Source organism: Lygodium microphyllum, chromosome 8, assembly GCF_053477565.2.
Source record: "Lygodium microphyllum isolate KBCC chromosome 8, Lygodium_microphyllum_v1.1.10, whole genome shotgun sequence".
Lineage (NCBI taxonomy): Eukaryota > Viridiplantae > Streptophyta > Polypodiopsida > Schizaeales > Lygodiaceae > Lygodium > Lygodium microphyllum.
Genome location: NC_141142.1, coordinates 127,619,658 through 127,763,836, shown reverse-complemented (window position 1 = coordinate 127,763,836; position 144,179 = coordinate 127,619,658). Strand labels below are relative to the sequence as shown.

Genomic DNA, 144,179 nt, shown 5'->3' with positions numbered 1-144,179 from the left:
AAGCAGAGAATGAAGGAAAACTGCAAGAGAACAACCCCAAGGGTGGGTGGAAAATGAACGAATGGGTGGGAAGGGACCCTATTAGGGTAACAGCAAGTCATGGCATACATGCATGAGCAGGTTGAGGCATATGCAGAAGGGTAGGCAATGTAGACGCGCAGGGACGCGTCCCCACACTTAAGACCTTAACAGATAGGGTTAACCGAGCAACAGGGACCTAGGACCACGCCACAGACCATCCAATAACTTCCCCACACTTAAAACATGAACGCCACTGAGAAACAGAAGTTGTAGGGTTAGAAAAACTTGGCCCATTTTGTCGAGAATCACGATTGATTGTCAATGGCACTTCCTGTGTCGTTGTCAGCTACTGGAGATACCAAGGCATCTTCACAGCACTCATCCGTAATGGCAGGGACCACGTAACAGGTCCTAGGGAGGTGGCTGATGGAAGGAATCGCAGGAAATTTATCGATGATGAGGGATATTGCACTCAACTCACAGTCACTCAAATGGAATGAAAGAACAATCACTCACCCCATGACTAATATCGCTCGAGGAAAAATGATTAAAACCCATATCTCGTACCCGGTTTAGGAATCGATAAGGGAGAATGGTGCAGAAGGAGTATGCCAGGGTGCACAGTTAATGGTGCATTAGTGCGTCCAACCCTGTCTGGCATAAGTGCAAGGAGGAAGGTAAGGGAGCCTTACAGTGTAGTGTACAGAACAGGGTGACGTGTCCTGTGATGACAATAGAGACCCATCCCGTGGGTGCATAGGGAAACAGGAATATACCTTACTCCAAGTGTCGTAACGTCCCTCAATCTCACCTCTCAGTAATTGATTGAAGAAACTCCAGTCACACTCAGCCCACCCTCTGTCTCACGCTCTGTTGATAGATACATGAGGGCAGCCTTTTCCTGAAACCCATTGATGTAATCCTCATAGTCACTTGTGCAAAGGTTGTATGCCTCGTGCGCATTTGATGGTGCAACTCTGCATCCCGCCCTGTGCCGGCATACGGTGCGAGAAGGAAGGCCAGGGAGCCTTATGGTGCAGTGCACAGAAACAAATTGTGCTTTGTACATTGAGAGGCCCATCCCATGCGTGCAACACTTCATTCACACTTCTCACCTCTCATTTGATTTGAAGGGAAAAAACTGGTCACTCGGCCCACCCTCTGTCTCACTCTCTGTTGATCGATACAGAGGGCAACCCATACTCACGTCCCCATCCGGTTAGGATGAAAGCTCACATCACTCAATTGTTTGTTGATGAAGATCGCGTCGTCAGTTGTTGAAGAGGCATACCCAGGGAGGTAGCCATCAAATCAAACATTGTGTTGGATAGAACATGTCGTATGCTAGAGGGCAGTTAGACCTCTGCAGAGAGACCCAGGACACAGCGTACCAAGGGAGGTAGCTTCAGAATTGGATCCTGGGAATATCAATTAATGAATCCACTTTCTGGACTGCTGGGTGTTGCCACCTTTTCCACAGCCAGCTTCTCGCCCAAGGGTGTTTACCACCTTTTCTTGAAACGAGGCCTGCTATGACAGGAAATTGCTTCCTTTTCTCTCATAACAGATTTGTTTTCTCTTTTTTTTTTCTTCTTTTGTTTTTTTTTCTTGTTTTTCCCTATTCCCGAGGGTGTTTCCACCTTTTCTCGAAGAATAGGTCGGCATGACAGGGACCTAAGTCCTTTTCTCCCATGACCGATATGTTTTCTTCTTTTTTTTCTTCGAAATAAGCAAGGGAATGGTAGAAAGACCATTTGTCAGAACCAACCTTGCCACTGTCGCTGGTGGAAAATAGAGGCTAAGAAATCAAGGCTGGAAGGTGGAGTTGAGGGGACAGAGGGTTGCGTCCATCTCATCAGAAGTGACTGAAGAACGGCTATCAGAAGTAGCATCATAAGAGTGATAGTGCCACGCCAACGAGGGAAAGGATCAAGTGACCGTAATTGTCAAGATCCCCAAGGAGGGAATTACTTCTTCAGCGATATCCATTGATCAGAAAGGGATCATCAGAGGCATCAACGGTCTGCACTCGGACAGAGCCATTAGGGTTGACGGCAAGTACCTTATATGGGCCCATCCACCGTTGTTGGAGCTTGCCAGGAAACTTGCCAAATCGTGAATCATAGGCTAGGACCAAATCACCTTCTTTGAACTCCTTGTGCTTGATGAAGCTGTCATGGTAAGCCTTACGTCGAGCTTGTGTGGCTTCCATGCACTGTAGAGCCATCCTACGAGTTTCGTCCAAACATTCCAGGTGCAGGAGACGGCGTTGCAATGAATCATCGTCCCCCAAATGCTCTTTGATAGCCACTCTCAAAGAGGGTAATTCCAGTTCAACAGGGAAAACAGCTTCTGTACCATACACCAGCTGGAAAGGTGTCTGTCCTGTTGCTGCTTTATGGAAGGTTCTGTACGCCCAGAGGGCCTCTGTAAGTCGATCATCCCAATCACGACGATGTGCAGCAATTGTTCTTGTCAGAATCGAGCAGAGGATGCGATTCGTGACTTCGACTTGGCCGTTGGCTCTGGGGTAATAAGGAGTGGACTTGCGATAGCGGATCTTATACAACTCTGTCAATTCTTCCATGACTTTATTAAGGAAATGAGTGCCTCTGTCACTTACCAGCTCTAAGGGACTGCCAAAACGGGTGATGATATTCTCGTACATGAACAGGGCCATGCTGTTACCATCGTCCTGCTTTAGGGCTTTAGCTTCACATCACTTTGTAACATAATCCGTACATACGAGGATGTATCTATTCTGTTTCCTTCTAGTGGGAGGATCGATTGGACCTACGAAGTCAATGCCCCATTTCTCAAATGGCTTTAAGGGAAGAATAGGCTGCAGTGGCATGGCACTTGTCTTTGTGGGTTTCCCCATTCTCTGACAAGCATCACATCTTTTACAGTAATCATAGGAATCCTTATGAATGGTAGGCCACAATAACCTGCTAGCAGAGCCTTCCTGGATATGGCTTCTCCTGCAAAGTGACCTCCACATGGCTCGTCATGGCAAGCCTTCAGAACAATCCCAATCTCATCTCCTGCAACACATCTTCTAAGCACTTCATCTTTGCCTTTATTATACAATGCACCACCTAGCAGGGTGTAGGGGGCTGATTCTAGCATAAGCTTCTTCCTTTCCCGACTAGAAATGCCAAGAGGGTACTGCTGGGTTGCCAGCAGATTGGCAATGTCTGCATACCAAGGAGTTACAGTTTCTACCAAGAATAGGGAAGCATCAGGGAGGTCTGGATCATCCTGCTCCTCGTCTACAGTTTGTGGGATACGCGACAGATGATCAGCCAAAACATGGGAACGACCAGGTTTGGTAATTACCTCAAAGTCGAACTCCTGGAATAGAAGGAGGCATCTCATCATTCGTCCTTTCACATCTGCTTTGTTCATCAGGAAGGACAGGGCCTCATGATCCACATAAAATTTAAAGTGGGTGGACAGGAGGTAATGGCGAAACTTCTCTAGGGCAAACACCATTGCCAAGCACTCCAGCTCTGTCACTGTATAGTTCCGTTCCCTATCAGTGACTTTTCGGCTTGCATAATAGATCGGCTGATCCAGCTTCGAGGAACCCTTCTGGCATAGGACTACGCCTAAGCCTTCAATAGATGCATCAGTATGTACATGGAACTCCTTCGTCCAATCAGGAGGTTGCAGAATGGGTGCCTCAATCAGACACTGCTTCAGAGTGTGGAAGGCTTTGTCACATTCTTCCGTCCAAGTAAACTCTACATCTTTCCTCAGAAGCTTGTGCAAGGAGGTTTCCTTTGTTGCGAAATGAGCTATGAACCTTCTGTAGTAACCCACATGGCCTAGGAATCCCCTCAACTGTTTGAGGTTGGTGGGTGCTGTCAAAGCTGCAATCTTTTCGATCTTTGCAGGGTCTGTTGATATCCCTTGTGCAGAGACAATGTGGCCCAACAGGACTCCAGAAGAGACCCCAAAAATGCATTTGTCGGGGTTGAGGGAAATCCCATACTCCCGGCATTGGTCGCGAAGCATTGTTCTAGGTGTCCCCAGTGTTCACAGATCAAACTATAGACACAAAAGTCATCCAAATATACTTCAATAAAGTCATGCAAATGATTTTGGAATGCGACCATCATGACTCGCTAGAAAGTAGAGGGGCATTGCAGAGTCCAAACGGCATCACTCGGTAAGCGTAGGTCCCCCATTCTGTGGTGAAGGTTGTTTTGGATTGGTCCTCTTCTGCTATCTGCACTTGGTTGTATCCGCTGAATCCATCCAGAAGGGAGTAAAGCTCATGTCCTGCCACTGTGTCCAACAGTTGGTCTGTGAAAGGGATAGGAAAGTGATCCTTCTTTGTCTTGGAATTGAGCTTGCGGAAGTCAACACATATTTGCAATTTGCCATTCTTCTTGGGTACCACCACGATGGGTGAAACCCATTCACTATTTGCCACTGGATAGATGAACTCGGCTTCCAGAAGCTTCAGCAGCTCTGCTTTCACCAATGTGGAATAATTCGGGTTCATTCGCCTCTGTCGTTGTCGTACTGGCTTGGCATCAGGCTCCAAGTCAATATGATGCGGACATATTGTGGGATCAATCCCTTTTAGGTCTTTGTAGGACCACGCAAACACGTCCAAATTTTCTTTCAACAAGTTGTACAAGGTTGACAACTCCTCTTCTGGGAGACTGCTATCCACCTTCAAGTGGCGTTCAATGCCATCTGCATCCACAAAGGTTAACTGCCTTTCACCTTCTACTTCACGGATGAAGGTCCCACGGACTGCTTCTGGGTACAGATCCGACTCCTTCAAGGGAGTGGTGTCCTCTTCTGATGTCCCACTAGAACCAATTTCTTCTTTTGGTGGAGACTTAGGTTGCTCCTTAAGATGTTGAAATGGGATTAGAGCTGTTTCGGGTTTGGTTTCAAAATTAATTACCTCTTGGCTGGAAGACTCATCTTTTGATGACACATCTAGGAACGTCACATAACAAGGACCCTCTGATTTCTGTTGGGTTTGTGGGACTGGTGCTTGTTGGCACGGTGCATCATCATCATCTTTCTTTGGCAAGGATGGGTGAGGGCGGCATGAGCCACTGCTGAAAGACGGCTTGTTCTTCTTAACCCATTTCTTATAAAGATTTTGCATGTGAGAAGATCCATTTACCAGACCAAATGGTACCATTGTCATTCTGTCCCATAGCATGAGCTCATCTGCTTCTGATGCTTCTGGAACTTCTTCTTCATATATATTCGCTTCGGGTGGGATAGATTCTTCTGGTTCACTTTCATAACCTTCTTCTTCCATATTCTCTGTTTCATCTTCTGCCTCTGTCTCTGCTTCTGCTTCTGTCTCTGTCTCTGCTTCTGCTTCTGCTTCTGCTTCTGCTTCTGTCTCTGTCTCTGTCTCTGTCTCTGTTTCTGTAGGAGCTCTGTAAGAGAAGAACAGGTTCTCTATTTCATCTTCTGCCTCTATCTCGGCTTCTGCTATGGCCATGTAATAGGGAGAGCAGTACATCCATGCTTCTATCTCACTGTCAGAAGTGATTTTAGAAGTAATTTCTGGTTCAGGCAGGAAGTATTCACCCATTGATAATGGCTTTGCATCTTTTGGAAGTCGGCTTACAGTATCCACTGTTAAGGAACGTGTCACTGTTTTTTTGGGAAGGATCTGTTTGACAGCATCTTCGTCTACTGATGTTCCATCTGTAGCCTCATTAGGGGAGTCAGAAGATAATTCCAAGGAGGTGGATCCATGTCCTTTTTGAGAACCATACAGTTTCAGCACCACTTTGTTGGGTCCTCTACCCAAGGTCAAGGTTCCTTTGAACCAATCCGTCCTTGCTCGGGCTTCAAAAAGCCATGGTCTGCCCAGTAACAGAGGGTAGGATGTACCATAAGAGTTTGGCTTCACCACCAGATAGGTTAGCCAATAATCTTTTCCAGCCACTGTAGTCTTCACATATGGGAGAATGCCCAAAGTCTTGATTCTGCTCTGATCCGCCAGTCTAATGAGCCATTGGGTGGGTTGCACACCTTGTAGGCCTAGATCCTTCATTGCCACATCCGTCATAATGTTTACTGATGAACCTCCATCAATCAGTGCATTTGCAATGAAGCAGCCTTCTATCCACATGCCAGTCTCTGGAGTACCCAGATCTAGGAAGGTGTTAGCTACGTCCACTTCTTTGACAGGCTCTGGAGCTTTATTGGACTTTGTTGCTGTTGAGGGAGCAATCCTTAAGCCACATCTTCTTGTCAGTATACTTTTGAACCTTTTTCCGCAACTGGGAGACAACATCAATAATTGTCGGAATGTGAGGTTTGGTTTAAAGGTATCTAGATCTCTGACTAGATCGTATTCCTTAATAGGATCCACTGGCTTCTCTAACCGGTTAGGGAATGGAGCAACACCCATTTTCATTTTCCCTCTTTCTTCCAACAGGGGAATCATGGGAACTTCTTCTGCCACTTGCGGCACTTCCTCCTCTTCTATCTCCTGGACCTCTGGTCCTGTCTCTAGAACTGTCTCTGTAACTCTCTGTGGCACTGTAGGGCTCTGTATGGCACTGTCAGGCTCTGTTCTGTTCTGTTCTTCTGGTGGAAGATTGAACTTCACTGTTCTAGCAGGAGGGTTATTTTCTTTCTAGATAGGTGGTTCCTTCTGCTTTGCACGAGTGATGGCAGCAACTTCCAATTCCACTAAATTGGAGGTAGGCTCTTGGGCCTTGGCCGGACTATCAGTAGCACTATTTTTCACTGGGGCTGGGCTTGGACAGTCTTTTGCAGTGTGGCCTTCTCCTTTGCATCAACTGCATAAGGGCTTGTAATCCACTGACCTTCTGGGATTTGGACAATTTGGTGAGATGTGTCCCTTTTCTCCACATCTATAACACTCCACTTCTGTCCTCTGACCACTGCCAGACTGTCTTCCTCTGTAACTTTGGGATGGAAACCTTCTGGGTCCGAAATTAGGACCAAACTCTCTAGGCTTGGGTCCAATATCCTGTGTTGTCATTTTGGATTCCACCAAGTTGAATCTTGCGTCTTCTTCCTTCCTTCTCCTATCATGCATCTCCTTCAGAGAGCAAATATCCTCTGTATGGTTCTTCCGCAAACAGTAGGAACAGAAGGCTCCAGGAATGGTTGGTTTGCGTATACATTCGGTGGCTAAATGGCCTGCTTGATGACACTTACCACACCAAGTATTTGACCGCATCACATCTCTTCCTGCTCCTGCAACGTTGGATATGCTAGCAATGTTCACTTTCAGCGTCTGTAGCTGCTCTGTAATCACATCCATCAACTCCTTTTTTATGTTTGCAACTGAGTTGGATAAGTAATCCTTCAAGCTTTCTCCTCCGGAGGTACTGGCAGGAGGGTTTTGAGGAGTCTCTGGAATCACTGCATAAACAGGTTGGGCTGCTACAGAGGGGTCTCTGTTCTGATTCTGATTCAGAGCTCCTATTTGAACTGTTGGTTGTTGGCTCCAGTTGGTAGGGTTCCAATGTTGCTGCTGATTTGGCATTGGGAAAATTGGTTGGGACAATTGTTGTTGTGGTTGAACCATCATTTGAGGCATGGATTGTGGCCACTGTAGATTTGGTGCACTGTACTGTGATACTGAAGGCATCTATTGGTAGGGGTAGGGGACAGTCCCTGGGACTGCATTTGGTGGGTACATCATTCCTGGCATTAGAGGAGGTAGGACTCCTCTTCATGGATTCATCGCCAATCTAGCTTCCACTTCATCGTATAGTCTTGCACCTTCTGTTGCAGCTTGCAATGTGGCTGGTCTTTGCAGCTCCACAAACTTACGAGCTTCTGGTTGTAATCCTCTAAGAAACACCCCCTTCTGAATGCCATCATCTAGATTATGGTTAGTCCATCTCTTCAGGATGGATTCCATTCGTGAGACATAAGCTTCTACTCTTTCTCCAGAGGATTGACTTAGGTTCATAAATTCCTCTCGCATCCGCTCTTCAAAACCTTCACGCCTGAATTTAGTGAGGAAGGCCACCTTCAGGTCGTCCCATGTGCCAAAAGTTCCTGTTGCTTGTCTCTCATAACGCCGCGCCCTTGAAAGTGGCGGGGAATATTGCTAACCAATGCTCAGGGGTTCTGGCATTGTTAGCCATACATGCTACCATAAACTCTGCTACATGAAGATCGGGATCTTCATTGTCCTCTCCTTTAAAAACTGGCAATGGGACTACATTCGATGGCCTGTTATCAATATTTCCAAGACGGATCTGGCTTGGAAGTGGACCTCCAGCAGGAGGAGGAAGGGCTTGATGTGCCATTGGGACTTCTGTAAAGAGTTCCGCACGGGCGTCAAAGGTGGCTTCTGCTGCGAGCTCGTTCTCAGCCTTGATTTTTTCTTTCTCTCTTCTCACGTACCTCTGGACTCGTTCTAACGCTTGCCTCTTTATTGCGTCATTCATCAGGGGGTTGGCTCCACTAGGTTGTTAGTGCTCCACAGAGGGTTAACAGAAGGCTTCAATCTCTGGAGGATTCTCTTGCCAACATTTCTTCTACTTCTTTTTTTTCAACGTCCCTGAATTCTGCTTTCATTCCACTGCACAGAGGAAGGTATTTGGTTCTGAAGGTGTCAAAATGCATACGTCTGAGCATTGTGGTGGTACCATCATCATAGTAGTGCCAGCTTCTGATGGTTTCAACAGTGTATGTTGTGAAAAACACTCTGTCTACCAACTTCCAGTGGGTTGCCAATTGAACAAATAGAAGATTATCAGTACACCAAGCATCCCATGTATCTTGTTGTTGAGCATCCACGAACAAATTCCAACTCTTTTCCTTCTTGTCTTTGTGAACCTCTACAGACCAAGACTCCTGAAGCTTCTTCACAATCTCCCACTTGATGTTGTCTGGAAACTTCTCAACGAATGCCAAATCTTCCATGGATGGTCATTCTCTCTATTTCTGCTCTTCAGTTTATTCCCAAACAGTTTGCCACCAATATGCAAGTTTCTGCTACTTCAACAGGAAGAGGAAACTGTCCACCACATAGAGCATGCATCATGATGGTGATGTATTTCCGCCATTGTGGGATGAACTTCTTGTGGAAAGTGGCTTTGATTATGAGAAATTCCAACTCTTCAGTGGAAGAAGGAACTTTACAAACATCCATTGAATTCTTCTATTCTTGGCAATGCCATTTCCTTCATTTTCCACCTCTTCTGGTGCTTGTTGATGGCAAGTTTCCCCGGCTACGCACCAAAAACATGGAGCCCCAAGAGGAACACCAAGGAAAAGGGAATTCTCTTGCAAGAAAATCTATCTTATAACATCAACAAGCTTGTTTATCATGTTTCATATTATCACAATGAAGAAAAGAACACCAGGCACAACAAATCTTCATACAGCATCATGTAGATCTCCCATGGATTTGATAGAATCAACTATATTCTTCAATATCTTCATAAAATCCATCAATAGAACAAAGAAAGCAAAGAAATACACCATCTTTGAATGGAAATACATCACATAGTATTCATCTTCAATATCTTCATAGTCTTCTCTCTTAATCTCTCATATACAATCACTCTGTTTTAGTAGAATTGGCTATCTCTGACTCTCTCTCTCTCTCTCTCCATCAATAATACATCATATCCTCACTACAATCTCTCAAAAATCACTCTCAATAATCTTTCTTAGGTCATGGATACCCCTCCCAAGAGGTATGTCTGATATGAAGAGTCACCAGAGCCACTACAGTGTCCTTTCATAGCTCACTACTGTCACTTCACTCTAGTCTTCACTTGAGTCTTCAGCAACTACTTCTTTCAGCTCTTTTTCACTTGTATTCATCTCTTTCCAAGGCTAGAAAACTTTTCCAAGCTACACTCTCATCCATCAGAACACATACAGAAGCATACAGAACAGTCACAGAAGAGTACTAGAACAGCTACAGTACAGAATAGAACATAAACAGAAACAAAGGCTCTACAGAAGACCTACAGAAGATTACAGAAGGTCATCAAAACTACATAACTCATACTCAAACCATTCCATACTCTCACAAACCATTCAATAAGCTTTCACAATATCTCAATCTTCATCAATCAATACTCCATCCCTCCTTACAGAAGACAATCAGAACAAAACAGACCAAAACAGAAGGTATACAGAAGGTATACATAACCAATCAGAACTTATCAGAACATCACAGAACCACTAATAAACATCATGAACTTCCAAAACACAATCAATATCATCCAAAAAACTCTCAAACCACTTCCAGACCAATCAATCATCTCATAAAATCAACCATTCAGCTCTCAAAAACAACAAAAATCAGCCAAAAAATAAGTCATTTCAACACTCAACATGTAATAATCAAGTCATCCTCATAAATAGTATGACAAGCAAGCTTGCATCTCTCTTTCTCACAGAGAGTGGCCAACATCAGAAACATAAAGGCCAATGTTAACAAGATACTATTTGATCTTGTCAGACCATGCTCTAGGTGCTTACTTCAACCCATAGAGTGCTTTCTTTAACCTGCACACAAATGTGGAATGCTCTAAATCCTTAGAACTTACTAGTTACTCTATATACATCTCTTCTTGCAATTCACCATGCAAGAAGGAGTTTAACCATTTGCTACAAATCCCAACCTTTGGCTACTACTAAAGCAATCACACATCTAATAGTTACCATCCTAGCAACTAGGCTATATGTCTCTTCATAATCTATGCCATGGAGCACAGCCTTTTGCAACCAGCCTAGCCTTTTACCTGCTAATCAAACCATCTGTATTATGCTTGATTTTGTAAATCCACTGACAACCAATATATTTCTTTCCCTTAGGCAATAGTAACATAAACCAAGTCTTATTGGCTTCTAATGTAGCCATCTCATCATGCATTCAAAGAAAGTAGTTTCAACATCCTCAACCACCTTTACCATATAAGCATAATGGTACACTCCATAACCTTTAAAACCAAATATTTTAAGAGGGTATCTGACCTTGATAAATTTGCATACATTGGATCAGTTAATGGAGGCTTTACATTACCATGTGCTCTCTGTATACTTGGTGTCTTGACTAAAGGAATACCAAACTCATAATCTAATCCCAAATGACTAGTGGATGCATCATTACCATCTAGCACTTTCTTCTTCCCTTTGTCTTTACCTACAACGCTTCTAGATCCACTTGAAGATGTAGATCTACTCCTTAGTTTCCCAACCTAAGGGCTAACTTTAGATATTATATAGTACTAGATGATGTTGTTGGTCTACTAAGACTATGTGATTCTTACTTTTCTTTCTACACATAACTATCATCATCATCATCATCATCATCCAAAGCATCACCATTAGATACATGTCAATTGTTAATCTAATGAAAAAGAACATCCCTACTCACTTTGAACTCACCTGTGACTGGGTTATAACAACAATATCTTTTCTACTCTAAAGAGTATCCAAGAAAAATACAATTTATAGCCTTTAGATGTTCTATGTAGAAACCCCAAGCATTTGTATGTATAACATCAAGTACATTTTTGCTCACATCTCTATCATGTGAAAAATGTTCTCTTGTCTACTTATAGACTGACATTGTTCACACACTTTATGAAATTCTGCAACTCTAAAAGCAAGCAACCTTGTAACCAATCCTTTAGACTGTGTTAATTTTATTCTTTCTACATTTGCATATCCAATATGTTTATACCATATTTCAATATATGCAAACAGTCCTTTTCCTTTAGTATACATAGTAGCATCCATAGCATGAATTCTAGTATCTAAAGTTAATATGCAGCTAACTTTACTTTCTTTTACAACCAACATACACTTATAATTTAAGTCTTCTATAAAATAATGTTTTGCATTAAATTGAACCTACAACCCTTGCTCTACCATTTGGCCAACAAATACTAAATTCTTTGTGATTGATGACATATATAATACATTTGATAGACTCTTTGTATGGCCATAATGCAAGGATAAGGGAACCTTTTCAATATGTAAAATTAGATGGCATGAATCATCACATATTTACACATAACCTTGATTTTGTAAGTCTTGAATCTCTCCAAACCATTTAGCATGACTAGTCATATGACTAAATGCTCCTAAATCAATATACTATGCATCATCATGTATCCCCTTTCATGTAACATCATTCATCATATGCTACATAATAAACAAACACTTATTTTTGTCTTTATTTTGTCATAAGGATGATGTATAGTTTCCTTAGTGTAATTTACCACTAGAATATCATCTTTCTTAGCAAAACAATGAGCTACAATATGATCCCTTTTGCCACAATAATGACAAACAATACTAGAATTGCCAGAACCTTTATTCTACCATCCACCTCTTCCTCTAGAGGTCCCTCTATCTCTAAAGTTTTCATGGCATCTTGAAACCTATATTTCACTGAATTGCTGAATTCAACTATTTTCTTGGTTATCACCAGCACGTCCTGTATCACGGCCTCTCAAAGAGGATCTGCCACATCCCCCTCATGAACTTGAGTAAAATGCTTAGACTTGTTCACCATTTCTTTTAGATGAGTTACCCTACATATTGATCTCTTTGGTAATCATGAGAGAGTCCAACTCATTAAAATCAGGAAATGGCTTCTATACATATATAGAAGTGACAAATGCTTTCCAACCCTTGTCATTATTAAGGCCATCCAAAGTAGATGAAACCAAATCATTGTCACCAAACATTGCATCAATCACTATGCCAAATTATCTGTAATGCTCCTCACCTTCAAAACATACTCATTGATAGACATTTTCTCTTTCTTTAAAGTATTTAACTCTTGCTTGAGTTGAATCTTTTATACCTTGTATTTTATTGATAACATGTTCTAAAAAATTATCCAAGCTACATGTGAAGTTTCTGCATTCTTGATATACCCCAACATAGTATTATCAATTTTACTGCAGATAGCCAATACATCACCTTTTTGTCATTTGCATTTCATTCTTTCCATGCCTTTAATTCATCCGTATTCGTCGCAAGGTTACTACGCTTCGACTCCTTTTTTTCACCTAAAACAAACTCATAAGGCATTTTCCAATAAAAAAGTTCATTACACGAAACTTCCATGATAGATAGTTGTTCTTATGTAGCTTCTTAATTATTATTTTTCTACTATTCATTGCCATTATCACAAGAATGATACAAAATAGCAAGCTAGTCTTCAGCAACCTTTCACAACAAGTGCACAACAATATATCAAGTAGTCTTTTGCATAGACTACTCAATAATACTTATAATCTACAACCTATTTATAGATAAAGCTTATTTTTTCTTCATGAAAAACACCTCAAAACATATAGATTTGAAGTTTGTAATCTGTGCATCTACTTTTGGCCAACACAATCAAAATTACAGTATATCTTGAAACTACTATTCGTAACCTTGTGGCTCTAAAATGGGACTCAAAACAGACTTAAATGGCCAAAAAAAGCTAGAGGAAATCCTAAAGGGCCTATTTGCAAATATATGGTGCCCTTCTCTCACACACCAAATCTCATTGCAATCTAAGATTTTTGCTCTGCCTTACTTCTAGTGCCTCCATAGGCACTATCCAAGAGAAAGAGTGGAATAATGGGAGAGCTTCGTACCTGTTGCTTACTTGATTTAATCCTTACTCATTCTTCTTTGCTTCAATCTTCAAAACCAGCTGCTCTTAGTGGCACTACTTTGATACCATGTCATGAATCACATGGTGGGGAGACTTGCTTAAGTTGTTGTACCAAACACACACCATACACATAAGAGGAAGCTCACTCAAGAACACAAGAAGAGAGATGGAGGCCAAAACATTTTCTTGTTGGTTTTTTATTCTTCCATACATAATAAAATATACACAAAGTATAGATAGGATATAACATAAAGGAAAGTGACCTACGAAGTCAAACAATGCATAACTGACTATACTAATCGATTGGTGCTATAACTATGCCACCTGTAGATATGTGTAACAAAATAAATATAATAAGTGATAAATGATCCAAAGACTTAGGAGTATCATCAATGTTAGACTTGGGAGTATCCAAAGACTTTTGAATATCCACTTGATCAATCCTCTTTGAATCCAACAAAGTAGATAGTATGTTAACCACTCTATTATACTCAATCTTCTAGGAATCAATACTTTCTTGAAACTCATTTTTCTCACTAATCAAGGCTTTAAGATTTTCTAACATAAAGCCCTGTTGAATAATTCTATATGGTCTAATGACATATGGTTAGTAATCATTTTCCATTTCTCATGCATGTACTTAGTCAAAGAAAGCTTCGTCACATTCAAATCATCTTGCATAAAGACTGATCCATCCAAATCAATATCCATATCATGCAATATTTTCTTTTCAACTTACAATACAAGATGAAGCCCTATATCCAACAATAGTCTCTCCACTCGCAATGGGAATTTCCGTGCATGTCAACTTGAATCTCAACCTAAAATTTACCTTCCATATCCTTAGTCCATTGCTTAGACATCCATGAAGAAAGTTTGTATTTCTTGAACATATTCCTACACTCTTCCATTTGTTTCTTGAGTTCCCCAATCTCATGAGCATGCATATCTTTAACTTGTTTTAAGTTCATCTCCAATAATGCATTTTTCTCCCTCTCTTTATGCAATTGATTCTACAAGATTTGGACCACATACTATTTCACTGTTTCACTACTCTTGAAATCCACATGTACAAGAAACTTCTGAAGATCATTAGTCCATGCACATGCTTAGTCTAAACCCAAAGGCATAGAAGAAGTATTTGAGGCCATTCTACTCTCATGCATAGTAGACATAGTAACATTAATGGAACCCTCATTTTTTCCACATAACTCTCACTCTTTATCTTTGAAAAATAAACTTCTTTCTACATACCAAAAATGGCTATATCCTGATGTTCCTCCCCTTTGGACCCCATGTCCAACCATTGAGGAAGAGCATCCTGTATAGATACACTTATAACCATGCTTTTGACATCTGCATCATTCTCATAGCATGTCAATTTCTTATGTGTATCGTAACCACTATTTCCATCATGCATAACCTATAGTTTTCCACCTTCAACCCCACTTGCATCCATCATAACACCCTCGGCATGTTTTCCATACTTATCATGAGCATTATGCATATTACTACTTTGATTGTTCCATTAACTTTTCTTGACATTTGGAAACATGTCAACAAGGTGGGCATACAAGGCATCAAGAATAGAACAATCCTACTCTTTTGAGTAATCCTCCTAATCAAAGGCTTATAGATTTTGTCCATAAGTTCATCATATAAATTTCTAGACCAATTTGGATAACGCTATTGGTGCGCAGATCGGACGTTGTACGCTCGCGTAGTGAATGCCGGAAGGTCCCCAAGAACAATAGAACTCTACTTTTTGCACAAAATTCAATGTAAAAAGCATGAACGACATGAACAAGAGACCAATTGGGTGCAATCTCCCCCCATGCCTTGTGTGAGCACTCCACAAAGCATGTATTTTATGTATTAATCATCTTCAAGCTCAAATAATAGCCCAAATTACAAAATAGCAAGCTTTTAGCTTTTGAGTTTGCTTTAACACAAAATAGGAATAAAGCTAATGGGTGGTGCCCAAAGAGTCTGGCATGCCCAATACAATGTCCAAGTAGAAATAACATAATCGTGCGCCCATGTGCATACAAAATAATAATAAATATCCAACGCCTCAATAAATAGGCGCGACAAAATATAGGCGCCATGCCTAAGGTATGCGGCCATCAAAATATAATCAATAAATCGAATACTCGCTATCCTCCAATGCTTTTCTCCGCCACTGCTGCTATCTCTACACATCAACTAAAGCATTCACAATCGCTAGTAAAATAATACAATTAAACCGACAATAGTGAATACCTAGCAATCTTCAGCTACATAAATAAATCAACTGGTTAGAAATCAATCCTAACCTTAATTTATTACGAGTGCGCACTCTAAACTCATAAACATTTATTAATTTAATATGCATTTTGTGGAATCACCCGCTATGGAATCACCCATGTACACACTAAATTAATGAAACGCCCGAAAAGGATAAGCGTCCCCATCAACTTCTTGCACAAAGTATCCACTTTGTGTATGAGCCCCGGTCATCAAATTTTACGGAATCCACCGTAAAACCTCACGGAATCCACCGTGGCACGGAATCCACCGTGAAATATACCTCCTGGCATCAGCTATTTTTTGCAAACCATAGAATACAATAGGTATCCTTAGTAATAGCATCTATCTTGATATAAAAATAAGGAATCTTTCCATAAACCATTTTATGTAATGTTTGTGGAGTGGATCAAGTTGATGGAGCATAGATTGATGCCTTGTGCTTGTAGGCAGCCAAACTCTGATTGCATGGACTCTTCAATACAACACCAATGTTTTACATTATCATTTAATACAATATTAAAAATATCACCGAACCAATGAAGGAGTGAATTCAAGTTTACCCCCAACCTTCCATGTCTTTCTTATGATGTCCATTTGGGCTACCACTACATAAGGATTATTGGACAATTTCCCTGAGTTAGGTCAACATAATGAAGAAGGCCAATATTTGCATAAGCTAGGATTGAAGGTTTGCATCACTTGTTGTCATGTGCCTACCTAACAATTCCCTAGTAGCACATTTTAGTGGTCCATCGGGAAACTATCCTAGATGCCTTTGCCCGACACTCGCGAGAATGCATAGGGTCTATCATCTAGGTTTCCTAGAGTCCACCTCGTAACAGAAGGTACCGGCTCTCCCCACGAGGATCAACCTGCAAGCTCGGGGTCCTAATTTGACAACTGAGGTCTTGATGCATCAGCTAGCTCCATCGGAGGTGTCCCACAAGGGATTCTTGTCTGATTGGAGCGATCGTAGTTACCCTTGGTTCATGGAGTGCAACATTTTTTTCCAACAACTAGTTAGGATTCAGGGAACCTAAATGGAGTTCTAGCACAACCGCTACACATTTCCCCTAAGATAATTATTGATCAAGGTTTTAAGACCTGACCCTAAATAAGTCAATGCTCGGCTCTACCTAATTTCCCCTAATTAACGTTTCATTCAATCTCTTGAAAGAAGCTCCCAGCTTACCAGGACCATCCATCCGTAGGACGGATCCATCAGGGATCTCGCCCACCCACTTCCCACAAACGGTTTTCTTTAGTTTTCTAATTATCTATCACATTAAGTTATGACATATAAAAGCAGCTTCGTTAATTAACCCATTATCATAGATTCCTTTGTGTAATTTTACGACACAACACAAAGACAGAGAAAAATAATCTTTTGGCAAAACATATTTATTTATTATTTTGCAAAAGTTATTTACAATGCTTTTCCCCTTGCCTATGCAGAAGATAAAACCTCCATTCATCGAAAAATCCCTTCTGTCTGTGCAAAAGAAAGCAAACCCTCCAAGATTTCCATTCCTTAACTAGTACCGGGGACTCCATGATCCCATCTTGATTTGCATGAGGGTCAGGCAGTTCTTAGGAGCCATCGAGATATTTACAGCCAGAGCCCCCTGGCACTCCCACCTCCTCCTACCTGATGGATTCCTCACCGAGTGACCTCTCGCCATCGGGGCCAGTCCAAAGCTCCTCGTGGCGGTATTAAAAAATCCCCCTTGGAGTAGGGTTCCATGTCTAGCTGTGGGGGAGGCATAGCGCGATCTTTTCTCTTATTATCCCAATTATATATTTACAATCAGATGTAACTACTACAAGCACAATTAATCATTCTTGTGTAACCATCAATATATACACAAATTAAAAAAAAGAAACGGCAGCAAGTGTTTTTAGCATAAGAAGCAGTCCCACCCAATTCTTTAAGGTCCCACCTCATTCTTAGGGTTTCACTTCCTACTTGCAACTTTTTTTTTTGGATCAGCAAGTTATTTCGTGAATCTAAAGTCTATTTTATCCTTATGAAAACTTGGTATTTTCGCCCTAAAAGATAATATAGGCATTTATACCTATGGTTGGCAATTCATGTGCTGCCCTACACTAACCCATACTTAGCAGGATTTCAAATGCGTTTCCAAGTCTATAGACATTAGAATTTGTATCGACAAATCCTTATCAATGTCCAATAAGTCTTATAGACTTTCGATATTTATTTAATTTCTTGATACTGATAGTTTCAAGGTTGTCGAGTATTTCATAGTTGTTTTTGCTTTCAACATCCTTGATATTTTAGGTAAGGTTTTCTCGTTGATTCATATGTGGGTCGACTCATGATATTGATGCTCTTGCTAATATAACCATTAATATTAACATTGTGTGTGTTTTCAACAAGAAAATAATTTTTATTTATTTTGCTCGTATTCTATGGTCTAATTGGCGATGTTCAAGCATTTTTCAAACTTTCAACATTATCTAGGAAGATCAATTTTCATTTAGTTATGTCATAAATGCAATCACCAATTCCTACCGTGTCATTTTCTCCATCGGCTGCATTTCTTCCTTCTTTTGCTTCAAATAGGCTTCTTGAATTTTTGCGACCTCGTGGAGCCATGGATGTCAGGCAAAATTAACATGGTAGCTCAGGGAGAGTTATTGGTTGTCTAGAAAAATTTCGCCTAGTGTTTTGTCTAGCAATATGGCTGTATAGAAGAAAGGCATAACAGGAGGTAGAGAAAATGGAAATGAGGTAGAGGAGGGGTATTTTCCTTCTTCAAGGCTCAAGCTAGAATGGAAAAGAGATCTAGAGAATTTTTTCCATCATCAGGATGTCTTCCTTCTTGCTTTCTTTGTGAAGGAGAGGGGTTGTATTTATAGCTATGAGGGGGATGCATGCAGTCACTCATTCTTTTGGCTACTTGTTAAGAGCTAAGTAAGCTTGATAAAAAATTCTTTTTGATTGCCTACCTGTTGGATGGTGGCATGGGGATGATTTTAAAATGCTTTCTCTCCCTCCAGGCGTAAAAAACGTCATGATTTTTTGTCTGTTTTTTCAAAAACGTCTTTTTCTCATCAAAACGACTTCATCTGGTAGTTTTTGGCCAAGTTACCTCATGACTTGTCTAGTTTATGAAGTCATGCCATACTCTTTGATACTTAATTTACTCAATATCATACTCGTTCTTGCACGTTCTTTGTCTACCGATTAAGGCTTTTGCGATTTGTCTTGCCGTTGCAAAATCAATGCGATCTTTGATGCATTAAATGGAATCAAAAATGCTAAATCAAATATAATGTGAGAAATATTATGATCAAGCTGTCCTAATATTATTTACGAGACGTATTTGCTTTTTTATTGGATGGGTTCATTAAGGCGTCTTCTCATGTCGGATTGCAAAATTGATTTAATGTAAGATTTGATATTACATGTGGTCACTTATGTGATAACTCGACGAGTAATTTTTAAAATATTTCAAGTCCGAATTTGTTTTATGAAGTGTTATGGCAGGAATATTACACTTATATCAAGATGAATAGTGCAATTCACAAATGCTACTCACTCAATGATGATGGACACAAAAAAAGAGTCCTTTAAAAATCATAATTGCAAAAAGATTCAAATAAGTTTTCATCCTAGCCATGGAAAAGAGTCAAGATAGGATCATGGTTGCCAATGAGGGAAGAATGAGCACGTGTGGCCTCTAGAAGAATGGGATCAGTCTCTGCACATTAAAGGATGCAAAAGAGACACCATCTAGCCAATTTGGAAGTGGACTAGGACAATTTTACACACATAAGTAAAGAGATGATAATATAAAAGAGAAAGAGAGGAGAAGGCATGGTGCAATATGAAGTAAATGATTAAAAAATGCTAATATTTAGGGTTACAAAAACTAATGCATCCCAATCCAAAATGGTGGGGGGGATAGGCACACATAAGTGGAGGGCTAATGGTAGTGATGATATAGGAAGAGAAAGAGGAAGAAGGGGTAGAGAGGATAATGTTGCGGAGGGTTTTAGGATAAGAAAATGGAAAAAAGGGAGATAATGAAGAGATGGAGAATGAGGGAAGATGAGGGCAAGAGTAGGAGAGGGTGAGGGTATGATGAAGTAGTGGGAGATAAGGAGGATAATAAAGTAAGAAGATGGATGGGAGGTGAGGGAGAGGGGGATGATGTATGTGATGAAGTGGAAAAGAAGAAATGTGGATTATTATAGATAAGTATTCCTAAAGAGGATTACTTCTAGAATGAAATTTTCTAAAGAGAAAGTAGATGACTCTTATTTGGTAGAAATGCACAAGTCTTTATAAACACTGGTTCCTATATAAGGCTTAAACTATGCACCCAAAAGCTATGTACACATTGCATGATTCTATGAGGAGGTTCACATGGAAAACTAAAAGGTTATGAAATGCACCCATCATATTTAGCCCTTCCCTCAAGCTAGAGGGATTCATGTCTCTAGCTTTGCCTTCATGTTTATGTTGGTTTCCATAGGTTCACATGGTCTTCTTCCTAAGAAGACATACCATGGTGAAAGATCCTACAATGATATGGTTTCAACCATTCACTTGAGTTCTACGCATCTTGCTTGAGATGGCATATAACTGAAAGCTACCATTGGAGTATCTCTTTAGTACAAAAAAACATCCTTTCCATTTGGCTTTAAACTTATTATCATTCCTATTGTCAAACCTATTATCATACTTAAGCACTAGAGATCCTTTCATAATCTCCTTATTTGAGAGATTTTCATTGAACTTCTTTCTTATTTTCCCTACTTGGATAACATAATGCTGGATTGTCTAATTGCAATCTTTCAAGGTCTAGAATGCATTATCTGATATTCTCCTTAGGTCCAAGATTGTTTCTCTCCCACAAATGCAAGCTAGCTAGCTCTATCTCAATGATCAAGAGTTCCTCTTGGTAATAGACCAAATAAAATGGGGTAAATACATAAGATGTCTTGAACGAGGTGTGATAGGTCCATAAGGCTAAATTCAAATGCTTATTCCAAGTCTTAGACTTATCATAAACCTATTTGGTGATAATTTTACAAATCATTCCATTAACCTTCTCTACTAGCCCATTGCATTGGGGATAATAAGGAGTAGAATGCCTATGTTTGATGCCCAACCTTCCCATGAGATCCTTCATAAGGTCTCCACAAAAGCCTAGTCTCCTATCTGAGATAATTTATAGCAGAGTTTCAAATCTGCAACAAATGGATTCAAAAATAATTTTCCCACTTCTTTGGCAATGATTCTACTTATGGCAATAGCTTCTATCAATTTAGTCGTGTAGTCCACTCCCTTTATGATGTATTCCTTTCAAGCATTAGTACATGGAAGAGGGCCTAGTGCATCAACTCTCTACTTTTCAAATGGCTCATATGATTTAATAGGGGTTTGAGGTTTATGAGTGAGATTTCTTGGCCTTGTTCTTTGGCACACATCACAAGCCTTGCACTAGAATTGTACATCGCAATGTAGACTCGGCCAAACATACCTTACTTGGAGTATTTTCCTACTATTGATATCATGGAAAAAATGGTCACCACATACTCCATCATAGCAAGCTTCCAAAATGTCAGTAATTTCAATGCGAGATGGGACCTTGCAAAGCACTTGATCTTTTCCTTGAAAATAGAGCTCATTGTTGATGAGTCGATATCTAACTACCTTTTGAGTTAGCCATATTCATTGCTCCTTAGTTAAGTGATCTGGATGCTCTCATGTCTCTACAAAAGAAATAATATCATGTAGATATTCACTACCTTAAAACATAGGATCTTGTAGCTCTATAACTCCCACCATTTGATCTCCCACTTTTTCACTAGCCAAAGTATCTACAATCTGATTCTTGTCTCTCTTAGAACAAAGTGTACTTATATATCTTTAAATTTCTTCATAACACTTTTCACATCCCTTAATCTACTGGCCAAATTTCCACTCTTACAAGTCCAAGTTCCTTGAATCTGTTTAATCAATAGCATAGAATCACCAAAAACATTAAATCTATGAATTCCATTATTTAGACACCATTCTAGTCCCTTAGAAAGACCTACATACTTTGCCTCATTGTTTGATCTCACCCCTTGGAGGGAAATTCCTCTTCCCACTTAGAAATCCTAGATGAAACATCTATGTGTTGTAGGATATAGGGAAAGGTTTCCTCTACAATGATAACAACGAAGAACTTTTGTAAAAGATAGGAGTGAAACTTCTTTATACCAAACATAAGAGCTAAAACCATCTGCTCAGTAGGAGTGTACTTCTTCTTTGTCGGTTTCATCACTCTACTAGAAAAGTAGACATGTCTCATGAGTTAAGTCCTTAGATCCTTTTGTATTAGTACTCTTCCTAGAGACTATGATCCCACACTACGATTCACATAAAAAACTTAGTTCCAACATGGTGGTAGGATAATGGGAAGAGATGCTATGATCTCTTTTATTTTTTGAAATTGTTGTTCACTCTCTTCATTCCAAGCAATTGTTTCTGCATTAGCAAGCCAATGCAAGGACAAGACCAATTGTGCTAATAGATGAATAAATAGATAAATAAACATCCTTAAGAAGTAATTAATATTATCTTTCTTTGATATTCTTTAGCAATTCGAATTTGAAACTAGCATGAGTATCTATCACAAATAGTGTATATTTCATAATCAGCTACCTCATTGAGAATCTCATCTTGAAATGGAAGAGAAAAATGATCCCTCTTCATCATTGCTTTAAGTGCTTTCTAGTCCATATAAACCCTTGATTTTTTATTTTTCTTAGATGTTACCACAATTGGTGAAACCCATTCAAAATCCTCCACATGAAAGATAATACCTGCATTTAAGAGCTTTTTTACTTCCATTAGGAGAGAAATTTGTTGTAGGATCCCTAAACGATGCAACTTTTGTATTAGTGATCTACCGTTTGCCTTCAAGTTGATGTAATGCTCCACAACAGCCACTCCTATAATGTGGTCATAATTAGAGATAAACAAAGTGGAATACCATATTAGAGAATCAATCTTTGGAATGATATGAGTTCAGCTTGGTACACTTGATGGCTTGGTCAATAGCTTCTCTCTCATTAGGCCCTTCTGGTAGTTACTTGACTTTAGCTCTTGGTGGCATCTTGGATGATTTCCCCCCTTTTGACTTTAGTGGGTCTTAGGCTAGATAGAGTTAGGCTAATGTGTGTGTGGCCTACGAGTGTAATATATGATAGGTTCTTGTGATGTGACAGAGTATTCTTGGCTTCCTTGAGCTTGGTGTTTGACACACTCCTTGTTGATTTCTTAAAGAATTATGGCAATTACTTGCAATACTTAATTGCAACACATACAAGTTCTATAAGGCACTTTGCAACACTTTGATTTTTTTTTAAAAACACACGAGAGTAAGTGGTACGAAATCAGGATTTCTTCATTTATAAAAGCAAGGTGCACTTATGCAAGCAATACCACATGCATCATAATCTAAGATTTAGTGTAGAAGTGGGCCGAGTGTAGTAGTGGTGGGTAAGTAGAAGTATTTAGGTGTTGTAGAAGTGAGTTAGTAGTAGAAGGATGTGGGCCTTCCCTATAATCTACAACGCGAATTGTACTGAGCCGAAAGAGGCCCTTATATTCACCCCAAAAAATCTAGGCGACTCTATAGTCCATTTTATAAACCCTGCATTCATTACTATTTGTAATTACCTTAGGCTACTTTGAATACTACTTAGGCAAAATCCCACCCTACACAACCTTCCACCCCTCTACTTTGATCCCAATGCCATAGACAACTGCACCATGGCTCGACTCATGATGCGCACTGCTTTTCTCCCTTCATTTTGTTTATTGCTTCTAGAATATATGAATGATAGCCGCTTTACACGTTGCAATCATCCATTTCTCTCTACCACCACTTTGCAAGTCTGCCTAAACCTCAAAGGGTACTTGCAAAGTTGGCAATTCCTGAATAAGTCTCTTAGGCCCCCTTCTCCACCCCACTCGGATGACAAAGCTTAGCTCTTGTCAAAAAAAAAAAAAGAAATTTAATGAGAAAGAGAAGGAAGGAAAGAAAGAAAAAAGAAAGAAAAGAAGAAAAGAGAACGAATCGCAACAAACTGCAATTTACCCCACATAGGCCACAGTCACTGCACCTAGGGGTTCTCAAGTTAGGTGCATCCAGTGGTTCTGATCGGTCAGTTCCGCCCCTAATCCCCTAACCTCATTTTGATTCCCCACTTCATGCTTAGGGCACATCAAGGGCAGGACATACCTAGGGAGGAAACACCCGTCTATGGTTAGACATGTCACCCTAAGCTACATGCACCGCACCCCCTTATGCACAATTTGGGTCCTCAAGTGTGGGACAACACCCACACCTGTGGTTTGCCCCAAATCCCAACTCCACTAGCACAAGCACAATGCACCACACGACAATGTTGACACACCCCCAGGTAGTACACCTTCTTTTCTTTTTAGGTACATACAAAGGCTCCAACCCCCCAACTTTGGAGGCCCCACCATCCATGCAATGCACTCTCGGCCTCCACCTCCTTAACTGATTGCTTAGTTTCTTTCCAAGACCAATTCCCATGAGACCCCATCATTATCGACTCGCACGATTGCCCTTTTAAATCACCGAACCTTCACCAACTCAAAACTAGAAGTGTCCTGGAGCTAGCACCTATCTAAGAGGGAGGTCATCTTATACGACATGACACCATGCAAATGAAACATAGCAGAGGCAGACCAAGGAACCCCAATCAAAAAGTGAATGAAGAAGCTCATTTGGAATAGTGCGAAAGAAGAAAAGCTAAAAAAAAGATGGAGCTCCAACTACTTTGACAAGGCCCTGTGAAGGATGAAGGATACTCTCTCAAGGATGGAGATAAGCACCAAATATTCTAGCAAGGCTCTCTCAAGGATGAGGGAGAGCCTCCGAGGGCTCTCGCAAGGAAAGCGTGAGGTGCAATGTATATCATTTAATCAACATGCCAAAAAAACGTCGGTAAAAGAATAAGGCAACTTGAAGAGAATAGGGCAAAGCCATGGTAAGATCGTGTCATAGCAACCTACGGAGGGCAAGACGACAAATCCATCTAACACCATCGTCCATTTCAAAGATAGATCTGTCCACCCGCCCTTTTCCAAAGGGGGATCCATCCAAACCCATCTTTAATTTCAAAGGACAGATCCACCCAAGGTCAATGCCTAGGAGGGACCTACCTCCACTATATCTTCAATTTCAAGGGCCCATTCATCCAACACCATCCCCCTCAAGGGCTTGTACACAAACTCAAAAAAGCCATCCGGCTACACTAATCCCACCTTTCAACTACTACCCATCAGTGCTATGGGACTGGCACTAGGCTAGGAGTGGGGTAATGTTAACCTTAGCATAAGAAGAAAGCAAAAAAAGTGGAAAAAAGCAAGTCGATGCCTAAAAGAGGTGGCCCAGGAGGAAATCAGACACAACAGAAGAGGCAAGAAAAGAAACGTCCTAGAGTGCAAGGGCAGCCTCAAAAGCTAAGTCAAAGGCAAAAGTGCATTTTTAAATACAAGGCACCCCTAAAGCTTTTTGTAAAAGAGTGCTAGGCTCTCTCCTGTTCAAATTGTAAAGGTAGATGGGCGGTGGAAAGGAAGTTAGGAAGATAGGAGGACAATGGGAAAGAGGGCCTAGGCTACGGCCGGCAACCATGTAAAAAAGGGGATGACCGTCCAAAAGGGATTTAGGGTTCTGTATATAAATTTGAAAAGAGAATGAAGAGCTCATTCTTTTTGTGTGTGGCAAAGTGGACTCTTCTTCTTCTCTCCTTCTCTTCGATTGCTTGCTTATGAGTGCTTGAGGAAGGGAGTGTGAGTGAGTGAGGGAGTGAGTGTGTGAGGGTGACGGATCTTGGAGGTGAAGGGCCTCCACCATCTCCTCTCTTCTTCTTCTCCTCTCTTATCTCATCTCGCACGTGGCTATGGAGGATGAAGCTTGGAGGAAGAGGCTTGAGGATGCTTTGCATCATGAATCGTGGAGCTATCGAAGTGCTTGAGAGAGGAAACAACTCAATCGGGCATCAAGGTAAGCTCACTACACTCGTAGAGAGGGTTAGTGTGTCGGCTATGTGACAGGTAGCCATTAGTGCTCGCTTGAAGCACTTGAAGGAATAAGTGGTACGTGGGTCTTGGCGATTGAGCGTGAGTTCTCATTACAAATGAGGTAACTGAAATGCTTATGTCCAAAAAATAATCCAGGGATCGGAAAAGGTGTTAGGAACAACTCCAAGGGCAGTAGGAAGGAGTGTCTCCAACTACAAAAGTGGAGTCAGAGAGGAAAAAACATGTATCCAAGGCATCGACCATAGGGTTGAGAGGGGTGCTGTGATAGCCATAATACAAGAAGCTATGGGAGAGGTAAAAAGAGAAGAAGTAGTGGAGGAGACCCCTAAAAGATCATCACCAAACCCAAGATGTCTCCCACTCCAGTGAGTCCTCCCGCTTCATTCTCAACATGGAATTTGAGGGAGAAAGAATTCAATAGATTTCAGTAGTCAGGAGGAGGCAGAATAAGCTATTAAAAAGAGAGAAGCCAATCACTCAACTCGGTAGCAAGAAACCTCAAGCAAGAGGATGGCCACAATGCAAATAGGGGGCTCAGTGTCATCAAGCCAAGGAGAAAGACGAAGAAGCATAGTGAAGATTCCTATCAAGAGAACCAAATCCACCACCGAAGAAAGCAAAGAATTGTAGAGGGTTGAAGAAGAATCTAGGAAACTTGAAGTGAAGCATCAAAAGAGACAAGAGGAAGAGGAAGAAAGGCTAAGACAAGAGGAGGGGGAGGAGTAGATAGCTCTTACCATTAGACGACCAGTGGAGCAACCCTCTCAATCTCAAGAGTTAGCCATGATGAGCCCTACATGTGAGGATGTACCTAGCACAGGTGCAACTGCAGAGGAGGCCAGACAAAGACCAATGGTGGAAGGAAAAGGGAAGGCTCCCCTACACCCACCCCCACCAGTCATGGTTCTCACAATCACTTCAATGCAAGGAACCATAAAAGGGGCACTCAATGAAAGTAATGTCATGTCTTGGATGCAGTATCTCATAAGAAAACTGCAAGATCTTGCACTTGCACCAAGCGAAGAAGGTTCACTCGAAGGAACCAAAAAGGCCAGCAACAGCTAATGCAAAATCACGCCAAAAGGACTGAAGGTACCCCAATCATGAAGTATCTATTACTTTGGTGCCCTTCACAATGCGCAACATAGAAGAGTATGATGAGCTGGTGAAAGAACTTTAGAGCCCACATAACAATATGAATGAAGAAAGAAAGGCCACATTTGCCAAGCTAGATGAAGAAAGGAATGCCTTTGCAACTTACCATCTAGAAAAACTGAGGCAAATGACCATAATAACCAGGGAAGGGATGGTATTAAAAGAGGCCTTAAAGGCAAGGCAGGGTGAAGAAAGTCTAAAAGACCTGTATGATGAAAAAAGGGAGAGCCACGTTGGTTTGGAGGCACAATGTGCTCTCGCATCTCAGGAAAGGAGATGCCCCGAGGAAGAGGTTAATAGCTTGAAGAAACAAAGAGAAAAGCTATCCAAATAACTACAAAAGGCAAAGGCAGAAGGTGAGCAAGAAGCAAGAAGAAAGATGGTGGAGTTGCATAACCAACTTCACGGAGCACTCCATGAGTAGCCCATTCTAAGGAAACAAGTAGAGCACCAGAATCGAGAGAAGGAGAAAATGAGTACACTATGGTGAGGGCAAGAGCAAGTAATCACTACCCTCGCACAATACCAGAGCCAACGATTGGAGCAAATGAAAGGGAAGGCAGAAGAATGGGCAGCTAAAAATGATGACAGAATTAAAGACTTAGCTTACCGCCTGTCTTATACAAAGAGCAAACACATTATAGCGAAAAGCAAAGCTGAAGCTGTGGAGACAAGGATGCTTGAGCAGCAAAAAGCCTTCTTGAACACAGTACTAAATATCACCGAGGCAAGAGAGGAAGAGGTGATTGATGAACTCAATAGGAAATTAGAGTTGGCAAGGAGAGCACTTAAACATGGAGTCCATGCTAAGGCACCCAAACCTAGCACCAGCTTAGGTATGGAGAAACAAAGAGCCCATTTGATCACTGACAGATTATCCATGTAGGACCTTGAATTGCTAGGGTTTGGGGAGCAACAACAATGAGCACAACCTCCCCCTCAGGACGTGACAAAGCCAATACATGAAGAGGGGCCACACTTTGAGCAAGACCATGATGATGAAGAGTACCTACATGAACCAAGCCTCCCACACTACAACCACAAGCACAAATAGAAGAGCAAGGTGAGGAAACCACGGCCCCCAAGAGAATGGTGGAAATGAGGCACAAGTAGAGAGCATAGGTAGAAATAGCACGAAGAAAACTCCAAGCCAAGTTGCAACAAGTTTCTAACGTGGCCATTCCTCAGGGAGAGGAGTGTGATTCTGTGAACTAGAACCAGGAACTTGAAGTATGGGAGCAGTGCGAGAATCGCAGTCGACCCTTTGAATTTGCCTTCACCTTCCCTCAAACACTGGACAGAGTATTATTCCAAGGGTAGTGGAGGAAGTGATAAAGCTCTCAGTAAGGCTGGGAAAGTGATGGCCAAAGGAGAGAATTAGACACCCCACAAGGTGGCAATGGGAGCTTGCAAACTATTGGGAGGACAAGGTGATGGAGGTACCCAAGAAAGTTGAGGGGTATGAAACACAACCAAAGTGGCAAAGAAATATATGGGACTCTAACTTAGATGCCTTGATGGCATTCTATAATACACTACCATACGAGAGGAATGATCCTACCTATATGCCCTATTCGCGGAGAATTGGAGTTGATTTCAACCAGGAGGTGCATGTAGGTATGATTTCCCTAAGATCTTCAATGTGAATGCTGCATCTCCTCCGGAGTAATGATCCTACCTATATGCCCTATTCGCGGAGAATTGGAGTTGATTTCAACCAGGAGGTGCATGGTAGGTATGATTTCCCTAAGATCTTCAATGTGAATGCTACATCTCCTCCGGAGGAGTGCTTAAACTTCATAGAGAGGGACCACTACCCATCCATAGCATGCTTTCTCAATGAATTCTCTTTTTGCCTAGATCCCACCCTTGTCACTACTTGTAATTACTCCAGTTTTTGAGAATCTTACTAAAACAAAATCCTACTGTAGAGGAAGAGCACTTACCGCCTCTCTTTTTTGACATTAATGCAAGGATAGATAGTTGCACAATGACTCGTCTCATGATGAGAACCACCCTTTTGCCAGTGTTTTGTACGAGCTTATTAGAAGATATGAGTGATAGAAGGTTTACTCTGTGCAACCACCTATTTTTGTCCACCACACCTCTCAATGTAAGAATCAACTCAAAGGGCTATATGCGACCTTTCCTAAGCAAATCCCTCAAGTCTCCCCACAACTTTACCCTTGTACATGAACGAGATGCCACTTAACATGCTCCCTTGTAATTTTTTAAAAAAAGAAGAGAAAAGAAGTGAAAAAGGAAAGAAAAAAAAAAAGAAATCCCTCCATTTGTACTCTATGAGTGTCACAACCATTATACCTACGGACCACCTTAGCCCCTCCCCCACTTCACAACTTAGGGCACATCAAGGGCAAGACATTTTGATAGATGTTTCTCCCTAAGTCACACACAACACCTCCCTTTACACAAACTGGGTCCTCAAGTGTGAAACAACACCTTAGGCTTATGGTCGACCCATCTCCCAGTTCCACCATCACTTGCACAAAGGCACTACATGGTAAGGTAGACACATCCCCCTAGGAAGAGCACTCATTCTTCTTTTCAAGTAGAATGTGTAGCGGCGTGGCAAGCCAACAATTGTGGAGGCCTTCTTCAACCACCAATCTATTGTCGATTACAATAACCTTAAAAAATGCTTCAGAAAGCATCTCCAACATGATCACCAACCTCCCCAAAGGCTCCAAGAGCCATTCCACACCCACCCTCAACAACTTCAGCTTTGTATTATCAAGTGCCATGGGACTAGGACTCAACTAGAGGGGGGTAATGTTAACCCTCAGAAGACCAAGACAAACAATCCAAAAAATCGAAAGCAGAAGATAGTCCCAAGGCAAGAGAAAGATGGAGAACAAAAATACACTGAGGAAAATTTGAAGACACAAAGTGCACGAAAAAATTCTAAATGTAAGAGGGAGGTGACAAGAATAAGCGCACCTTAATATTTTTGCAAAAAGAGCACTACGCGCACTGTAATTTATTTTGTAAAACAGCACCAGGCTCTCTCCCATGCAAGTTGTAAAGAATATAACGCACGGATTAAGGCCATTCTAATAGGAAAGGAGGAGGGAAAGGAGTAGATGAATTGATAAAGGCTGGACCAAAAAGGGAATGGCTATCCAAGGAGGAGATAGGGCATGTATAAAAGTCAAAAAGTGAATGAAAAAGCTCATTCTTGGTGTGTGGCCAAACTTTCTCTCTTCTTGTTTCTTGTCTCTTACTTCATTCTTGTGTATGAGAGACGGAGAGAGGGAGTGTGAGAGAGAGAGAGAGAGTGTGTGTGTGTGTGTGTATGTGAGAGAGTGAGAAATCGTGGAGCAGCTCTTCTTCTCCTCTCTTCATCTTCTCCTTTTTCTCTTCTCTTTTCTCGTGCATGTGGCTATGAAACTTGAAGCTTGGAGCTTGGAGATGGAGCTTGCTTAAAAGTGCATCTTGGATCGTGGAGTTACCAATGGATTTATGGGAGGAGGCAACTCGATCGAATTCAAAGGTAAGCTCGCTACACTTGTGTGTGGGAGAGTGTGAACGGCTATGTGAGAGGTAGCCATAGCTCTCGGCTTGAAACGCTTAAAGCAATAAGCTGTCCGTGGGTCTTAGCAGTGTGATCGCGAGAGCACTGACACTTAGGAGATGAAATCAGGGACAAAACAAACCATTTTTATATATTGAAGCTTGAGATGAAGGATGAGGATCAAACCAATGCTACCCATGGGTGATTTTATTCAAACCCATTAAACAAGGAGGTCTTCATACCACTACATAATAGGTGATGTGTGTCCCATTTAAAGATATTTCTTCCACTCTTTTATATATAATAAAAGTAGGGATGGAGTCATACAAGTGTAGCACAACTCTTCATGTACACAATACATCTACCTTTCTAGACTTGAAGAATATATAATAATGTACGATAAGGTTTTCTAATACTTTTGGAGTTCTCATAAGAAGATTGTGCTCAACCTCTTGCAATGTTTGGCCAGTAGTCCTTGTTAACTGCAATATTTTGCCATGGATTTCTACCAAGAAAGGACACATAATCCTTAGCTTGCTTCTGCCTGGGTGCTATAAGGTTAAGAATATGGATTTTGTATACTAATTAATGAGCTTAAGGAGTCGTGGGAGGGAATTGCAATGAAATGAATAGACATACTAGGAGGGAGAGTGTCAATATACAAATTATTATCATGTGGACCATGCATGACTTTCCAAAGTACGAAGAGTGCTCAAGTAAATTTGTCTTTGTTGTATGTGTTTTCTTCAACATATGCTTTCATGCTCAAGTTAGTTGTATGCAATGATTGTTGTAGGGCTAATCACTTTAGGTTACCATCTATGTCCTATGTGCACTACCATAGTTCAAGCAAGTGAAGAAGGTAGTTTACCAAGGTATGTGAAAATTCTATCAAAGGGCCATCAGATGAGAGAAGGATTCCTTGGGAAAATTTTTGCATAGATGAACGTATGAAGCTAGTATGAGTGCAAGATCCCGCATGAAGTGTCACTCACAAATGGAATGAGATAGTTTTGCATCTTATATGAGTTATGATATTGGATTGAGCCACATATCAATTGTCATGTGGATCCCATACACTTCAAGAATGTTGGTAGTTTGTTCACTATAATAAAATCGTAGCAAAGATGTAGGTAGCTGATGTGCATTTATTGATGCATCAATACATCCATAAATGATCATGTTTATATGTTTAGGAAGCCTAGAATTTGCATGTCTCATTTAAATCTGTAAATAATCGAATCTATCACATGACATGGTTAAATTCACATAGAGAAAAGTCTGTATATGTGTAGGTAAAGATATATGCAAATTTATGTAAAAGTACACATGTCTATGAACGCTTACTTATATGATGTAGAGAACATGAAAAAGAGCACTATAACCCTATTGTTAATGCATTTATATGCGCATTTTTTTGCACATTTATAGGAGCATTTAAAAGTGTCATTTTTACAAGTTTAATGGAGTGTTTGAAAACAAGTTTTAAAGCATGTTAATAAGTCTACATGCATATATTTATAAATATAAATACAGCCGCTTCACCCATCGTAGCAATGGCTTTTCTATTGGTATGATTACAAGTTGGTGAACTTTTTCCTCATCATCTTCTCATATTTCCTAAGCCTTTGAACTTAGCATCTACTCTTTCCAAACTTGACCTTTATTGAGCCTTTGAACTTAGCATGTATTCTTACTTGTTTGGTGTTTGTGATTACAATACCTTGTTTGAGGTTAGTTTGTTACACCGTACATGCAAGGTGGGGGGTGAGGGATGCTTGCCAATCATTAAAGGATGAATGAAATCTTTCTTTTACATGGTAGGTACACCCCCCTTTAACGCATGGCTAACCTCGCAATGGTTTTCATGGTTATATTTACTACATTCCTTGCTCATTTTTCCCTTTTTTTGGGGCAACTAAGCTTCCTTGACCATACATTGTCCATGCACTTTTGGTAGGGCCTTGATAAATTCTACCAATCAATAAAGAAAAAGGGCTACATATGTTTTGGTAGATGGCTATTGTGTAATGACCATTGGATGCAAGCTTACTTGCCATATCAATGTTAGAAAGGTGTCCATTGCCCCAAGTGTGAAGGATAATGGACGAGATGGATGCTTGCCACTAAAATATCTACACACAAAATGGTGTTGTGGATTCAAAAACAAGCGCGAGTCAAATCAATGACAGAGAGCTGCGTGACTTCATAGAGTCAAGTTAATAGATGTGTACACAGCTATGCTTATTTACTTGAACTCTAGAGAGAGGGGAACTTTGGTAGGTTAATTAAGTAGTGAGTGGTCACTAAAAATGAGGGTACTAAGGCTAGTTCAAATGACATTGGCACCTCCTTAGTAATCCTCACCCGAAATGTGTTCTCTTTGTTTCTCTCTGCTCTCACGTGCTATTGGGCTCGTTAGAAGTGGGGGCCACAGCTATGGCTCGTTATGAACTTATGCAGAACGTCGATTCTCCATCTTCCTACCTACCAACATGTGCAAGTCAATTGACCTGCGCATGATAGCGGGGCTCTAATACAAATCAGGGTAAGGCTTAAGGGCGAAGGCACTGCTTGCTCTACAAAAGTGTAGTCACGACCCGCGTGTGGCATGACCCTCACGATATTTTTGGTTGCACAATTTGAAAGAGACAGGGACATAAATGATAAAACTTAAAGCTCAATGTGTGTGTGTAGATGCGCAGACCGGACTTTGAAAGGAGACGCGTCGTGCGGTCAAAATTCAGAAGTGACCCTGGAGACTCGATGAAGAGAGGAGTTACTAGACGAGGGAGTAGGTAAGGTCGCGTCGCAGGGATTCGAGCCTTGGATCTCCTCAACAGCCGGAGTATATCTATCTCCCTGCCATGGCATAAATTTTATATGTACGCTAGTAGCAATTCTGTAAATTTAAAAGCCCAGCTACCGAGAGGAGCACGATGCTTGCCACGTGTAGGTTCGGGGAAAAGACAGGTTAGCTTCCACCTAGAACTTGTCCACTTCGGAGTTTTACAAGAAGGAAATAACTCATAATTCCTCTTCAAAATACGATGATGAAAAAGATTTGCTTTACCTTAAAAATTGTTACGGCCAAACCTTCAAAGAGTAAATGCTCAAAGAGGCGACGTAAAAAGGGAGGCCGCGTAAATTGACAGTGATGCTGAAAGGACCGGCAGTGCAGCTTAGTAATAACTTATAAGCCAGGAAGTGAGTGTGTGAGAATGCGACCGGCACACCGAGGGTTTATAGCTCTATGATACGTACGAGCCTCGAGGGGTTTGCAAGTTGCAAGCGACGAGTCTTGAAGCTATAGCTGCAGTCAGCTGAACGTGGGAAAATGATTGCGAATTTGCGAGATGATAATAGATATAGATATTAGAAAGGAAGGTGGGAGAGAGAGAGAGAGAGAGAGAGAGATTATATAGCCAGGCTCCAGCTATGGTATCTACTATCGTGCTGCGAGAGGAAGTAGTGAACTTTCAATGCAGTCGCGACTCGCGACCGAACATGACCTAGAATGTGAGTGTCGAGGTGGTTTACTGGTGTTCTAGAAAGGAAGTTCTGAGAGAGAGAGAGAGAGAGAGAGAGAGAGAGAGAGAGAGAGGGAGAGCTGATTACCTAGGTAGCAGGCTGCAGGAGAGAGCTTCGAAGTTCGGTGCATGAAGTCGATCCATGAGCTGACGTGGAAGGAATCAGGATGATCTGGAATGCAAGATACACAAGGAACTTTAGACACAAGACTAGATAGTAAAAATACAAACATCTAGTAAATGAACTAATTTTCCTAGTTAGTAAGTAGGAATTTTCATCTTCAAACTGGGTTTTTAATTTTACTACTTAGAAATGAAGTGATAACTAGTAAAATGATTCTTAGCTCGTAAATGTATGAAAATTTTCTAGTTACCATGTAAGAAATTTTGGATTTAAACTAGGTTTTAATTTTACTAGATAAATGTATATAAAGCTAAAAAAGTAAAATAAATGTCTATATAGCAAGCAAACAAATAATTTTTTAATTATAGTAAATAATAATGTTTATATAACCAAGCTAAGAAGTTGTTGCAAGCATGTTATGCTAGTGTATTGTACCTCAACCTATGATGTTGCCAAGCATAGGAGAGTTATTAGTGTAGCTTATGTTCTCAATCTCCTCTTGCATGTTTTTCATCTAGAACATACTATTTCATGTAGAGGCAATGATGGAATAATCTTTCCTTGTAGCCATTGTTTGCACCAAACATAGTTTTGCAATGCAAAGGGGAGGATGTATAGAATTGTAGAGTGATGTAATATGTATGGAGATTTTATAACAATATCATAAGAAACATGCAAAATTATTAGAACACAAGCTTGTCAATTCAATTCTTGCATATCCACTATTAATATTCTCATGCATGGTTTATGTTTGATATCTTGATAATCATGCATTTGCATGTACTTTCATTTATAAAATTTGTGCATGCACATGGTATGTATTGCAAGAGAGATATATTTTATATGAATTGAAAAATGTAAAACTTAGGTGAGAATCTTGATCACTGCAAGGCATAAACTTTTAAATGCAAGACACACACATGCACATTATCTAAGTCTTTCATTTCTTTGCATGTGGATGATTAAATATGCATGTGCATGCATGTTCTCCTTCTTTTATGAAACTTGAATATTTTCATGCTTGTGTAAAACTTAAGATAACCTCATAAGTGAGCCTATTCAATGCTATCAAATGTAATAGATTGACTAAATTAACTCCCTCAATCACTCACACACACACACACACACACTCTCTCTCTCTCTCTCTCTCTCTCTCTCTCTCTCTCTCTCAACGTAATCAAAATACATTAGAAATGAAATGTTCACACATTTTTTTAATCAATGTCAATTGTTGTCAACTAGACTTCAATAATTGTCATAGTACTCATGTTTAAGTGGAGCAAAATATCAATTAATGAGGATTTTCTTATGCAAATCAAGTCTTGTCTTGAATTTATCCATCTTATCATACAATCTGAAGCCATTCTTGATCCATCTTGCTTTGCGATGCTTATCTTAGAAATTCTCATACCACAATTTTAGTAGATTAGGTATTATGACTTTCCTTTATGAACCATCAAAGTGTGAAGACAAAAGCAAAGGAAAACTCACTAATTTATGTAATGGACTGCCCTTTTAAAATGTGTATTTTTGTTAAGGCAAATAGAAAAAGAAAACTTACTAATTTATGTCATGGTATATCATTTAAATATTTGTGTGTGTGTGTGTGCGCGCGTGTGTGTGTGTGTGTTAACTAAAAACTTCTAAAGGAACGAGGGTACACATGCAACATTGCCCTTTTTTTTTGTCTATTTTGAGTTCCTATAAAAGGTTCATGTCTTGCATATTTCTTCAACTACTATATCATTTAGAGAAATGGCACAAAACTATCACAATGGCACTTAGATTGACCAACAATTTTAGCTTTACAAGATAGGAGGTTCGGATAACATCCTTGCAAGGTCTATCACAAGAGGTTGAAAACATTTTGGATTACTTAATATTCTAACAATAAAGATGAACCTTCTAATTTAGGAAAATATCATAAGATGAGACAAGAACTCATTTATTTATACCTAGAGATAGTAGAGCTCACAAGATGAGATGAAAACCCATTTAGCTCGACCAAGCTCCAAAATTGTTAAAGCACTAGGAGATCACACAACTATCATGGACGTGCAGTACATCATTTGTATTAGTAAGTACACTATTAGTAACTTTAAATAGTTTCTCTTTGCCAAAATTGATCATGCGTACAAACATTGTCTCTTAGTAATTATGCCTATTGTTGTAGACTTTTGAGTAGGAAGCAAGTTGTTTGAGGAAGAAGGCATGATCCTATCAAGCAAGGGTCACCTCAACATTTATTAATACATGCATTGTTAATATAATGTTAAATCATAGCAATGATGTGCATGTGAAAAGGAGCCTTGAGATGACAATTGCATGACCTTATGAGATAGGAGCCAACAATTGTATGACCTTATGAGACGGGAGCCAACAATTCTTGCACCTACCTTATATCGAGCCATGGAGGTAGGACCCAATAACTATTGCAACTACCTTATATCAAGCCATGTCAGATAGTGTAAGAGCCACTTGAGTTTGATGACTAGGAAATGGGAGTAGAACTATCTTATTCAATGTCATATTTCTCATATGACATGTACATTAACAATGTCTCTATATAGCAATCATTGATATTGGTCCTTTGTTGGATTTCTTTCTCATCTCTTTGAACCATGCAAATATTAAAAATGTATTGAACCATAGTGCAAGGAGTTTGGGTCTCATCTTATAATATTACATTGTTGCTAACTCACTTAACTATTGCCAATTTAGTTTGGAAGGTCATAGTGAGTAGGTGTTCCTTCGTGTGAGTTAGAAAGTAGGTTAGTTAATTTATTGGAGCGGGGCCAAATGTCATTTATGTGCAGCTACTCTTAGTTAAAGTGGAAGAGTGTAATTACCTCTTATAGTTTTGAGGGAAGTGACAATCATATGGGTGCTTGATGGTATGCCCAATTTCATTGTGACCTTGATTGTCATGTGACCCCTTGGTGCATGTGGAAGGGCAATTAGGTTTCAGATAGCCTAGGTGTTCTCCTCGAGTATAGGCCAAGTGGGTGGCATGCTAGCACACTGGCTCTTATGCTTCATGCTTCATAGTCAACAAATACTTATAAGCTCCATGCAAATGGAGCTTGGAATGTCTAAAATATGAGAAACATGTGCTGATACCAAGTATAAAAGAGCATATAGGGAATATAGGTATCCTTTGTATGGCAAGAACAAATGGTCTCTATCTCTTGACACGCATTCTACCAATAGATTCTCCTCTATGTTCTGTTCAAGTTCCAATTTTACAAGGAGAAGGTGGATTTTAGGTACTGTATCTTAATCTTCAATAAGGGGTACTAAACCTCTTTTGAAACCATCCCATTTTAACTAATCAAGGGATTATATCAATTTGACTCAATTTGATTTAACGTTTTGTTCTTCTTGAATATTGCAGAGCATGTCCAAAATATATCTTGATGGATTCTTTGAGGTTTGCAAATTCAAAATCTTGAGATGAATTTGCAAAATTTCAAATTTAAATGTATCCATCTACAAGTGTGCATCCCAATCACAAGACTCTCTTTCTCCCATGGCCTTATAGGTGTAATGAAAGTAAGAAGAAGAGATGGTGCACTGTTGATGATTACAAGATAGGCTATATGTGCAACCCAAGTATCTATTAGTTCTCACCAAGCAAACCTACATTTTATGATGTGCAATATAGAAATGTTAGAAAATGCTATTGATGTGTAGTATAGAAGTATGAACTCAAAGGTCAACGGCATTGGTAGGGGCAAGTAGTACTTTAAGTAGTCAAGTCTAAAGTCATCTAATTGAGGTTCATCTTTGGGAAAATCGTATTGGGGGCATAGTATGCAGAGGTAGCAATAGATTCTACTGGTAGATATGTTATAATGTTTGTCATTGCATGATAATTTTAGGCTTAAAAGAAATGCAATGAGAATACAGGAATAACGAAAAAATCTCCCTATATTACTAATTTGGATTCAGTGAATTTGCATATGTTACAAGGCATAAAACTGGTCTCATATTAGTGAATAGAAGATTTGCAAAAACATAAAGGTGAAGTTGCCAAATTTTAGTTTAAGGGAAACGGTATCTTATGGGGCTGGTGCTTCGACCAATTAATTTTATAAATTGATGAGCAAGCTTATTTTCCTAGGATTGAATGAGTTAGCAAAGTTGCTAAGGGAGCCAGACTTCCAAGTAGCAGAATTGGAGCAAGGGATTGGGGTAGTTAGGATGCCCATTGGGCATAGGTAATAAGACACATGTAAAAGGTCATTAAACCTTGGGCAATGTAAGAGAAAAAAAAGAAAGATGCAAATAAAATTAGTTGTTTTCTTAAATGGGAACTCAACGTTCCTCCATGATTCAAGAAATGTCCATTCTTGCGTGCACGATTAGGTCCCAACTTCTCATATTCACAAAATCTCATTGTCCATTCTCCCTCGCACAACTAGGTCCATCTTCTCACATGCACACAATCTCATCCTTGTTCACCGATTGCCTCGGATGCATGACTGTGTTGTAGTCATCAACTGCTTAGTATAAGTATTGTTATCAAGCATTGAAGGACACTTTTCAAGGCAATACTCCGATTATCAACAAGTAATCAATCATTCATATCAAATCATTTGTTTTCAGAGTAGGTGTAGCAGACAACCTCCCTATTGTTTTCAGAGTAGATGTAGTTCAGACGTAATAATGGTTTATGTAGTTCAAAAGTAATAATGGTTATTGTCCTATAGTTCAACATGAGGTTGAAATTGAAACTAAAACTGAAACAAACTATGGTTATTGTCCTATAGTTCAAAAGTAATAATCAACATAAGGCTGAAACTAAAAATAATGGTTACTGTCTTAAAGTGAACCTGTCATGTAGACAAGTGATAAGCATCATGAATGTGAGACTGAATGAAAATAAACATAATGGTTACTATTATTTTTAGAGATATCTAAGCCATGCTTATGCCATCACTCGTAATGGAAATCAGGTACTATTACACACTAGTGAGAGGGGCCTTTGTACAAATCAGGATTATACCTGAAAAAATTTAGGATTATACCTTCATAGTTGATTTCAATCATAACCTTCATCAAAGTGTTGTTTTTCAAATTCTATTTGGACATTGTTCACCTGTCATGTAGACAAGTAATAATCAATATCAATGTGAGAGTAAATGAAACAAATAAAGATAAATTCAAGGGGAGTCGAACCCCAAACACAATTTGCATCTACCGAGGAGTCTACCTGCAAAATTTAAAAAGAATATTTGTATAGAGAGAGACATGATTGCCTCTAAGGCAATCATGCCTCTCTCTCACTCTCTCTCTCTCCCTCCCTCGTGCATATTGCTAACTAAGAGCATATGACTTTAATTCCACATATACACATGTATAGCTCCCACAATATGCACACGAAACTATGTTCTCTAACAAAATTCAAAACTTAGAAACAAAAAGTAAGTGAATTTACATATCAAAATAAAAGATTGACTCTACTTTTACATCATCTAATGACCTTTCATATTCTTATCCAATTTGTGTTTTATTTTTTTAAAATATCTCCAAAACAAAACCATGAAACCGTCCCATGACTAGTAGAGACAAATCTAATTCTCTCTTAAAGGCTGAATAATCAACATCAACAAAATTTTGTTTGTTGAGCCAAAGATGTAGACTATTATAGAGATATAGTCTATATTACAAATATATTTTTGAGATAACAATTAGGATTATTTTTAAGAGCCTTTGTCTATAATAATATACCAACAACGAGTTATTGGGGTATTTGTTGAGATTTTAAGGTGCCAATGCTAGCAACATATGCAAATTGATTTGAAGCATTGGGTAGATATGAATATTAAAGGATATATAAGATCCAATTAGACACTAGATGTTGGAAACAAGTCTATTAGAGATGTAGACTCTCTTAGATATGTAAATAAATCCACGAGTTTTGGTAGCTAATATTATCACTGATGAGACAAAACATTTTTAATTTAAAGAATCTTGAGTGTTACCAAGATCCCTTTAAGTCTTCCAATTTTGATGAGACATCGAAAATCTCTACAAGACTTGTGTTTGGAATGATGATGATCGACAAAGTCTATTCATTGTACTCACAGAGATAATTGATGCGGTGCATGCACAAAAAATCACCAAGAGTTGAGTCATCGAAGGCTGGGGGGGGGGAAGATTTTATAACAAATTGGTGATGCTATCAATATGATCATGTGACTTATCTTTTTCTAGAATTCTTCAAAAACGAAATAGAGAAATAAATATTGATAAACTCAAAATTTTTTTAAAAAGTCATCATCCTACTGTTGAAACACTAACCTTAATATATTTTCCCTCTAACGTTTTGGAACTCCTGCCTTCTCTTCTTTTCCCCTTTTTTCATTCAACAACATAGCAGGCCGTACTCTGTGAGCTGAGTGGAGGTGCACAGATTTCATGATAGAGAAAGAAAAGACGTCATAGAATATTGTAGCATCGATCACCATCACTAAGCTCCAGTCCAGGTACATTTATATTTTTGCAATGTCTTATAAGCTTCTTTCATGCATCAGTACATTTTTGCTATGGCTTATCAGGCTTGTTAGGTCTTAGTAATTACTTCTGCTACAGGGATCTCCTGCACTAGTACTTCTTTCTTGTGCTTGTACAGACACTGGCTTACAGACACTTTTTGGGATGTCATAGTAATAGGAGCCCTCTGAGTAGTTTCTCCCCTTCAGGCCTGCGAAGAAATTGTTCACATACGTAGTCCTCGATGCTACTTGTGTCCTTTGAAGGGAAGTAGCTTATACAGTTGTATCAAAACTTTGAAAGGTATTGGGGTGTATAATGATTATGAATCAAGAAAACTCTCCATTACAGAATCGTATTGTCCACTGCTGTAAAAGGACTTCTTATACTATAATGCTTCCAGAATAAGTGTGAGGGCTGAACAGTTTGCAGAAGGTCAACAAAACAAGTTTGGCCTCATGTGATGAAAGCCCATGGTGGACACAAGGTACTCTGTACTCGGTCAAGTTAAAAAGAAAGGCCTGCTAAATAGTTACACATAAAGTCCCAAATGGCGCAGATTTGCACGAATTTTGTTACAAACTCAAACGAGCGTCTTCTAAAGTAGGAGAATCGCCTGTCAAGCATCTAGACCGGAATTCCACATCATGCTGTGGTGACCATTTTGGACTACACATTCTAATCTGAGCTCAGGAATTATTGTTCATGAAGCCTAATAAGACATGGATCTTTAGGGCTAACCAGAGGATGAACAATTGTACAGATCACCAGGTTGGCCATTGATTGTGATGGCATCTGAGATATTGTAAGCCCCACCCTAGGCTAAAGCCTGAGTGATAACATCCTCCACATTAGCATTCCACCATTCACCTGTCAGTATTAAATAAGCAGAAACCGAGGGAACAATTAATTACACATGAACACTCTATAGATGAACCAGAAAGCAATTGTGACCGTATGCAAGATTAGTTGTAGCTTTGAACTTTTGGAGAACCAACTCTAAGCCTGATTCTTATTTGAAAAACTAGCTACAGTGACAGTAATAGTGACATGTGGGTAAAGAATGGCCAGTAGAGGTGATTAAAAATTTCTCAAGGCTACACTTGAGTCTTGTCCCTTCTTGTTTCATGTGTGTACTGTCAAGGTTAGGAGACATGTCACCTGCAGCATGTACTGTCAAGGTTGTATCAACAGATTTCATTCATATAGACCTCCACCATGGTTAGGAAACATGGTTGGGAAACATGTCACCTGCAACATGTACTGTCAAGGTTGTATCAACAGATTTCATTCATATAGCAGCTGCATTTCTTAGGCAATTAAGCAGCCAGCACAGTCTCAGCATTGTCTACAAAACACACAGCTATGCCTGGTCCAAACCACCTTGTTACAACTTGTATCAGCTTTAAAACCTACAAACAGCTAGAAACTATCCACTAGCAACACCTTGTTTATTTTGCCTTTCTCACTTGCCATACTTCACCCAGGCTCCAAGTTTTAGTACCTAAGGTGACATAACCTCAACGTAAGTCTTATGCATTGCTAAACACCAATCACAGTTCTCACAAACGACATGAAAAGAGAGATGATACAACTAGAGCTAATTCAATTTTACAAATTAGAGTCTCAGACAAGTTACACACCCCACTAGTTCCCCACAAACACAACCAACTCAAAAACCTTTAACATTTCTCAAGTTTTCTAAACTGCATTCCAAAAACACAAGCTTGCTGCTTAAGAATGGAAACACCAATCTCACATACAGATGGGAAATTCAAGGTGTAATACTCAAAAAATGATGAGTTCGTACCTGGCTGGTCCTTGACCTCCTCCTGCACAAAAAAGAATTGGAGCATAATCACGAGAATCAAAAAGTTCATACATAGAGAGACTTTGAAGAGGCCATATCATAGAATTGGAGCAGAATCATGAGAATGAAAGCCATAATCGTTAATTAGGCTTACTGTGAAATTGAAGTAGCAAGTCTTTGTAGAGGCCACATCACAGAATTGGAGCAGAATCACGAGAATGGAAATGGCCACCAGCAGTAGCCTCATACCTTGCATGATTTAGCTCCTACCAAATGCTTTAATGATTGCATGTCCTAGGCAATTTTCAAGAATGTACCTGACGAGTCTCTGCATATGCCATCTCTCTCTGCCGCATGGCTGCTGCATGTTGCTTCTTGAGAGCCCTTGCTTCAATCTCATCTTTGGAGAAGAGAGTGCTGTCCCAGTCTTGACGTATGATCTGGAATAAAGTACATTCAAGGGGGGTTATCGCTCTGCCACATGGCTGCTGCATGTTGCTTCTTGAGAGCTCTTGCTTCAATCTCATCTTTGGAGAAGAGAGTGCTGTCCCAGTCTCGTATGATCTAGAATAAAGTACATTCAAGGGGGGTTATCATGCACCAACTGTAGCATCCTGTATCACTACTAAGGCAAAGGAAGATGTAATGATCATATTAGGTGAAAGTTAAAGCTCTATAGACTTACACTTCTCATAGAGCTGCTCTGGGATCGGATGTTGTGTCCAACAATCTGAGACGTTGAAAGTTACTGATAGTGTTTGTTTTATTTGACCACAAGTGTAGCCCACCAGTGTGGCTGGCCCACAAGTGTGGCTGGCAGAACATGACTGTCTGCAATAAGCTCTTTACCATTTGTCTGAGCATTTGCGAGGATCGTGCCTGCTCCTTCAGCTTGCTTCACCACCATCCCCTTTGCAGCACGAGGATCGAGGCCTCTGTCAGACTACAATCTTACCCTTGACAAGGTCTGGCATTAGTGAATCCATCCTGCACAAATTGGCCTCTCCATTGCTGTTTGGCTGGCCTGCATTGCCTGCATAAATTAAGGGCACTTGCATGATTTTTGCACACAAAAGAACCTTCATCAATTGGTATAAATATAGAAGCTTGTTATACCATCCCAGAAGAGATACACAAGCTATGTTTTGCATCCATTCAGACATACTCAAGAAAGTTGAAGTTTCAGCAGGATGTGTACCTGTTCATTGGCCAGATCATGGCCTTGATACAATGAAACTCCTCTATAGGTAGCTCCATTACCAAGCTTTACAGTGGCTAGAAAATCATGATCAAGTGTGCTTGCACCTATAGTAAGCAGTCATGGAGAAACGTTTGTGATTGACTCTGGGTTTGGGCCTCCATTTCGAGCTAAGCCAACTACAAGGACCCCTCGTTCCATAGCTCCAAAGCTCGCAATGGCTATGGGGTCTATAAAGTAAGGAAGCACTCCACCACCAATAGACACTGAGATGATATCTACTCCATCTTCTACAGCCTTGTCAAATGCTGCATACAGGTCAGAAATGAAACAACCCCCTTTCCAACAGACCTTGTACATGGCAACTCGGGCCCTGGTAGCAATGCCCCATGCTGTTCCTGATGCAGAACCAAGTAAGCTTGCCTGGGGGACATGGTTTCCTGCAGTGGTGGAGGCAGTGTGGGTTCCATGACCTTCATCATCTCTAGTAGATTTCGACTCCAAGGTCTCATTTATGGATCCTACTGCAGACTCATATCCATTGTAGAATGCACGTGCACCTATAAGCTTGCCATTACAAAGGGAAGGGGAGAAGTTAGCTCCAACCTCACATTCACCCTTCCATTTGATGGGAACAGGGCCAAAGGCCTCATCCTCAAAGCTTTTCCTTTCAGGCCAAATTCCCGAATCCATGATTCCAATTATCACATCATCACCATAGCCAGAGACCGGCTAGAGCCCATAAGAAGTGTATGAGCTTCTTTTGCCTCACGAGCTGCATGCATAGCCAAGTTCGTTTGGTGCTGCTTGCCTTGCGTGTCTGCCAAATAATTGCTGTCGTTGTTGTGAAGAGTCAAGCACAGCTTGCATTCATAACTACCAATATGATTTCGCATAAAGTAGGGGTCTTTGGTGAGGTCGATGGTCTCAAGGGCCAGGCAGTGGGGGCAGCTCTCATGGCAAAGGCAGCTCTCAGATTCTTGCTAAGAGACCAAGGATGATGATCTCATCTCCATTTCCTTGAATATGCATGGAACAAGAGCTGTTCAAAAGCTGATAGAAACATTGCACACTCCTGAACAGATATCTATGGTTATTTCAGGACCGAGAGTGAGTGTCATGATGCCAAACCCTTGCTGCAAAGACTTGTGAAGGCGAACAAGCAAGCCAAAATTTGGTCTAGCAGCAACAATGGGGAGAGAAGGGTGCAATGTTTGAAAGTCGAGCAAAGCCCAAAGGCAATGTAGGCCCATGAATTGTGGCGTCCTAGTAGTATGCAATTGGGTGGTAAAATCTTCAGAGACTGTGATCGAGTACACCGTCCAAAGTTTCTAGAGCCTAAGCTTGGGTAGGGCTAAGCTTGGTTGCAAAGCCATGGAACACTGTATGGTAGGCGTAGAGGAGGGTATCATCATCATCATCTTCCTTGGTTTCACTACTGGGTTCTAGTTCTTTGACAGAGGAGAGGAGAGATCGTTGCACCACTTAAGCTCCTTGTAGAACAACCTCTATTAACCCCAACACGAAGAAAGCAAAAGGAAGTGGAAAAGACGTAGGGCAAAGGTGGAAAAAAGGTAGCCCGACTGAAGAAAGAAGAGGAGAAAAGGCCAAAAGCGCAAGGGCAACCTTAAAAGTCCAAGGCAAAGGCAAAAGGGAAAAGGCGCATTTTAAAATAAAAAGGCGCACCCTGAAATCTTGTAAAAGAGCGCCGAGCTCTCACCCGTGCAATTTGTAAATGTAGACGGGCGGTGGAAAGGAAGCTAGAAAGATAGAAGGACAATGGGAAAAAGGGCCTAGGCTACGGCCGGCCATGTAAAAAAAGGGGAAAAGGGGATGACCACCCAAAAGGGATTTAGGGTTTTGTATATAAAGTTGAAAAGTGAATGAGAAGCTCATTCTTATGTGTGGCCAAAAGTAGCTCTCTTCTTCTTCTTCTTCTTCTTCTTCTTGCTTGCTTGAGCTTGTGCTTGAGAGAGGGAGTGTGAGAGTGTGAGGGAGTGAGTGTGTGAGGGTGAGGGATCGAGGAGGAGAAGCTCTCCATCTTCTCCTCTCTTCTCCTCTTCTCTTCTCTTCTCTTGTCTTGCTCGCGGCAATGGAGCTTGAAGATGGAGCTTGCTTGAAGCTTGCACTTGGATCGTAGAGCTACCGGGGTGTGCGGGAGAGGAGGTAACTCGAACGGCATGGAGGTAAGCTCACTACACCCGTAGGTATGGATGGCGCGTCAACTATGTGAGAGGTAGCCATTAGTGCTCGGCTTGGAACGCTTGAAAGAATAAGCGGTCCGAGGGTCTTGGCGGTTGAGCGAAAGCTCCCACATTTTGGTTCCATTGTCGGGACCAACGGATTCAAGCCTTGAGCGCTTGCACGCTTCGAATCGAGCATCAAAGTAGGGTTTGCCCCGAACCGGTGCTTGAGATAGGTAGGAAGCGAGGGGGTTGAAGATGGTATTCGATCTCGTTGGCAAGTAGGTTTTTTGTTTTTCTTGAGATTTATGTTGTGAGATGGAGTAGTGTAGGTATTTACTTTGTGATTTGGAAGCATTAGAGTAGGAGAAAACAAAGAAAAACAAAGAAAATAAGCATTAGGGTTACTGTTGCAAAACAGGGCAAGAATCATGCAAAAGTGGTAAAAAAAACTTACTTGTGATGCCTAAGGTTGGTGAATGAGTTATTGGGGGTGCCAATACCATACGCGGAAGAGGGTATAAGGGCCAGAAGTGGAAAGAAAGGCCACATTGTGCATTGTAGGGTTTCAGGAGAGCAAGAGAGAAGAGGAAAGCGTGGCGAGCCCAGGTAATTCTACACCTCCCCCTACAGTAGTAGGACCAATCTGGAGTTGCACGACAAGGGGAAAGACCTCCAGCGCCCTGCACGTCGAATTTTGCGAGCTGCGGCAAAAACACGCGCGGCGTTCGACGCGTCCGAGTCATGTCGACTCCGGTCCGAGGCCCAGACTCGGCCCTCGGACCACCCAGTCCACTCGGCCAAACCCTAGTCGGCCTCGGACCATCCGAGGAAAAACCCGTCCGAGACTCAAATTCAGCCCTCGGCCACGTCCCACATTCGGCCCTCGGCCCAAGTACCTCGCCCCGCCCGAGTGACCGTGTTCGAATTCGTCTGAATCGTCCGAACTTAGCCCTCGGCCCATGCGCCTCGGCCCGTCCGAGTGACCCACTCGGACCCTACAATTTGGACCTGTTAGGCGGAATTTAGATTTTCTCAAATTTTAACCTGAAGACAGTGAAATTAACCGAGAAACCATATAGAGCCGAAACCATATCACAGATCCATTACCGGGCTGAAATTGAGAGTAAGTGGTTCAAATTTGGCTATAAACGGTCCTCCAAATTGTGCATGGCTTTTACCGTAATGGCCCTGCGGGCCGGGGGGGACTGCCCCCCCCCCCCCCCCTCGGACCCCCGCAGAGGGGGCTCTGCCCCCTTTGCACCTCCCCCGGGTAGGTTGGAGAGAAAACGTGCACTATGACAGGTCCTTCAAATTGGACCCTAGTGTAGCAATGGCTCTACACGAGCATGGAGCCTCACTTGCAATAGAGCAACCAAAAGCCCATACCCAAACAGAGAGAAACAGAGACCCTAGAACATCAATGGGCCAATCTAGCCATCAAGGGCAAAAAGGCCACACCATGAGAACACAAAGACATTGTGTTCATACCATGTCTAGTCAGAGCGAAATGCAACATCAGCAAGCTACAAATGCCAAGATGACTAGACATGACACTCTTGATGAGAGATGTATCTTAAATAGCACTGCACTGACGATCCAAGATAGCAGTGGAGAATCCACACCTGGTTGTGCAGTCGAGAACTCAAGGGCATCTGTCAAAAGGCTTAAATTTACGAGCCAAGACCCGGAAGATGACATAGTACCACCTGCTTATCTTAGGGTCAAACTCACCACAAAAAGAGAGCATACTATTGATGCTCTAATTGATGAAGGAGCAGATTTTAATATCTTGACCTATGAATCATGGACCCTACTAGGCCAACCAGAGCTCACACCGACTGATGCAACTCTTAATCCTTACGGGGAACACCCACAAGCACTTCTAGGGAAGTGTAAAATCCTTGTAATAATTGAAACAGAAAGCTTGCCACTCCTGTTCTATGTTCCTCCCAATAGCGAGAATGGTGGAAAGGAAATCCTCCTAGGAAGGCCCTTCAAAAAGGCTACCAAGTGTGAGGCAGACTACATAGCTCAGAGGATACACTTGACATTACCAGGTGTGAGGATAGTCGCGACCTTTAGCAAGGGTAACTTCAGCAAACCTCGAGGGAAAGGCAAGGAAGGTGCTGACGTAACAGTCAAGCCCATTAACGAGGACAAGGACTTGTTGGAAGAGTTAATACAAGCACAGGTCGAACAACGAGAGCCAGTGAGTGAGGCCATGCCTGAACCAAGAAGGTCAAGAGACAATGCCAAGGACAGGCTTTGGACTTACAAATATCGTAGAAGACCCCAAAAGAAGCCCAAGCCTTATAGACGCAAGCATCGATGGAGAGCTAGCACAACGCCACGATGGATATCCAAGGCATGGCTTCGAGCTCAAGGGTATTATGTAGGCAACCGATGGATTTGGGTGCCAAAACCCCTTGCTAAACCTCCGTGGTCGACTGAAGGCCAGGTCGCATCAAGAGCAAGGAAGCATAGGAGGAGATGTAAGCAAAAAACCAAGTCTCGAGTCAACAATAGTGGAGTGACCGAGCCCCTCATGATCGAAATCAATATACCAAACGGGACCAATCGGAGGGTAGATCCTCGGCCTACCGTGCTCGACAAGCAGATGCCAGATGCAATCGTTGAGGATACGCAGAAGCCACTGGTGCCCAAGGAGCCTTTGATTCCCCAAGAGGATAGCAAGCATCATAGGCACAACATTGCTCAGGGCAAGGTTGAGCGCTCAACAAAGCAAATAGCACAATCATCTAACAGCCATGAGCAAATCTCCAAGCCAATGTCAAAGCCACTTAGGAGTCCTAAGTCTCCTGCACCTTCTTCCCCTACACAGACACAGGAAGCACAACACTCGTTAGGTGCGGCTATTCAATCCCAATCTCGACCTACATCAAAGCTTCCAAATGTCCAAGAGGCAGGACACGACACCATCTGTGGCTCTCAGCCCAAGGATATGCCTATGCAACCTAAGGTGGCTAGCTCAACTGATACTCGGCCTACACAAGGGAATGCTCTAAGAGCAACGACCACTTCTAATTGCCCTAAGGACTTGGCACTGCAATCCACCAAGGGTAGCCAGCCCACTAAACTAGCTGCTCCGACTTCCAATTAGGAATCGCAGCAGTCACAGCCCTTAGCTGTGACAAGACCCCTTGCAGACGGTGTCCTTAGTAGTCTACCTATGAAAGAGGTGTCGCAACCAACTTCCTTGAAAACTCCAGCACTTGCAGAGTGCCTAAAGCCTAGGCTGGAGGAGTTAAACTCAAGGGAGTTGGCTGAAGAGCTAGACTCTCCGAAAAGGGAGGTAATTGTGCTCTCACAACCTAGCAAGGCTATTCAGCAGGCCATGGCCATGTCCCGTAAGGACACACTAGAGGAAGAGAATGCTGAGGCCCAACCAAGCACATCAACGGTTGATCTAGTTCAGGGTCTTGGATCGTTGAGCGGTGCACCTTCATTGACCAAGAAAAAGAGGAGAAAACAACGAAGGCAACAACAAGCACAGGTGGTTGTGGACCCCAAGAGCATTGAGACCAAGAGCGATGGAGAACTGGGAAATAAAGCATCGAGTCCATCCACCAATGAACCCATTAATGCCTCTTCTAATAGCGGTGAACCCTCAGACGCACCCGTGTGCTCTGAAAAACCAAAGCAACCGTTGCCATCAACAGTTGCTTGCAACACTCTATCCACTGACAATAGAACTTGCATTGACCAATCAAGAGTGGATACAACGTCATCACAGCAGGGTGACAAATCTATGCCAGTCACATCCAAGAAGAACCATGACAAAATAGCAGCAAAACCTCAGGAGAAACGTGAGAACCCCAAGAGCATAGGAAATCCTAGCGTTGACCAATCTTGCTCATCTAGGCCTGAGCCCCCAGCCATCCTAAAGCCTAAGGAAACTCTTAGAACTTTGCATGAGATAGCAACTGCGCAAACCCTCGATGAACATAGAAGTGTCACAGAATGCTTAATTGAGTTGGATGCTAAGCTCAAGGTGGTCGCACGTGTCTGTCAAGATTGTGGGAGAGAAGGAAGGAGTCTCACTTGTAGCTTTCTTGCTTGCACAATGGGGAAATACACACAAGGGTGGAGGTTGAAAACAGTTTTCCTCTTCTTAGTTGTGTAAGCCAAAAAGAACTCTCATACAAAGAAATAGAAGAACCCTATATATGGGTCTCAAACCAAACTCAACTAACTAAGGTGGCATACTAACCAAGCCACGAACTAGAGTAGATAAGGATAGCTGTCATCTAGCTATTATTCATGGGCAGTGTACCAACCGCATCTACAACTGACAAGTCGGTGACATAAATGCACAACGATCACCTGCCATATCACGAGTGGAGCTCGATATCTCAACACTCCCCCTCGAGCTCAATCCCAATTCCTGCACACCAAGCAGGTCTCTAAACTTACGTAGCTTCGTTGCGCCCAATGCCTTCGTGAATATGTCAGCTACATGATCCTCTGTGCTGACATAAACTAGATCAATAAGACCTAGTAAAACCCTCTCTCGCACATAGTGATAATGCACCTCAATGTGCTTTGTTCTAGCATGATAGACTGGGTTATTTGCCAAGTGTATACTACTCATGTTGTCACAATAAATGACAACTGGCCCATCTATAGACTGATGCATATCATAAAGTAGCTTATGCAACCAAGCTACCTCACATGCAGCCATTGCTGCATCCCTGTACTCAGCCTCTGTGCTCGACAAGGCAACTGTAGGCTGTTTCTTGCTGCTCCAAGTGACTGCAGCACTCCCAAAAGAGAACACATATCCACTGGTAGATCGTCTATCAGAAATACTACCAGCCCAATCAGCATCAGTGTATCCATGCAACTGTATCTGAACCCCAGTCTCATAAAATAGTCCATACTGCAATGTGGACTTCACATACCTGAGTATGCGTCTAGCCGCATCCAAATGTGGTTTCCTTGGAGCCTGCATAAATTGACTTACCAATCCAACAGCATAGCTCAAATCTGGCCTGGTAATAGTCATATAAATCAAACTTCTTACTATGCGTCTGTACATAGTAGGGTCTTCTAGAAGCTCACCTGCATCTGTGCTCAGCTTCACATTCTGCTCCAAAGGAACTGAAATAGGCTTACAGCCTGTCATCCCATATTTGGACAGCATGTCCAATCCATACTGCCTCTGCAAGAGCTGTATCCCACTTAGTGATCTAATCACCTCAATGCCCAAGAAATAACGCAGCTCTCCCAAATCCTTCATCTCAAACTTCTGCTTCAATAGCATTTTCACATGAAGGATATCTTCATCACTGTCACCTGTCATAATCAAATCATCAACATAAATGACAAGTAGCATAATACCTTTCTCTATTTTTCTCACATAAAGTGAGAAATCTGCCTTGGAAATCTGAAAGCCAATAGTGACAAGATACTGTCCTATCTTGTCAGACCATGCTCTAGGTGCTTGCTTCAAGCCATACAAGGCTTTCTTCAACCTGCAAACAAACTCAGGATGAACAGCATGCACATAACCTGGTGGCTACTCCATATAGACCTCTTCTTGCAAATCACCATGCAAGAAGGCATTCTTTACATCCATCTGATGTAAAGACCATCCCTTTGATGCAACCATAGCAATGACTGCTCTTACGGTTGCCATCCTTGCAATCGGACTGAATGTTTCTTCATAGTCAATGCCATATGTTTGTGCATACCCCTTGACTACTAATCTTGCCTTGTATCTATTCACAGAACCATCTGCATTGTGCTTCACCTTATAAACCCACTTACAGCCAATTGCATTTTTACCTTTAGGCAAAGGTATCAATTCCCATGTAGCATTTTCTTCCAAGGCATCCATTTCTTCATCCATGGCTTTCTCCCATTTTTCTTTTCCCATGGCTTCCTCAAAAGAACTGGGTTCTGGTTCCTGTATCACTTTAACCATATATGCATAGTGAATGGCTGTAAATCCATCATATTTCAGCCTATCCATAGGATACCTAGCTCTCGTAGACCTGCGCAAAGTAGGTTCACTCCCAGGTGCTCTCAAAACATCCCTGGTCTTCCTTACTCCAGGTGTAACAATAGAAGGAATACCCAACTCATCATCAATGCTCTGTTCTGAGCCATTGGATTCACCATCCACATAAGAGTGACCTGCATTCACATCAAACATGGGCTGATCAACCTTCTCTTTTCCTTTTCGTGATACCTGCATACCACTATCTGCATTGCTTTGAGAAGATTCTCCTGATCTCAATCTGCTTGTCCATGGCGAAGAATGTGAACCACTGCTAGAGGACGCTCCATGTCCACTAATATTTTGTGACTGCTGCTGTGAATTCTGTGCAGCATTACCATTTTGTGCATCTACATCATCAATCACATTTACTGGTTTATACCAGCTACTCATCTCATAAAAAACAACATCTCTGCTCACTGTAAACTTACGAGTAGAAGGGTTATAACATCTATACCCTTTTTGCTGCAGAGAGCAACCAATAAAGATGCACTTCTCAGCTTTTGGATCCAACTTGGATCTCAACTCATCTGGCACATGTACATAGGCAATGCAACAAAAAATTTTCAAATGAGAAATATGTGGTTTCCTACTAGTATACCTCTCCTCTGGAGTCATTCCATGTATTGCTGCAGTGGGAGTCTTGTTCATTATGTAGACTGCTGTAGCAACTGCTTCAGCCCAATAAAAATCTGGCAAGTCTTTTTCATTGAGCATGGCATGAGATACCTCTCCAATATGCCTGTTTTTCCTTTCTGCAATTCCATTTTGTTGTGGGGTATGACTGCATGAATATTGCTGCTTTATGCCATGCTCCTGCAAGAACCTTGCAAACTCATTTGAGAGGTACTCTCCCCCTCCATCTGACCTTAGGCATTTTATCTGCAGGCGTGTTTCTTTTTCAACCATAGCTTTAAGAGTTTTGAAATGCCCAAAAACTTCACTTTTCTTTTTCATAAAATACACCCAAACTTTTCTGCTATAGTCATCAATAAAAGTGACAAAATAATGACAGCCTCCAAGAGATACAGCTTTAGTAGTCCACACATCAGAGTGGATTAATTCCAATGGCTTCTCACTCTCTTGAACATGTCTAGGAAATGGTTTCCTTGCCTGTTTTCCAAACTGACAAGCTTCACATACCTTATGCATTTCTGCAACCTTGAATTTAGGCAATCCTGCAACAATATTTTGGGCATGCATTGATTTAAGTCGCTGTACATTAACATGACCAATGCGTTTATGCCAGATATCAATATCTGCAACTACACCGGTCCCATGTGCAAACATTGCTGCACTCAATTCAGACATGTCTGCATCCAGTGTAAACATTCTGCCCTTCTTCTTTCCTTTTGCTATCAAGCGACCTTTATTTTTCATATCCTCAACAAAGCATCCATGAGGATTAAATCTGACCTGTAAGCCTTGCTCAACCATTTGACCAACAGAAACCAGATTCTTGGTGATATTTGGGACATGAAATACATCGGACAGGTATTTCTTTTTCCCATCCTGCATAGACAAATGAATTTTTCCAATCTGCACAATAGGATGTGCAGTATCATCACCAGTCTCCACAAATCCTAGTTTTTCCATTTTCCTTGCATCCTCTATCCATTCAGCATGACCTATCATGTGGTTTGATGCACCTGAGTCAACATACCATACATCATTGCTTTCTTCTGCACTTGTCACAGAATTGTTCATGTGCTGCACCATAAACAAATGCTCATTTCTGTCATCACCCTGTCTACTAGAAGATGCATAATTCCCTTGTTGCAGTTTTTCATTCATGATGTCATTCTGCTTTTTATAGCAGTCTTTAGCCATATGACCCATTTTACCACAGTAATAGCATTCAACATTACTGTTTGCATTTTGGCCTCTTTGCCATCTACCACGACCTCTTTGGCTCCCCCTGCCCTAGAGTTACCATGTCCTCCTCCATAGGACTGGTTTTCTTGAGTTTGCTGCATATTCTGATTTCTACCACGGCCTCCATATCGGCCTCCTGTACCTCTGCCTCTACCTCTTCCAGCATTTGAGTAGAAGACAGCTTCTTTTAAAGTTCCTCCTGAAGAAGATGCAGCACCATTTCTCTGCTCCTCAGAAATTAGAAGAGCAATCAACTCCTCAAAATCAGGAAATCTTTCACAGACGGAAATGGATGTTCGGAACTGTGCATAATCCTTTCCCAGACCATTCAAGATCACTGAGACTAAATCATCATCTTCCACTGGCGACCCAATGGAAGTAAGTGCATCTGCAATCTTCTTCACCTTCATGTGGTAGTCATTGATGCTCATACTTTCTCTTTGCACATTGTGCAACTCTTGCTTGAGCTGCATTTTCCTGGCTTGAGTATTTGTGCTATACATTTTTGACAAAGTATCCCATGCCTCCTTTGGCGTACTTGCATCTTGAATATGCACAATCATAGAGTCTAAAATGCTGATAGACAGCCAGTACATAACTTTCCTGGCTCTCTCATGCCATGCTTTAAATGCCTGCATTTGCTGTTGATTAAGAACATCAGGAAGAACTGGTTCTTCTTCATTTCCTGCAACAAATTCCCAATATCCTTTTCCCATAAGGAAATTCGTCATTCTAAGCTTCCATGCTTGGAAGTTGTTCTTGTCAAGCTTTTCAGTGACAATCTGTGAGAGAGAATCAGACGCCATTACAGAACACTGCAAAAAATTCTGTCACTGCAAACAACACAGCTTCAACCTCACAAAGGCAAATCTGCAAAACTGACGAAAGTGGTATTTGACCACACAGTCACTTCCTAGTGACGATTTTGCATCAACAGGCAACAGGGATGATTCTGTAACTCCCAATGTCTCTGCGCACAAGCATACGATGCAATTTCTATAGTAACTTTTCACCGACCTGTAGAACAGTGGCTGCACAGCATAAAACTGGGCCTTTTCCTGAGTGCGTGCAGAAAACTTCCGCCTCCAAAACAGGCCCCGAAATGGCCTCATATCAAAAAAACAAGGTCCCCAAGGGCTAAAGCCCTATCCCGCAGCATATACTGCCCTCTTGCTTCACTGCGAAGAGCGTCTCAACCTAAGACAATGCACTCCTCCACTTTCCGGCTGTGCTACCTGCAGAGATCTGCTCCCAAAACAGAAAATGAAAGCAACACTGCTCCTCTTACCAGAACACCGCGAGCTTGGCTTGCTTTCTTGAGCTCCTTACCACGAACAAGGCTCTGATACCATGTCAAGATTGTGGGAGAGAAGGAAGGAGTCTCACTTGTAGCTTTCTTGCTTGCACAATGGGGGAATACACACAAGGGTGGAGGCTGAAAACAATTTTCCTCTTCTTAGTTGTGTAAGCCAAAAAGAACTCTCATACAAAGAAATAGAAGAACCCTATATATGGGTCTCAAACCAAACTCAACTAACTAAGGTGGCATACTAACCAAGCCACGAACTAGAGTAGATAAGGATAGCTGTCATCTAGCTATTATTCATGGGTGGTGTACCAACCGCATCTACAACTGACAAGTCAGTGACATAAATGCACAACGGTCACCCTGGCATATCACGAGTGGAGCTCGATATCTCAACAGTGTCTACGTCCTTGCGGACATGGGCACAATCCCCAAGGAGCAACTTGGAGATTACTTGATCTTTCCTCTATCATGGGAAGAGCAATAACATCTTATCTCATAGACATAGAGCAACTAAAGCGACTGTCAGCAGGCTAGAGTCAATTTGAGCAGCGTTGGTGCGAAAGCCGCGTTGTAATGGCCGAACTAGGGGCTCAGATCATGACAGTCTCAGAAGAGCGATTGGCCAAATGGCAGTCTCAAAGAGACCCAACCTATGTGGCACCAACTTCCCTTCAAGTGATGACTGCCATTCGGGGTATGGACTTAGGTGGAACTAGCCAAGAGAACACTCTGTTTGATAAGGTTCTCACTGAGGAGGAGTTACATATTGCCAGTAGACTCGGTCAAGGTTCCATGCTACTCGACGTGGCAAAATATCTATCAGTATTAAGTAAGTTGCCGCGAATACTAGATGTGTGTGCCACGCCCCGGTACAACCCCGAGTTCTACACTTGGTTCTTATCCTCGTGAACTGACATGGATTCATAAATATGTATATAAATAAACACTGCTTTTTGTGTCACCGTGTATAAACAATGTCAACACACACAAGCAATGATAGTCAAGCACAGGGAGAAGAGTGGGGTCAGATAAACTAAGCTCCTCAAGTCCTCCTCTCATCACGGATTTAAAAGCCATGTGACCAGCCCCACCTCCAAGTGAAAGGCATGCGACCCACATTGCCGCCATAGGAAGCCTTGACCAACAACTCTGATGGTGTAGATAGAGTGTAGTCCCTTTCAATACACCTGCTTCCCTTGTTGGTCTATCCTTTTGAGGATGTGCCCTGTCCCACTCCACGACAACCAGTCCACGCGACTTAGCATAAACTAATATCCGCTAATGTGACTGGAGGCAACACGAACATCAGCATGGGGGCCATTCCTCTATAACAAACACCGCATGCCTCACCCCTCCCCTTCTTGTCATATACGCTTGATAAACCACACTAAAATCCCTTTCATGCAAACAGTTGTATCCTATATCCAGGTCTAACCCTTGGATTGCATCTTGCAGGCTTCCTTTTTGACGGATCATGGAGAACCATGGACATCTGGCATGCAAAGACGCTCTTCGCAAACGAGGGAGCATGTGGTATGCGCCCCTCCACCGGAGCGCTATGTGCCCACCCTCAAGAGGTATGCCAAGAAGCGAGGCCCTAAGCGACACTGTCCAAGGTGAAGGCCGAAGAATCCTCGAGTCAAGAAAGGCGAGACTCAAAGCGCGCAACAGGTGGCAGCACTAGTGGCACAAACCCCCCACTCACGCTCGGGCCCCAGATGCTCAAGGGCAGAAAGGGCAGCTCGGGAAAGGGAAGAATTTAATGAATTGTTTAAAGACATTCTGGAAACGGTAGCGGGTCGGGACTACACTATTCATGTCCCGGCCGACATGTTCCCTACCCAACCCCACAGGAGCCCCACACCAGCAGAGCCCCAATCACCCTGCCACCCAGACTCGCCCCACCTCGTACAAATAGAGTAGCCCCATGTTGTAGAAAGGGCTTATCAAATGCTACATGGCCATAACTTTTTATCTTTAAATGGTTAAGTGTTGACATGTTCTCAAATTGTACGAACTTTTCATATCTGCATTTAATATATTTCACGTCTTTAGCAAAAGAAAAAGCTAATCAAGCGCAGGTGATAAATGTCTAAGTCAACACCATAGAATTCAGATAAGTGATGTCTCCTTGCATTGCACTGGTTTATTATAGTTGCGGCATATACCATGCATGTACTCTCATGAAGTGACAAGTGGATACAAGATGAGACAGGTCTTTGGGCGAAAGTGTTCAATGCCCGATCACCGCAAGACCATCGACCCCACAAGGAGCCGTGGCAAAGCCACGCTGCCGAAAGCACGAATCACCCTTGCCAACCGCCCACATCGCATGGCCCAAAGCACATTCATGGGCCACGCTCCCTTTCTGGGTCAAGCTCTATAGTTGGCTTACGGCAGTTGTTACCTCAATTGTGCCAACATCGCATGTGTCGCAAGGAGGTTTGCAATATCTCAAGTGTATCTCCCCATTTCGCCAATTTCTTCTCTAACAACAAGGCTAGGGCGCAATCATCATTGTACTATCCATTTTCTGAGCCTTCGAAGCTTGACATTTCCCAACCCATTGAAAGGCTGATAGCCTCAACATATTGTAATGGTTGTACTCAGGCAAGGCAAAAAAAAAAAAACGAATGAAAAGATACGAAGCTCCCACGATCACAGCATAGCACCTAGGGGTCCTCAAATTAGGTACGTCTAGTGACCTTGGTCGACTGGCTTCGTCCCTAGTCCCCTAGCCCTTTACCATCACCCACAATTATTTAGGGCACATCAAGGGCAAGACATATGTGGGGAGCTTGTCTCGCCTATGGTTCGACCTGTCACCTTGACCCACTTGCACAATTCTCTCTTGCACTCTACCTTAGTACCATTGCAATCAATGGTGATAAGCACCGCACAATTGGCCATGAAAAATACACCGTACTCATCAAGCAAGAACCTAGCCCACGGTCTTCTAACTACGTAATATCTAAGTAAGCACGAGCACTCACATAATATCTGCACCGAAGTATATCCACAGTTTGGGTCCTCAAGTGCAGGACAATACTCTAGGCTTGCTTAGAGTTCGACCTGTCTCCCAAACTAATCAAAATATGTCTTGTGCACGATAAGAAGACTAGCACTACCCCTTAAGGAGAGACCACATGCGAGGTTTTCCAATTACAAGTATAAGGTGTTGTTTGCTTTTCATCAACATTCAACTCTAAATGCTTATCCCTTAGCATCCAACAAGCCTGCAAAGAATTGTCATGTGCAGAATCCCCAATAAACCAACACTTGTGCTAGCCATCAATACAATCCCCAACACAGAATAGCCCTATCACCAACTCCAACAACCTTCTACCAGCCACCTTGGCCACCAATAGGCCCCCAGGACCTTCCGCCACACCACCACCAACACTCATCCACGAAAACCATAGGCATCCTTGTCACCCACGTCTTCGGTGCATGCTACAGCCTACTACCTACGACGGTGAGTGCCATGGGACTGGCACTCGTCTAGGAGGGGGGTAATGTTAACCCCAACACGAAGAAAGCAAAAGGAAGTGGAAAAGACACAGGGCAAAGGCGGAAAAAAGGTAGCTCGACTGAAGAAAGAAGAAGAGAAAAGGCCAAAAGCGCAAGGGCAACCTTAAAAGTCCAAGGCAAAGGCAAAAGGGGAAAGGCGCATTTTAAAATAAAAAGGCGCACCCTGAAATCTTGTAAAAGAGCGCCGGGCTCTCACCCGTGCAATTTGTAAATGTAGACGGATGGTGGAAAGGAAGCTAGGAAGATAGAAGGACAATGGGAAATAGGGCCTAGGCTACGGCCGGCCATGTAAAAAAAGGAGAAAAGGGGATGACCACCCAAAAGGGATTTAGGGTTTTGTATATAAAGTTGAAAAGTGAATGAGAAGCTCATTCTTGTGTGTGGCCAAAAGTAGCTCTCTTCTTCTTCTTCTTCTTCTTCTTCTTCTTCTTCTTCTTCTTCTTCTTGCTTGCTTGAGCTTGTGCTTGAGAGAGGGAGTATGAGAGTGTGAGGGAGTGAGTGTGTGAGGGTGAGGGACCGAGGAGGAGAAGCTCTCCATCTTCTTCTCTCTTCTTCTCTTCTCTTGTCTTTCTCGCGGCAATGGAGCTTGGAGGGTGGAGCTTGAAGATGGAGCTTGCTTGAAGCTTGCACTTGGATCGTGGAGCTACCGGGGTGCGTGGGAGAGGAGGTAACTCGAACGGCATGGAGGTAAGCTCACTACACCCGTAGGTATGGATGGCGTGTCGGCTATGTGAGAGGTAGCCATTAATGCTCGGCTTGGAACGCTTGAAAGAATAAGCGGTCCGAGGGTCTTGGCAGTTGAGCGAAAGCTCCCACAACCTCATTACTTTGTCTTCTGCACAAAAAGCAGCCACTGTGCGGATATTGCTTACGGCCTCACCTGCCACCCCTATCCTTCCTGCATGACATGCAAGGAGAGAAGTCCCAGTCTTCTGACAGCAGTACTACTACACTGACTAGTGTGCATGAGAAGACATGCATCATGCATGAGAGCATGAGAGTTAGCCACGTGTCACATACGTTAATTGAACCAAGGGTATGACATACTCCACCGACATTTGAGGAGCAGTAGGAATAATGGTAGGTCTAGTGGTAGCAAACATGACAATCGGCTACATAATCTCAGTGTGGGACATGGAATGGTAAGGTGGGGATTCATAAGACCACCCAACGGTGTCCTCATTTAAGTATTTGAAGGATCTAATTGTTGTTTCTGTGTGTTTGGAGAGTGGTTAAGGAGGGATTCCTCATCAAAGACAAGTGTGCGGGCATAAAAGAATCTATGCCTACTTTCATCATATAATAAATATCCTTTGATACCAAAGGGTATGACTTGGATGGTTCTATCGAATTTGGAAAAGGTTCTTATTCCCTATTTGCAAATAATAAGCTACCTATACGCTTAAGCATCCCCCTTGTTTGTGTACATCAACTTTTGTTTTCCCTCATTTTTCCTCGACGATGCGGACGAGTGGCAAGGTGGAAATGAGGGGGCCTACGGGCCGTATTATGAAGAGAATGACCACATAGCTGATCCAGCGCAACCAGTATGGGAAAATGAGTCTAGTTTTGTGTTTGATGGAGTGTTGGCGGAGGAGTGCGCGGAAGAGAAGATGACCTGCGGGTCAGATCTATTACCGGAAGGGGTGGTTTTGGAAGAGTGCTCAATGGGGGAAGAGGCAAAAGATGCCGAGCCCCAAACAGATGATTCTTTGGAAGGTAAGTTGGATGGATTGGGTGATGAGGAGATGGAAGATGTTGGCGGGGATGAAGAGGAAGACTCCTGCACCTGGAGGGAGGATAAAGAAATCGGGACAGGCATCGAAACTCCTGCACCTGGGGGGAGTATAAATAATCCGAGATAGGTGGAACGGTCTGGAACTAAAGAACAGGTTGAGCCCGATCATGTTATTGAAGAGATGGGAGGGAAAGTGGAAAGGAGCGGAATGGGGATAGAGGCCATTTTATTGAGTGAAGAGGCCGAATGGCCAACTCTGGAAGAACTCGTGAGCCGCGAGTATAAACAAATGGCCGAAAATGAGGAGCTTGTGGAAGAACTCATGAGCCGCGAGTCTAAACAAACGGCCGAACATGATGAGCTTGTGGAAGAACTCGTGAGCCGCGAGTTTAAACAAACGGCTGAACATGATGAGCTTGTGGAAGAACTCGTGAGCCGCGAGTCTAAACGAATGGCCAAACATGATAAGCTCGTGAACCGTGAGGATAAAGAAACGGCCGTGGGTGGAGAAAGGAATGGAGAAGGCATGGTACTCGTGAGCCGCGAGGATAAAGAAATGGCCGTGTGTGGAGGAAGGGTTGAAGGAGAAGGCAGGGTACTCGTGAGCCGCGAGGATAAAGAAATGGCCGTGTGTAGAGAAAGGGATGAGGAAGAAGACAGAATACTCGTGAGCCGCGAGGATAAAGAAACAGTAGTGTGTGGAGAGGAGAGTGGAGGAGAAGGCATTGTACTCGTGAGCCGTGAGGATAAACTAACGGCCGGCACAATACTCATGAGCCGCGAGGATAAAGAAAAGGCCGAGTGCAGCGAGAAGGATGGAGGTAGAGGCATAATACTCGTGAGCCGTGAGGATAAAGAAACGGCCGTGTGTCGAGTGGAGAAGGATGAAGGAGAAGGCAAACTACTCGTGAGCCATGAGGATAAAGAAATGGCCGGGTGTGGAGAGAAGGATGGAGCTGAAGGCATAATACTCGTGAGCCGCGAGGATAAAGAAACGGCCGGGTGCAGGGATGAGGAGACAGGAGACCACACAGTGGTGGGGCAGGAGGGAAAGCAGAGGAGTGGAGCAGAGAAGAGGACAAAGGATGAAACCCACGCTGGGGAGTGGGCCAAATCTGATGATACTTCAAGACACAAGGCGAAGGGTGAGACATCGGAGTCGATCCCGGAGCCCCAACAAACCAAGTCAGCTAGCAAGGGAAGGCATGTAAGTTTCAGCAATGAGCTGCAGGTATTCTCTTACGAAACTGATGCGGTCAGAGATTGTGCTCAAGTGGCTGATTACAAGGGAAGCAAACCCTCATGCAGGAAAGAAGATAGGGGTACTGGGGTGCCCCTCGTGTGGACAGATAGCGGCGGGTGGATCTTCTAGAATGGGACTCAAGTTGCGGAGGTGCATGAGGCTGGGGACCTTGTACTTCGAATGGACTGTCTTTCAAGGAGTCCACTTCAAACTTGAAGTCTACTTGCACGTTCAAACCCATTCCGGTCTCAGGGCCAAAGGGTTGCAACCTGCTTGGTGACATCATCGTGGTCGGATGGCTTCATGATCGAGCCGAGCAAGTTGCACAGAGGCTTCACCCTCCTGAGGATCAAAGACAGATTCGACTCAATAAGGAGCCTAACTCATCTGCCGACGCCAAGTGTGAAGGCTTGGTTCCAACATGTGCCTATAAGTTTTATCTCGGCGGGAGAAGGCCAACGCTCACAGCCAAAGAAATGGACTTGGCGGTGAGGGCAAGGCAGTATGCGGCAACCCCGCGTTTCGACTTGTGCAAGCTATTCTGTACTTACTTGCAAAATCAGGCCATTCGGGGCAATTTCGAGGTGGACACAGTGAGAGAGATGGCCCTCGCGCTGCAAGCTAGACGGTTTGATGGCTTTCATCAAGTCCATCTAACTTACATGCAGGTGACCCAGCTCAATCTGGCCAAGCAGGGCCTGTTAGTGCAAGCCGGCGCAGTATGGCAACCTTGTAGCAATGGCCTCTGCATTTATTTGCGCATCACTGAGATAAATCGGGCCGGAGAGGGCCAACACAGAAGGCTTCGGCAGGTGTGGGCGGTAAGTCGGATCTGGCCAAGCAGGGCTCAAAACGAAGAAGGATAAAACATGCAGGGACAATGGACCTCGCCAGGAGAGCGCGCCGACACTCAGCACCACAGGTAAAATCCAAGCGCTTTGCAGGTAAACTCCCGAAGATCCGTGGCAGACAGGGCACTTCAAAAAGGAAAAGAAAGACCAAGGATGGCGCGGCTAAGTGGGATCGGACGTTCCGCGCAAGGCGACATGCAGCTTTTGCAAAGAGACGATCTACTGCTGAAGGAGCCGCAAAGTCCAACATTCCATGCACACCATGAAGAATTAAGGCGTGGGGTGGTGAACTACTTCACGCCGGAGCAATGGATAGAGCGAGAAGAGCAAAGAGGTAAGTGGCCTTACAGCGCATCACCACGACATCCTCCAACAAGGCGTCATCGAATGATCCGGCTACAAAGAGCCCAACAAAAGAAAGAGCTTGCGACACCAACACCACACTTTAACATTGGGAAGATCCAACCAGGTGGAGGTGTCTCAGGGTGGCTTGTAAGTATACTTGAGAGCATAACTATGTAGGGGCATTCGTATAGTTACCTTCACTTTTTTGAAACTAGGTAAGAGGGTTGGGTTTATTCTTGTAAATAACAAACTCTTAGTACCTACTCAACTCGAAGTGGGCTTCGAGTTTTTTGTAGGGGGGTGTGTATAGGGGAGGTACCCTACTCGAGGCTTGGCTCTCCTTGGGCGCGTCGGGGTGTGGGGCCGTTGTGCGTGTCGCTTGCGCATGGTTAAGTAGCTCGGGGCTTCCCCCAGGAATAGGTGAGTGGGGATGGTGAGTGCAAACAGTGAGAGTGAGGGGGATGGGTAGTCTTTTCATGGGGCGAGAGGTGAGTGGGGTGTTGGCCCGAAGTGAAGGGTTTCATGTATGAGCCCTTGCGTAAGCACTAGAAACTTTCAAGTGCCTTGAGGAAAAGCTCCTTGCCCGTTAGGGGGAGATGTCATGGTGGACTGTGGAACCATGTCGCGTTGAGGCGCCGTGTTGAGTTGAGAAACCGTGCCGTGTTATGTTGGGGAATCATGTCGTGTTATAGTAATACGTCGTGTTATGGTGCCATGTTGAGGCCCAAGAGGCGTGATATGCCATGTTATGCCCAAGAGGCGTGATATGCCATGTTATGCTGTGTTATGGTGCCGAGACATGTTGTGGTGGTTTTTGGAGTCTGTCACAATAGATAACTAGAGAATTTTGAAATTCCTATACAGAAATATTTTACTATATCACTAACTTGTAAAGTGTTCCACTTTTACTATATGAGACTTTTTCTCTAGAAAATTTCTCTTTTTTTTCTATATGGATAGTTGTCTAAAGTTCCTTGTGATAGTGCCAATTGTGGTAGTACAGAGGTAGAAGGTAAGCATACTGGAAGTCTATAGTCCGAGAGAGAGAGAGAGAGAGAGTTACTGAGCTTGCAGAGTGCGGGAGTGAGCTTCATTGCAGAAGGGAGCGAAATTAAAAGGGAGGAGCCGGTGTAACTCTGAGAGAGAGAGAGAGAGAGAGAGAGAGTGTGTGTGTGTGTGTGTTGGGGGGCGCGGGTTGTGAGAGAGAGAGAGAGTTACTGAGCTTGCAGAGTGCGGGAGTGAGCTTCATTGCAGAAGGGAGCGAAATTAAAAGGGAGGACCTGGTGTAACTCTGAGAGAGAGAGAGAGAGAGAGAGAGAGAGAGAGAGAGACTGTGTGTGTGTGTGTTGGGGGGCGCGGGTTGTGAGAGAGAGAGGATGGGCAAGCTCACGATCAGGGCAGATTCCTGTTCTGAGAAAGCAGCCATGAGCTACAACATACAACGTATGAAAAATATAGGTCGGCAGCCGCAGGTGCTTCATCCTCTCCCAAGCCGGGCTGCCACGTCCACACTAGCTGCATGGCTTCTTCTTCTTCTACTGCTGAATGCAGCCTCTTCGAGCTGTGCAGCCTCCACTAATGCTGGTGCCAGCGACCGCGAGGGCGCCGCGTCAGGGTGGCGAGCGCGGCCGACGGCGACGTGGGCGGTGTCCGCGGCGGCGACGTCGTCGGGGGAGGGCCAGCTGGCGGCGGCGATGGTGTTCGGGGACTCGCTGCTGGACCCGGGCAACAACAACCGGCTCATCAGCCTGGCCAAGGCGGACCACCTCCCCTACGGCCGCGACTTTACCGACCACCGCCCCACCGGGCGCTTCTGCAATGGCCCCCTCACCTGCGACTACGTCGGTAAAAACCACACCCTCATCGTCCTATCTTACTTTGAACCCCCTCTTCCCCAAAAACCGGTGAAATTTTCTTTCCAATAACAGTACAACTGAAAACAAAATCTCTCTTTCTTCGTTTGCTATTGCCTCCCCCTCCTGGTGAAAAACATTTCCCCCCCCCCCGTCTTCTGGTGTGCAGCTGCCCTTGCCGGCCTGCCTTTCCCGCCCGCTTACCTCAACTCTGGCGATGACATCTTCCAAGGAGCCAACTTCGCCTCCGCTGCTGCTGGCATTCTCAATGATACCGGCGACATCCTGGTACTTAATTAATCCTTCTCTCTTTGCCAGCATTGCCCATACGAGATTGCTTTTTGATCATGGATTGCCTTGCTCGCTTAAGTTGTAATTAATCCTAATCATGTGGCATAATATATTGCAATGATGCCAACCTCGCGAAGCACCGTTAGCAATTTTAGCCGACACCAATAATAATTCAGCATGCCTGACTTCTTTCTCTCCCCTCCCCCTATTAGACCCGTGACTTACACGATTGAGAAATCCTATGTTCTAGACATGTAGACAAGCAATAATCATTCTTCCTCCTCTTCTTCTTCCTTGTTGCAATGACGGCAATCGCTTGGGTAGTCTAACTTTGAGATAGAGTATGTGCCAGGGGAGAATGGAGTGACAAATGCATTAAGTAGGTGGCCGCATGTGGTGATGATGAACAATTGAAGTTTTTCCTTTTTATAGTCTTAGATGAGATTGATTCCCTTCTTGGTTCGGCGATATGAAAGTGATTTTGTCTTATTGCATCATTGCTTTACAGGTTTGTTCTACCATAGGCACAGCTCATTAGAGGCACAAGGCGTATTTGAGGCCTCAAAGTTTAGACATATGGAAACGTTAAGGGAGCTTCACAATCACTGGGTCTTTTAAGCTTGCTGCAATTTTTGTTTTGATAAATAGGTTTTAATAAGTGAGGTTAATTCAATACAAACTAGACATGAATACACTGGAAGTGATAAGGCTCTTCGTCAACATCTTTAGGGAGCATGGATTTTGCAAGTGGATTCTTGTGATAGGGGTTCTAAATTGGATTGTGTGTGGTAGAGATTCAAAATTTATACATAGATTTTGAAACGCATTTTAAAAGGGCCTTAGCATAGAGTTGTGTTCTTTGGTTATCCAATAATCTATATTTTTATACTTCTTCTATACTACATTATAAACCTCACTCCAAACCTACATGGCAAACATAGAGTACATCCCAAACCTGGAAAAACATTAAATAGCAAATCTATATTACATTAGTTATACTTTTATATTTTTACATTATCTTAACTATCTATCTACACTTATATACTTCTATATCTATATCTATACTTCTATCTATCTATTCTATTCTATACTACATTAATTTGGAGAAATACCAAACCTCACTCCAAGCCTACATGGCAATTTGCAAACACAGAGTATATCCTAAACTTAACTTGGAAAAACATGAAATAGCAAATTCTAAAATTCTCTCTCTCTCCAAAGCCCAAAATCCATGTGACCCCGGTCCCACCCTCCGTACAAGCCCATATAGCTAGAATAAAATGCAAGCTTGCTCCCTCTCCCTTCCAATATGTACAGGCGTTTCGACCAGCAAGGGCATCGATTTCTGCTCGCACTTACTCCAGAAAAATCTGACCATCTTCAATTTGAGACTTGAGGTGGAGAATCTCGGGCGTAAATTTTGTGTCCTCTTTAATATAATTTCACCGCGCTTATGGTTTAAAAAAAAAAGAAAGTACAGGCGTTGTCACTTTCACTTTCTCTTTCTGGATAGCGCATAAATGCGGCTCACTTTGTACTTGGATCGACAGTAATGTGGCCTCCTTACCCAGGGCGGAAATACCATGTGAAGCCCGCAATAAGGCTTAGACCAGCTAGTCATGGGGCCGGGCGGGATCACGATCAGCAGGTTTAGCACATTGCTCCTATGCCACATCATGGCCTGGTTGCACACTAGCCGGTGAGAGCGATGTCGATGAGAAGGATGACCTCATTGGATTTATCTTGCACTGCTTGAAGATAGCCACCGACTGCAGGAAGGGAGCTGGTGGGCGGCAGAAGCTGCCTGCTGTTGGGCGCTGTTGCTCTTGATAGGTTGCAGGAATTGAGTGGAGCTGGCCAAAGCTTGGGGTCGGTTGTGTGGTCGAGGCCGCACAAGAAGTCAAAGTGGTCTTGCATGCTCATGTCTTGATAAGCTGGCTGCAGGGCCGCATTCGCATGCAGGTGTCGTGGCCCATGCACCTCCACATCTGATGCACTCCCAATCAACTCATCTAGCACAACGGCCTCCCCACACCGTCCTCCGTGATCGCCGACGTCATCACCACCAACTTCACCATCGCCTTTGAGTGTTGTACCGCCCGTAGCAGCGCGGCCATCCCTGACATGCGCAAGCACGGTATCAACATCCCCGTTTTGATGTTGAACTCCGTCCTCTGGTCGTCGTTCGACAAGTTCGACAGTGTTTTGCATTTAGTGCCATCACATCCGGCAAAAACTTTTCCATATAGTAAAAAAAGAGAGATTTTCTAGATAAAGTCTCAACTAGTAAACGCGGAACACTTTACAAGTTAGTGATCTAGTAAAATATTTCTATATAGAAAAATTTTAAAATTCCTAGTTGATGATCTAGTAAAATATTCCTAGATAAGAAAACTAGTTGAAACCATAGATAGAGTAAAAATTTCCTATACAAGAAAACTAGTCGGAACCGTTAATACAAGCCATTACCACACTAATATATCATGTTAAGCAAACTAATCACGATTTGTTCACAGTGTTGTATTGTTAGCAATAGAATTGTGATTGAATCCACTAAAAAAGTTTTATCTTGAACACTACATTCTCTCTGCTTCACCATGTTCTATAGCACCTAAGGTAGGTCTAGAGTTGTCATCCTCTTCGAATCTACTCCACCATTAAAAAAATTAAGTCTTGTTGGCTCTTCTTAAGCCTCCCTTTCTTTTTTTTGGAATGCAAATCCTTGCTGCTTCACCAACAATGTTGTCCCTAGATGCATTTTGTGCTTACAATCAACAAGGATATCAAAAGAATCAAACGTGTGCATTGCAAAAAAAGCTCAGAGCAACAAGAGAAGACCTACCATTTTTAGCAAACTGTCTTCCCTTTGATCCTAAAAGCACTGCAATCTCCCATAGCTCCACAGCATAGATCTACTCTCTATTGGTTGTATGCTTCAAACCTTGTAGTCCTATCCACAACAAGACAAATAATGAAATGATATTTAAACTATTTGCTCATGGAACCATATTGTTTCATACTTACTAACGGGGATAAATGTAATCCCCATTTAAATCAATGCATACTCTTGTGGGAATATGCAATGCTATCTAGATTCTCAAACAGTAAGATTTACCAAACACATGCTAGTGTTGAGTTTGCCCACAAGATAGGAATCCAATAGATTGAAGTATCATACCAAGTCAAATTGATTTAGCTTACCACTACATGCAAATAAGATATCAAAACCCTCAACTTATATTCTTCATTTTCAATGTTTTAGCAAGTTGTTTAGATAGGTGGATGAAACATATAAATCCATCAAGCTCAAACTTCAATCAAGTTAACCTTTTATTGGGCTTGCTACAACCAAAGTAGCAAGAGGTGCATCTAATGTAAGAGCACTAAAGTAGCAAGAGTTGTATCTTCTATGGATTTCCTTCACAAGGATACATACCTTGTGGTGGTAGTCCAAGGTTTGATATGCTTCCCCTCCTCCAAGCACCTTGTTGGCATTGCCCATGTCTGGAAGAGCTGCTACCATGACCACTCCGACTCCATAGGCACAAGCTGCTAGATAGAACAAGCCTCTCAGCAGTGAGGTTTGAAGTGTGCATAGGCTTCATCTAAAAGATTAGACAAAGATTCACAAGAAAGAAGCCTTGATTTGCTCCAATGCTAGCTAAGCATTGATACTCCTATTAGAAATGATGATGCCGATGAAAAATGTCCTACAAGCAAGCCATATTCCACAAGAAGTTAGATTGGTCTTAGCTATTGAATATCCAAGGTGAACTAAAGTACCAATCCATAGATGGTCTCAAGAGAACTCAAGAAGTCACTCCTTTAAATCCAATATGCCCAATGATTCTTATTAATTCATTGAGCTCCAAGAAGTTGGTACAAACGGGATCATTTTTGAGTTTGCTTCTACTGATTCTGTGCATCATAGAACTCAGCGTGATCTATGTTGAATACATCTCCTACTTCTTCCACATGTCACTGTGAGCCTGCAGCCCTTAACTTACCCATTGCTGCTAGTGATGTTTGCACTGATGATTGTACTCCCAAACATGTCTATCCTCATGCTTTTTCACAGGGCCTATGATAGGGGGTGTTTCAAAGGAGAAAGGCATGGACTTTGTTGTTAATTGCTGTCCTAGACATAGTTTTGATAGTGATTGTGCATCAAAAATTAAGATTTTTGTTGGTGAAAATTGGAACCTAAGCAATGTAGGAATCAATAATTTCAAATGATGTGTTCCTGCTCCCTCAGCCATCATAACCAATGTAGGGAACAATAATTTCAAATGATGTGTTCCTGCTTCCTCAGCCATCATAACCTATTTGACAAGTTAAAATTAGCACCATGTAAAGTTGCAACTTGTGATCCTTCACATGATGGCTGAAAATTTTGGAGTTATATACTGATAGCATTATAAAGAAACCAAATTCATTGTTTATACACTCACACGTACAAAGCTTTTAGTTGGTTACACCTTAACACCACCTAATACTACAGAATCACAGAAAAACCTATCAATATTGTTTTACAAAATCATAAGACAGCCCCTCCCAGCTTGTCGTGCCCATCCTTACTTATCCTCAGCTTGACCACCCCTCTCCTTTCTAGTGTATAACTTTATGTACATGATACATCAGCTCCCTACCCTACTATTCCTTCCTCGAGCTCTGTCTTCGACTTTCCTGCCCACCACTTAATGCCTCTTGACTCACCACTTTAGCCTTTTCTGGCAAAATAAAGTGTGGCTAATTCTATTATTCAAAACCATTAAAGAACTACCAAGGGCTCAACAGCATAGCTGGAGCTGAAAGCTGGTGTCACACATCGTGAATACAAGGCCTCCCAAGGCAATTTGGGGGGATTGGGAAAGAGAAGCCAAGGAGCTAGGAAAACCCGGTATGAAGGAACAATTGCCCAAGCTCTGTTGATGTCAAGCGTCTCCTTGAAGTTGCTCCCAATGCATAAAGAGAGTGGATAATGGAATTGTCATGCATTGAATGGCTCTCCTTGCTAAAGATTGGTTGCAAAGGACCCTCCAGATGTGCCATTGTTACATACTTGGACATCATGGATGGGTATCGTGATAACCAAAAAGTGTCGATGTATCCTTGAAAAGGAATTCAAACATGACATACCTCTGCATATCAGTGCATCCTCGTCCATATCAGCGCAACGATTCCGGTAGTACTAAAACTGAGTTCTTATCCACCAAACTAATGAGAGGGATCAACCCGAGCAATCTCTCAATCTCTACTTGAGGTTCCTTGAACTAGGATACACTGATCCAGCCCAAATCTAGCAAGTACAGATAGCTCTTCTTTTTGCAACTATCCACAAGGATATAATCCCTCTTCATTGCCTCTTCAAGTTCCTCTAATGGTTCCCTAGTCTTGGGCCACAAGCCGTGAGATTTGAGAGCTTCAGTTGCTCCAACAAGTTACCTATCAGTTTGAGATGCTAGGTAAACTGCTTGCAGTTCTTCTTGTGTATGTGAGCATTGCTTGCTGCATTTACAATCAGAGCTACCAGTTTGATGGAATCTAGGCCAGTGAGTTGGGCAGCTGTGGCAACTTCCCCTAGAGAGTTCCAACTCTGATGCAAGGTATCTCCCTTTGAAAGTTTGTGCTTTGCCAAGTGCAATCTGAATGATGAGCCTTTGGTGCTCTCATTAATCAGGAATCATATAGTATGGAAGTGCTTTTGTTAACTGGTCACAATCAAGATGACGATGATGATAATGATGATGTTATGAAATGCCCAAATGCATTAAAATAAAGGGGGGAGGAACACACATAGAAAATTTTACCAATAGCCTTACTGCCGGATCAAATTGGACTGCTTCAGCAAATTCGATTCCTATTTCCACAACAATACCTCCAGCGGAGACCTGCAAGATCGAGAATGGAGATTAGGGAGGCAAAGAATACAAAGAGGGGCATACCTCCAAGGAGCTTGCAAGATTCAAAATGGAGAGAACGGAGGCCGACTGCAAAAACAAGTTATCAGGCTTGCGACAGTCAAGCTCATGTTAGGGTTTCACCGTATGATCCATGCACAAATCGTACCGTGTGTATGTAGGAGTTATAGCAGATTGAGCATGTAAAACGTATCAAGGAACTACGGCCGGATGGGGATGTGAGTCTATTGTCTCTGCTTTTCACGCTTTCCTCACTTGGAGCATTTTGATTAGTATCCATGTTGCAAATGAATGGTACAGAATGGGGCTGATGCTAGGGTCTCATCACCCCTTTACTTGATCCAAATATGAGGGTTTTGTCAATTTGTATGGCATAGAATATGTCATTAGGCCAAGTTGCTATTCTCTCATGAATCAGCTAGAGCTTGTAGCGAATAGATATTTTTTATTGTGCCTTCGAGATGTGCTGCATAGGGTTTGAACTCACACACCCCCATAACTCAACTCGCACCCAAACCAATACGTCACAATCCCATTGGCATGAATCAACTAGAGCTTGGTCCTGGAGGCTTTAAAAAGGTCCTTAAGTCCTTTGTGGTTCTAGCCATTGCCTATGTTGAAAATTCTATATTAGTTAGAGCTAATTGGTCATGGAGGCATAAAAATGTCCTTTTAGTCGTTCTTGGTTCTAGCCATTGTCTCTATTAAAATTCCATAGCTCTTCCCACACTTGAACACTCTTTTTATATAACTAGGCAATTGTAAAGATGACATGACAAGACACATTTCCACAATCAACACTAAACCAAATAGAGTTGGGAGCTATCTAGGTTAAGGTGAAGTTGGGGGTGTGACTAAGGTTGATATAAGATTTATGTTTAAACCAAGCTTTCCATATTGTCTTGGCCAATGGGGATGTTTTATTCATTATTGATGGAATTTTACTGAAGATCTTATTGGCTAATTTTATTAGATTTGGAAGACACACTCCTCCTTGTTCTTTGGGCAAGATATATGTACTCTATAGAGTCATGACATACTTGATCAAAGGCTCCCAAACCCCATGTCATCTAGGTATTGAAATATAAAATTCAATTGCAATCGATTATACTCTTCGTTAAAGTCTATTTTGAAGAAAACCAAAACCTTGTTTAGTTTCCTCAAGATAATCCATTCCTTTCCATAAGGCTATGATGGATTCTCGAATGTATTCAGCCTTAACAAAGCCTTTTTTTATCTCGTCTAATCCATTTATCTAGGTGGCTTGAGATTTTTTTAGCAAGGGTCTTGGTGAGAATTTTGTACGCCGAGGTTAAGTAGGTGATAGGACTCTATTGGTCAATTGGAATTTATCATCTCTTTTATAGATTAAATTGATGACCTTGGCATTTAAATAGTGAGGCAAGGCCCCCAAAGTGAAAAGACTCCTTCTAGACAACTAATAAGGGGTCTAAAAGGAAATCTTGGAATACTTGATAAAATTCATTGGGGAGGCCATCAAGCCCAAGTGTTTTACCCTTTTTAAGCTCCTTGATGGTGCCACAATGTTCTTGTTTAGAGAAATCTTGATCCAATATATTGTAAATGGAATGTGGAACTACTTTAGTTTTAGCTAGCACTATCTAAGCTCGAGCCCTAGTCGTGTCATTGGAAAAGAATCAGGTATACCGAAGATGTTAGAGTACTAGTTATGGACTAATGTCAAATTCTCTTTCTCACTAGTAGCCTTCTCCCCATTATCATTAAAGGGGAGGATTTGCCCATCCTTTTTCTTTTTGATAAGATAAAATGGTTCCTTAGAGGGAGAGATCTTGCATGTCTCTAACTACTCATTTTTCTTGACTTGAACATGTATCGATATAAGAGTTATTCCTAGTTGTCATTGAATTCTTAGTCAATTCGGGCTTTCAAGTCCTTAGCTTTTGCATATTTTTCTACCCTAGTGTTCCGTTTCTCTGAAACCAATCATTTTCTAACACTCCAAAGAAGGTCTTGCATTTGTTTTGGGCATGCTGCTAAAAGCAGCACCTAGGGGAAGTAGAGAGGAGAAGGTCTCTTGATTCAAACAAGAAGCAAAAATAAATATTTGGCAAATAATGTGCTATGAAAACTTTAACTCCTATAGATTCCCAATTAAACTTCATCAAGCTATGCATCACTTGGCATAACAAGCATTAAGATTGGTCTTGGCTAGCTTCTACAAGATTAGACAAGACCTATGCCATTCAAGGAGGGTGGTGGGTTGTACCATAGCTGGGACTCAAAGTTTTTGCAAAGTACTTAGACCACCTATCCAATAGAGATGGTTGGTCACCTATTGATGCGCCAGAATACTAACTTCTAGTTTATCAAATCTTTGAACCAGTGCAATCTACTTTTTTGATTAAGGTGTCCCTACTACTACTAGCCAAAACCATTTCAGAGAAGAAACTCCACTATGTGGTGAGAAAAATAAAAAAAGATAAATGCTTGATTTGAATGGTATCTCTCACTTGAGGTGTATGAGACCATCTAGGATGTAAATTGGCAAAGACTTTTGTGCAGTTGCTAACGCTTATGTAAGAAGAGGTGAGAAGTCTAGCATTGCTATATTAAAAGAAGAATTAAGCTACTCCCCAAGTCTTGGATTCAAGATAAACCAAACATATGAAGGCTATCCCTCATGCACATCTAGTCTATGCATAGGATTGGGACAACCATGAATCTAACATTTTGTTGAAGTCTTTTAATCATTTTAACATATGTTTACTCATAACATTAATTGAGCATCAAGAGGAGGTGTTAAAAGTTTGTATATTGCTTTATAAATTTTTATTAGGGTATCTCTTCTTGTAGGGTTTCTCTCCGGACTTGTCCTCTGAAGACTCATCCTAGTTGTAGCCTATATATAAGGGCAACCCTTTTTGGCACCCCATATATTATGTGCACTTGATATTCACTCACTCTTGGTTGGTGCTTCACTCTTGGCTCTAGCTCGTTGCAAGTGATCTTGGTAGCTATTCTTATGTGATCTCCATTATTATTTAGTTAGTTTTTATTTTTCCTCGTTAAGCTTGTTTATGCTTTGCATTGCCTTCTTATTAAGTGCATAGCCTTATGATGGTGTTATAAGGGCATGCTTTCTCTTGCTTCAAGGGAGAAGCTTGCTAGCCAAGGCAAATAGTAGACTAGTCCCCTCTAAACCTATCTAATCATGAACGAAGCCCTTGCCAAAAAATGTGTATTTCACCATTTGTGAAAGATCCTCCTTAAAGGTTATCCCACCCATGGAAAACATGAATATCAATAGCCATATCTTGAAATATTAAACATTGGATAGATGTTTAGACAAGGACCGATTTTTCACATCGATTGTCTATTTGGCTCAATGCTTTGGCCCCCTTTAAGGAGGATACATTTTTGTTGACAAAAACCCTAAACTATCATATCATATCTCTTAAAAGGGAATCATATGTTAGAAGAGCTCATGGCAACTCAAGGAACTAATAGGGTGCCTTTGGATCTAATTAAATGCCAATACTCCTTGATGTCATAGGAAATGGATTGATTAACCCAAATCATGTCAATGTCTAAGGACATATTGCCCACTTCACCTACGATCAAGTTTGATTCAGGCTAAGTCATTTGGGATATCAGGGTATCCCTCTAGAAAATGTGAGAAAAATCAAAGCCCCAAGGCAGATAGGCTAGTTTCTCAAGGTATATGTGTTCTGAGGTAAGCATAAGAACTTATGGATGTGAGTGATCAATGTAAAAGTCTACTTTTTGCAACATGGAATTTCACACGTTTTAGTGCATTTAACATTTTTCTTTGAAGGCTAGTTGTGTTGAAGTTTCCCATAGAGATAAACTTAGTAAGTCTATACATATTTTATAATATTGTATATTGTGCAAAAGAGATTTCGAATTGGTTTCTATTGTATATAGGTATCGAGCTTGGCCAAATGATGGTAAATGTTAAATCATTGATCAATAGAATTTACGAAGAATTTTTTTGCAAAAGATTGTAGGTGTTAGCTAGCTATGGAGGTTGAAAGACCAAGATGGGAAAATGAAGCTTTTCTTATGCACTTAGGTTGAGCTGAGGTTTGGGGGACTTGAAGGGATTAGAGGTGGCTCTGATAGCATGTTGAAATATTAGAGTAAGAGCAAGAGAGTGTACACAAGAGGGAGAGAGAAAGAGCTCAAGTACAAGAAGAAGATCTTACTTAATGAGTCGTTCACAAGTACAACTGGTATACTCTACTCTACACTGAGAGTGACCTCTAGGTTGTTTAAATAGCCTCTAGATGGCTAGGGTTAGGGTTTCCCTTTGCCCTCCAGTTCATTCACACCTAGCTACCCTTGTCCACCCTTGCATACATAGGGTTCATATGCCTATGTCTCAACATTTAGTTCCAAAACTCCTTGGACATTATATATAAAGATACACATCATAGACATTGTCTATCATAGACATAACAAGCTATTATGTACCTGGCCAAACATGAGTGACTTGAGGTAATGCCCTTGGCCACAAACACAAGTGATTGAGGAAAAACATATCACTAGAAACTAGCAAGGAGAAATTTTCTCTACTCTATTCTAAAGCTACCATAATAAGGATGGTGATAGAGGCTATGCTTCTCAATTTAAAGAAAACTATAATTATTTATTGGTATATCAAATCCAAATAACATAAGAAAATATCTTGAAATTTTCTAAAAATCTTATCTAAGATTCTCAAAATATGGCAGGTTTTGAGACTTCACAGGGGTTGAAAAATACAAGATGAAACTTATTTTGAGCTTTTATAAGAGCAGATGGAAATTTGATTGCTGGGTAAAGAATTATGACAAAGTTAGTTAGACATCTCGATGGTCCTTAAACATATGGCATAGACTATGAAGAGACATTTAGCCCAATTGCTAGGATGGCAACTACCGAATGCATGACTACTTTAGCAGCTCAACTAAATATTGGAATTCGTAGTAGATAGACATGCATAATGCCTTCTTGCATGGCGATTTTCATAAAGAAGTACATATGGAGAAGCCAACAAGTTATGGGGTTTTGGAGCATCCCATGTATGTGTGTTAGTTAAAGAAAGCTCTCTATAGGTTGAATCAAGCACTTAGAGAATGTCTGACATGATTAAAGAGTATATTATCAACGTTTTTTTGTGTGTTTTTTATATTAATCACTTGCTTTATGTGAGAAAGGGAGATGCAAGCTTGGTTGTTATAGTCATCTAATCCAAATAGTTTGTATGATGCCAATAGATAGGGACATTTTAAGCTTTAGAGCCATTCAATTGAATTGGAATTTGTGCAATATCTATGGGAAATGAAATTAATCTAAATGCTCATAAAGGAGGCATGAAGTGTATCTTAGCTTACATGTACATTTTGGACATATACATGCATATCCATTATGAGCATATATCCATGATGTCTTTTTGAAATTGTTCTACATGGATAGCATGCCTATGTTAGATGTTATACACAAATTTGTTCTCATTTGCTTGATGAGAAGGCCATCATCTTCGGGATTAGCCGCTCAATTAGCATCGTGCCTTGGGACACACGGGTGCCATGGGGGTCTTTGTGGTGGCAGTGTATTACCGAATGAGTTGGCTAGCCTTGCGATGGCAACTCGCAGGACGTGGCAGTTACCAATGTGCTCCTCGATGCTCACTTCCTCGTTGGCGAGGATCGTATTGGCAGTGCTAAGCTTCTTTATGACTTGGCCCTTGGCGGCCCGGTCGATGATGCCACTCGCAAAGCACGACCAATGCGCTTAATCTGATCGTATTGGCTCTCTCTCTCTCTCAATATGAATGTTGGCCCTTGAGAATAGATCTTTGCAAGTACACAATTCACACTCTTAACAACAAATGTTGGACCATAATAAGTTGGCTACACCTGTATTGATCAACATCATCCTCCATGTTGACTTGTATTGATTAGACGACAATATCATTAAAAAACGTTTGATAACTCTTGTATTGATTAGATAACAATATCATGACAATTAGTCATATTGAATGGGAATAACTTATTGCATGTGCTAGTAATGCATGCAAGGCAAGTGTTTGCTAGACGAGAATGTTCAGAAACCTCATGGGTCTACAATGGATGTGTAGGGAAAGAAGGTTGTGCCAACATTTGGACAATTTCATAACAAATTTGATCACCCTTGTCTCAATTGACTTTATAGGGAGGGTTTGATTACCCTTCTATTAGTTAGACAACATTGCCATGAAAAGTTTCATCTTGGGTGTTGAGTAACGTATTATTTTTGGTAACCTTTCTTTAGTTGGTTTAACATTGTCATAATAGTTTGATCATCTTTAGTTGCCGATTAACAACATTGCCATAGGTAAGTTGGTCTGTCACTGCGGTATCGATGATCCTTGCCCACGTTGGCATGATAAGTGGGTGATCTCAATAATAATTAACTGCATTGCAATCCGTTGATACCCTTGTTTTGATTGATAATTTGATAACCTGAGGTTGACAAGCAAGAGCCTTTTGATGATGATGAGTCGATGAACTTGCATTGATATTATGACGTCATAGTATTGGACTGATAATTTGATCACTTGGTGTATGATCACAGCTTGTGTTCAGATATAGGTGAGAGCCTTACATGATGATGTATTGATCTCCTTGTATTGACAATTAACAGCATTGTGATGGTACGTATTCATGTTAAGGTAAGAGTATCATAATGATAAATTGATCAGTACAGGCAATTAACAGCACTGCAATGCAAATCTGATCATCTTGATAGGTAACAGCACTATAATGATAAATTGATCACCTCGTATTGACAATCAACAGCATCATCATAATGCTAATCTGTATAGGTAAGAGCATTACAACGATAGGTGGGTCACCTTATATGGACAATTGACAGCATTGCAATGCTAATCTGATCACCTTGTATACGATCACTTTGTTATTTGGGCAGGGGACGCATTTGAGCTTCGGGGAGCAGGTGGCGTTGTTTGGGGAGCTGAAGCAGCGATGGATCGCGGCGATGGGTGAGGAGGAGGCCATGCGCAGGCTCTCGAAGTCTCTCTTCGCCACCTTCATTGGCAACAACGACTACCTCCTCAACTACTATGGCTACACCTTCTGGAACCCCCGCTCTGCCAAGCGCCTCTACACCCCCGACGCCTTCACCCAGCTCCTCCTCTCTCTCTATCAACACCGTCTGCAGGTATAATCGATTCTCCTCTTCAATCCCGATTGCTTAACTATCAGGATTTGATCCTATATCTGTAGATTGGCATGTCAGAAATGCTCCCTTTTCTTCCTCATTTGTAATAGTATTTGATCATTTACAACCGGCACACAAGAATCTTTAGACAAATTCCCACATTTTGAATTGGACCAACATCATCAACTTCCGCGAGGCAGGGATCACATACCTATACGCTAGGGGTGGTTGGCAGCCCCTTGCCCCTAACTGCACCTAGCTAGGTATGAAGTGCCTCCCGAGCAGAAGCTCATGATGTTGATGAACACTGCTGGGATAACCCAGGGCCAGTGGCCCCTTACCCCCAGTTACACTTGGCTAGGTATGCACCCTCGTAGAAGCTCATGAGGTTGAACACTACCGGATATAAAACAAGGGAAACAAGCTCTCTTTCCCACATCGGAAAATGTCAAAATTAGTTGTTTCTTATTAGCATCCATTAAGTATTTCAAATTAGTAGCATATGTACTCAAGTCTTCCTAAGCTGTATTATAGCATTTGAATATTGTATCCCATGTGACTATTGATCATTGAAAGCTTGTTTGTCCTTATCATACCATAAGTCTTTCTAATTAGTAGCCTCTATACTCAAGTCTTTCTAATATGTATTATAGCATTTGAACATTGTCACAATGAACTTTTAATCATTTCCTACATAGAAAAAAAAAGGGAATTCCTTATCAATTCCCTAGTAAAAAATATACATAAGTAGGGAAAGTAAATCATAGGAAAAATGGAATATTTCTTGGTTTGAGAAACTAGGGAATCACATTTGAAATTTTCGACATAGGAAAATTTTCTTACATAGAAAAAAATGTGATTTTCCTACATAGGAAAATTTCCTTGCGTAGGGAAAAATAAAATTTCCTACCCTCCTTTCTCTAACTAGGAAATGTTCCATTTTCCCTATAATTTACTTTTCTTACTTATGTGTGTTTAACTAGGGAATTAATAGGGAATCCTCTTTTTTTTCTTTCTTATGTAAAAAAAATTCCATGTGTGGGGATTTTCCAACATTAGAAAATTTTACTCTCCCTACAGGGGAAAATTTTCTTGCATATGATAGTTTTCCTATCTAGGAAATTTCTTATATAATTCTATTTTTTCTCTAACTTAGAGATATTATATTTTTCCTAGTTTTGCACATGCATAACTTTGTCTATTTTTAAGTAAAAATTTATATTAAAAATTTTCAACTAGAAATTTGCATAGAGATTATTTACTTAATTTCAAATAAGATCTAGTACGCATCTAATTAATTAATATAAACTCAACAAATAAAAACATCAATACATAGTGTCAATGAAAGAAAAAAAAATATTTTTAAAGTAATAATGAGTTTACAAATGAGCAGTGTATAATAACACTATGCTACAATCTTCACATCATCCAGACTAATGATATTGTTGCTTGTGGCTATTACAATCTTGCTATTCTCTAAAAGCCAATGAATAATCTCATGAATCATATTATCACTTGTTGGTTTTTTTGAATCCTTACAAAAGACCCGAAAGCTAACATCGGTCTTTTTAAGATTTATATATGTACTTTTCAATAAAAAGTACATATCATGAATCGTATGTACATCGAGGTACTTCAAAAGTATCGTCTCCATATTTTTTTTCGTCATATCAACTTGCATTATAAAATAAATCATAAAATATTTCATTAATATAATTTATTTAAAAATAAGTACATTATGATATTTAAAATATATATATTTATATTATTATGATTTTAAACGAATACCATGTACAAATAAAAAATAACTCTCAAGAAAGTTATCCTTTGAATATCACTGAAAATATCAATTTCAATGCTTGGAGTTGAAATATTTTTACATTCTTAATCCAAATAAAATATCTAAATTAGATTATTTTTCCAATGTAAAACTTATAAAAATACAAAATTCATGTATAATACCTTTAGTTTTTTTTCTTTGATGTTGTTGTCTCCTTTTTTGCTTGTTTGTTGCAAATGATTCATCATTTTTTATTTGGCTTTAAAAAACATATAGATAATTAAATAATAAATCACATTTAGAATTTCATAACGTTATGTAAATATAGCCATTACATAAATATGAATATTTACCTTTCGCTTTCTCAAAAATTTTCACATTACTTCATCATTTTTCTCATCTACATAAACTTATATATTTAAAAATAAACTTAGAAATAAAATTTAAAAATATATAATTACAATATTTTTAAAAAACATATATCTTATCTTTGTTTGAGTTATTGATGTTCTGTTGTATAGTTTTTTTAAAATATACTCATTTTGTTAAGCAATGTAACAACTTTGAAAAGCTTCACAACTTTTCACATCAAGATCCTCATCTTCATTTTCAACATCCTTTAGTAATAACACATTTTAACAAAGTAAATAATAAAATAAAATGTTTAAAATACAAATATGTAGTCAAAATAAATTTTAACATAGATATCAAAACCTGATTTGTTGTATAATCTTGAAATTCTTGAAAGCTTTTTTCTCATTTGACAAACATATTCATCTACCAAGACAAATAAATCTTTATATATAAACATATATAAAATATAAATTATCTAATAAAAATATAAAAAAATTGAATAAAATCATTACCTATAATGATAAACCTCTCTTCTTATCTTCATATAAACCTTCCAAGATGTTTTCTTTTCCAAGAGGGTAAGCTAATACCACACATATATATTAAATACATGAAATACCATAAAAGCTTAAAAATTATGCATTAAAAAATAAACACACAATTTTATAGACATTTTTCAAGGCTTGATCAATTGGAATATCATCCATAGTCGGGACGTATACATCTTGCTTCTGAGAGTTAGCAACAAGAGTATGTCTTCACACTACTATCAAAAGGTATATATATGGGTATCAAAGAAGTGAAACTAAGAAGATAATCATAAAATCAAATATATAAATGATATTATCTTACTGGTTATGCTATTTTATTTGAAATCACATCTTTCGATATAGGTTCAACGTTATCCAAACTTTCCACTCCTGCAAGAAAGACTGTGGACTCTTTCTATATGCCAGTAAATTAATGGATTCACCAACTAAAATTATTTGTCTCAAATATTAGGAAAGTTAATGAAAAAATTAACTGACTTACCTTATTTAGAAGGCCATTTCTCCTCAAATACTTCCACTCATCTTGCCTCGTACTTTTCTACCAGTCATAAATATCACGCTCTCTCCAGAAGTACTCACATCCATGAAACTTCAATGGTAAAATTTCATAGTGATTTTGAGAGATTATTAATTCAATACGTTTTTTTTCAATCTTTTTGTAGAGTAGATCATTTGACTTAGAGGAGTCAAACCATCTTCGTACCCATCGATAATTTTCAAGCATGACTGCATGTTGGCTTTTAAAGCATTCAGGCAAGAGTTTTTTTCCATAAAATCTACCCTTTTCTCTCCTTTCCAAGGTGTGGGCGGTCGAAAGATTTCATCATATGACGGTAGGCGCATTATACCTGATGAAACTTAAGATATCAAATATCCCTAATTAGATAGCTGTTATAATATTTGATTATTATTTTACAAAAATAAGGTATCTATTTTTGGACTTGATGAAACATCAAGACCAGTGACATCCTTATCTTCCTTTCGTGCATTCTCTCTTGTAAAGTCTTTAGTAATATTTTCTTCTATATTTGCATACAATTAATCAAAGTTTATGTTGATATTAAGATTTTAAAATTTTAACAAAGTAAAGAAACAAATAAAAAACAATGTATTAAGATTGAACCACATATTATTGTACCTTTCACCTCATTCATCATAGAATCCATAAGCCTAAGGAACGTGGGATCTTCACTCATCATCTTCTTTAGAAGAGCCATCATCTCTATGTTGGAAGCTCACATTTAAAACCTACACAAATGTAGTGACTATGAGAAAATGGATATTAATTCTATTGAAAAAAATTAGATAACATTAAAAAAAAACGTTAATAAACATACCATCATAAGATTGTTGAGTCATGTGTAACTGAACACCACATAATAGGTATGATTTTTTTTCTTTTATTGATTATCATTGTTTTTGTTTTGATTGCATGCCATTGCTTTTTTATGGATACGCACAACCACCAATCTTTCCATTCTGGATCCTCTTCTCTCACCTTTCAAATATTTTCTTGCAAGTGGACCTTAGTCAACCATCCTACTTTAACTTGCTTTATTTCATAATTAACTGACCTTATGATGGTATATTTTAAGTCATTTGGTCCACACAGTGCTGATAAATCACATTTCATATAAATGATTTCATTCTCCTCTAGCCAAGGAGGGATACAACCAATGCAACCTATCTTTGTTAAGCGTGATCTTAGTCTCAAATCCTTTGTCTCATATGAAATAATAGAATTTTCACATTGAAGTGGGATAAATTTATGTAACAATGATTGTATTGGTCTAATATAATCCCATGAAAATGGTACAAAAGTACTTTGCAAGCGAGTCATGCTTGTAGTGGTATCCACAACCAAACTTTCATGGCCCCTTTCAATCACCTGAGAAAGGCAAAGCGCTCTGTAGAGAGGCTTTTCGTGAGCAGATCTTCAGGATTTTGGTCAGTGAGATCTTGACAAGATCAACAGACTCATCCTCGAGGACCCCACATATGAAGTGATACCTCACCTCAATGTGTTTGGTCTTTGCATGGAAGACTGGATTCTTGGCTAACTGAATAGCACTCATAGAATCCGAATGCAGTGTAGGAATAGCATCAATACCAAGGTTAGAAACTAAACGACCCAACCAAATGGCCTCCTTGCAAGCCTCAGTGGCTGCAACATACTCGGCCTCTGTAGTAGAAAGAGCCGTGCATTTCTACACCCCTGGATATCCAAGAAACAACACCTCCAACATAGGTGACCGGAAGTGGACTTCCTACTATCTGCATGTCCTGCATAATCAGAGTTAGTGTACCCCATGACTCCTGTATCCTGGCTGCCATAGCATATGCACATATCTGCAGTGCCCTTCAGGTACCTCATGATATCCTTCACGGCATCCCAATGCTTCTTGCCAGGTGTAGCCATATAGCGTACCACAACACCAACTGCAAAGATAATATCTGGACGAGTGGCTATCATGGCATACATAAGACTATCCACTGCGGATGCATAGGGAATCTTGGCCATCTCGGCCTTTTGCTCTTCTATTTGCGGACAATCAGTCTGTGATATCTTCACATAAGAAGGCAATGGATAGCCAATAGGCTTTACGTCTTGCATGCAGAAGCACTCAAGGACTTTATGAATGTACTCTCTCTGTGACAAGTAGAGGAGTCCTTGATGCCTGTCGCGTGTAATGCGTATACCAAGTATGTGAGCGGCCTGTCTTAGATCTTTCATCTCAAAGCTTTTCTTGAGCTGAGCCTTAAGAGCATCTAGCTCATCATGAGCTTTCTCTGCTATCAGCATATCATCCACATAGAGTACCAAAATCAATAAAGAACCATCATGGGCTTTCTTCGTATAAAGATACGGATCCATAGCACTCTACCTGTAGCCCTGTGACTGCATAAAGGTATAAAACTTATGATACTACTCTCTAGGTACCTGTTTCGAGCCATAAAGACTTTTCTTCAATGGCACACTAGGTGCTCCTTGCCAGGTTCTGCAAAGCCCTTAGGTTGCTCCATATAAATCTCATCATGCAAGTCCCCATGTAAGAAAGTCGTCTTAACATCCATCTGGTATAAATCCAAGTTAAGCTGAGCAACCAAAGCCAAGACTAAGCGCAGGGTGGTTATCTTACAACAAGAGAAAAGACCTCATCAAAGTCCATACCATGCTCCTGCTTAAAACCCTTTGTTACCAATCTAGCCTTGTATGCCGCTTGGGGTATCCAGGGGTACTTTTTAGCTTGTACACTTGCTTGCATGGCAAAGCCTTTTTGCCCGTAGGCAAGGAAACAAAATCCCAAGTGTCATTTTTATGCAGGGAGTCTATCTTAGACTGCATAGCTCTCTCCCAAGAGTGACTGTCACCCCTGCGCATAGCCTCATCATAGGTAAAAGGCTCTTCTGTATCTGTAACCAAGACATAATGCATTGAGGGCTGAAATCTATCAGGTGGACGTCTGTCTCTAGTAGACTGTCTCACGGTAGGCTCTGCTGCTTGCTTAGCTGCCTGTGCAACACCCTGACCATGAGCATCTGCTGCACTTGTAGCCTGTCCAACTGGCTGTGTGGGAGCTATCGGCTCCTCTTGAAATATAACCCTGCGGATCTCAACAACTCTCTCAGGCTTCCTATGCATTTTGTCTTTATGGAAGACTACATTATGACTGCGGATGACTTTCCGTGCTTGCGGATCCCAGAGACGATAACCCATCTCGCCTGCATCCCCATAACCAAGGAAAATGCATTTGACACTCTTGGGATCCAGCTTACTTCTCTTGTCCCTGGGCACATGGCAAAATGCCTCACATCCAAAGACACGAAGATGCACATAAGAGGGAGGTTTTCTAGTCCATACCTCCTCTGCAACCTGAAAATCTAAACCACTAGAGGGTGATTTGTTTATGACATGCACAGCTGTACTAACTGTCGTAGCCTAAAAGCTCTGTGGTAGGTATGCATGGCTAAGCATACTGCGTACACGCTTCTGGATGGTTCTATTCATCCGCTTAGCCAAACTATTCTGGGGGGGTGTAGGGGGCGGTCAACTGACGCTTAATACCCCTCTCATCACATAACTGCTCAAAAGCACGTGAGACATACTCATCCCCATTATTTGTCCTTAGGCATTTTAGCCTATACCCAGACTGGTTCTCAACCAATGTAAGCCATCTCTGAAACACAGCCAAGACATCGGATTTCAGCTTAATGGGATAAGCCCAAACTTTCTGTGAAAAAACATCTATGAACGTAACAAAATACTTTGCATTACCTATAGACTGATAAGGCATGGGTCCACAGACATCCGAATGTACCAATGCTAAGGGCTCACTCATGCATGGACTACTAGATTTCTAATGCGTAGGCCTAGTCTGCCTACCATAAAGTCAATGCTCACATGAATCAAAACATGCATAATCAAGGGGCGGTAAGTACTGCAAACTAGAAAGCATTTTCATTCCCTTCAAAGACATATAGCCCAAACGGGCATGCCAAAGAGATACATGTGGGATAGAACCCACATGTATCTCTTTGGCATGCCCCTCTTATCACATAACTACTCAAAAGCACGTGAGACATACTCATCCCCATTATTTGTCCTTAGGCATTTTAGCCTATACCCAGACTGGTTCTCAACCAATGTAAGCCATCTCTGAAACACAGCCAAGACATCGGATTTCAGCTTAATGGGATAAGCCCAAACTTTCTGTGAAAAAACATCTATGAACGTAACAAAATACTTTGCATTACCTATAGACTGACAAGGCATGGGTCCACAGACATCCGAATGTACCAATGCTAAGGGCTCACTCATGCATGGACTACTAGATTTCTGATGCGTAGGCCTAGTCTGCCTACCATAAAGTCAATGCTCACATGAATCAAAACATGCATAATCAAGGGGCGGTAAGTACTGCAAACTAGAAAGCATTTTCATTCCCTTCAAAGACATATGGCCCAAACGGGCATGCCAAAGAGATACATGTGGGATAGAACCCATAGACAAAACATGATCAAGGGAAGAAGCTGATACAATTAATGGATAGAGACTGCCAGCCTTGATACCTCTCGCAATCACAAGTCTGCCACGATTGATCTTCCATGCAGAGTCTCCAAAACATACATGATATCCTGCATCATCAAGCTGTTTAGCTGAAATGAGATTGTGTGTCAAAGCAGGTACATGACGTACATCCTACATAAAAAAACTGCTGCCAGAAGGAAACTGCAGCCTAACATCACCAATGTCCACAATATCAAGAGAGCTGTTATCACCCAAGTGCACAGAACCCAAAACAGTACGGTATGAATGAAACCACTCTTGGCAAGGTGTCACATGAAAGGATGTACTTGAGTCCAAGAGCCAACACTGTGCATACATAGAGTGTATCTCTATCATTTGCGAAGCACTAGAAGAAGCTGCTAGGATATAATCATTATCATCAACATTCTCAGGCTGCATAACATTGATCTCTTCAATTTTAACACTGGACTTTGCAGGTACTATGCTGCGATCAGAAGACTTATCCTGCATTTTGTCTTTCCCCTTATCTTTGCGCCTTTCATTGCGCAATTCATGGCATTGTGGCCTAATATGGCCCTTTTTGCCACAATGGTGACAAGTAACATCTGTATTCTTGCCACGGGATTTGCTACGTGACTTCCCACGGGACTTGGATCGAGATTTTTGAGAATCCTGTCCACGGCCACTGCCACTGCCATGCTCTCCATATCCATCATTTCTGCCCCTAATTGTCATAGCATGCGACACACGAGAGGCATCCAAATTGTTACGGTTAACCTCTTCTTACAGAATAGCACTCTCAACATCAAATAATTTCAAGGTAGCAATAGAGGCACATAATGCAGTGCGGAATACATCCCATGACTCATTAAGAGTATCAAGCAAGAAAAGAGAAGTGACATCCTTTGCAAAAGTGATGTCCTGCAAAGTCAAGTTCTTGAGTATAGCATGGAACTGGCTCAAGTGAGCAGACATAGTCACATTCTCTTTCATACGCAGATCCATAATTTGCTTTAGCCAATACATTTGACTCGATGGACTTTTCTTGTCATAGAGATTCTTGATTTTATCCCACAACTGCCATGCACTCTGTTCTTTCTCAAACACATTGTAGTGAACCTATTCTGTGAGAGACAATACAATGGTGGACTTGCATAACTCATCAAGCTCAAGCCATTCCTCATCTAGCATAGTTGCAGGCGGATGCCCGCTTAACCTCAAAGGTTTGATCTGCGATTTCTACACCAACACCTACCAAATCTGGCTCTTCCAATAAGAGTTATTCGTACCATCAAGCTTAGTGATGTTGAAAATAGCATGATCAGTGGACAAACTCGCCATAATGTAGGCTGGAAGACTGTAGACAGTTCAAAACTGCTTGTTGTTTACTATAGAAAATGATAAAAAAATCACCAAAATCGAGAAAAAATGGCGAGGAAAGTGGAACCAAAGCTGTTGCCCACCAAGTACTAGTGAAAGTACATCATTTCAGAGTGTTTTAGCATGAAAAATCCATGTCAGTCCATACATATATGCATGCTGTAATAAATTTCAGATTTCAGTAAAAGAGAGCTAATAGTGCCAAAATCGGATCCCAAGGCAATCAGATATCACCAAGACCAAAGCTGGCATCATGCGAGCATAGCATAAGCATATGGCGGTCGATAAGCATGAATCCAACACCCAAGTATGTCATACAAACATCTGCGAGTGAGTAGGCACATCCCCCAGTCAATGGGGCAAAGTGTTCTTGCCACTACCAAAACTTGACACAAGTGGGTGTCAGTTCACAAAGATACGGATCCAAAACTGAGACTTAGCTAATAAGCATACAGTGAACCAAGACATATGATGTATCATCCCAAAAGGTAAGAAGTCCCAAAGTCTCAAGTGTCTGTTACTGCTCAATGGCATGTAATGGCTCAATGCATAAAAATACCGTCCGCTCAATATTTAATAAGCATTCAAGAATGCTCCCACTGGCACAAAAGTTGTATGTACGAGCTCAAGAGCTCAAGCCAAGGCAAGACACAGTGCCAATGACATAAGTCCAAGACAATACATCAATAGTACATCCCGAACATGTAGGCGATAGAGCATCCGTATGTAGCATTCATAAGCATGTAAGACATCAAATACATCCCAATCCAAACTCTGACAAGCCAAGTAACATCCAAGACTACTCCAAATAATCCAAAATGCATCCAAGGTGGAGCTTCAATGAGCACTCAAGCTCAACGTATGCATAGGGTAATCAACCGTGACATGAGCATCAAGCCGTAGGCAACGGGCATGCATAAACCCAAGAAGCATCATTGTCAAAGCATATAGCAATGTCAATAAGTGCGGGTTGAAATAAGCTCAAGCTTCCAAAAGCATCCGGATTCAATGACAAGCTCAAAGTCATCCCTCGATGATCAATGCATCATAGCATAACCCAAGACATACATCCGGAACCAATAGGCATATGTAAAAGCATGAAAGATAGCTTCAGTCCAAGAGTATTCAGCATGCATTTACTGTTATAAATTGTGTATTTTCAGCCCCAAAATCAGGCCAAAAACATAGCATTACATGTAGCTTCAATCCCCCAATAAACTGGGATGCAATAGGCATCAAACCGGTTATGTAGTCATGCCCAAACAAGCATAGGCATATAAATACATGCTGTCTCAGACCTGAAATCTATTGCAGAAGATTCTATCATCAGAATTTGGCAAATCCGATATCACCATCGCGTTCGGAGCGTGCCAAAACCCCAACTTAGACTCTTACCTTGCTTGAACCGGGTTCCGAATGCTCGAGATATGACAAAAAGAGTGATTTTTGGGCCAGATTTTGAAACACGCGCAAAAAAAACGTGAGCTGGCTGGGGGGTCTACTGTTCCACGTGTCAAAAATGGGGCCCAAAGGGGGCACAAATGAGGGCCAAAGAAGACCTATACCAAGCCTCAGCAAGCCTTGATAGGTTGGAAGCAAGATCCAGGTAAAGAAAGCTCCAAGAGGTGTGAGCTATGGCTGTCCACAACTTGTTTACAGCCTGTGAGACCTGAGAACTGAAGTAAACCCTGAAGAAAATGATCAAATACCTCTGATATAATGCCCTAAAGGTGTCCAACAATGCCGGGAAGGTGCTCGGGAAGCCGGGGAGTGACGAGCTCGAAGGAGTCAAATATGGCTGTCGGAAAGGAGACCCAATGCAAGTAGGGAGTCGATGGGATGCTGAGAATGCTACGAACCAAGCTCAAGAGTCGGAAAGCAAAGCTTTGATACCAGTTGAAAGGGAGCGACAGATCGAAGGTTGGACTCTAGAGCTATGGCGGGAGAGCAAGAGCAAGAAAGAGAGAGACTAGAAATGGGAACTCCAACAGTCACAATGTGTAACCGGGCCTTCCTTTATTCAAACTGTCACTAAAAGAATAAAGAATAAAGTGACGGTGACGAGCGCCCACCACCTGCAGTGTGCAGTGGTGGTGACTGTCAGTGTAGTAATACACGGGCGGCTAGGCAGAGGCGCCTTTACCCCCAACATCGGCCTTGTAGCTTTCACAACATTTACTAGGGTATCTTGGCCATTGACCATATCGTATAGAGTACGGAGTTACTTTTGTAACATGATGTGTTGCCTCATCAACGTGTTTTGACTCTATTGTCCACAGTCCTTATTAGAGCACAAGTATACTTTGAGAACAAATTCAGAGCCAAAATATGCATGCAATCATATACAAGATGCAAGGACAAATCAAAGCCGTAGAGATCATATAATCTCCACAAGCATGATCTACCAAAAAGTCCCGCTTCTTTTAAAAGTTCATCCCTATATGCTTGAGTGAGAGCTCTTTTTGCCATAATCAAACAGGTAAGCATTTCATCACTTGATTTTTTGATTGGTCTATGTTTCAATTGAAACCTGTTTTGATCATATAAGTAACGTCCTGATCCCTCACTTTCCAAGGTAGCTATCGCTTTGTGTCTACGACAAAAAGATTATCCAATCTTACATTGAGCTGGATGATCACCAATTACCATCATTAGCATGGCACATGCAATGAATCTTCTATTGAGAGAATTTCTATATTCAGTAATGTGTGTGATTGGATAATTGAAATCTAATGTAAATCTATCAACAAACATACTTTCCAGCTCATCAATCAATGGTTGCATGAAGACATGAAAAAGCTTGCTAGAGCTCCCAAGCACCTTTTTACAGTTGAATGGAATAAATAAAACTGGTATAACTCCAATAAAAGAGTTCTTTTCAGCATTGAGGACCTTCACCTCAACAACTCCACAATTCTTCTGGGTTGTCTTTGAGGCCTGAATCCCGTCCCAGTGTAATAATAAAGCAAAATTTCGTGGATCACCCTACTCATCAAAACCAAGATATATATATATATATATATATATATATATATATATATATATATTAGTAATCAATATCAAAGATTATTCATGGGATTTTTAAAAATCTACGTTGCAGTAAAGTGTACCTTGTAGATCCTTTTGTCCTTGTGTATATGAGTTTGACACGATTTGCAAATAAACTTCTAGGTTTTCTCTGTCTCATTCCAACCATCTACAAGCGCTGGTGACCTTTGAAAAGGAGGCCATGCTTTATATGCTTGCTTGCAATGCATATTATTACATATCATTGGAAGCTCTATGTATGATTCTGGATCCCAAAAATCTTTTACACTCTTGCACTTTGTGCCATCCTAGAACTCATTTATCTGTGAAGTACCAATTGCATTATCCTCTGTTAACCACTTTCTTTTATTTCTCCACATTTCCAATAATTCATGACATAGGGTTCTACTTTTGGTTAGTAGTTGCAATTGTTTGGTAATGGAGATATAATCAAAAGAAAGCATATCTTTCCTAGGTAGTGAACAGTTTGAACACTTTTCACAACATTGTGGGCAATCATGCTTTAGCTTCTTCCTTTCTATGGCATTGAAGTTACATTGCATTCAAGAGTGTCCCGAGTATAGTTATCTTCCTTGCTTGGTTGGTATAGCAATGGTACATGAGAAGAACTCTCACATACTTGGCATATTCTATATCGTTGAGAGTTTAACCATACCAAGTCGTGTTAACATGACATTGAGTTGCTCCCAACAAGTAGGAATATTTATACCACCTAAGTCTCCATCCCATGTGTTGGGTAGTTGCACTAATAGTTTGCCTAAGCTTGGTGCAAACATATTGTCTGTACAAGTTTGAGAAGGCTTTCTCCCAATAATATCACCAAACAAAATCTGAAGCATCTTGTCCTGAAACTCAATCGAGGCTTGATGTTCATCCCAAAGTCCTTGCATTTGAATTAGTCTCTGAATAATTCTATCAAAAAAAGATGGCTCAACATTATGCATCTCAACCTCATCTTCTTCACCTTCGTTCAAGCTCTCAATCTCATTTGAGGACTCATTATGGGCTTCGTTATCCAACTCAACATCACATCCCTCTGGAACATCCTCCAATAATAAATCATGAGGGTTATGTAGACCTAGATGGGTTGTAAGACTCTCGAATCTCTCCTCAATTTTCTGGTGTCGTACATAAGTTGAAGGAGGAACCAAACTTCCACCACCACAATATGTTTTGCATCTACACCATACATATCTACATCTAGGCAATGATTGAGATAATACATGGCTTTCAAGGGGATTGTCATCACTCATAGTAGCATTATCTCTCAAGGGGTTTTGACTGCTTTCATAAGCCATAACTGAGGGATGCATATTGCCATTCATATCTTGACGACTATGTGCATAATAAGTTTGTCTTGTAACATCTTGATAGCCAAGAGATGAATGTCTGCACTTGTAATTGCACTGACATCTCATGATATGATTCATTATAACTACTTGAAATATAAACATTTATCAAAGCTAATCAGTCCATACATTCTTAAAATTAATCTTATCTCAATAATAGAGATGCAAAACAAAAATTGGGTAGTAGATAGTTTGAGATGCCAAACCAAACACAAATAGGAAGGTCGTGTCCTTGGGACTTAGTAGTCCATCACATCAGTTATCCCTTCTGCGTGTGGTATAACATCTTCTCTCTCCACACTCATGAAATGACATATATTTAGGCTCTTTAACATTAAACCTAGAGGACATGGATTGCAAGTTTAGGCACAAATGATATATGTGTGACCTTAGGAAAATGCGGCACCAAATTTACATTAAATATTAATCAAAGCTAATCAGTCCATACATTATTAGAGACATTATTATAATCCTACGTATTAAAGCATTCTTAGAATAAATTAAAGTGATCTCAATAATAGACGCAAAATGAAAATTGCATAGTAGATAGTTTAAGATGCCAAACCAAACACAAAGAGGAAGGTCGTGTCCTTGGGACTTAGTTATAGTCCGTCACAATAGTCGTCCCTTCTACGTGTGGTTTAACATTTTCTTTCCCCACACATGAAATGACATGTGTTTAGGATCTTCAACATTAAGTCTAGAGGACACGGATTGCAAGTTTAGGCACAAATGATATATACATGACCTCAGGCAAAGGTGGCACCAAATCTACATTAAATATATATCAAAGCTAATCAGTCCATACATTATTAGAGGCATTATTATAATCCTAGGTATTAAAACATTCTTAGAATAAATCAAAGTTATCTCAATAATAGAGATGCAAAATGAAAATTGCATTCTAGATAGTCTGTCACAACAATTATCCCTGGGACTTAGTAGTCCATCACAACAATTATCCCTTCTGTGTGTGGTTTTATAATCTTCTTTCTCCACACTCATGAAATGAAATGTATTTAGGCTCTTTAATAGAGACGCAATAATAGAGATACAAATCTCAATAATAGAGACGCAAAACGAAAATTGCATAGTAGATAGTTTAAGATGCCAAACCAAACACAAAGAGGAAGGTCATGTCCCTGGGACTTAGTAGTCCGTCACAACAGTTATCCCTTTTGCGTGTGGTTTTACAATCTTCTTTATCCACACTTATGAAATGACATGTATTTAGGCTCTTTAACATTAAACCTAGAGGACACAGATTGCAGGTTTAGGCATAAATGATATATGCGTGACGTTCTCAGGCAAAGGTGACACCAAATCTACATTAAATATTTATCAAAGCTAATCATTGTATACATTATTAGAGACATTACTATAATCCTAGGTATTAAAGCATTCTTAGAATAAATTAAAGTGATCTGAATAATAGATACACAAAAAAAAAATGCATACTAGAGAGTTTGAGATGGCAAACCAAACACAAAAAGGAAGGTCATGTCCCTGGGACCTAGTTATAGTCCGTCACAACAGTTATCCCTTGTGCGTGCGGTTTAACATCTTCTTTCTCCATGCTCATGAAATGACATGTATTTAGGCTCTTTAATATTAAGCCTAGAAGACAGGATTGCAACTTTAGGCACAAATGATATATATGTGATGTGAAGCAAAGGTGGCACCAAATCTACATTAAATATTTACAAAAGCTAATCAATCCATACATTATTAGAGACATTATTATAATCTTGGGTATTAAAGAATTCTTAGAATAAATTGAAGTTATCTCAATAATAGAGATACAAAACAAAAATTGTATACTAAATAGTTCGAGATGCCAAACCAAACACAAAAAGGAAGGTAGTGTCCCTGGGACTTAGTAGTCCGTCACAACAGTTATCCCTTTTGCGTGTGGTTTAACATCTTCATTCTCTGCACTCTTATAAAGGACAATGCCCTAAAATAGGCATCCACTTACTAATTGTTTATCTCTTGTTTGAAACTTCAAACCTAACTAGCGCGCTCTAAAGAAGCACATTAAACTTTTTAGAAGGTGTGGCCTTCTAGGTTTCCTAGACTAGACTTCTGCATTAATTACTCATCTACACAAGTCTATTGTGCTAATTATTGCCCTCAATTCATTTGACATTCCTAATCTATTAATATTTTTTTTATGATTGAAACTTATTAAAACAAAGTTATGTCTTACTTAAAAATTGACAAAGTGAATAAGATATTCATCACAATCAAATAAAAAATTTTTGAACCTTAAAATGATCAACTAATCTCTTGAGCAAATACAAATTGCAAATACAAAGCATAAACATAAACATTTATCTTTTAATGATTAGTGTGAATACATAAGTCAAAAAGAGCAAATTAATTTTAATGACCGTGGAAGGTAACATTTTGTAATAGAAATGAGAAGTTGATCAAGAGGATATATATTTGCTTGATATAAGTATTAAAGCTAGTATTGTTGGTTTGTGCAAGACTCTCTTGCAACTTTATGAAGATCAAATGGAGTAATGAGTGGATATTATCATGCCGTCACTTCTATGGTTTGAGTTTTAAAACATGGCCAAAGATAATCGCAACAAATAGCCGTTACATATTTGAAATGCATGGCAAAGGATTGGGAACACAATGCAAAGATTCAATACTACTAAGCACATCCAAAGGTAATGTACAAGCATGGAAAAAGATTCCCAATGCAATACAAATGAATATTCAGTACTGTTATTAAGCAAGCCAAAGACCATTGAATACACAATGCAAGACTAATGATTAAGCATGGAGCACTCGATATAATATGTAGCCTATGACTAAGCATTAGGCATGTTGGAATAAGCATTAAGCGCTTGCATAGCTTGTGACTAAACATTAGGAGCACTCGGTATAATGCATAGCCTATGAAAAAACATATTTTATTTTTTTTATATTATAGGCCATCGATTTGATTAGAGAACGGACATACCAGATAGAAATAGATTGATTTATGATCAACGCAAGTGCAGCTGTGGAGAGAGGCAACTAGAGAACCGACTGTAAATGAGGCACAATTGTAGAGGAGGCTAGATTAATTAGCATCTGCCCGCTGTAACATAAAATGAACTGGCCACTTAATGTAGATAAGATAATATTTAATATCCAAGCTCTGATTACCTTAATGTGTAGGTTTAATGTGTAGAAAAAGAGCCTCTTACCAAGCTACTGATGACAGAACCCCCCTTTGAAGCCATGCTATGATCACGCCCCTGGCTCCTGATCTGAAGCTAGTGATCGACGTCAGTAGCTACAGCTGCGGCTTGCACCCATCAGCTCCTTTGAAGCTATCGTTTGCCACGTCAGCAGCTAGAGCTGTAGGTCAACGTCAACATCATTAATGTATTGAAGGTGATCGCCGAAGCCTCAGTTTGCACCCCAGCTACATTAACGTTTATAAGCGGTGGCCTACTCCCAGCTTCCGATGTGAAGCTATTGAAGCTATCGATCGCTTCTCTGAAGCTTTGATGGCTTCTCTAATCAAATCGATGAGTACCCCCTCCTCTACAGAAGCTACAACTGAACTGATCTATCACTTGATCTCTAAATCTGATCTGAATCTCTGAATCGCTTGATCAAATTGATGACCCCCTCGATGACATTGCTTCTCTGAATCTTTGAATCTTTGAATCGCTATGATGTCAAAAGGATGACGTGTAGGATAGTTGCATGCTGTGATGCAGTAGCTATCTCAGAAAGGATGACGTCGTGGATCACGCTATGATGCAACAGTAGCTATCTCAGAAATTAATCGATCGTTGCCTACCACCAGCTGCTCCTGGACTGACGACCGCCAAAGCCCCCTCCTCTACAGAAGCCACAGGCAGTATTGTAGATGAATAATGACAACAAAGTGAGAGGATTAGAGGATAGGCAGATGAATAGTGATGATACCATAGCTCAAAGAAACCTCTCTCTCTCTTTGTGTGAATATTGGTTGAGTTATAAGATGTCTACCTCAAAATGAACGATCAAGTCTCCCTCAAAATGGTGGCAAAATGAGCGTTGCTACCAACCCTGCGCATGCATCCTAAAAGCACATTAAACCCCTTAAGAATTTAATGAAATACATAATCTCTCCCCCTTTTTCATTCTATTATTAGACCTTAATAAAGGATGCATCATCTTGCATATGTACATATGCAGTCATGCCACCGAGTCCATTTGACATTGGAATATGTCTTTGTCGGGTTGAAATAAAATCCACCATAATCTCATAGCCGCTAATCTCTTAGCCATGCAAAATCACGTGACATATTTAGTCCTTCCCCCCGGTCCGCAAACATTTGTGTAGCAGTCCCCTTGGATCAAATATAAAATTAATATTACTCTCATCAAGCTCACCAATAATGAAAATTTTATGAGTACTTGGATCAAACACATAAATAATTTCGCTCTCATCAAGCTTCTCTATAATGAATATTACTTGAGTTCCTTAATCAAACACATAAATGACATCCCCATCATCCCAGACAAGACACATTTGAAAGCCCAAAGAAAGAATCGATCCTCCATGTAACTCATATGCATATGAAGACTCTAATTTGCTATCCTAATAACTATGGTCCATAAAAATTACATCCACATAAACTGCTTCATCATCTTGCCGACCTCCTTGATACCTGTCTTCGAGCTTCATCACATCTTTTTCACAACCTGCAAGTCTTGCAAAATCTTGTATGCATCCAAGAAAGAAAACCAAGGATTTGTTCAAGCTCTTTTGCATCCCCCTAGGCATATACAAACTAATAAGCACAATTACTTCCCTTGTTCTAATCTCTATAAGCCAAAAGGACTGATCATGCCTTAAGAGTCCCATATTACTTTTGCATCAAGTAATAATCCCATTTGCTTCACCATGTAGCCTTTCTTGTAACCTTGGACACCCACATTGCTTCATACATCCAACAAATTTAGTTTAGAGGCCTCCACTTGACACCCACTCGCAAATCCAAAGTATCTAGTCAAGTGTGCTATCTCCTCTTCCATTTCCATAAACAAATCAATTAGTGGTTTGGATTGCTTTCAAGTCTAATGTAACGAGGCTTGTTGCTATATACCGATAAATGGATTTCTTGATGGTTCGATCAAAAAATCATATGAGAATTGATCTCTTCTCAAGTTGCCAATGTATCCATTGATCACATGTAAAGGGGCCAATAGTTCTCTCTCTTAAAATGAAATCAAATGTTGGAAGAACTTGTGGGAGCACAAGGAACTAATACGATGCCTTTACGCAAGGAGATATTTCACTATATTGTGGTGGATTTTCAAAAAAGGCAAATGCTTAGTCGGGATTGTATCTCTCACTTGAGGTGTATGAGACCATCTAGGATGTCAATTGATAAAGACTTGTGGCACTATTCTTCTCCAATTGTTCCCCCATGATTGCAATAGGCAGAGAAGTTGATGATGATGATGATGTCATGGTGTAAGTGTTCCTCTTGTATTCGAGTAGGCAATTAAAACTAGTCTTTGTAATGACTACCCACTAAGTATAATAGCTATCAAGGGCTGCCAAAATCTATGGAGTCTTCTCAAAACTTGCAACACTCTCCTTCCTTGCAAAAGAATATATCTCATGATGTATACATGACAATGGCCATGACATGCTCAAAATTAATCATTGGAAAGAATGGTGCCATCATTGTATCTCCTTCTATTATACACAATTAAAACACCTGAATTGGAAAAACACAGGGAATCACTTAATTGGAAGGACAATTAAAAAGTTTTCTTAGAGACAAGGAATGCATACCTTTATTCTATGAAACACAAGAAAGGTTCTTGCAAAGTCACAAAACAATCCCCAAGATTTGTTTCACTTTCGCTAATCCTGTGTGTGAAAATGAAATATTGATAACATATTTGCAATGGTGAAAAGATCATACCTTGAAGGGGGAAAGAGCATGCCCAATGAAGTGAGATCCCCACTAGGTTTGGAAACAAGAATCCAATCAATAATGGTGTAGCACAAGAGCTAAGAAGATCCATTGCTTGTCAAATGGCTTTTAATTTAATGCTCCAACTCAAAGTATAATTGTACATCGAAAATATTGCACACAAGCCTTGATATTATTCAACACACCTTCTGCAATCAATACTTGAGAAAAAACCACAGATGTAGTAATATATAATTGTACAAAACGATGTACCATACAACCCTCCCCCTCCCCACTATCATGGAAACCAATACCCTTCGCTCTCTACTTAGAATGTACCAAGTAGGTGACTTGACATATCACAACAGATACCCCAAATATCCATCTTACAAGGTAAAGTAGCCCATTCAATTAGTCAGTGAACTATAAGTAGCCCCTTCGGACATTATGTAATATTATTGCAAACAAGAGTATGAGTTGCTCCAAATGTTGAGCTCTAACTATGAGAGAAACCCCTAAATTAGCTTGACACTATGTTCCTAGGATCATGAGAGTGATGTTGCAAATTGGCAGCCATATCAACACTCAATTGAGATGAGGAAAAAGAGATGAGTTAGATACTATGCATCTCAATAGAAATATAATATCATAGTAGCCCATTTTATGTGCCACTAAACTGAAGGGAGTGCATTTAATCAATCCATTTAATGAGTACATTTAATCAGTCCATTTAATCTTCTACCTCTCCTACACTAAAACGAACTTAACATATCCTTCTCTCCCTTCTTAGTTGTTAGCATCAAACAGAGATTAAAAACATCAACTTTCTAACTTTTGCTTCTATTCTCCTTCAAGGAAAATGTTTCTTCAATTTATCTCTTTACTTAAATCAATCACAGCTATCATCATATAACTATTCACATATTGCATCATACCAGCAATTAAGAATGACTGCATATAAATAATAAGACATTTCTACAAAAGTTATGGCTGCTACTTACCTGCACAAAAGATGGGTCTTAGTAGTACCATTGCTTATCAGTTGTAGTAGTGAAGTCTGTGTCTTCCTCTATCTCTTTCTTTCTCTCTCTCTCACTCTTGTTTGGGCGCCAAACCAAAATACGGTCCCAAACCCTAGCAAGAAAATCCAATTAATACCCTTATAATATGGCCTACTAAATTATTACCTATAAAATCCAATTAGTACCCTTATAGGAGTATCTTTGGGACCCAGCCAAATCCATTGATACATGTCTATCTAGGCTTGAATATTCACTACACATTGTGAACTAGCATGAACTGAGATGTCTCCCTACTCTCGCAAGCACCCAATGATAATATTTCCATATTTACATATACATACTCACTCAATGTGATACGTCGTTGGCTTTCAATTTTTGTCTTCATCTTGAAGGGTTTAAGTAGTAGCCTTTCATTTTGACATATACTTAAAAGCTAAAATTCTTGGTTTGATAAAACAAAGGAATAATGCCTACACCTACATTCCCCTTCATAAATGGTTTGATGTCACAAAGGAGTAATGCTTAGACCTCCATTGTGCTTCATAAATGGTTGTTATCTCGAGAGTATAAAGGGTGTTATCTTCTTATTGATTTTCTACAAAAGCCACTCAAACCCGTTGACTTTGAAGGTTAAAGTATAATAGCTTATAGATGTTTCTCTCATCCACTTCAATGATAGTTGCATCATCAATAATAAATTGAGATTCCTAATGGACCACCAACATACCTATATCTATTAGGAGCATTAAAAACTAATTTTTTTAAAGATATTCAGCCTGTCAAATTATGGCAAAGGATTTCCTATTCTTGTCTCATTCAAGTAGAAAGAGAGTTGAGACTAGAGCAACAAATCTTCCACATTTCTAGCAGGATGGTGTTATTTTTCTTCATGGATAATTCTATTGTCTTTATCTCATTCAGCAAAGGAAGGTGGAGGTCTTGATTGAAGCCCTTGCTAAAGTAATTCACATTCCTTCCCCCCCAAATAGACTAGTGAGGCATGAAAAGAAGGCACCTTAGATTATTTGGCAGCATTTGATCCCATGGCATCAATGTGCTAGTCAAGGTTAAATTTTCACATTTTCCTAATGTGTGTTATGCATATCATTTTTATCTCTTTTTGCAATGCAGATACACTAGAAATGTGTGGAAGAAGATGCACAATGGCACATAAAATAGGTTCCTAATTTTCATAAGTATTGAGCTAGGTCACACAGTTCTCAATATTAAGTGTTGATCAATATAGTTACCTTCAATGGGCTTGCTCCACCACCAAATAATCTTTAGAGTAAGTAGAGGAGTTTTGCTAAATTTTGTAAAAAGGGATGAGAAGAAATGTTGTATTATTCAGTAACCACTTAATTTAAGTATAATTTGTTGGATGACCACTTTCCACAAATTATGTCTTGGTATGACTATTCGTAATCTCCCATAAAGTATATATTCTTGATGTGGATATTTGAAATTCCCTAGTATGAAATGCAGGGAACTGAATTCCCTAGTTTTGGAGCCTACAATTCCCTACTATGCGAGGTGGGAAATGGATTCCCTATTTATATGACCTAGGAATACCTAGTTTAAGATGTGGGGAATAAAATTCCCTAGTTATTGACAAGGAAATCATACATGCATGCCTAGGATTCCCTATCATGAGATGTGGGGAATGTAATTCCCTATTTATACATAGGGAATCCATGTATACATACCCAGGAAAAATGAGAGAATTTCCTACATTTCATGAGTTTTCCTACATAGGAATTGTTCAAAAGCTCCTTGTGTGTCCCATGTGGCGTTTGATCACTGTGAGCCTGTTTGTCGTTATCATCGCATAAGTCTTTCTGATTAGCAGCATCTGTACTCAAGTGAATGTACCCAATGTGATAGCTTGCTTAATGTTACTAAGTATCTCATAAGTTTCCCTTGGTAGCTTCTGGTATAGGTCTTGCCTATGCTTCCTAATTGTATCCATTTCGCCATGTGATTGCCTGTTTGCAAAAAGCAGGTCTGATCTGCCTTAGTCTGTCTAATCTTGGTCCTTGTTCTCAGCATGTGATCACCTGTTATTATTAGCAAGTGATGTATACCAATCAATTGTTGTATCCTAAGTGATAGCCTGTTTATAATAAGCATCTGAGAAGTTTTCCTTGGTCTTCCCATTTCTGTATCATCGATCATTGTATCCCATCCAATAGACTGTTTGTTATTATGATAGGTTAGGGTTATGTTTGATAATTTTGACCTGTCTGATAGACTCTTTGTTATTATGATTGGATAGGTCTGCCTTTGTCCTGCCAATTATATCCATTTCATCATTGTTTTTGCATGTAATATACTGTTTGTTTGTTATTAGCATCTGAAGAGTCTTCTTTAGTTTTCCTAACGGTGTCCATTTTAACATACCTTCGGTTATTGTGATGGCCTCTTTGCTGTCAAAGCATTTGTTTGATGAGTCTTCGTTGGTGTTCTTATCTATATAGAATTTCATAGTTTATTTTGGTTTTTGTAATTGTATTGCCTTTGATGATCGCTTTCTCAGTCTTCTGAAATTGTACGGCATTTGATCATTTTCACAAGAATGTGCATGATTCTTGTGTGCACAAAAGCATGAAGACATTTCCTACTGAGGCTCTTTGTCCTTGCTTAACACATATTTCTCTCCCATTTCGTGTAATTAGTATCTATTTTACAGAATTTTTACTTTAAATTTAGTTTATTGTGATTCTTATAGTTGGATTTTCTCTTTGGCAGCATCTGAATTTAATGTTAAGGAATTTAAGCTTGAATAAGACTGTGTAGTAGTTGGATTTTCTGTTTGGCAGCATCTGAATTTAATTTTGAGGAATTTAAGCATGAATGAGACTTTGTAAAATGTTACTTTCTGTGGTGCATGTGTGTAGGAATTATATTCCATGGGAGCACTCAAATTTGCAGTGATCTCTCTCCCTCCGGTTGCTTGTATACCCTTTCTGCTTCTTACCAGGCAAAGTCACAATGGCGAGTGTGATGCAGAAATCAATGCAGAGGTCAGAAACTTCAATGCCGGATTACTGCAGGTTGTGAACAACCTCCAGCAGAGCCTGCCTGCAGCCCACTTTGTCTATGTCAATGCATATGACCTCACATGGAATGCCATCAGTAATCCCACTGCTTATGGTGATGTTTTCTCCCCTTCTCTTGGTGCTTTTCAATTTAAATATCATACTTGGGCCATCATCGAAAGTAGCACAGCAAATGCTGTACACAAACGGCATTTAGAAAAATCTCATTTGGCATAAAACTTACAATTATTGGGTCAATTGCCAATGACATGGAATGGCATGCCAATGATGAAATCTGCCATGTTCCTGTGGTACAGTTGCATCCTGGGCTTGCATTGAGACTTGACTTGTAGTCAAGGGATGTTTGAAACCCTCGACTACCGACTCAACTGCGGTACCATTCCAATGTTCATCTTGGTGACCAGCCAACTGGGACCATAACCACTTTTTTACATTATACAGTGTGCCTTCACTGCTGCCTGTGAGAATGAAATCCTTAGCCTTGGGTTTAAGACATCCTCTGATCACTACCCCACTTGAGCTAGCAGATCATGGCTTCTTAAAATATTCTGAAAGCAACTGCAAAGATGAGATCATTTAGTGACTGATTTTATCTTGTTGATGCTTACTTATGTGATGGGACAGTTGGTCCCCATCCGGTGATTGTTTTCCTCAATCAAGATGTGGGCATGGATCATGTGTGCAGGCTTTAAGTATGGGAATCATGCTTGTTGCGGCTCAGGGCCATATGGAGGCATACCCTGCTACAAGAATCTAACCAGCGTGTGCAGTAATGCATCGGAGTATGTGTTTTGGGACTTTGCACATCCAACCAGTGCCTTCAACAAGCTTTTTGCCGACTCTGTGTGGGATGGAGGTCCCTCTGTTGTCTATCCCTTCAATTTAAGGCATCTTGCATCTCTGTAGCTTCACAACAGGTTCCTGGCCTCTCGGATTAGATTGGCCTCAGTGATGGTTTCTTTAGTATACTGTAGCTATATTTATAAAAGTTTAAAATCTTCCCACTATACAATTATACACCTTTTAAATTGACTTGAGAGAATTTGCTTCACAAAGAGCGTTAACATTGTCCTTTATCTAGAATTGTCATTGATAATATGGGTTGGTGCCAAGTATAGGTGTGTTAATCTACATGCACAAATCCTCCAACCAACTACCATATGTATATTGTACATCGGTGTGTATCAAATTTGCCAGGTATGGAACTCTTGTTAACACTTCCGAATGCACAAAACTTTGCTTGTTTGACCTAATGTTGAATGGTGCAAAACACTACCGAGTGTGAAATATGAGCTTCACTCTCAAATCATAGTGGGAATTTGTGCTCTTAAATCTTTTGGCCCTGAAGTTGGGGTGGTGTGTTCAATGCTTTTTTCATGTGATGAAGTTGTATGTGTTGCAAGTGTTGAAGGAACATTGGGTAGAGCTAAATCAAAGAGCAAGCATACATAGTTATATTGGTTGTGGTGGGCAAGATCATATCAATCAGCAAAGTATGCATAAGCACATTGATGAGTCTTATTGCTTTGGTTGGGAAGACTACATACTAGGGAACAAATATATTGACGAAAGTCTTCTGTAAAGCTTGTGTGTACACACCCACACACACACCCCCATTGCACACACACATAATTCAATTGAATCCTCCTATTGTGGATGTTGGTTCATTGCTATTCATATGTATTTCATATTAATCATTATTCTTTATGCTTTCATTGAAATGCCACTCCTTGAATAATTTGCAACAAATATAGTGCAATCTACATTGTCTATACTTCTTTTCAATATGGAAAGCAGCAATCTAGTTAAATTTATTTGGTGATGAACTTTTTGATAACACATCCATACATAATTAATGTTTGGGAAAGGCGAATATGGCCTATGAGATCTAATCACGAAGTACAATTGAAGTGAAATCTTGTCATTAAGTAGAATTAGGATATGATTAGAAGTGAAAAATTAGAGGTCATCGTTAAGCATAGTATGAGAGAGAGAGAGAGAGAGAGAGAGAGAGAGAGAGAGAGAGAGAGAGAGAGAATGTGTGTTTTTCGTGCCATGTGTGTGGACCATCACCCATGGACCATCATAGCCCGCTATTTTCTTGAGGACAGCGGGCTCCGCCATGGTAACACACGGCTTCGGGCCTCTTGGTGGCATGTCCTTAATGCGGACTCTCGTGTTTCCAGTCCCTCTTCCTCTTTGTTACTGCACTTGGTCGGCTCTTGGAAAGTGGTGCTCCAAAAGGCCCGTTGGCACCCAGCAGGGGACCGCTTGCAGACTAACTCCTTTCAGCTGGAATTGTTGGCAGTATCGAGACTCCTTTCATGGGAAGATAAACATCAACTCAGACCGAGATTTAATCGCATGGCCCGTTTAGGTGTGACGTCGGTGGCGGATGCTACCCTTGCCACTCGCAATGTCCTCGTATCTTTTCGGACTGCTCGGCGACTCTTCAAGATCCCGCGTGGATACCGTGATTTATGGGAGCAGCTTTCGTCGGAACTTCAGGGTTGTGTATGTGTTAATGATAGGTTATTGCTAGACCTATCATTTTGGAAACTAGATTTGTCTAGGCTAGAGCCTAAATTTGGTGTTTCATTGTGAAATAGCAAACATGACATTGGCTTTAACTCGTAAAAGGCATGCATAAATTTGAAGAAATATGGATAGACCTTGGTACGGTTCTTTATTTGTCTCACCATGAGAAAAAATAGCAATAACCTTTGGTTTGCATCTAGCTATGGGACTCTTAACTCACCATTCAACCTTATGAGCTATTTTATCGTGCCATGACTCCCCATGGTATCCTAGTGCTTGACATGGTGTGGCTAGTGTTGATTATGATCATGTAGACTTGTGATGGCTTACACCATCATGTTGGAAGAATATAGGGGCCTTCTACCCAAAGAAAACATTCACCCTAAATTAATTTTACTTGCACAAAATAGTAGACCATTAATAAAATGTGAAGTATAAGAGTCTACTTACTTTTTCAAAATGAATAATTTCATAGTAAAGAAGGGATGGAAATACTAACCAGTCAAAATCCCAAAAACAAAAAAATGTATTAGTCAAGAATGTGTGATCACCTTTTCGTAAAGACCCCTTGGGTTGAGAAATTTAGAATCTCAATATCTTGCATGCATAGAGAAGGATTAGCCATTAATATGAACCTCTATATGCATTATGTTTCCTTGTTTTTTTGTACTATTTCTCTATAGAAATGGAAAAATCTACTATTAATTTGTGAACATTCCTTTTTGCAAATGGTAATCCAAAACAAAGAACCTTCCATTTAATGACCTTATTATAGTTTCCATTCACATTTCATATTTGTGTTTTATATCCTCCACTCAAGCTTAGTCTTAAGGTTGAACTAATAAGCATGACAACAACATTTGAAGCTCTTAATCATAATCACACATTCATCTTATAGCATGCTTGGTTTGGAGTGTCAAATTGGTCTAGTCCAACAATTTTTAAGTGCATAATTACATGCATATTTTATGGGATTTCATGTTGCATTTTATCAATGAAGAGGACTAGGCAACAAAGAGATCAAGGCACTTTGGAAACCCAACCAATCATTCATGGTTGGAACAAACATGGTAAGAATTCTCTTTTTTACCTAGTTTACATTAGGCATGTACAGGGAATGTCATTCGTAACTTCTCATCAAATAGCTTTTGGTGTGCTCTCAAGCAAATAACATGAGAAACATCAGTCACCTTATAGGCATGTATAGGAAATGCCATTCATAATTTCTCATCAAATAGTTTTTTGGTGTGCTCTCAAGCTAAATAACATGAGAAACATTAGTCACCTTATACATGGGAAATGTCTCAACATGTAAGGTGGCAAATGACTTACGGGTTGTTAATGCTACTTCTATGTTTATCAACTATATTTGTGGCTATCATTTTCTATTTGAACTTTTGTCATAGATAACCTATTAAGGACAACTAAAAGAACCTTATTCAATGTAGCAAGGTGGATTGTTTGATGTCGAGGGTCTCTCCAAATTGTAATAAGATATTTGGGTTTCAAGGATGCCTTCAAAAGCTCGAACTATTTAGCCTTCCCTTGGTCTCTACTATCATAAAAAAAGTTCCTAAAAAAGGAACGTAGACAATATCAAGATATTAGTAAATTAAGATAGTTTACTATGGGATATGACTAATCTCAATGCTTGCACGTGTCTCTATATTCATGCTTCATCATTCATTGATAGAGATAACATTGGCAATAGTTGATGTTTTCCTTTATAGCCCATGGGAGTTTACTTATGTGTTTATAACTTTGATTGTAAAGTATATTTGTGTATCTCCACTTGCTTGAGTGTTACTTTCAACGATGCATTCTTCTCTTCCAAGGATGATTTTCTTCACACCTCTTTTAATATTGCTTGTTCCTTGTGTTGGAGATTATCTTTGTATTGTTTTACTACTACTTCTAATTTAACCGCTTCATTTTCCTTGTTTTGCAAGGCTATTTGAAAGTCATTCAAAGGATCTTGTGATTGCAATGAATATTGATGAGTGCTATAGATAATTGATTGATAATAGTGATACATGTGAATATTAACATCTAAACATTTGCAACAACCTAATACATTGTGTTTACCATTCCTAACATAAGTTAGCAACATAGATACAAAATTAAAAGGTGGATTTAGGCTAGTACTAGCGTCATTTGAATCCAAGGATTCCTCAACCCAAAGATCAATATTTTTCTTTTCCTCTCAACGATACTGGGAAGCTTTTGTTACATCTAGGCTATGCTTATTGTAAGGGGTCTTTGTCATAGTACACTCCTCATCCAGGAACTTGTATAGATTTATTTTCTTAGTGTAATATTAGTTTCGAAGGTTTGGAGGGTAAAATAGAGCGTTAAAAAAATGCTTAAATGAACATACAATATGGTTAGGGACCTTTATCGATGAAAAAAGATTAATTTTTGAGGGGATAGAGGGAAAAGTCAAAATTTAAGGCCAAAATGAGCCCTTTCTATTGATGTGGCACTTGGGAGAAGTAGTGGGGGTAAAATAGTTATGAAACTGCGTGTCTAAAGAGTCAAAGTACCACGTGTGGCATTTTAAAAAGGTAAATTGATTTGGAAGCATTTTAATACAAAATAGAACATAAAAATGGGTATTTCAATTTGCATCACAATTGGGTACTTTTTGAGATAAAGATAACATTTTTGGTGAAAAATTAAAAAATTCATTCTTTGGCGCAAAAGAAAATTCAAGTTATTCATGTAGCACTTTTGGAAGAGTGGTGGATCCCATCTTGACGGATGAAGAGGATTGTTACCTAGGTAAAAAGAAAAGGAAATCCCATTTTTTTGAGGTGTGGTTTACCACAAAAGGTAGGATGAAGCCTAGGAATGTAGGGGGTCTAGGGGACAAAAGGCAATTGCGTCTAGGATTTCCTAATCAGTTCCTTACGAGGCTCTTTTGGAGTCCATATTTTCGCTAATGCAAACACAATATAAACATAAGTTGATCCATTGGGGTTGAGACCTCATAGCCTAGTTCGTTTTGATCCTTAGATACTCCACATTGAATATAAGTGCTTCAATAATAGCAGAAGTGCTAAAATGATGATTTCTCCCAATTCATATTCTATGCACCAATCTTTGCAAAAAGAACTTTCAACTCAAATATTCTTGATGCTATCTTCGTTAATGCTTAATAATGAAGCCTTAATGTAGTGAATCCTTGTGGTTAGATAATGAAGCCTTCATGAAGATCTTTGAGGCTTGATTGAAGCATTCATGGTTGTTCACTATTGTGTTCGAGGGTTTTGGAAGAGAAATGCCTAGAAGATGAAGTAATGGACATTCAATCCCCAATGAAATGATGACAAATGAAGGTTGGAGGTTGGAGGTTGGAGTAATGATTAACAATAGATTATTAATGAATGAACTATTGGAAAATGCCTATGTAGCACATTTAGCACTGGAAAATGTGCTAATACTCCTAGTTTGATGATGCTCTATTGACTTGAATTGATGATGCTCTATTGACTTGAAATGATACCAAGAATAACCTTCTCCAAGCCATTGGTGCTTTGTGCAAGAGAAGAAGAGGTAGAGACTAAATTTCCTCCATGGAAGTTTGCAAGAAAGCTCAAAGAAGAAGAGTTCTTGAAGACTAGTAGAGATTTTAGTATCTTTCAAGTATTATATGCACCAAATAAATTGAGGTCTAGCTCTGAAAATGTACATGCAACAAGTCTATACCAGATATACCTTGTGTGATGTGGACTTTTTTGAGCAAAATAGAACATTGGATATGTATCTAAATCTTATGCTTTGATAGCACTAGAATGAAGCTCTTTTTTTAATTGGAAATGTACCTTAATTTCAAAGAAAAATAACAAGAAACCATAGCCAAAACTAAGAAACAATGGTTGCCAACAAGAAATGAACCAAGGAACCATAACAAATATTGCATTGAAATGCTACTCAAAATACAAGGAGTCCATGTATGAAATGAGAAAGATAGCAAGAAAAGGGTAATGTCGCTTGATGAGGCCATAAAGCATGCATGAGAACTCACCATCATGTTAGGTGGATATGAAAACCCACCTTCATGCTAGGTAGGAGGTCCAAGGTCCTCAAACTATGAATGTGCAAATGATGTGTCAAAGTTGTGCACAATGCTAATTGTTCCCTTTTATACTAGGCCATAATATTCTAGGTTTTAGTGTAAGGGCTAGGCTTGAATTTGTTGTATCATTGTTAGTAAAGGTAAGGATCGTAGAAGCACATTGCTTGACAAGCTTACGAAGCTCAAAGCACACATGAGAAGGAAGCTTGGCAATCAAGCTAAGACAAATGGTACCCAAGAGAAGCACTTTGCGCTATTGGGGGTAAAGGCACTTGTGCTTAGCCGCCTATGTATTAGTTACAGTGACGGTACCTGCATATTTGTACACCTGTATACTACAGGTGGTGTCGTTGTCACTTCATTCTTTATTCTTTCAATGATATTTGAATAAAGGGAAGACTAATCACACATTGTGACTATTGGAGTTCCCACATCTTGTATCTCTCCCTCTTACTCTTGCTCCTTCCACCATAGCTCTTACTTCCACTCCCTGCTTCCACTTCAGGGCTCACTCCCTTCAATTGGTATTACAGCCATCTTCCCTAAGAGCTTGAGTCCGACCATTTCTTCAGCTTGTGGAGAAAAGCTTCAGTTCAAAATTTCAATGGTAACCATGGATTCTTTACCCCGAGGTATGCATTGAGCTCTTCCTCCCTCCCCCTTTGCAACTTGTTCCAAGGCATCACTCAGTCTTTTTGAGCACCTTAGAGTGCTCCCAAGGCCTCAATACCACTAGCAATAGCAAGAGCAACAACATTAGTGTGATTTGTGCCTGGTTGCTTCCTGCTCATTCATGATCAATCTTCCCCATCCTCCAACTCTTGGCACTCCTCATGACTCTTGGAAATCTTTGGAATCTTCCCCAACATCTTTGGCATGATTTTGGGCATCGGTTGGAGCTCTTGGGTTTAGCCATTAGCTCATAATTTATGACAGTTTGATGTATATTAGAGTTCTGGATAGCCCTTCACTCATTGTCTGGCGGTCACTTATGCTTCTTGGGATGTCTATTTGATGTCGGATCATCTGAGGATATTATGCCAATGTGTTGGAATGCTATGGGATTGATTTGAGCACTCTTTTGCTAATGGCCTTCATAGCCACAAATAGTGGCATTGTTCGTGTCTTCTTAGTGAGCATCCTCCTCCTCTTTGTGGGTAGTTGGTAGTTGCATTGTATTGGTTTGTCGTATATTCTTCTTGATTCTAAATTCTTAAGTTGTTGTTGAAGTGAGTTCCTCTTTCTCTTTCTTATCTTCCTCTTGTGGCTACTCTTTCTTCTTCTTGATTCTAAATTCTTAAGTAGTTGTTGAAGTGAGTTCCTCTTTCTCTTTCTTATCTTCCTCTTGTGGCTACTCTTTCTCCTTTGACCATTGCAAGGGTTGATTCTTGTTTATTGCAATTGGGTCTCTCCTCTTTGAAATTTTCTTCTTTTTGAATAAGAAGAGATTTGAGTTCCTCTAGTGAAGAAATGTTTTTCCTCATAGCAATGGAACTGACAAAGTGCTTATACTCTTTCTTGACACCCCAAAGAATGAAATGCGAGATTGCTTCCTCTTTGATATTCTCATGCAATTAGCTCATTTTCGATGTCTTTAATCTTCAATAAACAATCATGCATACTTTCATTTGAGTTTTTAGTTGTTTCATTCAACTTAGACCTCAAATGCATTACTCTAATGTTGCTCTTACTCTCCAGTATCTTTGCTAAGATATCCCATGCCTCTTTTGTAATTGCATTTTGGATGTAGCCGACCACACTATCACTTATGCTGATGATGAAGCCTTGAGCTTGGGTTACTTTTCTATCCCAATAATTTCTTTGTTCACTTCCATGAGCTAGTCTTCCTGCTTTACATATAACAATCTTCCACATGTTTCTAATCATTAGGAGAGTGTGCATTTTAAGCTTCCATGCACTGTAGTTGTTTTTTTCTAGCTTGCTTGCATGAGCAATGAGATGTCACTTGGAGCCATTTGTAGATGATGAGGGATTTGAAAAGAATGTGGTTTCGAAAGGGGTAAGGAGGAAATGTGCTAGTAATAACCTCTAGCCAAGAGCTAGAAAAAATGCCTAGCCTCTTGCTAATCTTGAGTGAAATAGAGAGAGTGATGATCCTAAAAAGATGACCTGAGAGAACTAACCTCCGATACCATAATAAACTCTAAGAATGAGGTACCCAAAACTTCAACTCATGTATTTCAAAGTAGATGATATTAAGTAGATGACACAGACAATTGCTTTGAATGAACTCACAATCAAGTACATAGTAGTAGAAGTAGTGACAATAGAAGTGATTGAACACACTCAAAGAAATAATGTATTGATTGCATATGAGAAGTGCAATGATAAGAAATATGAATTAGGTCTACTCATACTTCATCGCTCTCTATCTCTTGCATATAGTCCCTCGTACAATGCATTGAGACTAGCTCAATATATATAATAGTTAATCTAGAGGATTGTTGTTTTGCCTAAAAATTACATATTCATAAATATTGATTAAGTCTTATCTAGAGCAAGATCTTGACAATCCTAATGGTCAAGATGTAGATAATGAGTAGAGAAATATATTTGTAGAAGACATCAACTTGATCCAATGGTTGGGATTTTCCAGATCTGCCCTCCAAGTTATGTATGTAATGCAGTCCTTGAAACATAGGGAAGATAGGTAGCCAAGATTGGAGTGTCTATAAGTCAGCATAGAGTAATAAATTTCTTAATCCCAAAAGTGAGAATATGGAGAGTGATCATAGGAACATTTTCTCTTTTTATATTGGCAAAAGGTAATGGCTTGATCTAAACTTACTTGCCCTAGAATTATGCACTATTCTAGGAAACCCAATAGTTGGAAAAAATAAGGATTGAAAAGTAGGAGTGCTTTTGACCAATCATATCCACATGTAAAGTAGGATATCTAAAGTGAAATATCCTTATTGAGATGCTTAATATCATGTCATTATTATCTTATGCAAATATTCTTCCATTTAAAGCCGTTGTGTGGTGCTAGTTAATAGTCTTCTATTATATGCTAATTAGTAGTGCTAGCTAACATTGCTATTTATAGTAGCTTGTATACTAATAATAATTGTATGCTTATAAGAAATTTTGTGCTAATTAGTATCGTTTTTGTATGCTAACTTGCATGCTAATTTGTACCTATACACAAACTAACATTTGTATGTTATTTAGTAGCTGTCTATTATAAGTAGTTGCCTATGCTACTTAGTATATGTTTGACTACTAGTTAGAAATTTCATGCATGCTAATTAGTAGTTGCATGTGTGCCAATTGGCATTTGAATTTTATCAGAAGAGAATTTTGTTCAGTAATTTAAGCTACTAGGTAGTCTAGGATTCTTGTGGATACCCAAGACGCTGAGCAGAAGGACAAAACACTAGGCGCTTAAGGAGGAAATTTGACTAGAGTTATCCCCCCCTTATGGCATCTTAGTCCTCACACCTAGTCTAGAAATAAATCGAATACTTTCTTACTAGAAAGGATTTATGAGTAATTGATTTATTTCCTATTAGCGATGGGATATTGGATATTTAGTTTATAATCTAGCCACTTCTGAAAGGAATTAAGAGGGAGATATTGAACCAGTGTTACTAGGATAGATATTAATAAGTACCTTGCTAAAGTTGAAAACATAGGGATTGATTCTCTAGGAATAAACCTTGATACTCAAACCAAGGTATCTATGTTGCTTAAATGAAACTAGCTTGATTAAGAGACCCAAAATTCACAACTCCAAACTACGCAACCTGTGTTTGTAAACTCAAGACATATACATGCACTTATGCAGAATAGCATTTGCTTGTTATATCAAAAGACAGTTTGAAAAATGATTGTGATTTTTCAAAAAAAGAATACTTAAATAATACAGGTTAAAGCTGCATCCTTCATGGGATTAAAGGAAGGCCATGCCACTCACTATAGATGGGTTTTGATATGTGTGTGAGAGGTAGTTGTTGGTTTTGTGGTCGAAGTTTTTGAAAAAATAATAGTGTGTGAAATGGTCCAAAGTCATTGAGCATGCATCTCCCACCTCTTCCATCTCGTCTCCCTCCTCATCCATTTCTCCCACCTCCTTCGTCTCCCCTTCCCTCCCTCTTGGCTGCCTGGCAGCGGGGTGCTGCCTATCCTCGCCCGAGCTCGCTCCCGATCGTCTTTGCCGTCCGCATGCCCTACATCACCATTCTGCTTGCATCCCCTGTCTTTTGCCACCGCCCCGCAGCCACTCAGCACCTAGCTAAGGACTCCACTGCTAGCGGCCCCTCCTCCCCATCACCCCTCCCCTTCCACCTGACGCCGCCCTGCTTTGGCCACCTCCAGCGCCACATCTACCTCGCTCAGCTCCACAGACAACCGTAGCCCACCAGCCACGCCGCCCACCATGGCCGTACAGGCGCGATCTATGTTAACACCACCCAAAACCACGCAACCTCTTCTTCCCATTGTGTTTAAAACACATACATATTCACCTACACACACAACTCACACCACATACCACACATTAACTCACACCCACATTACACCACATGAACACACACACATACACTTCACAGCCCACGCCTCACACTTTCCACACCACACCGCACTTATTACACACACATATACTCACTACACACATACACATACATAGCCTAGACACACACGTCACACATGCCTCTCTCACACATAGCGACACACATAGACACATAGCTACACACATAGTGGCATACACAGACACACACCTATGTATACACTTTGCAACACACCATGCATCCACTCACATGTATGCACACATCTCACACGTATTATGCATCCACACTGTGCACACCTACATACATGAGACAACACTACACATTGATGCACATAGCTACACATGTAGACATACACATGCTACACCCACATACCATACCCTATAGACACACTCAACTACATATACACATGTTATATACATATACATATATATATATATATATATAATGCATGGGACACATTAGACACACTTGCACATACAAAAACACACAACACATGTAGTGCACATGTTGTCGTTTTACTCTCAACTCCCCTTCTACTACCCTAGTGGCAAGGGAGGGTCAAAGGGAGGAAAAAGTGGCATGAAAAGTGTACCATGTACCACCCATATGTACACACTACATACATACACATATCCCATACACACTCACACAGTTTGTGCACACATGCATAGATTCACTCATAGCCCATTCGTACACATGCCATACACACACCTACACATAGCTACATAGGTAGACACATACCACACATACACTTATATATGTAGATGCAACACACTATACACACACCACATTACACCACATACATTGCACAACCCACTACACACACAGATAGGCACACGAATATAGTGCTGACTAGAAGTCCTTCCTCCTTGTTCAAAATGAACATCCTCCCTATTGGGAAGGGTGATTGTAGCAAAGTGAAACAAGAGGTGGGTGCTTTGGTGTTGCACCACCTGTGTGATGTGCGCACATCAATACACAATGCGTGCATCCACTTGCACATGCACGATGCATCCATGTGCATTTGTGTATCCATATGCATCCTAGTACATCACCATTTGTTTCTATCTATGTTGTGTCCAATTGTGCATCCATATTGTGTGCGTTCACCCACATTGTGTGTGCATTGGCCTCATTACACTTAACTCCACACCTAATTTGAGGCACATATTTGCTTAGTGCACCTAGTCCACCAATCACCTTCGTACATATTGTATTGGCATGTACCCTAGCTACACCTTCTTCATATGCAAGTGCATCACAATGCATTCGTGCACCTCTTTGCACATAGGATCTATTCACGTGCACAAACATAGTGTGCTTATACACTACCTGTACCTAACACATTAGTGCACTAGTGGCCCACCTAGCTATACTTTGTACTTAAGTTCCTTGCACCTTTGTTGTGCACACACCTAGGCATAGCACATAGGCTAGGCACACAAACCAAGTGCACTAGGCACATCTTAGGATTCCTAGCGCGCACGCACGCGCACGCGCACGTGCACGTGCACACGCACACGCACACACACACACACCCCTTATCCTTATATCTTCATTAGTGCACAATTTTTTCTCAGAACACATTGCACAAGAGTTGCACTTATGTTATCATAGCACACCCCTTCATCTAGAGCACCCAAGTGAGTGCATTGGCCAAGTGCACTCGTCTTGCACAATTTTACAAAATTAGTGTAGCACCCTCTCATAAGTCATCCTACCACATACATCCTTGCATCTTAGGCACACAAACATAGGCACCCATACTTGTGTGCATAGAGGCGTTGCACTTAGATACACCCATTTCATTGCTAGGTTAACCCACCTTGCGGTGAAACACACACTTGCATTGGTACTCACACTTACAATTGCATTTGCACATAGTTGCACTTAGCCCATGTTGCATCTAGGGTGCAGTGCACCTAAGTGCACATACATCCACACACCTAAGAATACTAGTACACCTCAAGTGAACATAGTGCACTAATGCACTATCTGTGCACTCATACCTAAAGCATACACAACCATCTGTCCACCATACACCACAATCATCATAAGTAGCTCACACTTACCTTACATCATAGGCACACACATTGCATTGTTGTTATAAATATAAGGGCATTGCATTACCAATCTCTCTAGCATATAATCTTTAGGCACAATCCTTGCTTATCGCTATAAACACAATATTCCTATTTTTTGAATACTAAAAAGGTGGCACATGGATAACATGCCCATAAGTTTCTCAAAACCATATGATGTGACCTATCATTGGAAATCACTTGAAAAATGGAATCTATTGAGCTATAGAGCGCTCGATTTGGAGTTATAGTGTTCAAGTTATGACAAATCCAAAGATTTGACCACGTGTCCCAAACTTATGAAAAATTCCCATATTCCCCAATATGGTGTTTATAGTCCTTTGGGATTAAAATTCTAGGCCACACACCCCCAACCCTAAAACATCTTTTAGTGCACCACTGCAATCCCTTAGGGCACTAAATGCATTAGTGCACAACACAACACTAGTATGCAACATCCAAAGTCACACATGCACTAGTATGGTACACTAGTTCATTGTGCATACCTTGTGCATTTGTTCACCACCTCCCCCTCTCACACACATATTTAGAACATACCTAGTATGCAATCGTTCATATAGGAATGTATTCATGCACATGTAGGCAATCCCCTAGTGAATCATCGTCACACATGCACGTATAACCTAGCCTACACACTCATGCACTTGTAGTTGCACATTAACATATTAACCCACACAACAATCCTAGCATCTGCATCCTAGCATTCACCTTGCATGTCATATCCACACATATAAAGACCTAGGGCATGTAGGTTAGATTGCACCATCGCATGTGCAAACATTGTTGTGTAGGTGAGCTTGATGATTCAAAAGTTGTGCCAAAACTTGAAATATGTGGGGCCAAAAGATCCAAAACCAAACTATAAGGAGCCAACAGAGGACAAAAGTTGAGATACGAGGAGCCATAGGAAACAACAGGTAACACATTGATCATTTGGACTTTTTAGAAAATATTTTTGACTTATGATTGAACTATGTAAAGTGTTGTAAGTTGATTGAAAATTCACAAGGGTAGGAAAAGAGAGAACCTTGCCTACACACCACTCACTTGCATATAGTTAAGCGTACTTGATTAAGCAACAAGACATTAGGGGCAAAGGTAAGAACAAACCAAAAAGGCAAGAACATTTTAAACATAAAACAAGGACCTAGCACTTTCAAATCTTTTCTACTATTACAAATTTCACCCTCATTAAGAGCAAAAACCCAAGTGGAACTACAGAATCTTGGACACCTAGTTGGCTATCCCAATTCTTCCCAATGCACCAATGAATTAGACCTTTCCAATTCTTATTCGACTCCATAGAAAGACAACCCAACTGCAATGCAAAATGCAAAATATATGTGACCAATTTAGGGAGATAATACAAACCGCAAACTCCTTGAAGTCATCTCATGCCACATAGCCTTTTAAGGTCAAAGCTTGTTGGAATTGCTATCAATTTGGCCATGTGGCTTACTACTACCCAAAGCAATGAATCACTACAAATGACCCTCGATGCATCAATTGTGGATTTACTCACATGTGTCAAAAGTGTCTTGAACATAGGGTGCCCAATTGCAATTCTTACATGCATATTAGGCCTAATATCTCCACATGCATGGCTAAGACTATCACCATGGACTTGAAGACAATGAGCTAGTCCCACCTACCTACCTTAGGGCCAAATTAGTTGTTGTTTGTGAAAAGAGAGCACATCACTAAAGCTCCTATTGATGAAGGAGAGGATTATAACATCCTTAACTATGATGCTTAAACTCAAATTGGTCAACCCAAACTTGTGCCTAGAGATGTTATAGCCAATCCTTTCAAGGGATCCTTGTCCTCTCTCTTTGGCAATTCCAAAATTCTAATGCCCAAGTTAGAGACTAAAAACTTGTTGATTATGTTCTATGTGGTTCCAAACCAAGAGGACATTGGTAACAAAATTCTACTTGGGAGAAGGTTAAAAAATAAGAGACCCCCATGATTTTTAGGTTATAGGTAGGTGGGCAAATGTTTGGTTGATCAAACATGAAGACTTTAGAAAACTGGGCAAATTTTGTGAGAAAATGTGATTTTTCAGCTGTTTTTGACTAAATTTCATGTTTTTGGATATATGGGCTATTTTTTGAGTTTTCAAGCCCAAAAATTTAGCATGGTGACCAACAAAACCTCCAAAAAATAGTATTTGGACTGAAATTTTCCCCTAATGTCTACCTTGCTTGGAAAACCTTTCAAGCATGCCATAAGTGTGAGGTGGACTATAGAGCACGTTGAGAATACAATTGACCTTGCCTTGTATCAAGATAATCATGACTTTTAACAAAGGCAAATATGTCAATGCACAAGGGAAAGGCAAGTGACCTATCTCTAAGCTACCATGAAACCCTAGAGGAAAAAGTCAAGAAGTCCTTAAAGAGCTACTGAAGGCATAAAACAAAAGAAAATTTCCATTAGTAGAGACTCCTCGTATCCTAGTGAGATGGACAAAGCATCTAATAGCTCAATACAATTACCACTATTGTTAGAAATGGACCATCACATAAAAACAAGCAAAGATCTGGGAACTACCACCACAAATGCCCATGGAGAGTTAGCATAATGCCATTCAAGGTATCCAAAGCTACACTACATACACAAGGGTATTATGCAGGTAATCAATGGATTTGGATACCTAAACCATCTGCGCCACCATGTTTATCAGGCAAAGCCTAGATCTCACCCAAAGTAAGAAAACAAAGGAGAAGACCAAAATACAACTCAAGGTTAGGGATAAAAACCAATGGAGACATTGATCCCTCTATGATAGAATCCAAGAAGTTGAACTTCACCTATTGCAAAAAAGAGTCTTAGCCTCACATGCTTGATGTGCAAGTGCTTAATGTAGTTGCCAAGTTCAAGGACAAATTGACAGTGCTTAATGAGTCATCAATCTCAAAAGAGGGAGGTTTTGGGGGTAAAGGTGCTTGTGCCTAGCCACAAGCGTATTAGTTACACTAATAGGACCCGCATACCTAAACACTATACACTACAAGTGGCAGGCACCCATCACTATCACTTCATTCTTTATTCTTTCAGTGACATTTGAATAAAGGGAAAGTTGATCACACATTGTGATTATTGGAGTTCCCACATTGTGTTTATCTCTTTGTCTTTTTCTTTCTCCTTCCATCACTGCTGTTGCTTTTGCTCTGTGCTTCCACTTCAGGGCTTACTCCCTTTAACTGGTATCAGAACCATTGGACAAGCATTGAGGAGCTCAACGTGACGTGGAGAAAAGCTTTAGCTCACAGTTTCAATGATAGCCATAGATTCTTCACCTCGAGGTATACATTGAGCTCTACCTCCTTTATCACCTAAGGCTTGCCTGTCCCAAGGCTTTCTTGGGATCTATTGAGCTTCCCTACTACCCTAGTACCATTAGCAAAGGCAGCAACAATAGAAGTAACATCAGTGTGATTTGTGACTGTTTGTTGTCCCCTCATCCTTGATAAGTTTGCCTCATCCTCTAGTTCCTGCACTCCTCCCTAGCACTTAATAATCTTTAGAATCTTCCATGACATCTTTGGCATGAGTTTGGGCATCAATTGGAGCTCTTAGGATCAGCCCATTCATTCACAATTTATGACAATTTTCTCTCATACAATTCAAGACAACACTTCATTCATTGTCTGGAGGTCACTTATGCTTCCCAGGACACGTCTACTTGATGTTGGATCATCTAGGCATGTTATGCCAATGTATTAGAATGAGATTGGAATGCTATGGGACTGATTTGAGCACTCTCTTACTCAAATTTATAGAGTTTTTTTAATTGGTGTAATAACCAGGACTGAATCTTGTTTAATCAATGAAATACATGCCTATTTCTCTCGGGTGCTTATTGACTACTTAGGTTGATGTATCGATACTTATGGTTCGTGTAATATGCTTGTTTATGCTTTTGGATTTCTTTGGTGTTTTAAATCTTGACATTGACTATCACTTATAATTATGTATGGTTATTTGATGATCTAGTAAGCACTTTTGCAAGTTACTTGGATTGCCTCTCACATAGCCGACGTGCCATCCATATCTACCGATGTAGTGAGCTTACCTCCATGCCAATCGAGTTACCTCCTCTCCCACGCACTTTGGTAGCTCGACGATCCAAGTGCAAGCTTCAAGCAAGCTCCATCCTCAAGCTTCACGCTCCAAGCTCCATAGCCACGAGCAAGACAAGAGAAGAGAAGAGAAGAGAAGAGGAGAAGAGAGGAGAAGATGGAGAGCTTCTCCTCCTCGGTCCCTCACCCTCACACACTCACTCCCTCACACTCTCACACTCCCTCTCTCAAGCACAAGCTCAAGCAAGCAAGAAGAAGAAGAAGAAGAAGAAGAGACCCACTTTTGGCCACACACAAGAATGAGCTTCTCATTCACTTTTCCACTTTATATACAAAACCCTAAATCCCTTTTGGGCGGTCATCCCCTTATCCCCTTTTTTACATGGCCGGCCATGGCCTAGGTCATTTTTCCCATTGTCCTTCTATCTTCCTAGCTTCCTTTCCACCGCCCATCTATATTTACAAATTGCACGGGTGAGAGCCCGGCGCTCCTTAAATTAAATCATGATGCGCTTGCTCTCTTTTACAAAAGTATTGACTTGCGCTTTTTCTTGTGCGCCTTTTTCCCTTATTTAGGACTTTTTTGTGCTTCTCATGTTTCTTTCTAGCTTCCTTTTCACCGCCCGTCTATATTTACAAATTGCACGGGTGAGAGCGACGCTCCTTAAATTAAATCATGACGCGCTTGCTCTCTTTTACAAAAGTATTGACTTGCGCTTTTCCTTGTGCGCCTTTTTCCCTTATTTAGGACTTTTTTGTGCTTCTCATGTTTCTAGATTTTTCTTGGCGCGCCTTCATCTTCCGTTTCCCTTTGCCTTGGCCTTTATCTTCTACTTTAGCTCTTCCAGATTTTCCACCTTGTTCGTCTACCAGTTAACATTACCCCCTCCTAGACGAGCGCCAGTCCCATGGCACTTACCGTCGTAGGTAGCAGGCTTTAGCATGCGCCGAAGACGTGGGTGGCAAGGACGCCTGTGGTTGTTGTGGAGGAGTGTTCATGGTGGTGTGGAGGAAGGTCCTTGGGGGCACGTTGGTGGCCTAAGTGGCCGGTGGAAGGGTTGTTGGAGTTGGTGGTAGGGTTGTTCTTTGTTGGATATTGCACTAATGGCCAACACAAGTGTTGGTTTGTTCGGGATTCTGCACATGACAATTCTTTGCGGGATTGTAGGATGATAAATGATAAGAATTCAATGTTGGATGTCGATAGAGAGCAAACGACACTTTCGTTGGAGTCTTCAATACTTGCAATTTGAAAACCTCTCTTAAGTGGTCTCTTCCTAGGGGTGGTGCTAGTATTCTCTATCGTGCACAAGACATAGTTCAATTAGTTTGGGAGACAGGTTGAACTCTAAGCAAGCTGAGAGTATTGTCTAACACTTGAGGATCCAAATTGTGTATATATTTTGGTGCAGATATTATGTGAGTGCTCGTGCATACTTAAATATTACGTAGTTAGAAGAAAGCGGGCTACTTTCTCGTAACAACTTGTGGATGAAGCAAAGTTGTCCATGTTGAGAAGAAGTACACGTGAAGGTGTATGAGACATCCTTTGTGTTGTGACTGCACGACGTAGCATAATTGAACATGACACTACATTGTCAGCTGATAGCTATTGGACCTGCGTGATGAGGACTTTCATGGCCATTCGTGCGGTGCTTACCACGATTGATTGCAATGGTATTAAGGTAGAGTGCAAGAGGGAATCGTGCAAATGGGTCAGGGTGACAGGTCTAACCATAGGTGAGACAAGCTCCTTGGGTATGTCCTGCCCTTGATGTGCCCTGAACAATTGTGGGTGATGCTAAAGGGCTAGGGGACTAGGGACGGAGCCAGCCGACCGAGGTCACTAGACGTACCTAATTTGAGGACCCCTAAGTGCTGTGTTGTGATCATGGGTGCTTCGTATCTTTTTGTTTTTGTCTTTTCTTTTCTTTTCGTTTTTCCTTTCTGTTTTCTTTTTTTTGTTTCTTTTTCTTATGCTTTTTTCTTTCTTTATTTCTTTTTTTTTTTTTTTTGGGACTTGCTTGAGTACAACCATTGCAATATGTTGAGGCTATTAGCCTTTCAATGGGTTGGGAAATGTCAAGCTTCGAAGGCTCAGGAAATGGATATTACAGTGATGATTGTGCCCTAGCCTCATTGTTAGAGAAGCAATTGTTGAGATGGGGAGATACACTTGAGATATTGCAAGCCTCTTTGCGACACATGATGTCGATATAATTGAGGTAACAACTATCGTGAGCTAACTGTAGAGCTTGACCTAGAAAGAGAGCGTAGCCCATGACTATGCTTTGGGCCATGTGATGTGGGCAATCGCAAGGGTGATTTTTGCTTTCGGTAGCGTGGCTTTGTCGTGGTTCTTTGTGATGTTGGTGGTCTTGCGGTGACTTGGGCATTGAACACGTTTGCACAAAGACCTGTGTCATCCTACATCCACTTGTCACTTTATGAGAGTATATGCAAGTTGCATGCATCAAGTACAACGAACAAATGTAAACATGTCAAGATATTACTTTATCAAAATCCTATGACGCTGATTGCGATGCCTATTCCGGTGCTTGTTAGAGACGTGACATATATTAGTAATAGGTAAGAAAAGTGTGTACAGGTGGGGAGCCTGCCCCTTTAACCATTAAAAGACAAAAAGTTATGGCAGGATGGCCTTTGTTAACTTGCTTATATATCATAGGGGCTACTCTATTTTCACGAGGCGGGGTGAGTTCGAGTGGTCAGGCGACTGAGGCTCTGCTGGTGAGGGGCTCCTGTGAGGTTGGGCAGGGAAGATGTCGGTCAGGACCTGAATGGTGTAGTTCCTGGCCACAACCGTTTCCAAAATGCTTTTGAACAATGAATCAAATTCTTCCTTGTCTCGAGTTGCCCTCTCCGCTTTCAAGCACATGGTGCCCGAGCGTCTGTTGGGGGACCCGCACAACCGGTGTCGCCACGCCTTGTGTGCTCCCTTGAGCTTCTATTCCCCTGGCCTGGGGATTTTTTGGCCTACGTTCGGGGTGGTGTCGCTTGGGGCCTCGTTTCTTTGCATACCTTTTGAGGCTAGGCACGTAGCGTTCCGGCGGAGGAGCTTGTGCAGCATGCTCTCTTCGACGGCAGAGAGCATCTTTACAAGCCAGCTGCACTGAGTGCTCCATGTTTGCTACGTAGGGGGACCTGCAAAATGTGAGCCAAGGATTAGGCCTTGAGACAGGATAAAACCATTCACATGGAAGGGATTATACAGTGCGTTATCAAGCGCATATGATGGGAGGGGAGAGGTGAGGCATGCAGTGGTTGTAGTAGAGGGATGGCCCCAATGATGATGTTCGTTTGGCCTCCAGCCATTAGCAGATCTTGGCTTATGCTAAGTTGCATGGAGTGGTTGTCAGGGAGTGAGGCAAGGCTCATCCTCGAAAGGATAGACCGTAAAGGGGAAAGGTGTATAGGAAGGGATGGTACCCTGTCCACACCCTCAAAGATGTTGGCCAAGGCTTCTTATGGCGGTAATGAGGGTTGCATGCCCTTCACTTGGAGGTGGGAATGGTCACACAACTTCTAAATGTGTGATAAGAGGAGGACATGAGGAGCTTAGCCTGTCAAATCCAACTCTTCTCCCTGTGCTTGACTATCATTGCTTGTGTGTGTTGATATTGTCTATACACAGTCACACAAAAATCATTGTTTATTTATATACATATTTACGAATCCATGTCACTTTACGAGGATAAAAGCCAATTGTAGAACTCTGGATTGTACGGAAGTGTGGCACAGGCATTTAGTACTCGTGGCAGCCTACTCAATATCGATAGATATTTTGCAACATCGAGTAGCATGGAACCTTGTCCGAGTCTATTGGCAACATGTAACTCCTCCTCAGTGAGAACCTTATCAGCCAAAGAGTTATCTTGGCTAGTTCCACCTAAGTCCGTACCCTGAATGGCAGTCACCACTTGAAAGGAAGTTGGCACCACATAGGTTGGGTCTCTTTGAGACCGCCATTTGGCCAATCGCTCTTCTGAGGCTGTCATGATTTGGACTCCTAGTTTGACCATTGCAACACGGTTTTCAAACCAACGTTTCTCGAATTGACTTCAACCCTCTGATTGTCGCTTTAGCTGCTCTATCTCTAAGAGATTTGGTTGGTAGAGCACATCATTGAATGTTACAGTCAAGCGTAGTTTGTCAACTTCCTCGTCAGAGATGAGTCACATACGTTCATGCAGGAGCCTCTCATAGTGCTCGTTAAGATGTTCTTGCTCTTCCTAGGATAGGAGAAATGGCAAGTTTTCTTCAAGCTGCTCCTTAGGGAATGTGCCCATGTATGCCAGGACATAGACACGTGCGAATACTTTGAGCTTAGCATCCAACTCAGTTAAGCATTCTGCAACATTTCTATGTTCAACGAGGGCTTGCTCGGTTGCTATCTCATGTAAGGTTCTAGGAGTTTGCCTAGGCTTTAGCATAGCTGGGGGCTCAGGCCTAGATGAGCAAGATTTGTCAACACTAGGATTGCTTACGCTCTCGAGGTTTGTGCATTTTTCCTGAGGTTTTGCTACTATTTTGTCATGGTTCTCCTTGGATGTGACCGGTGTAGATTTGTCACCCTGTTGTGACAGCATTGTACCCACTCTTGATTGGTCAATGTGAGTTCCGTTGTTGGTAGATTGGGTGTTGCAAGCAACCATTGATGGCAATGGCTGCTTTGATTTTTCAGAGCACATGGATGTGTCTGAGATTTCACTACTATTAGCAAAGACATCAATGGGTTCATTGGTGTATGGACTCGATGCTTTATTCCTCAGCTCTCCAGCGCTCTTGGTCTCAATGTTCTTCGGGTCCACAACCACCTGTAATTGCTGTTGTTTTCGTTGTTTTCTCCTCTTTTTCTTGGTCAGTGAAGGTGCATCTCTCAACGACTCAAGACCTTGGACTAGATCAATTGTTGACGTGCTTGGTTGGGCCTCAGCATTCTTTTTCTCTAGTGTGTCCTCATGGGACATAGCCGTGACCTGCTGAATAGCCTTGCTAGGTTATGAGGGTACATCTGTCTCCCTTTTTGGAGAGTCTAGCTCTTCAGCCAATTCCCTTCTATTTAACTCCTCTAGCCTAGGCTTTAGGCGCTTTGGAAGTGCTAGAGTTGTCAAGGAAGTTGGTCGCGACACCTTCTCCACAGGTGAACTACTAAGGACACCCTCCGCCAGGGGCGTAGTCACAGCCAAGGGCTGTGACTATTGTGATTCCTGATTGGAAGTAGTAGCAGCTAGTCTAGTGGACTGGCTACTCTTGGTGGATTGTGGTCAAGTTCCTAGGGCGATCGAAAGTGGTCATGTCTTTTATTGCCCTTTGAGCATTCACCTGTGTAGATCGAGCATGAGTTGATCTAGTCACATTAGGTCGCACAGACATCTCCTTAGGTTGAGAGCTAAGGGTGGTGTCATGTCCTGGCTCTTGGACATTTGGAAGCTTAGATGGAGATAGAGATTGGGATTGAGCAGCCGCCCTTGACGACTACTGTTGTGCGTCCTGTGTCCATTTGGGAAAAGAGGGTGTAGGAGATCTAGGAATCTTGGGTGAACGTGGCACTAGCTGAATGATTTGCTCAAGGCTATTAGACGATTGTGCCATTTTCTTTGTTGAGCAATCAGCCTTCTCACGAGCAACATTGTGCCTCTGGTGCTCATTATCCTCTTGGGAATTCAAAAGCTCCTTGAGCACTAGTGATCTTTGTGCACGCTCAATGGTTACATATGACATCTGCTTATTAAACATGCTAGGCTAAGGCTCTTTCTTTCGAACACTCATGTTTCGTTTTTTGCCTCGAGACCTGGAGTTTCTCTTAGATTTCCTCCTATGCTTCGTTGCTTTTGATGCAATCTGGCCTTCAGCTAATAGAGGTGGTTTAGCAGGGGGTTTTGGTACCCAAATCTATCAGTTACCTGCATAACACCCTTGAGCATACAACAACGCTTTGGAAATCCATCTTGGCATTGTATTGGCTCTCCATCAATGCCTTCATCTATAAGGCTTGGGCTTCTTTTGGGGTCTTCTACGGTATTTGTAAGTCCAAAGCCCATCCTTGGCATTGTCTCTTGACCTTCTTGTTTCAAGCATGGCCTCACTCACTGGTTCTCGTTGTTCGACCTGTGCTTATATTAACTCTTCCAACAAGTCCTTGCTCTCGATAGTAGGCTTGACTATTATGCCAGCACCTTCCTTGCCTTTACCTCGAGGCTCGATGGGGTCACCCTTGCTAAAGGTTGTGACTATCCTCACACCCGGTAGTGTCAAGTGTATCCTCTATGCTACATAGTCGGCCTCACACTTGCTCGCCCTTTTGAAGGGTCTTTCTAGGAGGGTTTCCTTACCGTAATTAGCACTATTTGGAGGAACATGAAATAGGATAGGCAAGCTTTCAGTTTCAATTGTCACAAGGATTTTGCACCTCCCTATGAGTACTTGTGGGTATCCTTCGTAAGGGCTAAGAGTTGCATTAGTCGGTGTGAGCTCTGGTTGGCCTAATAGGGTCCATGCTTCATAGGTCAAGATATTAAAATCTGCTCCTTCATCAATCAGAGCATCGATAGTATGCTCTCTTTTTGCGGCGAGTTTGACCCTAAGATAAGCATGTGATACTATGTCTTCGTCTTCTGGGTCTTGACTTGTAAATTTAAGCCTTCTGACAGATGCCCTTGAGTCTCTAACTGCACGACCAGATGTGGCTAGTGTCTTGGATCGTTAGTGCAGTGCTATTCAAGGAGCATCTATTGTCCGGACTGTCATATCTAGTCATTCTCGCTGTTGTAGCTTGATGTTGCTTTTCGCTTTGACTAGATGCAGTCTGAATGCAACACGTATGTGTTTTCGCAGTGTGGCCTTTTTGCCCTTGTTGGCTAGATGGGCCCATTGTGGTTCTAGGGCGTCTCTTTGTCTCTGTTCAGGTACGGACTTTTGGTTGCTCTTTTGCAAGTGAGAATCCATGCTCGTGTAGAGCCATCACTACACTAGGGTCTATTTTGAAGGACATGTCACGGCGCGCGTTTTCTCTCCAATCTACTTGGGGGAGGTGCGGAGGGGGTAGAGCCCCCTCTACGGGGGTCCCTCCCGGACCGCAGGGCCGTTACGGTAAATGCCATACATGATTTGAAAGACCGTTTATAGCCAAAATTTGAACTAGCTCTAAATTTTAGCCCAGTGATCGATCTATGATATAGTTTCGGCTCTATATGGTATCTTGGTCAGTTTCAAGGTCTACAGATTAAAATTTGAGAAAATCTAAATTCGGCCTAATAGGTCCAAATTGCAGGGGTTGAGGGTCCAATTCGGACCGTCTGAGGGCCGAGTAGAAAGGGCCGAATGTAACTGGTCCGAATGTCAAACTCGGCTAGTCCGAGTCTGGTTGTTTGAGGGTCGAGTGGGCCGAGGGCTGAGTCAAGTGGACCGAGGGCCGAATTTAAAAGTTGGTCCGAATGCTCAATTCGGACGGGCCGAGTGGTGGGTGTTCGAGTTGAGTGGGCAAGTTGGCAAGGCCAAGGGCCGAATTTTCGAGCGGTCCGAGGGCCGATTTTGGGACTCAGCCCAGGATCGTCGTCACTTGAACACGTCGAGAGCGGTGCATTTTTTCGCCAGACTTCACAAAATTTGCCGCGCCGAGCATTGGAGGCCTTCCCCCTGGTCGAGTAGCTCCATATCCAACCTACTTATATAGGGGAAGGTGTAGAATTACCTGGGCTGGGAAAATATCTCTCGGATGGCAAGATCGAAGCGTATCCACTCAACAAAGCTTTCTTCCTCTCTCTTGCTCTCCTGAAACCCTGCAATGCACAATGTGGCTTTTCTTGCCAGTCTTGGCTCCTTATCACCCTGCCTAAGCATATACTCACCTTAGTCTTGCCTCCCTTACTAACATTTAGCCCAAAATTTCATTTTTAGCCCTTCTTTTCCCTGTTTTAGCTTGTTATACAACAACAGAAAACCCCAATGTTTTGCTCCTATCCTTCCTAAATGCAAGGAAAAATCATAAGGAAAATACCTACACTACTCCACCATACTTTCCCAAGTCCAAAACAACCAAAACCTACTTGCTAAGGAGATCGAATACCTCTTCAAACTCCCTCGCTTCCTACCTATCTACCTCAAGCACCGGTTCGGGGAAAACTCTACTTCAATGCTCGATTCGAGGCGCGCAAGCGCTCAAGGCTTGAATCCGTTGGTCCCGGCAACGGAACCAAAATGTGGAAGCTTTCGCTCAACCACCAAGACCCATGGACCGCTTATTGTTTCAAGTGCTCCAAGCCGAGCATTAATGGCTACTCCTCACATAGCCGGCACGCAATTCAAATCTACCGGTGTAGTGAGCTTACCTCCATGCCGATTGAGTTACCTCCTCTCCCACGTACTCCGATAGCTCCATGATCCAAGTGCAAGCTTCAAGCAAGCTCCATCCTCAAGATTCATGCTCCAAGCTCCATAGCCACGAGCAAGACAAGAGAAGAGAAGAGAAGAGGAGAAGAGAGGAGAAGATGGAGAGCTTCTCCTCCTCGGTCCCTCACCCTCACACACTCACTCACTCCCTCACACTCTCACACTCCCTCTCTCAAGCACAAGCTCAAACAAGCAAGAAGAAGAAGAAGAAGAAGAAGAAGAAGAAGAAGAAGAGGAGACCCACTTTTGGCCACACACAAGAATGAGCTTCTCATTGACTTTTCCACTTTATATACAAAACCCTAAATCCCTTTTGGGCGGTCATCCCCTTATCCCCTTTTTTACATGGCCGGCTGTGGCCTAGGCCCTTTTCCCCATTGTCCTTCTATCTTCCTAGCTTCCTTTCCACCGCCCGTCTATATTTACAAATTGCACAGGTGAGAGCTCGGCGCTCCTTGAATTAAATCATGATGCGCTTGCGCTTTTTTACAAAAGTATTGACTTGCGCTTTTCCTTGTGCACCTTTTTCCCTTATTTAGGAATTTTCTGCACTTCTCGTGTTTCTAGATTTTTATTGGCGCGCCTTCGTCTTCCATTTCCCTTTGTTTTGGCCTTTGTCTTCTACTTTAGCTCTTCCAAAATTTCCACCTTGTTCGTCTACCGGTTAACACTAAGGACCCACACTCGAAACCTAGGAGGCATGGAAGAAGCTACGTATATCGACGAACGATCAAGTTGTGATGGGTCCCAAAGATCTTATTGCAAGAGCAAGGTTACTATGAGGGTAATACCTGTAACTGGGTACTTAAGCCAAAATAGCCAAAGGCACTCCTCAAAAGCCACCCTCAAACTTGTCCACACGAAACATCTAGACAACTCTAGCACTTAGGCCACCAAAGAATCAGGCTGTTAAGTCCATAGAACCTCCAAAGCCTAGACTAGTAGGGCCTAAACCAATCTATCACCCAAAACCGCAGTGCCTGCTACTAACAAATAGCCCAAATCTAGTCCCACTAGTGCCCCTCAAACCTCAGAAGCACCTAGTAGCTTGACACTCATAGCTGCAACCAAACCCATCGAGCCACAACCTCAGGAGTAAACCAAGCAACAACCATTAGGTACTCAACTATCTAGTTTTGTCAAACCTCAACCACATGCCGGCCTTAAACCCTCTTATGAAGAGCGACAATCAATTCTAACCTTAGTTGCGGACTTAGTTGAAAATACAGGGGATGAGTTGGTTGCTTGCCTTAGACGCTTGGATGCTACTTTCATGACATTGGCTAAAAGCTATGATCGACTAGACTTAGGTCTTTTGGAAGAGCCTATAGCAATAGAAGTGTGTACACTCCCTTGCTCTTGGGAGGAGTTGGAATTTGTATTTGTTAAGGATTTTGAAGCAGCTGAGTAGTTAATTGTCATTGAGATATCTAGAGAGTAGGCAATCAAATAGCATCTCATTACGTCGTATAACAAGAACACAATCATGGCCACATACCAAGAAATTGAGGAGTTGAAACAACTTGCTGACAATGAATCCTCTTTCTTGGGGAAATGGTATGCTCTTTGATTGCAATGGGAGCTAGAGGGATGCCAAATAATGACCAACACTGAGTAATGACACACAATAAAGGCATCAGAATATGACCCAACCTCTGTAGCTCCAACTTCCTATACGGTGTTGACTACCATTCATAATCGACCCCTAGAATAACACATTAGGGGACATCCCTATTTAGATTGCATCCTCACCGAGGAGGAGTTGCATATTGCTAGCAGAGTGGACTTCAGTGACTTCTTGCTTGATGTCCTCACTTACATTACGCATGTAGGCATCCGTCCTTTTGACATGGACAGCTATGCTAATTTAGAATATAATTTGAATTTCTATGCTTGGCTCATGCAAAAGTAAAACACTAAGATTATGTGCTGAAGGCCCTTCATCCTTTAACTCTTTAATCTTAGGAAGGATTGTGCTCATTTCAGAGGGGGGAGGGGTTAAGGTAAATCAAACCAAACACATGAATCAAACCAAATACATAAGGAAAATAATAAAGGAAAAGCACACATTAGAAACATCAATCAATGCTTAAAAATAAAAATGGAAGGATGAAAAAACTTGTGATTGAGAAAAATGTCAATAAAATTTGAAATAAATAGACTAGACGGAAAAGTCTACTTCTGCACTCAAGCATTTTAGCTTAGCAAGTATGTAGTCCCTTCCTTTTGCTTGTAATTATTCTAAAAAGCACTAATGGTGAATAATGACAGGCACCCATCATGCAGCCCAAAAAAAGACTCGCACATTTCCTTTTTTAGAAGAAGAGTAGGCAAAATATGGCCTTTCGATAGAAACACCGGCCTTTAACCAGTTTAAGTTCTGCCGGCATGTCTTCAACCTAGCAGACGTGGCCATCAAGGAACATGTTGTGAGCAGATCATAGACCAATGCCATTTTCAGAAATACATTGAAGTAGTTAGCCAAGGAATCGATTATACCCATTCAAACACCATATTGGGGAATATGGGAATTTCCCATAAGTTTGGGATACGTGGTCAAATCTTTGGATTTTTCATAACTTGAACATTATAACTCCAAATTGAGTGCTCTATAGCTCAATAGATTCCATTTTTCAAGCGCTTTCCAATGATATGTCACATCATATGGTTTTGAGAAATGTATGGGCATGTTATCCGAGTGCCACCTTTTTAGTATTCAAAAAATGAGAATTGGGAGATTCCCAAACTCACTAATATTCTTCCCAAGTACCATATCCCTTTGATTACTCCTTGATTTGTATCAGCAACATTACCTCTTTCGTGTTCATTTTTTGTGTCTTTTGATGGTGTATTCTCAAACAAAATTGCACAATATCTTAATCGATTGCAAGACATGTTTGAGTATCAAACTTTTTTTAAATAAAAAGAGAACCTCACCTTACCCTTGTAAGCCTATCCTTTGACGTGTAGGATTTCCCTTTAACTGGCCCACAAGAGTACTTTTGCATATGGTTTTTTTATCAACTTCCACAAAAGATGAGGTTTCTCTCTCCAAACCTTTCTCTACATCGACAAGATTATCTAGAGTATGACAATGTTCACTTTGAGCTATGATATCCTCATCATTGTCATCATGGTCTTCATCCTGGGCTATAGAAACCTCTTCTTCCTCCCTATCAAATTCAATAACATTGATAATCTAAAAAATATCTCTTGTTGCCCATACATCATTACACCAATCCTTATGTTGCACACCTAGTTTTGCACATAATTACTTTGCCTCATACAAACCCTCTTTTAGAGCCAAAATTATTCACTCGTTGGAGCTTAGACTACTATAATCACCCAATTCTGCCAAGGATACACATGCTACAAGATTCATTTGAAGCCATACATTCTCATGTTTTTCATGATCAATCGAAAAAACAAGGATTGAACTTTCTTGCATTTCAAAAATCCTATTCAACACACCTACGCTACTCATCTAATCATAACCATCATGACATCTCTCAATTTTTATCATGCCTCCAACTTTGCTTTCATCAGACCCCATAGAAGAAAGCAGTAGATGTAAGTGACTAAACTTATCCCTGAAAGCCTTCACTAAAAGGATGAAAAAGCGACAAGACAATTGGATGTCTAAAAAGTTTCTCGGCTTATAAAATTTTGCTTGAATGAGTACACATCATAATTGAGAGTCCACATACACCAAAGTCTATTTACAAATAAGGATTGTTAGTGGTAGTAAAGCTTATTAGTTATACCTCATAGTTCTAAATTTTCATTACCTAATCATAAGTGAACAAGCGTTAAGAGACATAAAACATTTAAACAATAACTTATAGAAGAAAGATACCCTTCCAACTATTTTGATCCGATCCTATAAGTTTAGAGTTGGAGAGAGAAATATATCAATGTATGATATTGCAACTATTTTGACGAGAACATTTCTACACCGAGTTCTTGCTTGATGAGAATGGAAACTTGTTTGCAATAGTCCTAGACATTTGTGAAATTTGTGGCTTGCTATTGATGCCAGGAGGCATATTACACAGTGGATTCCGTGAGGTTTTACGGTCGATTTCGTTAACTTTTATTACCGGGGCTCATACACAAAGTGGATTCTTTGTGCGAGAAGTTGATGGGGACACCTATCCTTTTCGGGCATTTTGTTAATTTAGTGTGTACATGGGTGATTCCATAGCGGGTGATTCCGCAAAATACATATTTAAATTAATAAACGTTTATGAGTTTAGAGTGCGCACTCGTGATAAATTAAGGTTAGGATTGATTTCTAACCAATTTATTTATTTATTTAGCTGAAGACTGCTAGGTATTCACTTTTGTCGGTTTAATTGTATTATTTTACTAACGATTGTGAATGTTTTAGTTGATGTGCAGAGATAGCAGCGGTGGCAGTGGAAAGCATTGGAGGATAGCGTGTATTTGAGTTATCATCTATATTTTGATGGGCACATACCTTAGGCATGGTGCCTATATTTTGTCACGCCTATTTATCAAGGCGTTTGATATTTATTTATTATTTTGTATGTGCATGGGCGCATGATTTAGATATTTGTATTTGGACATTGTATTTGGGTACGCCTGACTTCTTGGGCACCCATTAGCTTTATTCTCTATTTGGCACAAAAGCAAACTCAAAAGCTAAAGCATGTTGTTTTGTAATTTGGGCTATTATTTGAGCTTGAAGATGATTAATACATAAAATACATGCTTTGTGGAGCGCTCACACAAGGCATGGGGGGGATTGCACCCAATTGGTCTCTTGTTCATGTCGTGCATGCTTTCTACATTGATTTGTGTGCAAAAAGTAGAGTTCTTTTGTTCTTGGGGACGTTCTGACGCTCACTACACACGCTTACGGCATCCGATCTGTGCACCAGTGGTATCAGAGTGAAGCTGATATCGAGAGCTTCCAATCGCTTACCATCTTGCGCGAAGATAGAGCCCCTGGAACGAACAAGCTCTACAGTCAGTTTTATCGCGAACGGTCGATATCGGTGACTTCCTGGTGATCAAGAACCTCTATCCATATCCTCTGATCTCGCAAAGGACTAGCCTGAGGAGGCGGAGGACCACTTCTACATCTCCTTCTTCAAGACGTTTTTTTTTCAAACAGTCAACAGTAAGCTTCCATAGCTCACAACTTTCAAAAGCTTTAATTCAAAGCTTAAACTTAAATCTTAATAAGCTTAAAAGCCCCACAATTCAAGGAATTGGCCGCAGCAGCACCTCAGCGTCAGAATCGGTGTGAAAAACGCCCCCTGCTAAATCGTTGACAGTCAGCATAACTCTCCTAAAGTCTAAGTCACTTAAGCTTTAAAAAAAAGCTTAATCACTTAAGTTTATCAAGTTCTATTACCTCAGCAAGTCCTGCAAATCCACAGAAGTTAACACAGGCTTATCCAACTATTCCCATAAAGACTGTTCATGCGCAGAAGCACAGAATCACAGAATTGCTCTTTGGAAGATCCTGTTCCTATTTACAGACTTGCTGAACCAATTTCAGCAAACACAGAAGGTCATATGCAGGTCATACAAATATTATACGCAACTTCTACGAAGACAACAAATCCCGCAATTGCAAAAGAGGAAGACTATAAAAGTCAAATAAAATATATAAGCCTTGTATACCTGACTTTGAGCTATGCTCATCCCGCTAATCAGATTTCGAGAGTGTGAGGTCTTTTGGATTTTACAGGATGACGGAACAAAATATGGATGATTTAATGGCTGAAGGTGATTTACCTGAACCAATGATGGAACAAAAATTGGATTTAATTATGATGCAGCTTGATGAAGAACGAAGAGCCCGACAAGCTTTGCAAGTTCAATTGGCCAATTTACAACGATCTACCACTGACAAAGATGGACCGCAACCCGAAGATCTTATTTGACATACCATCGATGCGACGCTTGAAAATCCGCAAAGAAACAAAGATAAGTAAAAAAAAACTTCAAATTTCATACTTTCAATGGATCTCGAGCTGGAAAGACTGTACTTGCATTTATCAGTCAGTTTGATGATTACTTTCATGAAGAGACATATGTTGAAAAATACAAAATTAAATGTGTCACTAATCATTTGGTCAATCGAGCATCTCTATGGTGGACTGTGTCAAGATTGTGGGAGAGAAGGAAGGAGTCTCGCTTGAAGCTTTCTTGCTTGCACAATGGGGGAAGACACACAAGGGTGGAGGCTGAAAACAGTTTTCCTCTTCTTAGTTGTGTAAGCCAAAAGAACTCAAGTACAAAGAAATAGAAGAACCCTATATATGGGTCTCAAACCAAACTCAACTAACTAAGGTGGCATACTAACTGAGCCACGAACTAGAGTAGATAAGGATAGCTATCATGTAGCTATTATTCATGGGCGGTGTACCAACCGCGTCTGCAACTGACAAGTCGGTGACATAAATATACAACGGTCACCCTGGCGTATCACGAGTGGAGCTCGATATCTCAACACTCCCCCTCGAGCTCAATCCCAATTCCTGCACACCAAGCAGGTCTCTGAACTTGCGCAGCTTCTCTGCGCCCAATGCCTTCGTGAATATGTCAGCTACCTGATCTTCTGTGCTGACATAAACTAGATCAATAAGACCTAGTAAAACCCTCTCTCGCACATAGTGATAATGCACCTCAATGTGCTTTGTTCTAGCATGATAGACTGGGTTATTTGCCAAGTGTATACTACTCATGTTGTCACAATAAATGACAACTGGCCCATCTGTAGACTGATGCATATCATAAAGTAGCTTATGCAACCAAGCTACCTCACATGCAGCCATTGCTGCACCCCTGTACTCAGCCTCTGTGCTCGACAAGGCAACTGTAGGCTGTTTCTTGCTGCTCCAAGTGACTGCAGCACTCCCAAAAGAGAATACATATCCACTGGTAGATCGTCTATCAGAAATACTACCAGCCCAATCAGCATCAGTGTATCCATGCAACTGTATCTGAACCCCAGTCTCATAAAATAGTCCATACTGCAATGTGGACTTCACATACCTAAGTATGCGTCTAGCCGTATCCAAATGTGGTTTCCTTGGAGCCTGCATAAACTGACTTACCAATCCAACAGCATAGCTCAAATCTGGCCTGGTAATAGTCATATAAATCAAACTTCCTACTATGCGTCTGTACATAGTAGGGTCTTCGAGAAGCAGATCTCTGCAGGTAGCACAGCCGGAAATTGCAGGAGTGCATTGTCTCAGGTTGAGACGCCCTTCGCGGTGAAGCAAGAGGGCAGTATATGCTGCGGGGAAGGGCTTTAGCCCTTGGCGACCTTGTTTTTTTGATTTGAGGCCATTTCGGGGCCTGTTTTGCAGACGGAAGTTTTCTGCACGCACTCAAGAAAAGGCTCAGTTTTATGCTGTGCGACCACTGTTCTACAGGTCGGTGAAAAGTTACTGTAGAAATTGCATCGTATGCTTGTGCGCAGAGACATTGGGAGTTTCAGAATCATCCTTGGTTCCTGTTTATGCAAAATCGTCACTAGGAAGTGACTGTGTGGCCAAATACCACTTTCGCCAGTTTTGCAGATTTGCCCTTGTGAGGGTGAAGCTGTGTTTTTTGCAGTGACAGAATTTCTTGCAGTATTCTGTAATGGCGTCTGATTCTCTTTCACAGATTGTCACTGAAAAGCTTGACAAGAACAACTTCCAGGCATGGAAGTTTAGAATGACGAATTTCCTTATGGGAAAAGGATATTGGGAATTTGTTGCAGGAAATGAAGAAGAACCAGTTCTTCCTGATGTTCCCAATCAACAACAAATGCAGGCATTTAAAACATGGCATGAGAGAGCCAGGAAAGTTATGTATTGGCTGTCTATCAGTATTTCAGACTCTATGATTGTGCATATTCAGGATGCAAGTACGCCAAAGGAGGCATGGGATACTTTGTCAAAAATGTATAGCACAAATACGCAAGCCAGGAAAATGCAGCTCAAGCAAGAGTTGCATAATGTGCAAAGAGAAAGTATGAGCATCAACGACTACCACATGAAGGTGAAGAAGATTGCAGATGCACTTGCTTCCATTGGGTCGCCAGTGGAAGATGATGATTTAGTTTCCGTGACCTTGAATGGTCTAGGAAAGGATTATGCACAGTTTCGGACATCCATTTCAGTTCGTGAAAGATTTCCTGATTTTGAGGAGTTGATTGCTCTTCTAATTTCTGAGGAACAGAGAAATGGTGGTGCATCTTCTTCAGGAGGAACTTCAAAAGAAGCTGTCTTCTACTCAAATGCTGGAAGAGGTAGAGGCAGAGGTAGAGGAGGCCGATTTGGAGGCCGTGGCAGAAATCAGAATATGCAGCAAACTCAAGAAAACCAGTCCTATGGAGGAGGACGTGGTAACTCTAGAGGCAGGGGGAGCCAAAGAGGTCGTGGTGGATGGCAAAGAGGCCAAAATGCAAACAGTAATGTTGAATGCTACTACTGTGGTAAAATGGGTCATATGGCTAAAGACTGCTATAAAAAGCAGAATGACATCATGAATGGAAAACTGCAACAAGGGAATTATGCATCTTCTAGTAGACAGGGTGATGACAGAAATGAGCATTTGTTCATGGTGCAGCACATGAACAATTCTATGACAAGTGCAGAAGAAAGCAATGATGTATGGTATGTTGACTCAGGTGCATCAAACCACATGACAGGTCATGCAGAATGGATGGAGGATGCAAGGAAAATGGAAAAACCAGGATTTGTGGAGACTGGTGATGATACTGCACATCCTATTGTGCAGATTGGAAAAATTCCCTTGTCTATGCAGGGTGGGAAAAAGAAATACCTGTCCGATGTATTTCATGTCCCGAATATCACCAAGAATCTGGTTTCAGTTGGTCAAATGGTTGAACAGGGCTTGCAGATCAGATTTAATCCTCATGGATGCTTTGTTGAGGATATGAAAAATAAAGGTCGCTTGATAGCAAAAGGAAAGAAGAAGGGCAGAATGTTTACATTGGATGCAGACATGTCTGAATTGAGTGCAGCAATGTTTGCACATGGGACCGGTGTAGTTGCAGATATTGATATCTGGCATAAACGCATTGGTCATGTTAATGTACAGCGACTTAAATCAATGCAGGCCCAAAATATTGTTGCAGGATTGCCCAAATTCAAGGTTGCAGAAATGCATAAGGTATGTGAAGCCTGTCAGTTTGGAAAACAGGCAAGGAAACCATTTCCTAGACATGTTCAAGAGAGTGAGAAGCCATTGGAATTAATTCACTCTGATGTGTGGACAACTAAAGCTGCATCTCTTGGAGGCTGTCATTATTTTGTCAGTTTTATTGATGACTATAGCAGAAAAGTTTGGGTGTATTTTATGAAAAAGAAAAGTAAAGTTTTTGGGCATTTCAAAACTCTTAAAGCTATGGTTGAAAAAGAAACAGGCTTGCAGATAAAATGCCTAAGGTCAGATGGAGGGGGAGAGTACCTCTCAAATGAGTTTGCAAAGTTCTTGCAGGAGCATGGCATAAAGCAGCAATATTCATGCAGTTATACCCCACAACAAAATGGAATTGCAGAAAGGAAAAACAGGCATATTGGAGAGGTATCTCGTGCCATGCTCAATGAAAAAGACTTGCCAGATTTTTATTGGGCTGAAGCAGTTGCTACAGCAGTCTACATAATGAACAGGACTCCCACTGCAGCAATACATGGAATGACTCCAGAAGAGAGGTATACTGGTAGGAAACCAGATATTTCTCATTTGAAAATTTTTGGTTGCATTGCCTATGTACATGTGCCAGATGAGCTGAGATCCAAGTTGGATCCAAAAGCTGAGAAGTGCATCTTTATTGGTTACTCTCTGCAGCAAAAAGGGTATAGATGCTATAACCCTTCTACTCGTAAGTTTACAGTGAGCAGAGATGTTGTTTTTGATGAGATGAGTAGCTGGTATAAACCAGTAAATGTGATTGATGATGAAGATGCACAAAATGGTAATGCTACACAGAATTCACAGCAGCAGTCACAAAATATTAGTGGACCTGGAGCGTCCTCTAGCAGTGGTTCACATTCTTCGCCATGGACAGGCAGATTGAGATCAGGAGAATCTTCTCAAAGCAATGCAGATAGTGGTATGCAGGTATCACGAAAAGGAAAAGAGAAGGTTGATCAGCCCATGTTTGATGTGAATGCAGGTCACTCTTATGTGGATGGTGAATCCAGTGGCTCAGAACAGAGCATTGATGATGAGTTGGGTATTCCTTCTATTGTTACACCTGGAGTAAGGAAGACCAGGGATGTTTTGAGAGCACCTGGGAGTGAACCTACTTTGCGCAGGTCTACAAGAGCTAGGTATCCTGTGGATAGGCTGAAATATGATGGATTTACAGCCATTCACTATGCATATATGGTCAAAGTGATACACGAACCAGAACCCACTTCTTTTGAGCAAGCCATGGGAAAAGAAAAATGGGAGAAAGCCATGGATGAAGAAATGGATGCCTTGGAAGCAAATGCTACATGGGAGTTAGTACCTTTGCCTAAAGGTAAGAATGCAATTGGCTGTAAGTGGGTTTATAAGGTGAAGCACAATGCTGATGGTTCTGTGAACAGATACAAGGCAAGATTAGTAGTCAAGGGGTATGCACAAACATATGGCATTGACTATGAAGAAACATTTAGTCCGGTTGCAAGGATGGCAACCGTAAGAGCAGTCATTGCTATGGCTGCATCAAAGGGATGGTCTTTACATCAGATGGATGTAAAGAATGCCTTCTTGCATGGTGATTTGCAAGAAGAGGTCTATATGGAGCAGCCACCAGGTTATGTGCATGCTGTTCATCCTGAGTTTGTTTGCAGGTTGAAGAAAGCCTTGTATGGCTTGAAGCAAGCACCTAGAGCATGGTCTGACAAGATAGGACAGTATCTTGTCACTATTGGCTTTCAGATTTCCAAGGCAGATTTCTCACTTTATGTGAGAAAAACAGAGAAAGGTATTATGCTGCTTGTCATTTATGTTGATGATTTGATTATGACAGGTGACAGTGATGAAGATATCCTTCATGTGAAAATGCTATTGAAGCAGAAGTTTGAGATGAAGGATTTGGGAGAGCTGCGTTATTTCTTGGGCATTGAGGTGATTAGATCACCAAGTGGGATACAGCTCTTGCAGAGGCAGTATGGATTCGACATGCTGTCCAAATATGGGATGACAGGCTGTAAGCCTATTTCAGTTCCTTTGGAGCAAAATGTGAAGCTGAGCACAGATGCAGGTGAGCTTCTAGAAGACCCTACTATGTACAGACGCATAGTAGGAAGTTTGATTTATATGACTATTACCAGGCCAGATTTGAGCTATGCTGTTGGATTGGTAAGTCAGTTTATGCAGGCTCCAAGGAAACCACATTTGGATGCGGCTAGATGCATACTTAGGTATGTGAAGTCCACATTGCAGTATGGACTATTTTATGAGACTGGGGTTCAGATACAGTTGCATGGATACACTGATGCTGATTGGGCTGGTAGTATTTCTGATAGATGATCTACTAGTGGATATGTGTTCTCTTTTGGGAGTGTTGCAGTCACTTGGAGCAGCAATAAATAACCTATAGTTGCCTTGTCGAGCACAAAGGCTGAGTACAGGGGCGCAGCAATGGCTGCATGTGAGGTAGCTTGGTTGCATAAGCTACTTTATGATATGCATCAGCCTACAGATGGGCCAGTTGGCATTTATTGTGACAACATGAGTAGTATACACTTGGCAAATAACCCAGTCTATCATGCTAGAACAAAGCACATTGAGGTGCATTATCACTATGTGCGGGAGAGGGTTTTACTAGGTCTTGTTGATCTAGTTTATGTCAGCACAGAGGATCAGGCAGCTGACATATTCACGAAGGCATTGGGTGCAGAGAAGCTGCGCAAGTTCAGAGACTTGCTTGGTATGCAGGAATTGGGATTGAGCTCGAGGGGGAGTGTTGAGATATCGAGCTCCACTCGTGATACGCCAGGGTGACCGTTGTATATTTATGTCACTGACTTGTCAGTTGCAGACGCGGTTGGTACACCGCCCATGAATAATAGCTACATGATAGCTATCCTTATCTACTCTAGTTCGTGGCTCAGTTAGTATGCCACCTTAGTTAGTTGAGTTTGGTTTGAGACCCATATATAGGGTTCTTCTATTTCTTTGTACTTGAGTTCTTTTGGCTTACACAACTAAGAAGAGGAAAACTGTTTTCAGCCTCCACCCTTGTGTGTCTTCCCCCATTGTGCAAGCAAGAAAGCTTCAAGCGAGACTCCTTCCTTCTCTCCCACAATCTTGACACAGTCCACCATAGAGATGCTCGATTGACCAAATGATTAGTGACACATTTAATTTTGTATTTTTCAACATATGTCTCTTCATGAAAGTAATCATCAAACTGACTGATAAATGCAAGTACAGTCTTTCCAGCTCGAGATCCATTGAAAGTATGAAATTTGAAGTTTTTTTTTACTTATCTTTGTTTCTTTGCGGATTTTCAAGCGTCGCATCGATGGTATGTCAAATAAGATCTTCGGGTTGCGGTCCATCTTTGTCAGTGGTAGATCGTTGTAAATTGGCCAATTGCACTTGCAAAGCTTGTCGGGCTCTTCGTTCTTCATCAAGCTGCATCATAATTAAATCCAATTTTTGTTCCATCATTGGTTCAGGTAAATCACCTTCAGCCATTAAATCATCCATATTTTGTTCCGTCATCCTGTAAAATCCAAAAGACCTCACACTCTCGAAATCTGATTAGCGGGATGAGCATAGCTCAAAGTCAGGTATACAAGGCTTATATATTTTATTTGACTTTTATAGTCTTCCTCTTTTGCAATTGCGGGATTTGTTGTCTTCGTAGAAGTTGCGTATAATATTTGTATGACCTGCATATGACCTTCTGTGTTTGCTGAAATTGGTTCAGCAAGTCTGTAAATAGGAACAGGATCTTCCAAAGAGCAATTCTGTGATTCTGTGCTTCTGCGCATGAACAGTCTTTATGGGAATAGTTGGATAAGCCTGTGTTAACTTCTGTGGATTTGCAGGACTTGCTGAGGTAATAGAACTTGATAAACTTAAGTGATTAAGCTTTTTTTTAAAGCTTAAGTGACTTAGACTTTAGGAGAGTTATGCTGACTGTCAACGATTTAGCAGGGGGCGTTTTTCACACCGATTCTGACGCTGAGGTGTTGCTGCGGCCAATTCCTTGAATTGTGGGGACATGCTGTCCAAATATGGGATGACATGCTGTAAGCCTATTTCAGTTCCTTTGGAGCAGAATGTGAAGCTGAGCGCATATGGAGGTGAGCTTCTGGGAGACCCTACTATGTACAGACGCATAGTAGGAAGCTTGATTTATATGACTATTACCAGGCCAGATTTGAGCTATGCTGTTGGACTGGTAAGTCAGTTTATGCAGGCTCCAAGGAAACTGCATTTGGATGCGGCTAGATGCATACTCAGGTATGTGAAGTCCACATTGTAGTATGGACTACTTTATGAGACTGGGGTTCAGATACAGTTGCATGGATACACTGATGCTGATTGGGCTGGTAGTATTTTTGATAGATGATCTACTAGTGGATATGTGTTCTCTTTTGGGAGTGTTGCAGTCACTTGGAGCAGCAATAAATAACCTATAGTTGCCTTGTCGAGCACAAAGGCTGAGTACAGGGGCGCAGCAATGGCTGCATGTGAGGTAGCTTGGTTGCATAAGCTACTTTATGATATGCATCAGCCTACAGATGGGCCAGTTGGCATTTATTGTGACAACATGAGTAGTATACACTTGGCAAATAACCCAGTCTATCATGCTAGAACAAAGCACATTGAGGTGCATTATCACTATGTGCGGGAGAGGGTTTTACTAGGTCTTGTTGATCTAGTTTATGTCAGCACAGAGGATCAGGCAGCTGACATATTCACGAAGGCATTGGGTGCAGAGAAGCTGCGCAAGTTCAGAGACTTGCTTGGTATGCAGGAATTGGGATTGAGCTCGAGGGGGAGTGTTGAGATATCGAGCTCCACTTGTGAAATGCCAGGGTGAGCGTTGTGCATTTATGTCACCGACGTGTCAGTTTGCAGATGCGGTTCGTACACTGCCCATGAATAATAGCTACATGACAGCTATCCTTATCTACTCTAGTTCGTGGTTCAGTTAGTATGCCACCTTAGTTAGTTGAGTTTGGTTTGAGACCCATATATAGGGTTCTTCTATTTCTTTGTATCAGTGTGTTCTTTTTGGCTTACACAACTAAGAAGAGGAAAACTGTTTTCAGCCTCCACCTTTGTGTGTATTCCCCCATTGTGCAAGCAAGAAAGCTACAAGTGAGACTCCTTCCTTCTCTCCCACAATCTTGACAAGCAATTCAATTCAAATTTTAGAAGATTCAATCAAAGTCATTTTCTTCCATCTTCCTTTCGTAAGTCTTGGACACAACCACCTGCTTTGCCATCAAATACCAATCCAAATTCTTAGCCATCCTCACAGCCAAATCCCAATATTCCTAGACTTCCCGCCATTGCCAACAATGTATCTAAAGCCAAACATATAGTTTGTTACAAATGCCATCAACCTGGACATCTAGCAGCCAATTGTCAATCGAAAAATCCACCTGTCCATATTAATTATACAAAATAGCACGCTTTTGGCTTTTGAGTTTGCTTTTGTGCCAAAATAGAAATAAAGCTAATGGATGCCCAATAAGTCAGGCGTACCCAAATACAATGTCCAAATACAAATATCTAAATCGTGCGCCCATGCGCATACAAAAATAATAAATAAATATCAAACGCCTTGATAAATAGGCGCGACAAAATATAGGCGCCATGCCTAAGGTATATGCCTATCAAAATATTGACGATAACTTTGAATACACGGTATCCTCCAATGCTTTTCACCGCCACTGCTGCTATCTCTACACATCAACTGAAGCATTCATAATCGTTAGTAAAATAATACAATTAAACTGACAAAAGTGAATACCTAGCAGTCTTTAGCTACATAAATAAATTAATTGGTTAGAAATCAATCCTAACCTTAATTTATCACGAGTGCGCACTCTAAACTCATAAAAGTTTATTAATTTAAATATGTATTTTGTGGAATCACCCGCTATGGAATCACCCATGTACACACTAAATTAACAAAATGTCCGAAAAGGATAGGCGTCCCCATTGACTTCTCGCCCAAAGAATCCACTTTGTGTATGAGTGGATTCCGTGCCACAGTAGATTCCGTGAGGTTTTACGGTGGATTCCGTAAACTTTTATTACCGGGGCTCATACACAAAGTGGATTCTTTGTGCGAGAAGTCGATGGGGACGCCTATCCTTTTCGGGCGTTTTGTTAATTTAGTGTGTACATGGGTGATTCCATAGCGAGTGATTCTGCAAAATACATATTTAAATTAATAAACGTTTATGAGTTTAGAGTACGCACTCGTGATAAATTAAGGTTAGGATTGATTTATAACCAATTAATTTATTTATGTAGCTGAAGACTGCTAGGTATTCACTTTTGTCGGTTTAATTGTATTATTTTACTAACGATTGTGAATGCTTCAGTTGATGTATAGAGATAGCAACGGTGGCAGTGGAAAGAATTGGAGAATAGCGTATACTCGAGTTATCATCTATATTTTGAAGGGCACATACCTTAGGCATGGCGCCTATATTTTATCGTGCCTATTTATCAAGGCGTTTGATATTTATTTATTATTTTTGTATGCGCATGGACGCATGATTTAGATATTTGTATTTGGACATTGTATTTGGGTACGCCTGACTTCTTGGGCACCCATTAGCTTTATTCTCTATTTGGCATAAAAGCAAACTCAAAAGCTAAAGCATGCTATTTTGTAATTTGGACTATTATTTGAGCTTGAAGATGATTAATACATAAAATACATGCTTTGTGGAGCGCTCCCACAAGGCATGGGGGGAGATTGCACCCAATTGGTCTCTTGTTCATGTCGTGCATGCTTTCTATATTGATTTGTGCGTAAAAAGTAGAGTTCTTTTGTTCTTGGGGACCTTCTGACGCTCACTATGTGCACTTACGGCATCCGATCTGTGCACCAGCTATTCTTTGTTGAGACCTCCAACTTCTTTGATATTTTCTCTCAACATCTCTTGCTTGTTAACGTATGATTTTTGATGCCGAGAAGTGCTTAAAAATAGCCAAAATTTCCAAAATTCAGGGGAAAAATAGACTTCGTTGAAGGAGGCGGTGGCAATCAGTACAATTTTAAGCAGCAAGTCTCTAAAGTGCTAGTGCTTATTTTCATGGAAAATCAAACGGTGGCAAATGGCTGAGCTAGAGTGTTCCTAGATGAAAAACGGCGTTAAGAATCCAACGCAAGTCTCGGATCTCCATTCCGAGGTCGTTTGATTCCCCATTTAACCCCTGCAAGGTTCAGGGTTATGACGTGGCTACTAGATATGGAAGCCAGGAAGAGTGGGACGGAGCCCAGCTTTGTAGATTTCAATATCACGAAACCACCCGTCCAGACGGATTTCGATTCCAATGTTGTTTGCCCCCTCAAAACTGAAAAACCCACTTGTCGGAAGTGTGAAAGCAAAAGTCATGAACTAGATACTTTGGATTTAAAAGCTTAAGCTTGAAACGAACTCAAGAAATGAAACACCATGGGGGGGGGGGGGGGGGGGGGG

At 40.9% G+C, this 144,179-nt stretch overlaps 1 protein-coding gene and 1 pseudogene across 1 annotated transcript; one reads left to right on the top strand and one right to left on the bottom strand.

Annotated features, from left to right (window-relative positions):
* Positions 1 to 42,563: 42,563 nt before the first annotated feature.
* LOC148032841 (subtilisin-like protease SBT1.7) lies at positions 42,564 to 46,818 on the bottom strand (annotated as a pseudogene).
* Positions 46,819 to 64,001: 17,183 nt separating this feature from the next.
* LOC148032840 (GDSL esterase/lipase At4g18970-like) lies at positions 64,002 to 103,037 on the top strand. The gene is made up of 5 exons (XM_087683510.1): positions 64,002 to 64,834; positions 65,012 to 65,130; positions 78,009 to 78,260; positions 101,598 to 101,853; positions 102,445 to 103,037. Exons 1-5 carry the CDS (start codon positions 64,366 to 64,368, stop codon positions 102,663 to 102,665), a joined length of 1,317 nt encoding a protein of 438 aa, XP_087539636.1. The 5' UTR covers positions 64,002 to 64,365; the 3' UTR covers positions 102,666 to 103,037.
* The last annotated feature ends 41,142 nt before the right edge of the window (positions 103,038 to 144,179 follow it).

Bases quoted from the DNA above. Each gene is read 5' to 3' on its own strand.
- LOC148032840 (XM_087683510.1), top strand. From the start codon at position 64,366: ATGGGCAAGCTCACGATCAGGGCAGATTCCTGTTCTGAGAAAGCAGCC. The intron at 64,835-65,011 runs GTAAAAACCACA...TCTGGTGTGCAG, and splicing joins CCTCACCTGCGACTACGTCG to CTGCCCTTGCCGGCCTGCCT. The intron at 78,261-101,597 runs GTATAATCGATT...GCATGTGTGTAG, and splicing joins TCTATCAACACCGTCTGCAG to GAATTATATTCCATGGGAGC.